General features: G+C 43.9%; 8 protein-coding genes and 1 long non-coding RNA gene across 19 annotated transcripts; 4 read left to right on the forward strand and 5 right to left on the reverse strand.

Moving 5' to 3' along the window:
- Positions 1 to 50,256: 50,256 nt before the first annotated feature.
- On the reverse strand, positions 50,257 to 66,082 carry LOC115168433 (uncharacterized). 2 transcript variants are annotated; one of them, XR_003870667.1, is made up of 3 exons: positions 66,000 to 66,082; positions 52,376 to 52,506; positions 50,257 to 50,460 (listed from the first exon to the last, which is right to left on the reverse strand). It is a non-coding gene; the product is annotated as an uncharacterized LOC115168433 (long non-coding RNA). The 2 variants fall into 2 exon arrangements; XR_003870666.1 differs by lacking the exon at positions 50,257 to 50,460 and having other exon boundaries at positions 52,102 to 52,506.
- On the forward strand, positions 56,822 to 59,744 carry LOC115168430 (pro-thyrotropin-releasing hormone-A). Its single transcript, XM_029723706.1, has 4 exons — positions 56,822 to 57,071; positions 57,316 to 57,527; positions 58,344 to 58,939; positions 59,284 to 59,744. Exons 2-3 carry the CDS (start codon positions 57,335 to 57,337, stop codon positions 58,925 to 58,927), a joined length of 777 nt encoding a protein of 258 aa, XP_029579566.1. The 5' UTR covers positions 56,822 to 57,071; positions 57,316 to 57,334; the 3' UTR covers positions 58,928 to 58,939; positions 59,284 to 59,744.
- On the forward strand, positions 63,065 to 65,905 carry si:dkey-93l1.9 (Ninjurin domain-containing protein). 2 transcript variants are annotated; one of them, XM_029723709.1, is made up of 3 exons: positions 63,065 to 63,517; positions 64,430 to 64,673; positions 64,931 to 65,905. In XM_029723709.1, the coding sequence occupies exons 1-3, from the start codon at positions 63,455 to 63,457 to the stop codon at positions 65,125 to 65,127; spliced, it is 504 nt and encodes a 167-aa protein (XP_029579569.1). In that variant the 5' UTR covers positions 63,065 to 63,454; the 3' UTR covers positions 65,128 to 65,905. The 2 variants fall into 2 exon arrangements, with proteins under 2 accessions (XP_029579569.1, XP_029579570.1); XM_029723710.1 differs by having other exon boundaries at positions 65,015 to 65,905.
- A 552-nt stretch (positions 66,083 to 66,634) lies between the features above and the next one.
- rbsn (rabenosyn, RAB effector) lies at positions 66,635 to 76,083 on the forward strand. 3 transcript variants are annotated; one of them, XM_029723703.1, is made up of 14 exons: positions 66,637 to 66,852; positions 67,264 to 67,380; positions 67,519 to 67,804; positions 67,930 to 68,064; positions 68,311 to 68,411; positions 68,541 to 68,586; positions 68,723 to 68,884; positions 69,037 to 69,290; positions 69,362 to 69,432; positions 69,544 to 69,630; positions 71,841 to 71,943; positions 72,131 to 72,235; positions 72,393 to 72,656; positions 72,800 to 76,083. In XM_029723703.1, exons 3-14 carry the CDS (start codon positions 67,642 to 67,644, stop codon positions 73,607 to 73,609), a joined length of 2,301 nt encoding a protein of 766 aa, XP_029579563.1. In that variant the 5' UTR covers positions 66,637 to 66,852; positions 67,264 to 67,380; positions 67,519 to 67,641; the 3' UTR covers positions 73,610 to 76,083. The 3 variants fall into 3 exon arrangements, with proteins under 3 accessions (XP_029579564.1, XP_029579563.1, XP_029579562.1); XM_029723704.1 differs by lacking the exon at positions 67,264 to 67,380 and having other exon boundaries at positions 66,635 to 66,852; positions 68,723 to 68,845; XM_029723702.1 differs by lacking the exon at positions 67,264 to 67,380.
- Positions 76,084 to 76,227: 144 nt separating this feature from the next.
- mrps25 (mitochondrial ribosomal protein S25) lies at positions 76,228 to 81,361 on the reverse strand. Of its 2 annotated transcripts, none has more exons than XM_029723708.1 (4): positions 81,122 to 81,341; positions 77,681 to 77,781; positions 77,226 to 77,313; positions 76,228 to 76,505 (listed from the first exon to the last, which is right to left on the reverse strand). In XM_029723708.1, exons 1-4 carry the CDS (start codon positions 81,253 to 81,255, stop codon positions 76,316 to 76,318), a joined length of 513 nt encoding a protein of 170 aa, XP_029579568.1. In that variant the 5' UTR covers positions 81,256 to 81,341; the 3' UTR covers positions 76,228 to 76,315. The 2 variants fall into 2 exon arrangements, with proteins under 2 accessions (XP_029579568.1, XP_029579567.1); XM_029723707.1 differs by lacking the exon at positions 77,681 to 77,781 and adding an exon at positions 77,521 to 77,627 and having other exon boundaries at positions 76,236 to 76,505; positions 81,122 to 81,361.
- Positions 81,362 to 83,353: 1,992 nt separating this feature from the next.
- Positions 83,354 to 100,883, reverse strand: nr2c2 (nuclear receptor subfamily 2, group C, member 2). 3 transcript variants are annotated; one of them, XM_029723712.1, is made up of 15 exons: positions 100,676 to 100,883; positions 99,120 to 99,214; positions 98,318 to 98,416; positions 97,871 to 98,071; positions 97,649 to 97,754; positions 97,388 to 97,567; positions 96,308 to 96,455; positions 93,663 to 93,753; positions 93,387 to 93,532; positions 93,109 to 93,286; positions 92,845 to 92,966; positions 92,481 to 92,620; positions 92,189 to 92,326; positions 86,264 to 86,369; positions 83,354 to 86,116 (listed from the first exon to the last, which is right to left on the reverse strand). In XM_029723712.1, the coding sequence occupies exons 2-15, from the start codon at positions 99,177 to 99,179 to the stop codon at positions 85,942 to 85,944; spliced, it is 1,890 nt and encodes a 629-aa protein (XP_029579572.1). In that variant the 5' UTR covers positions 99,180 to 99,214; positions 100,676 to 100,883; the 3' UTR covers positions 83,354 to 85,941. The 3 variants fall into 3 exon arrangements, with proteins under 3 accessions (XP_029579572.1, XP_029579574.1, XP_029579571.1); XM_029723714.1 differs by having other exon boundaries at positions 86,264 to 86,360; positions 99,120 to 99,294; XM_029723711.1 differs by having other exon boundaries at positions 99,120 to 99,294.
- Positions 100,884 to 104,777: 3,894 nt separating this feature from the next.
- Positions 104,778 to 111,450, forward strand: b3galt4 (UDP-Gal:betaGlcNAc beta 1,3-galactosyltransferase, polypeptide 4). 4 transcript variants are annotated; one of them, XR_003870668.1, is made up of 3 exons: positions 104,778 to 104,886; positions 105,688 to 107,174; positions 110,580 to 111,450. XR_003870668.1 is itself a non-coding variant. In XM_029723715.1 (2 exons), exon 2 carries the CDS (start codon positions 105,949 to 105,951, stop codon positions 107,065 to 107,067), a length of 1,119 nt encoding a protein of 372 aa, XP_029579575.1. In that variant the 5' UTR covers positions 104,778 to 104,886; positions 105,688 to 105,948; the 3' UTR covers positions 107,068 to 107,980. The 4 variants fall into 4 exon arrangements, 2 of the variants coding, with proteins under 2 accessions (XP_029579575.1, XP_029579576.1); XR_003870669.1 differs by having other exon boundaries at positions 104,780 to 104,886; positions 105,688 to 105,901; XM_029723715.1 differs by lacking the exon at positions 110,580 to 111,450 and having other exon boundaries at positions 105,688 to 107,980.
- Positions 111,451 to 112,457: 1,007 nt separating this feature from the next.
- On the reverse strand, positions 112,458 to 113,835 carry LOC115168899 (golgin subfamily A member 6-like protein 7). The gene is made up of 2 exons (XM_029724422.1): positions 113,812 to 113,835; positions 112,458 to 112,988 (listed from the first exon to the last, which is right to left on the reverse strand). Exons 1-2 carry the CDS (start codon positions 113,833 to 113,835, stop codon positions 112,458 to 112,460), a joined length of 555 nt encoding a protein of 184 aa, XP_029580282.1.
- Positions 113,836 to 113,924: 89 nt separating this feature from the next.
- wdr46 (WD repeat domain 46) lies at positions 113,925 to 121,090 on the reverse strand. The gene is made up of 14 exons (XM_029723717.1): positions 120,965 to 121,090; positions 120,282 to 120,431; positions 120,104 to 120,184; positions 119,849 to 119,961; positions 119,668 to 119,755; positions 118,584 to 118,645; positions 118,313 to 118,417; positions 118,055 to 118,205; positions 117,586 to 117,821; positions 117,218 to 117,371; positions 115,227 to 115,374; positions 114,904 to 115,094; positions 114,664 to 114,777; positions 113,925 to 114,530 (listed from the first exon to the last, which is right to left on the reverse strand). Exons 1-14 carry the CDS (start codon positions 121,064 to 121,066, stop codon positions 114,411 to 114,413), a joined length of 1,815 nt encoding a protein of 604 aa, XP_029579577.1. The 5' UTR covers positions 121,067 to 121,090; the 3' UTR covers positions 113,925 to 114,410.
- Positions 121,091 to 121,896: the final 806 nt, after the last annotated feature.

Below are 121,896 nucleotides of genomic sequence, written 5' to 3' on the forward strand. Positions count from 1 at the left end.
CTTTGTCACAACACAACTGATTGGCTCAAACGCATTAAGACGGAAAGAAATACCACAAATTAACTTTTAATAAGGCACACCTGCATGAAATGCATTCCAGGTGACTACATCATGAAGACTGATTGAGAGAATGCCAAGTGTGCAAAGCTGTCATCAAGGCAATAGGTGGCTACTCTGAAGAATCTCAAATAAATAAAAATATTGTGTCCAACCTTTTGACTGGTACTGTATACATTTTTTTATTGCATTTTTCTTATTTAATTATTCCATATATTTTACATGTGATAAGGTCACACAGAGGACCATAGATAATTACAGACACCTGTGATCATCTAAAATACCCAAAAGGGCCACTAGATGTCCTGTGATAGATTACAAAAAATCATTGAAAGATACCAAAATTCTGGTAGTTTACTGGTAAACTTCGAAAGTTTCCAGTAATATACCCCCCTTTGCAGCCCTAGCCACAAGACATTATGATTATTTTTAAAATAATTTCGCAAAATTCACTTCAGTAGCACATCAAAGGAGTCTGACAACAGAGGGAGCTCCCCCATCCTCCCACGCCCTGCCTTGGTGCTCTACTGGAAGTGACCAACATTAATGATTTTCTTTCTGGTTTCCCTCATGCGTGACCAGGGATGGAAGGCACTGTGCTCTCTGCTGCTTTGGTGTCCCTTGTTCCCTGTCAGATGTCCCTGTCACAGACAGGTCTGCTGCTAACAAGATGCCTTCTGCCTGGCCACAGAGTGATGAAGCTGAGAAGCTGACAAACTGACAGTCAGCATGACTCACCATCACCAACCAGGCACAGCACCGGAACCAACACACACTCCAAATACACACCCTAAATACACAATCTGAACACACACTCCGAATACAGAGCGTTTTACTGCAAGTGCATTCAAATGAGGAGGCTGAAAGGACCACAAGATATGAGTATCATAAATCAAATCTAGTAACAAACTGTGCTAAAATGAGAATAAGATGTACTGTAAACTAAAAAAAGTTAAGCTACAATCTGCATATAAGTGTGAGTGACCGACACATCAACATGTGACTGATATCCACAGTATCCTGGGCCTAATCTACTTGGATTCAATCTGCTCTCTCTCTCTACTGCTGTGAGGTGGTTAGTCTCTGCAGGGAGCTGGGTGCAGGAGACACTCCAGTCAGCCTTGATCAAACACAAACAGGCAGGTTTGTTCTCACTTCCCCTCACTCCCAAACAGCTTAGAGCTCTCTGAGAGACAAGGCCAGATGTGGCCAGCACCGATCTCTATCTGAGGGGGTCTGAAGTCATAGATTTTCCCCCAAAGTGTTGTTCCCCCTCAGATGTAACGCATGCACTTCTTATAAGATCTGTGGAGAGTGTTTTGGGTCCTGACCCTTCTTTGTGATGAAAGCTTGTCTGTAGTATTGATGATGCTGTAGCTACATATGTTCTGGACACAATGTATTACAGTGCTGGTAGTACTGGGTTTATATTCCAGAAAGTACTGGGTTTATGTGTGATTCAAAACTTGTAAAAGCTGCACATGATTTAAAAAAATCTTTAATCGAAGTTATGATATTTAGCATCGAAATCACAGTGCATCTTGGGTAACTTCCCAAGCAACTTTAATTATACGGGTGGTGAGAGAGAAAGAGGAAAAGTGAAAATGAGGAGAGTAGGGAGAAAATACAGTATGTTGGTATGAGAGTAGGGAGATAATATATTATGTTTTTATGAGAGTAGGGAGATAATACAATAAGGGCACAAGGCAGACACAGGAGGCAGATGGTAGAGCTCCGATATGTATTATAACAAAGGGAGTAGGCAAAGGCAGGTCGGGGACAGGCGAGAGTTCATAAATCAGGTTAGAGTCCAAACAGTACCAGACGGCCTACCAGGCAGTCTCAAGGTCAGGCCAGGCAGGGGTTGGAAGCCAGATCCGAGTCCAAAACAGTACAAATGGATAGTCAGGCTGGTAGTCAGAACAGGCAGAGTGGTCAGGCAGGCGGGTTCGGAGTCACAAGGGTCGAAACAAGGAGGTCTAGAAACAGAGGCTGGGAAAAATAGGAGCAAGGAAAATCGCAGGTTGACTTGGCAAACAAGACGAACTGGCACAGATAGACAGTTATCACAGGATAATAGGGATAATAAGCGACACCTGGATGGGGTGGAGACAACCACAAGGACAGATGAACCAGATCAGAGTGTGACAGTACCCCCCCCCCCCAGATGTGCCACCTGGCGTCCAAACTGGGCGCATACCTTGTTGACCGGGGTGTCGGCGGTGGAAGTCGGCGATGAGGGCTGGATCCAGGATGTCTCTAACGGGAACCCAGCACCTCTCCTCCAGGTCGTAACCCTTCCAGTCAACCAGGTACTGGAAACCCCTGCCCCATGATTGAACACTCTACCCAAAGGGGCAGTTCCAGTGTGGACAACCATACCCTCTGCCCAATGCGGTAACAGGGAGCTGGAGTCCAACGGCGGTCCCTTGTTGACGATACCTGGAGTTGGTCTTGAGAAGCTCTTCTACCCGAGCTCTTCTCCAGGTACGTCGACAGTGGCAGATGAACATCTGGGCTGAGGGTACGTTGACTTCTGGTTCTTGTTCTGGGAAGTGTGGAGGCTGGTACCCCATGAGGCACTCAAAAGGGGAGAGTCCCGTGGCTGAACAGGGAAGAGTGTTCCGGGCATACTCAACCCAGACCAGTTGTCGGCTCCAGGTAGTGGGGTTGGTTGAGACCAGGCATCTTAGGGTGGTCTCCAGGTCCTGGATAGCTCGCTCCGACTGGCCGTTAGATTGGGAATGGAATCCGGAGGATAGGCTGGCCGACGCCCCAATAATGGTGCAGAACGCCAATCCAGAACTGAGACGAGAACTGAGGACCCCGGTCGGAAACCATATCCACCGGGAGTCCATGGATCCGGACGACGTGCTGCACCATGAGCTGGGCCGTTTCCTTGGCAGAGGGAAGTTTGGAGAGAGGGATGAAATGAGCGGCCTTTGAGAACCATAGTGTTGCCATCAGACGGGGGAAGCCCAGTGACAAAGTCCAGAGAGATATGGGACCTTGGACGATGAGGGACCGGTAGTGGCTGAAGAAGGCCAGAAGGAGCTTGCCGTGGAGTCTTGTTCTGAGCACACACCGTGCACGCGGTGATGTCAGGAACCATTGTGGGCCACCAGAAACGTTGTCGGAGGAATGCTAAGGTACGGCGGGAACCTGGATGACAGGTCAGTCTGGAGGAATGAGCCCATTCCAGGACCCAGGACCGGACTGAGTTAAGGACAAACAGCCGGTTAGCCAGGCCCCCTTCAGGTCCAGGCTGGGAACATTGTGACTTGCGAACCAGGGTCTCAATCCCCCAACCCACTGAGGCTGCAAGGCATGAGGTAGGGAGAATGATTTCGGAGACCAAGAGTGTGGCAGATGAACTGCAGAGGTGGGACAGGGTGTCAGGCTTCACATTTTTGGACCCTGGGCAGGAGGAAATAGTGAAGTTAAATCTTGTAAACAAGAGAGCCCACCGGGCCTGCCTGGAGTTAAGGCACTTGGCTGTATGGAGATATTCCACATTTTTATGGTCGGTACAGACCAAGAATGGCTGTTCTGCTCCTTCCACTCTTTCAACGCCATACGGACCGCCAGGAGTTCTCGGTTGCTTATGTCGTAGTTCCTCTCCGCAGGATTGAGACGATGGGACAGGAAGGCACAGGGATGAAGCTTTTGGTCCTGGGCAGATCGCTGAGACAGGATGGCCCCCACTTCAACATCAGAAGCATCAACCTCTAACACAAATTGACGGGACGGGTCCAGATGGACGAGGATGGGTGCTGTGGTGAACCGATGCGTCAGGTCCACAAAGGCTCTGTCGACAGCTGGAGACCATGTGAACGGTACTTTGTGAGAGGTGAGTGCAGAGAGTGGGCCGCCAAGGTACTGTAGCCCCAAATAAAACAATGATAGAAATTAGCGAAACCCAGGAAACATTGTAACTGCACCCTGGACGTAGGTTGAGGCCAATCTACCACAGCTTTCACTTTTCCAGGATCCATTTGGATATTTCCCTCAGCGATGACATATCCCAGAAAGGAGATTGTCGAGCGGTGGAACTCACACTTCTCGGCTTTCACGAACAATTGGTTCTCCAGGAGGTGCTGAAGGATCTGTCTGACATGAAGAACATGTTCTTGGGCAGACTGGGAAAAAAACAGGATGTCGTCAAGGTAGACACACACAAAATGGTTTAGCATGTCCCAGAGCACACCGTTTACCAAACGGCATGACCTGGTACTCATAATGTCCGCTGGCTGTGTTGAATGCTGTCTTCCACTCATCTCCTTCGCGTATCCGAACCAGGTGGTAGGCATTCCGAAGGTCCAGCTTGGAAAGAATGGTGGCCCCCTGGAGAGGTTCAAAAGCCGAGCAGGCAAAGGGAGCAGGCAAAGGCAGGTCGGGGACAGGCGAGAGTTCATAAACCAGGTCTTGAGGTCAGACCAGGCAGGGGTCGGAAACCAGATCCGAGTCCAAAACAGTACAAGGGGATAGGCAGGCTTGTAGTCAGAACAGGCAGGCGGGTTCGGAGTCAGGACAGGCAAGGGTCGAAACAAGGAGAACTAGAAACAGAGACTGGGAAAAAATAGGAGCAAGGAAAAACACTGGTTGACTTGGCAAACAAGACGAACTGGCACAGAGAGACAGGAAACACAGGGATATATACAATCACAAGGACAGGTGAAACAGATCGGGGTGTGACAAATACAGTATGTTGATATAAGAGTAGGGAGATGATACAGTAATTTGGTATGAGAGTCGGGAGATAATACAGTATGTTGGTATGAGAGTAGGAAGATAATACAGTATGTCGGTATGAGAGTAGGGAGATAATACAGTATGTTGTTATGAGAGTAGGGAGATAATACAGTATGTTGTTATGAGAGTCGGGAGATAATGCAGTATGTTGGTATGAGAGTAGGTATGAGAGCTGAACATTTAAATAAGGAAGAAAAGGAAAATGTGAGACAAGGAGGAGATAATAGTGTGTGTGTGTTTGTGTGTGTGTGTGTGTATGTGTGTGTGAGAGAGAGAGCATGTGTGTGTTAATAGGGCTTGCAGAGGAACAGGCACACAGACCTCCCAGGCAGCAGCTAGATGTAATATAAATCCACAGAGCCTCCTTCTGTTGTAATCAGCAGTGTGATGGTGCGATCACACCTCCTCTCTAGACCTCCAAACAACTCCTCCTTTTCTCCTCACGTCTCTCCACTCCCTTGTTTCTCTCTCTCTCTCTCTCTCTATTCAATTCAAAGGGCTTTATTGGCATGGGAAACATATGAAAGTGCAATAGATAATATACAAAAATGAAATAAACAATCAGAAATAAACAGTAAACATTACACTCACAGAAGTTTAATATCATAATTCCAAATTAGAATACCCCCTGAGTCATTTCCCTGTTTCACACCTGGCAATTTACTGGATGGGACTTCCAGCTCTCTGTAACCTAGAGGGCAACCAGTGTGTCTGTGTCCTCTATACCATGTTTCTTGTAGGATGACAATATCTGTATTTCCAATTTCTTTGATTAAGTCTGTGTTCCTGTTCTTTAGGTCAAAGGCAGATGACCTCAGACCAGGATGAAACAGTCTCTCTCTCTCAATTCAATTCAATTTAAGGGCCATATTGGCATGGGAAACATTATGGTGGAAAAAATTACAAACCGTCTTGAAGGAGTTCCCACCTATGCTGAGCACTTGGTGGCTGCTTTTCCTTCACTCTGTGGTCCAACTCATCCTAAACAATCTCAGTTGGGTTGAGGTCGGGTGATTGTGGAGGCCAGCTCATGTGATGCAGCACTCCATTGGCTGTAAGCTTTCAACCAAACGTCCGGGTGTCTGTGCTTCAAAATGCTCAGTGGCTGCCCTGGCCTGCCATTCACCACAGTGTCTGTATGTGGCAACCATTCCAGTACCTGCAAACTGAGACAAGGATATCTTTTGGCGATATTGAAGTGTTTCACCAGTTGGAGTCACCGGGTCAGTGGCGAGACTGACACCGTTAGTTGCATTGTAAGGGGTTTCAGCCCCCCTCAAAGTGGAAAATGTATAATCGGAAGTAGAGTCCACTCTGAACGTTGATGCTTTGTTTCCTGAGACGGTTGCGGTGCTTGCGGAAGTGTCTGAAGGACAAGAGAAGCTAATCTTAGCTACAGTATTGCATGACTCCAAGGAGGAGGGAAGTTGCTCCCTCACAGAGACTGCTGGCACGAAATCATGAAAATAATAGTCTATCAGGTTTGCTGATTGTATGTGGCAAGATATCGTAATATCGGCTTGAGTCAGATTCTGCACCAAGAGGTATCGAAACGTCTTTCTCCCAAAGGGTTCTGTCGACAGATACTCCTTGTGGATGACTGTGTTGCAGCAAGCGTTAGGAGAAGAAAGTGTGGTCAGTGGAGACGGCACGGTTACTTGTGACCACAATTGGTTGTTTTTCCAGTCCATCAGTGGAACCAAACGATCCATCAAGTCTGCTCCGAGTAGAAGGTGTTCAGTGTCAAGACTGGTAACATACACAGGGTGAACAACCGATACGTTTTGTAAGTGTAGTTTCAGCATGAGTCGCATTGTGAGAGGCAAGGCAGTCTGAGTGAAACCTCAAAGTTTAGTGTCGCTTCGTTCCGTTTTTAACCAATGTTTAGCTGGGTTCACAGCCCTTTTGAGATCATTGAACAATGTTTGAGAGATGAGCGATATTGTTGAGCCCGAAACAATTAGTACATCACAGGTTAAGCAATCCTCTAGGACTGTTTCCAAGAAGCAACTTTCAGAGTTGCATTTCGAGGTCATGTTCCCCACAAAGTGGAGTGATTGTTCATGGTGTTCATGATTAAAGCCTATTTCTCACATTTTTGGCGCTTCTGTACTTCTCTTAGCAGAACTTCTAGAGAGCATTGGTCTACGATTTGATTGTCATTGAACCCTTTGTTACCCTTGTTACCCTTGTGTCCTGACCCTTTGTGTGGGTTGGGTGCAGGAACGAAGCGATCAGGTTGATTGTAGTGGAGTCGTTTCGCTGGTAACGTTCTTTATAGTTATTTTGACCGTGGTGGTTATTGGTATTGTGGTTTAGTGGTAGATACCGTTGTTGTGTGTCCTCTCTCACCGCTCCTATCCCTGATGATGCACCCGCTAACTGGATTGAGTGCTTCTGTTCAATATTGAAAACCAAGTTGTCAGGGCTCTTAGCGCGGCTCACTTTTGATGCCACAAAAGCTGTGCTCGCAAGCTCTCTTGAGTTCTGAGATTGGCAAACCAATGTGGGCTGTAGGGCCCAAGTAATTAATGAAGTTGGGATACATGTTTAACAGAAGTATTTGTTTGTATCACGCTTCAGGTAAGACCCAAATGCAGACTGTGTCGAAGTAACATCAGAGGGGCTAATCATTTTGGAGATGGGAAATGGGCCGATACACTGGGGGGAGAGTATGCGGGATTCCACCCGGATGGGCAGATCCCGGGTGGATAGCCATAACTTCTGCCCGAGACAATACCGGGGAGCCGGAGTCCGATGGCGATCCGCTTGTCATTGATTCCTGGAGGTTGTCTTGAGGAGAGCCGACCGGGCTCTCCTCAGGTACGATGATAGCTGCGGACAAACATCTGGGCAGAAGGTATGCTGACCTCTTCCTCCTGCTGGGGGAAGAGCGGGGGTTGATACCCCAGGGAACACTCAAATGGCGATAGGCCCGTGGCAGAGCAGGGAAGGGTGTTGCAGGCGTATTCCACCCACACAAACTGCTGGCTCCAGGTGGTGGGGTTGGCGGAGACCAGGCAATGCAGAGTAGTCTCGAGATCCTGGTTGGCTCACTACAACTGGCCATTGGACTGGGGGTGGAACCCAGAGGACAGGCTGGCCGACGACCCAATGAGGGTGCAGAATGCCTTCCAGAACCGGGATGAGAACTGAGGACCCCGGTCGGAGACCATGCCTACGGGCAGTCCATGGATCTGGAAGATGTGCTGCACCATGAGCTGGGCCGTCTCCTTGGCCAAGGGCATTTTGGGGAGAGGAATTAAGTGGGCGGCTTTGGAAAACCGGTTATCCACAGTCAGGATGGCAGTGTTGCCCTCAGACGGGGGGAGACCCGTGACGAAATCCAGGGATATGTGGGACCAGGGACAGTGAGGGACAGGCAGTGGTTGCAGAAGACCAGCCGGAGCTTGTCGAGGAGTCTTGTTCTGAGCACAGACCATGCAGGCGGAGACAAACACGGTGACATCTTGAAACATTGTAGGCCACCAAAAGTGTTGTCGCGCCAAGGCCAGGGTCCGACGGGAGCCCGGGTGGCAGACAAGCCTGGAGAAATGGGCCCACTCCAGGACCGCGGAGCAGACAGCGTCAGGCACAAACAGCTGAGTGCCATCACCAGGAACGAGGTGGGAAGGATGATCTCGGGCTCAGGGGTGGTAACTGTGGGCTATAGCGGTTAGACAGGGCATCCGGCTTGATGTTCTTGGACCCCGGCTGGTAACGGAGGGAAAAGTTGAACCGGGTAAACAGCAAGGTCCATCTCGAAGAAGGCACAAGGATGCAGCTTAAGGTCCAGGACAGAACTTTGGGACAGGACAGTCCCCACTCTGACATCCGAAACATCGGCCTCCACCGTGAACTGATGGATGAACCAAGATAGGAGCAGTGGTGAAGCGGTGTTTGAGGTCCCGGAACGCCCAGTCAGCGGCAGAGGTCCACGTGAACGGAACCTTAGTAGAGGTGAGTGCAGACAGGGGGGAAGCCAGGGTGCTGTAACCCCGGATAAAGCGGCGATAAATGTTGGCAAACCCCAGGAAATGTTGCAGCTGCACCCTGGACATAGGCTGAGGCCAATCCACCACTGCTCTCACCTTCCCAGGATCCATTTGGACACTCCCAGCAGAGAGGATTAACCCAGAAAGGGGATGGTGGAGCGATGGAACTTGCACTTCTCCGCCTTCACAAACAGCTGATTCTCCAGAAGGCGTTGAAGAACCATCCGGACGTGGAGCACGTGTTCTTGGGGGGAGCGGGAGAAGACGAAGATGTCATCAATGTAGACAAAGATGAACCGGTTCAACATGTCGCGGAGACCATCATTTACCAGAGCCTGGAACACAGCAGGGGTGTTGGAGAGAACAAAAGGCATGACCAGATACTCATAGTGGCCACTGGCCGCGTTGAAGGCGGTCTTCCACTGGTCCCACTCTTCTATCCGCACCAGGTGGTAGGCGTTCCATAGATCCAGCTTGGAAAACAGTGGCCCCCTGGAGCGGCTCGAAGGCCGAGGAAATTAGTGCTAGTGGGTAACGGTTATTAACAGTAATGTCATTGAGTCCCCGGTAGTCAATGTACGGGCACAGATCTTGTCTTTTTTCCACACGAAGAATCAAATCAAATCAAATGTATTTATATAGCCCTTCTTACATCAGCTGATATCTCAAAGTGCTGTACAGAAACCCAGCCTAAAACCCCAAACAGCAAGCAATGCAGGTGTAGAAGCACGGTGGCTAGGAAAAACTCCCTAGAAAGGCCAAAACCTAGGAAGAAACCTAGAGAGGAACCAGGCTATGAGGGGTGGCCAGTCCTCTTCTGGCTGTGCCGGGTGGAGATTATAACAGCACATGGCCTAGATGTTCAAATGTTCATAAATGACCAGCACGGTCAAATAATAATAATCATAGTAGTTGTCGAGGGTGCAACAAGTCAGTAACACAAGAGAAAGTGTCAGTTGGCTTTTTCATAGCCGATCTTTGAGAGTATCTCTACCGCTCCTGCTGTCTCTAGAGAGTTGAAAACAGCAGGTCTGGGACAGGTAGCACGTCCGGTGAATAGGTCAGGGTTCCAGCAGGTCTGGGACTGCAGGTCTGGGACAGGTAGCACGTCCGGTGAACAGGTCAGGGTTCCATAGCTGCAGGCAGAACAGTTGGAACTGGAGCAGCAGCACAGCCAGGTGAACTGGGGACAGCAAGGAGTCATCAAGCCAGGTAGTCCTGAGGCATGGTCCTAGGGCTCAGGTCCTCCGAGAGAGAGAAAGAAAGAAAGAGAAAGAGAGAATTAGAGAGAGCATATTTAAATTCACACAGGACACCGGAAAAGACAAGAGAAATACTCCAGATGTGACAGACTGACCCTAGCCCCCCGACACATAAACTACTGCAGCATAAATACTGGAGGCTGAGACAGGAGGGGTCAGGAGACACTGTGGCCCCATCCGATCAAACCCCCGGACAGGGCCAAACAGGTAGGATATAACCCCACCCACTTTGCCAAAGCACAGCCTCCACACCACTGGAGGGATATCTCCAACCACCAACATACCATCCCGGGACAAGGCCGAGTATAGCCCACAAAGATCTCCGCTACGGCACAGCCCAAGGGGGGGCGCCAACCCAGACAGGAAGACCACGTCAGTGACTCAACCCACTCAAGTGACGCACCCCTCCCAGGGACGGCATGGAAGAACACCAGTAAGCCAGTGACTCAGCCCCGTAATAGGGGTAGAGGCAGAGAATCCCAGTGGAAAGAGGGGAAACCGTCCAGGCAGAGACAGCAAGGGAAGTTCGTGGCTCCAGCCTTTCCGTTCACCTTCACACCCCTGGGCCAGACTACACTTAATCATAGGACCTACTGAAGAGATGTGTCTTCAGTAAAGACTAAAAGGTTGAGACTGAGTCTGCGTCTCTCACATGGGTAGGCAGACTATTCCATAAAAATTGAGCTCTATAGGAGAAAGCACTGCCTCCAGCTGTTTGCTTAGAAATTCTAGGAACAATTAGGAGGCCCGCGTCTTGTGACCGTAGCGTACGTGTAGGTATGTACGGCAGGACCAAATCGGAAAGATAGGTAGGAGCAAGCCTATGTAATGCTTTGTAGGTTAGCAGTAAAACCTTGAAATCAGCCCTTGCCTTAACAGGAAGCCAGTGTAGGGAGGCTAGCACGGGAGTAATATGATCAAATTTTTGGGTTCTAGTCAGGATTCTAGCAGCCGTATTTAGCACTAACTGAAGTTTATTTAGTGCTTTCTCCGGGTAGCCGGAAAGTAGAGCATTGCAGTAGTCCAACCTAGAAGTAACAAAGGCATGGATTAATTTTTCTGTGTAATTTTTGGACAGAAAGTTTCTGATTTTTGCAATGTTACATAGATGGAAAAAAGCTGTCCTTGAAACAGTCTTGATATGTTCTTCAAAAGAGAGATCAGGGTCCAGAGTAACGCCGAGGTCCTTCACAGTTTTATTTGAGACGACTGTACAACCATCCAGATTAATTGTCAGATTCAACAGAAGATTACATTTTTTTACATTTTTAGTCATTTAGCAGACGCTCTTATCCAGAGCGACTTACAGTAGTGAATGCATACATTTCATACTTATTTATTTTATTTTTTTTCTGTGCTGGCCCCCCGTGGGAAACGAACCCACAACCCTGGTGTTGTAAACACCATGCTCTACCAACTGAGCTACAGGGAAGATCTCTTTGTTTCTTGGGACCTAGAACAAGCATCTCTGTTTTGTCCGAGTTTAAGAGTAGAAAGTTTGCAGCCATCCACTTCCTTATGTCTGAGACACAGGCTTCTAGCGAGGGCAATTTTGGGGCTTCACCATGTTTCATTGAAATGTACAGCTGTGTGTCATCCGCATAGCAGTGAAATGTAACATTATGTTTTCGAATGACATCCCCAAGAGGTAAAATATATAGTGAAAACAACGAAGAAGAACCCTGCAACAGCGGGAGAGGAAGAGGGACGGATAAATCCTGCAGCTAAGAAGTCCCCCATGTAGGCCTCCATAGCCTTGGTCTCCAGTCCCGACAGAGAGTACAGACGTCCCCGGGGCAGTGTGGTGCTAGGGAGAAGGTCAATCCCGCAGTCATAGGGTCGGTGCGGAGGAAGCGAAATTGCCTGGGCCTTGCTTAACACCTCCCGGAGGTCCTGGTACTCCGCGGGGATGGTGGAGAGGTCCAGGGCACCTTCCAAGCCCCCAGGAAGACGCCCCGGGGCAGGTTGCGCTGACTTCAGACAATGGGCGTGGCAGAACGGACTCCAGCCCATGATGGCACCCGTAGACCAGTTGATGAGGAGATTGTGTCACTGGAGCCAGGAGAATCCCAAAACCCCGGGAATCTAAGGAGACTTGATGAGCAGAAGTTGAATAGTCTCGCTTTGATTTCCTGACACCCGTAGGTTGATGGGAGTGGTATTATGAGTGACCCGGCCTATAGCGCGCCCGTCCAGCACTCTAACATCCATGGGAATGGAGCGGGGCTGAGTGGGGATGTTCAGCTCGGAAGCCAGGGTAGCGTCCAAAAAGCTCTCATCGCCCCAGAGTCAATGAGGACCTGGAGAGACTTAGACTGGTTTCCCCACAGCAAAATGGCATGAAAAGGGATGCGAGCAAGGGAAGCAGAAAGGTTCTCCATATGGCCCACCAAAGTAATCGCTCCTACCGGTGAGCCTAGTCTTTTTAAAGGACAAGAGGACACAAAATGATCAAGAGTTCGGCAATACAGACAACTGTTCATGTTGATCCTGTATTGCCGTTCCGCTGGCGACAGCCCAGCTCTGCCTAGTTGCACAGGCTCGGGAAGCGCTGACTCGGCCGCCTTCTGTGACTCTCAGGGGAGGTCAGGAAGCCTCGGGTTCTCTCAGCAATGGGACCGTCGGGGACTTCCGGGATGATTCGGAAACAAGGTGGAATATCTGGATGTGCAAGCGAAATCGAATTTCTTCTCCCTCCGTCGTTCCCATAATCGCCCATCAATACAGATGGTCAACACGGTGAGGGAATCGCAATTTCTGTTGTTTTGGCATTGTGATCTAACATTCTCAGGCCTTTGGCATAGTTTGGGTTTACATCGCTGCTGAGGTCACTTGGGTGAGGGTTCACTTATTAGTGGGGGAATGGGGAGCACCCCCTCTGATTGCTCATTATTATTATTATTATTATTTAAAGTTTGGGTTTTAACTCGTTGGAAGCTTCAAAACAATTTTGGACTTCAATGAACTTGCAAAGGTAATTGATTTAGCAATGTTAATGATTAATCATACATGTATAGGCTATCTATACATGTAATTAACCTGAAAGTGTCGCTGTATCTAGGTTAAGGTGGAGAAGTTTAAAATGTCTCATTGGTTGGAACAAATTAATTTAGTCCTTAGCCGAATGATCAACCTGGTAAAAAGGTTTGTTTGGCAATTTAACTTCCTTGTTAAATCGAATGAGATAACGATATCCTATCAGTTGAGATTGGTTGAATATTATAAAGTGTAACCAGTTGTTACAGATGTGAGAAGACACTTTGCCCTCACATTGAATTTTTGGCGATTCTTCACCACAAGGGGTCATTGAAAAATCAAATCACACAGAATTCCAGCAAAGGCAGACCTTCCGTCGCCCAAAGCACGGGATCTCCACTGTAAACAAAGAAAATGTCTTCTCTGTTTGTCAGCTTAGCTTCTAATGCAAAGTTAGCCGTTCTTGTACAATAACGTTCACTTTAAGCACAAAATGGTTGTTGGCGATTCTTCACCACAAGAGGTCACTGACCCTGAAAACTGAAATCACACGGGATTCCAGCAAAGGCGGGACTTCCATCGCCCAAAGCGTAGAATTTCCGCTGTATGTCATTTTAGGCGAAAATTGTAAAAAAGGGGCCGATCCTGAAAGGTAATTGGGATATTTCTGTTTCTGTTATTTTTCTTTTAGAAATTTGCAAAAATGTGTAATTTTTTTTATTGCTTTGTCATTATGGGATATTGTGTATAAATTAATGAGGGGTACATTTTTTTAATCCACTTTGGAATAAGGCTGTAACGTAACAACATTTGGAAAAGTCAAGGGGTCTGAATACTTTCCGAATGCACTATATATACTGTATATATTTATCGACGTAGTTAAAGTTAGGTAGCACTAGTCGACTGTGCCAAAACTCTGTTATTTCTCATCCTATAGCTTGTTCTCCGTCTTCTTTTTAAATAGTGAGCCAACATGTTTTCAGCACTTTTATTTCCATGACTGGTTAAAACTTGTTTTCTCATGGCTCTCTCTTGTCCCATTGGAGCAGACATAAAGTGTGAAATATGTTTGGAACATTGAAACGCAATCAAATGTATAGTGTTGCTAAGTATAGTGTTGCAAAGTTATCAGAATCTTTGGTTATTAATTAACGGAACATCTGTGACAATCTATTGTAACTTTGTTAATTTATTTAAAAATATATATTCATATAAACTCAGCAAAAAAGAAACATCCCTTTTACCAGGACACTGACTTTCAAAGATAATTCGTAAAAATCTAAATCACTTCACAGATCTTCATTGTAAAGGGTTTAAACACTGTTTCCCATGCTTGTTCAATGAACCATAAACAATTAATCAACATGCACCTGTGGAACGGCCATTAAGACACTAACAGCTTACAGATGGTAGGCAATTAAGGTCATAGTTATGAAAACTTAGGACACTAAAGAGGCCTTTCTACTGGCTCTGAAAAACACCAAAAGTAAGATACACAGGATCCCTGCTCATCTGCGTGAACGTGCCTTAGGCATGCTACAATGAGGCATGAGGACTGCAGATGTGGCCAGGGCAATAAATTGCAATGTCCATACTGTGAGACGCCTAAGACAGCGCAACAGGGAGGAGACAGGACGGACAGATGATCGTTCTCACAGTGGCAGACCACATGTAGGCAATCTCAACACTGTGCGTTACAGGGAAGACATCCTCCTCCCTCATGTGGTACCCTTCCTGCAGGCTCATCCTGACATGACCCTCCAGAATGACAATGCCACCAGCCATACTGCTCGTTCTGTTTGTGATTTCCAAGACAGGAATGTCAGTGTTCTGCCATGGCCAGCGAAGAACCCGGATCTCAATCCCATTGAGCACGTTTGGGACCTGTTGGATCGGAGGGTGAGGGTGAGGGCCATTCCCCCCAGAAATGTCCGGGAACTTGCAGGTCCCTTGGTGGAAGAGTGGGGTAACATCTCACAGCAAGAACTGGCAAATCTGATGCTGTCCATGAGGAGGAGATGCACTGCAGTACTTAATGTGGCCACACCAGATACTGGCTGTTACTTTTTGATCCTCCCTTTATTCAGGGACACATTATTCCATTTCTGTTAGTCACATGTCTGTGGAACTTATTCAGTTTATGTCTCAGTTGCTGAATCTTGTTATGTTCATACAAATATTTTAAGTTTGCTGAAAATAAACGCAGTTCACAGTGAGAGGACGTTTCTTTTTTTGCTGAGTGTATATATACTATTTTTTTTATATCTCTGTCCGTATTGTCCATGAGTTTCTAGTAGATAGACCATACGGTTCAAAAGAAAATCAACAACGGCATTATTTTCAATCAACTTTGCAACTCCTCAAACTATTCACTTTTTTTACAACTGCCTACAGTTTGACAACAAAACACTGACCACAAATACATACTGACATAGTAATATAAATAGTGTGTAAAAAATATATATAAAGGATTTTTCATGCTGAAACCTTCATATTAAACACCAGTAGTATTCACTAAATTGATGGTTTACATTTAGGATAATGTTTTAAACCTTCATATTAAACACCAGTAGTATTCACTAAATTGATGGTTTACATTTAGGATAATGTTTTACAGCTTTGTCATTAAATGTTATATTTGAAAATCATCTTATTTAATTATTCCATATATTTTACATGTGATGAGGCCACAGAGGGCCAGAGATAGTTACAGATGCCTGTAGAAATCTGAAGTACCCAAAGGGACCACTAGATGTCTTGTGATAGATTCCTTGTAAAAATACCAGAATTCTGGTAGTTTACTGGTAAACTTCGAAAATTTCCAATAATATACCCTCCCTTTGCAACGCAAAAAATGGCAGTTTTGAATCGCAATACATATAGAATCGTGAAATACACTACAAAAGTATGTGGACACCCCTTCAAATTAGTGGATTCGGCAATTTCAGCCATGTTGGGGAAACACACTAAGAATAGGGTTGGTGTAACAGTATAGCTTCTGTCCCTCTCCTCGCCCCTACCTGGGCTCGAACCAGGGACCTTTTGCACACATCAACAACTGACTGACACCCACGAAGCATCGTTACCCATCGCTCCACAAAAGCCACGGCACTTGCAGAGCAAGGGAAACAACTACTTCAAGGTCTCAGAGCGAGTGACGTCACCGATTGAAATGCTATTAGCACACACCCCGCTAACTAGCTAGTCATTTCACACAAGTTACACTCACCCCCTTTTTTACATGTGTGTTTATTGAAATTACCAATGTATTGGCCAATTGACCCTGCCCACAACTACAGCAAATGCTAACAAACAACTTCAACTCAAAATATACACTATATATACAAAAGTATGTGGCACACATTCAAATTAGTGCATTTGGCTATTTCAGCCACACCCGTTGCTGAAAAGTGTATAAAATAGAGCACACAGCCATGCAATCTTCATAGACAAACATTGGCAATAGAATGACCTTACTGAAGAGCTCAGTGACTTTCAAGGTGGCATCGTTATAGGAGCCACCTTTCAAACAAGTCAGTTCGTCAAATTTCGGCCCTGCTAGAGCTGCCCCGGTCAACTGTAAGTGCTGTTATTGTGAAGTGGAAACATCTAGAAGCAACAATGGCTCAGCTGTGAAGTGGTAGGACACACAAGCTCACAGAACAGAACCACCGAGTGTTGAAACGCGTAGCTTTTAAAAATCGTCTGTCCTCGGTTGTAACACTCACTACCGAGTTCCAAACTGCCCCTGGAAGCGACGTCAGAGGGAGCTTAATGAAATGGGTTTCCATGGCCAAGCAGCCGTACACAAGCCCAAGATCACCATGCGCAATGCCAAGCGTAGGCAGGAGTGGTATAAAGCTCGCCGCCATTGGACTCGCTGCCATTGGAGCAGTGGAAATGGGTTCTCTGGAGTGAAGAATCACACTTCACCATCTAGCAGACAAATATGGGTTTGTGGATGCCAGGAGATCGCTACCTGCCTGAATGCATAGTGCCAACTGTAAAGTTTGGTGGAGGAGGAATAATGGTTTGGGGATTTTTTTATGGTTTGGGCTAGGTTCCTTCGTTCCAGTGAAGGGAAATCTTAATGCTACAGCATACAATGACATTCTAGATGATTATGTGCATCCAACTTTGTGGCAGAAGCGAGATCCATACAGAAATGGTTTGTCGTGATTGATGTGGAAGAACTTCACTGGCCTGCACAGAGCCTCGACCTCAACCCCATTGAAAAAAAATTGGGATGAATTGGAACACCAACTGTGAACCAGGCCTAATGGCCCAACATCAGTGCCCAACCTCAGTAACGCGTTTGTGGTTGAATGGAAGCAAGTTCCCACAGCAATTTTCCAACATCTAGTGGAAAGCCTTCCCAGAAGAGTGGCTGTTATAGCAACTAAGGCATGACCAACTCCATATTAATGCCCATGATTTTGGAATGAGATGTTCGTTGAGCAGGTGACCAAATACTTTTGGCCATGTAGTGTATATAGAATTGCAATACATATCGTATTTGCAGCTAAGTATTGTGATAACATTGTATTTTGAGGTCCCTGGCAATTCCCAGCGCTAGTAATAATGTGTACCCTCCCCATTCCTCTCTCTCCATCCTTCCATCCCTCTCTCCCTCTGTCTGTCTCTCAGTCCGTATCTGTTGACTGGTCTGTATTAGGGAGTAACTCATCTCTGAGCTGACATCAGTCTACTGGGCTCAGTTAAGGATCCAACCCATGAATAAATGAATAAAACAAATGATAATAAGATAGCTCATTTTATTTAGAGTGCTCACTGTGTGTGTTTGTGTGTCTGCCACCAGAACGTGCCATTCCAATTTTAGCACTTCTTGTGGAATCCCTAATTTAGTCCATCGACCACTGAATTTGCATAGTCTGCATTCATATTTCCTATACTAAATGATAATATTAAATGTGTTGGTTCGATAGCAGTTGAGTAGACACTATGCATAAACCTTCCTGTTTTTGGCAGTGCTTCTCCAATCAGTCAGGAGGACAGGAGTGTTGCAGATGAATAATTCTGTCTGCCTGTTTATTTAGATTTCACAGCGCTGGTGTCTCAGTGCACGGAGCCTCATATCAAGGTGGCTGTACTGGAACTTTTGCCCAGGGTTTCAATCTTAAATCAGGGCTGCGTATTCCTCTCCTCTACGCCCCTCTCCTTGTCATTATTTATGTAGTAAACTGCTAGTCTGTCAAGGTTTTAACATTTGGGTAGATTGTGCTCTCACTTTTACAATTCATATCATATTTCTTTTTACTACCCCAACACAGACACACTGGAGTTATGACCAGAGAACCTGCATACACACTCCTCTCCTTCTCTTTCTCTCCCCTTCTCTCGCTTTCCCTCTCTGCCTCTCCCTCTTGCTCTCTCTCTCTGTTTCTCTCAAGCAGTGATCATGCGACAAATCCTCCTCCACTTCGGTCACTTTGTAAATCTGTCTCTGTACATCTATCTCTCGATCCTCCCCCTAGATGTGGGAATGTGATTCAACAGATGTAAGTGTGATTGAAACAATCAATAGAGATTAGTGTGACACTCATATCAGCCGTGGTGCTATAGATCTGTACTTCATTAGTCTGGTAAAACACACACACTTAAAGTTCTGGCGCTCGGCGCTCCTGTCTCATGTCTTTAATTGTGCGAGTTATTAGGTGGCGCAGGTCCTCCCGTGCCGTCAGAGGGAAGGTCAGAGATGTCCTGTGTGTGCGTGCGTGCATGTTTGCAAGTCAGTGAGTGTATGTCCCTGCACAAGTCTGAGGTCTCTGGATTGATTAAGACAGAGCCAACGAGTTCAGCCATACCAATAAGCCCAGTGCTGCTCCGCACTCAATCAGAGGAGACATATAATAGACCAATCCTCAGAGGACAGATTACACAGCCGCTAGGCTGGCTCTCGCTCTAACGCCCGGGTGAGAGGGAACATACACACGGGCACAGTCATGCACACACACACACGCATGCACACACACTTAAAACTCCAGTCCCACACAGCTTCTTTACCAGAGATGATATGAGTCATGCAGTTAGTTATATGACCCATACATAAACACAATGGATTGTCTTAACACCTTATCACTTGAAGTGAGATCTCAAAGTACAGGGATTCTCTTTAGTACTAAACAGTTATAGCTACTCAAATGGTCATATATTTGCCGATTTTGATGTGATAACCTGAAGTATTGGGACCCTCAACACATTGTTTCATCAATGGAACATTCATGGGCTCAATGTTTATCTCATCTGTAACTCGTGTATGTACTGCTTGGATCTTGAACAAAGTGAATATGTTTTGAATGAATCTATCACCTGTCTAGTTTATGACTACCTTCTCCAGGTATCTTTAGTGCTATCAATCAACCACACTGATGGAACACCCTCAGTACAATCAACTCCCAGGTTGTCATAGTGATGCTCCTGATGCACCTGTTGCCATGGACCCCTGCCCCCGCCAGACCTGTGTGAGTAGGGGATTGTTTGTCGGGTGTCTGGTGTACAGTGTCAGGGATAGGTTAAGGGTCACTGTCACGGATTCCCCGGTACTGCTGCTGATTCCGTGCACCAGCTCCGGAGGTCTACGTCACCAGCTTCTAGGCGTCACTGAACTTTTTCATTACGCACACCTGGTTCCCATTCCTCCTGATTAGCAATTGTATACATGTACCCTCTGTTCACCATTGTTTTGTCGGTTATTGTTCCCATGTCCGTTGGTCTGTGAGTACCTGTGCTTTGTTGTTTCGGCTTTCGTGCTGCATGTATTGTGCACTTGTTAGTACGGGTCTCGTACCGTGTATTGTTGTCCATTTGTTATTACGGGTCTCACCCATGTAGTGCATTGCGGGTCTCGTCCTGTGTATTTATAAGAGGTTTTATCTCGCATTTTTGTTTGGCTTCGTCCCCGTGCCTTTTCATGGCATGTTGTATATTCTGGGTGGAGTATTAAACCACCCTATTACGAATTCCTGTGCCTGTCTCCAATCATTTATACAACGTGACAGTCACCCTGCAGCTGTTGTTGCTAATTGGTTGTGACGAGTACAGCTCTCTCATACTGTGTCAGAAGTGTTCAAATCATTCATGAATTTCTTAATATGCACTTTGGAAAATTATATTTTTGGCCACACTTGTCATTACTGTAAACATCCTCATGCATTTCCTTATTCCTCTTTCGTGGCTGGCTACATCCTTTTCCACAGTAGTGTAACAGTCAGTATGATTAGGATGGAGAGAATAGAATGTAGACATTAGTATATAGAGGGGGTGAGTTATTGCGGCGGCCATTAGGGTCTAACTGGAGGTGGGAGACTTTAACAGAACTCATTAATAAGTGGGAAAGTAGCTGAGACTCAAAGTGGCGTGTCCTATTAGTGGAACTTAAAGTGTAGGAGAATCAGAGTTTATCCAACGGGGGCTTTGGCCTGGCTAAGTGACTGTCAACCTGCCTGCCTGGGGAGACACTCAACGGAGAGAAAACCGCCTAGAAACAGGTATTATTCCTCCACACTGCTAATTTTCCCAGACTCATCCTGTTTGTATTAATCAGTTCCAACTAAAGTTGACTCGCTCTATCACACGGTGTACAGTGCCTTGCAAAAGTATTCATCCCCCTTAGCATTTATCCTATTTTGTTGCATTACAACCTGTAATTTAAATAGATTTTTATTTGGATTTCATGTAATGGACATACACAAAATAGTTCAAATTGGTGAAGTGAAATTAAAAAAATTACTTGTTTAAAAAAAAAAAAAAAAAAAAACATATGGAAAAGTAGTGCATGCATATGTATTCACCCCCTTTGCTATGAAGCCCTTAAATAAGATCTGGTGCAACCAATTACCTTCAGAAGTCACACAATTAGTTAAATAAAGTCCACCTGTGTGCAATCTAAGTGTCACATGATCTCAGTATATATACACCTGTTCTGAAAGGCCTCAGAGTCTGCAACACCACAAAGCAAGGGGCACCACCAAGCAAGCGGCACCATGAAGACCAAGGAGCTCTCCAAACAGGTCAGGGACAAAGTTGTGGAGAAGTACAGATCAGGGTTGGGTTATAAAAAAATATCTGAAACTTTGAACATCCCACGGAGCACCATTAAATCATTATTAAAAAATAGAAAGAATATGGCACCACAACAAACCTGCCAAGAGAGGGCCGCCCACCAAAACTCAGAGACCAGACAAGGAGGGCATTAATCAGAGAGGCAAGAAAGAGACCAAAGATAACCCTGAAGGAGCTGCAAAGCTCCACAGCGGAGATTGGAGTATCTGTCCATAGGACCACTTTAAGCAGTACACTCCACAGAGCTGGGCTTTACGGAAGAGTGGCCAGAAAAAAAGCCATTGCTTAAAGAAGAAACCAAGCAAACACGTTTGGTGTTCGCCAAAAGGCATGTGGGCTACTCCCCAAACATATGGAAGAAGGTACGCTGGTCAGATGAGTCTAAAATGTAGCTTTTTGGCCATCAAGGAAAATGCTATGTCTGGCGCAAACCAAACACCTCTCATCACCCGAGAACATCATCCCCACAGTGAAGCATGGCGGTGGCAGCATCATGCTGTGGGGATGTTTTTCCATCGGCAGGGACTGGGAAACTGGTCAGAATTGAAGGAATGATTGATGGAGTTAAATACAGGGAAATTCTTGAGGAAAACCTGTTTCAGTCTTCCAGAGATTTGAGACTGGGTCGGAGGTTCACCTTCCCGCAGGACAATAATCCTAAGCATACTGCTAAAGCAACACTTGAGTAGTTTAAGGGGAAACATTTAAATATCTTGGAATGGCCTAGTCAAAGCCCAGACCTCAATCCAATTGAGAATCTGTGGTATAACTTAAAGATTGCTGTACACCAGCGGAACCCATCCAACTTGAAGGAGCTGGAGCTGTTTTGCGTTGAAGAATGGGCAAATATCCCAGTGGCTAGATGTGCCAAGCTTATAGCGACATAACCCAAGAGACTTGCAGCTGTAATTGCTGCAAAAGGTGGCTCTACAAAGTATTGACTTTGGGGGGGGGGGGGGGGGGGGGGGGGGTGAATAGTTATGCATGCTCAAGTTTTCAGTTTTTTTGTCTTATTTCTTGTTTGTTTGACAATAAAAAATATTTTGCATTTTCAAAGTGGTAGGCATGTTGTGTAAATCAAATGATACCACCCCCCATAAAATATTTTTCATTCCAGGTTGTAAGGCAACAAACTAGGAAAAATGCCAAGGGGGTGAATACCTTTGCAAGCCACTGTATATATACAATTATGTGTTCTCTGAGCTGAGTCGTGGGGGTTTAGACAGACATAAGATGACACTGATCCAGCTGTTTTTTAACTTGTTGTAATTTAAAGGTATGAAAAAGGTATTACACTCTAAGAAAAAAAACAAAAATGGTTCATCATTATTTCTTTTTATTTCACCTTTATTTAACCAGGTAGGCCAGTTGAGTTCAAGTTCTTATTTACAACTGCGACCTGGCCAAGTTAAAGCAAAGCAGTGCGACAAAAACAACAACACAGAGTTACACATGGGGTAAACATCAGCTATCCCTGTGGAGAACCCTTTGAAGAACCCTTTTGGGTTCGAAGTAGAACCCTTTTGGTTCCAGGTAGAACCTTTTCGGAACCCTTTTCACAGAGGATTCTACATGGGATTCAAAAGGGTTCTTCAAAGGGTACTCCCACAGGGACAGCTGAAGAACCAATTTGGAACCTCTTTTTTTCTGAGAGTTTAGGCTGTCAGGGCCACTGTGAGTGGTGATGTTTGATGGCGTAGGTGTTGCGTGTTGTAGAAGGGCTCTGTTTTTAGGGCAATCTCTAAAGACACCCGATTTTTCCTTGAGCAGATGGTCGGGATGCCGGAACCTAGTTATAAATAATTTATACAATGCAAATTTACCACAAGAATCCCAAATTGGTATAGTATTTGACAAAAACAGTATCATTTCAAACCTTGATAATATTGGGATAAGATGACAATTTTTTTTAAATACAGCACAACACAAATATTCAAGAAAAACAATTACATTCCTCAATAAGAAGGTCCCCAATCAATATTTTTTATTTGCCCGAGGGGCACCAGAACATCCTATTGTAATGTATTTTGTAGTTGGTTCCAGCAATGAAGTGCTATAAAACTAAAAGCGGATTTACCTATTTTGGTGGAGATCTGAGGAACATCAAGAGTTAACCAACCTTGTGAACGAGTTTGGTATCTCATGTTTTTATATTTTACCAGCGAAGTGAGGTAAGTCGGAAGCTTGTGTAGTAGAGCATTGTAAACAAAAATGAAATAATGAAGTGATCTACAGGACTTTAATGAGGACCAGCCAACCTTTTCACACAGGATGCAGTGATGAGTATTACAACTATCACCTGTGATAAAGCGAAGGACGCTATGGTAGACGGCATCCAAAGGTTTAAGAGTAGTGGTTTCTGCAATCTGGTAAATGGTGTCACTATAGTCAAGAACAGGCAGAAAAGTTGACTGTACAATCTGCTTCCTGCTGTTTAGGGAGAGGCAAGATCTAGTTCTAAAAAAGAAGCCCATTATAAATGGTCCTGTGCGGCTCAGTTGGTAGAGCATGATGCTTGCATCGCCAGGAGTTTGGGTTTGATTCCTGGGGAAATCCATATGTAAAATGTATACATGCATGACTAAGTTTCTTTGGACAAATGCATCTGCTAAATGGCATATATTAAATCTTAGCTTTTTAACTACCTCATCCGTATGTTTTTTTAAACATTAAATCTTTGTCAATCCAAATGCAGAGATATTTATACGCAGGAACTTGATCGATAGGAGAACCATCCAATGAATAAATATGTTGTCCATCTGAATTTTTTTGGCGCAAATTACAGAACATACCTATATTTAGTCTTCACCGCATTAAGTACAAGTTTTAAAACAACCAAGGCTTTCTGTAAGGTAATAAGGTCAGATTGCAGCTCTAACATAGCCTGGCCAACAGTTGTGGCAATGGCATACATACAGTGCATTTGGAAAGTATTCAAACCCTTTGACTTTTACCACATTTCTTTCTGAAATATCACATTTACATAAGTATTCAGACTCTTTACTCAGTACTTTGTTGAAGCAACTTTGACAGTGATTACAGCCTCAAGTCTTCTTGGGTATGACACTACAAGCTTGGCACACCTGTATTTGAGGAGTTTACCCCATTCCACTCTGCAGATCATTTCAAGTTCTGTCAGGTTGGATGGAGAGCGTCGCTCCGCAGATATTTTCAGGTCTCTCCAGAGATGTTCGATTGGGTTCAAGTCTAGGCTCTGGCTGGGCCACTCAAGGACATTCAGAGACTTGTCCCGAAGCAACTCCTGTGTGCTTAGGGTCGTTGGAAGGTGAACCTTCGCCCCAGTCTGAGGTCCTGAGCACTCTGGAGCAGGTTTTCATCAAGAATCTCGCTGTACTTTTCTCCGTTCATCTTTCCCTCAATCCTGACTAGTCTTCCAGTCCCTGCCGCTGAAAAACATCCCCACAGGATGATGCTGCCACCACCCTGCTTCACCGTAGAGATGGTGCCAGGTTTCCTCCAGACATGATGCTTGGCATTCAGGCCAAAGAGTTCAATCTTGGTTTCATCAAACCAGAGAATCTATTTTCTCATAATCAGAGTCCTTTAAGTGTCTTTTGGCAAACTCCAACAGGGCTGTCATGTGCCTTTTACTGAGGAGTGGCTTCCGTCTGGCCACTCTACCATAAAGGCATGATTGGTGGAGTGCTGCAAAGATGGTTGTCCTTCTGGAAGGTTCTCCCATCTCCACAGAGGAACTCTGGAGCTCTGTCAGAGTGACCAACGGGTTCTTGGTCACCTCCCTGACCAAGGCCCTTCTCTCCTGATTGCTCAGTTTGGCCAGGCGGCCAGCCCTAGAAAGAGTCTTGGTGGTTCCAAACTTCTTCCATTTAAGACTGATGGAGGCCACTGTGTTCTTGGGGACATTCAATGCTGCAGACATTTTTAAGGACCCTTCCCCAGATCTGTGCATCGACGCAATCCTGTCTCAGAGCTCTACAGACAATTCCTTCGACCTCATGGCTTGTTTTTTGCTCTTACATGCGCTGTCAAATGTGGGACCTTATAGAGACAGGTGTGTGCCTTTTCAAATAATGTCCAATCAATTGCATTTACCACGGGTGGACTGTAGAAACATTTTAAGGATGATTAATGCTAACAGGATGCACCTGAGCTCAATTTCGAGTCTCATAGCAAAGGGTCTGAATACTTATATAAATATGGTATTTCTGTTTTTCATTTTTAATACATTTGCAAAAATATCTAAAAACCTGTTTTTGCTTTGTCCTCATTTGTCATTGTGTGTAGATTGATGAGAAAAATACATATTTTATCAATTTTAGAATAAGACTAACGTAACAAAATGTGGAAAAAGTCAAGTGCTCTGAATACTTTCTGAATGCACTGTAACAGAGTCATCTGCATGCAGATTAATCTTACAAGTTTTAACAGATAGACCAATATTATTTATATAAATAGTAAAGAGAAAAGGTCCCAATACTGACACTTGCGGTACACCTTTTGTAATATCTAGGAAACTAGACTTGACACAATCTGAAATCACGCATTGACCGATCATTCTCAAACCACTTGCAAGAAGCCTGATTCAGGCCTATTTCAATCAGCCTCTGAATGTGAATGTAATGGTCAACAGGTTCAAATGCCTTGGAAAGGTCTATAAATAAGGGAGCACAATGGTTTTTATGATCTAAGCAATTTAACACATAATCTAGATCAAGAATACCAGCCAAAACGGTGCTATGCCCACACTGGTGCACATTTAGAATAGAATGAGAAGTTTTAAAAGTTGTTATCTGGGTGTTGGCCAGGAGTCTAAAACTTTGGAAAAGCAAGATAACTTTGAAATTGGACTGTAGTTATTTAAGTCAGAAGGCGGAGGAGGAGATGCTTTCCAGATCTTAGGGATAACACCAGAAACAATTGTTAAGTCAAATTATAGGTTAATTACTCTGCAATAAGTGGGGCAGAGAGCTACAGTACGAAGGGATCAAGTATGAAGTACATTATAGATATAAAATGGTTGAAATGAAAATGAGTAGGGAAACTTGAACAGATTTTTTTATTTGTTACAATAACAGATTATTGGGCTAAAACAAGAAACCTTGTTCCAGTCACAAAACAAACCAAAAAACATGCAAAAATAGCTTTCCTTTTTTTTGCTACTGGCAGACCAGGCCGTGTATGAATTCATAGCTGAAAAACAGAAATAGAAAATAGACGAGGCAATTCAACTTATTAGTTAGTTAAATGTGGTAAATAAATCAATGATTAAATGATGAATACATCATGCAAAAATATATATTTTTTTACTTTATACCTTACTATAGATCATATCCACCAAACTTTAACGTCCACGCCTGGGTTTAATGAGTATACAATGTTGCAGATGGGACTGACACTACTAACTATTCTACCTGAAAGGCGCATTTTATACATCTTGGAGGAATGTATAATATTATACGTCTTACTCTGAGACCAGGGTGCTTGTTGTGTCTTAATGACAAATGTTAGGAGAACTAAAGTAGCAGGTAAGGAGAATTAGATTAAGGTTAGTAAAAAGGTAAGAGTTAGCTAAAATTCTACAGTTGTCTGCAACACGACTCGAACACGCAACCTTTGGACTGCTAGACAGTCTGTGTATATGGTCTCATCCTCCCTGACCAACCTCCCTACTTTTGATTTTGTCTTAAAACCTGTTGGTGCTAGGGGGCAATATTTTCACAGCCGGATGAAAAACGTACCCAATTTAAACAGGTTACTACTCTGGCCCAGAAAATAGAATATGCATATTATTAGTCGATTTGGATAGAAAACACTCTGCAATTTCTAAAACTGTTTGAATGGTGTCTGTGAGTATAACAGAACTCATATGGCAGGCAAAAATCTGAGAAAAATTGAATCAGGAAGTGGGAGAAATTAGAAATTTAGTTTTTCTTTTGAATCCCTTGAAAAACTACAGTGACATAGGATTTACGTTGCACCTCCTAACTCTTCCATTGGCTGTCAACAATCTTTAGGAACTGGTTTCATCCGTCACCTGTTACCGGGCAGAAAATTGTGGCTCAGTCAATCACTGGCCAGTCTGAGGACAGGTGTCTTATGACGCGCGTGCACGTGACTTCGTTGTTTTTTTATTTTTCTTCTGGGATGAATACCTATTGCCCGGTTGTAAAATTATCGCAATTTTACGTTAAAAATATACCCTAAAGGATTGATTGTAAACATCGTTTGACGTGTTTCTACAAACGGTAATGGAACTTTTGACCATTTCGTCTATGGATTTGCGTCCATGCCACATGGCATTGTAAAGTGTTCTGGATGGGTCAACAAAATGGACGTATTTGGACATAAATGATGGACTTTGCAGAACAAATGAACATTTATTGTGGAAGTGGGTGCCCTTCCGAGTGCATTCCGCCGAAGATCAGCAAAGGTAAGTAAATATTTCGAACATATTTTTAGAGATTTGTCGACGCCGTGGTTGTAGGCTAACTGTATAGCTTTGCATTGAAGGCTAAGTTCTGTACTCAGAATATTGAACAATGTGCTTTTTCCGTAAAGTTATTTTGAAATCTGACAAAGTGGTTGCATAAAGGGGTAGATTATCTCTAATTCTTTAAATAATTGTTATACATTTTGTCAACGTTTATGAGTTATTCTGTAAATGAATGTGCCTATTCACCGGACGTTATGGGGAGAAAACATTTTCTGAACGTCACGCGCCAATGTAAAAATTGGGTTTTTGGATATAAATATAAACTTCATCGAACAAAAAATGCATGTATTGTCTAACATGATGTCCTAGGAGTGTCATCTGATGAAGATTGTCAAAGGTTAGTGCTTAATTTTAGCTGTATATCTGGTTTTGTGATGGCTATCCGTGCTTGGAAAATTGCTTTTTTTTTGTTGCTAATGTGCTATCCTAAAATAATCTAATGTTTTGCTTTCACCGTAAAGCCTTTTTGAAATCGGACAATGTGATTGGATTAACGAGTAGAGTATCTTTAAAATGCCGTATAGTACTTTAATTTTAATTTGGAGATTCTTTTAAATTAAATTTCGCGCCGTGGTATCTCACTGGTTGTTGTCCAACCAATCCCTTTAGCGGGATTGTATCTCGAAGGGGTCCTCAAGTAACCAGACTACTATTCCATTTGTAACTTAAAGGGAAATGTAAAACTTTTTCAACTTCATATTCATCATTTCCAGCACCACCCCAACATCAGCATAATATTTGAAATTGTTGTTATATTAAGGTGAGGGTGATCAAAAACATGCCACTAATCTGAATGTGTTTCTTGCAGAATCGGCACAATAGCGGTTGCGGTAGTACAAATAAAGTGATGACCCTGGGTGATGGGTGTCTTAGCATTTCTCCCAATTGAGATATCCCTTATTGGGAGGTGGTTAAGGCGTGAGTCTTTGATGCGGACTGCTGGGATTCACAGCCGCTAGGAGAGTGGCACTTTTCCCACTTTCCCCCCTTGGGTTGAGCCGTGGCGGAGATCTTTGTGGGCTATACTCGGCCTTGTCTCAGGATGGTAAGTTGGTGGTTGAAGATATCTCTCTAGTGGTGTGGGGGCTGAGCTCTGGCAAAGTGGGTGGGGTTATATCCTTCCTGTTTGGCCCTGTCTGGGGGTATCGTCGGATGGGACCACAGTGTCTCCTGACCCCTCCTGTCTCAGCCTCCAGTATTTATGCTGCAGTAGTTTATGTGTCGGGGGCTAGGGTCAGTCTGTTATATCTGGAGTATTTCTCCTGTCTTATCCGGTGTCCTGTGTGAATTTAAGTATGCTCTCTCTAATTCTCTCTTTCTCTCTCTTGGAGGACCTGAGCCCTAGAACCATGCCTCAGGACTACCTGACATGATGACTCCTTGCTGTCCCCAGTCCACCTGGCCGTGCTGCTGCTCCAGTTTCAACTGTTCTGCCTGCGGCTATGGAACCCTGACCGGTTCACCGGACGTGCTACCTGTCCCAGACCTGCTGTTTTCAACTCTCTAGAGACAGCAGGAGCGGTAGAGATACTCTCAATGATCGGCTATGAAAAGCCAACTGACATTTACTCTTGAGGTGCTGACTTGTTACACCCTTGACAACTGTGAATATTATTATTTGACCATGCTGGTCATTTATGAACATTTGAACATCTTGGCCATGTGCTGTTATAATCTCCACCCGGCACAGCCAGAAGAGGACTGGCCACCCCTCATAGCCTGGTTCCTCTCTAGGTTTCTTCCTAGGTTTTAGCCTTTCTAGGGAGTTTTTCCTAGCCACCGTGCTTCTACACCTGCATTGCTTGCTGTTTGGGGTTTTAGGCTGGGTTTCTGTACAGCACTTTGAGATATCAGCTGATGTAAGAAGGGCTATATAAACTTGATTTGATAACAAAAAGTATGGCTATCAACCTTATAATACCTTTCCAACTCATTTTTACTTTAAATATATTCTGCCAATACATACATTTATATTTATTAATCGTGAACTAAAATAATCTAATCAATAGGTCTGTAAAGGACACCATATGGAGAGTAGTTCAAATAGGTTAGTCAATAAAATAGAAGGAAACAGGCCTAATGAGCAGCATTTCATGGCATAGAGGAAAACATGGTGGAAAATGGTAGAATGGGATGGTTCTTCACAACCATCACAGCAGTTTTATTTATTTTATTTCATTTAACCTTTATTTAACTAGGCAAGTCAGTTAAGAACAAATCCTTGTTTACAATGACGGCCTACCAAAACGCAAATGGCCTCCTGCGGGGACGGGGGCTATGATTAAAAATACAAATAAATAATATAAAAATATAGGACAAAACACAAATCAGGACGAGAGACAACACAACACTACTTAAAGAGAGACCTAAGACAACAACTTAGCATGGCAGCAACACATGACAACACAGCATGGTAGCAACACAACATGACAACAACATGGTAGCAACACAACATGGCAGCAGCACAACATGGTAGCAGCACAAAACAGGGTACAAACTTTATTGAGCACAGACAACAGCACAAAGGGCAAGAAGGTAGAGACAACAATACATCATGCAAAGCAGCCACAACTGTCAGTAAGTGTCCATGATTGAGTTTGAATGAAGAGATTGAGATAACTGTCCAGTTTGAGTGTTTGTTGCAGCTCGTTCCAGTCACAAGCTGCAGCAAACTGGAAAGACGAGCGACCCAGGGATGTGTGTGCTTTGGGGACCTTTAACAGAATGTGACTGGCAGAACGGATGTTGTATGTGGAGGATGATGGCTGCAGTAGATATCTCAGATGGGGGGAGTGTGCTAAGAGGGTTTAATAAATAAGCATCAACCATTGGGTCTTGCGGCAGGTATACAGAGATGACCAGTTTACAGAGGAGTATAGAGTGCAGTGATGTGTTCTATAAGGAGCATTGGTGGCAAATCTGATGGCCGAATGGCAAAGAACATCTCGTCGCTCGCGAGCACCCTTACCTGCCGATCTATAAATTACGTCTCCATAATCTAGCATGGTAGGATGGTCATCTGGATCAGGGTTAGTTTGGCAGCTGGGGTGAAAGAGGAGTGATTACGATAGAGGAAACCACGTCTAGATTTAACTTTAGCCTGCATTTTCGATATGTTCTGAGTGAAGGACAGTGTACCGCCTAGCTATACTCCCAAGTATGTGTATGAGGTGACTACCTCAAGCTCTAAACCCTCAGAGGTAGTAATCACACCTTTGGGGAGAGGGGCATTCTTCTTACCAAACCACATGACCTTTGTTTTGGAGGTGTTCAGAATAAGGTGAAGGGCAGAGAAAGCTTGTTGTAGAGCATTTAACACAAAATCCAGGGAGGGGCCAGCTGAGTATAAGACTGCATCATCTGCATATAAATGGATGAGAGAGCTTCCTACTGCCTGAGCTATGTTTTTGATGTAAATTGAAAAGAACATGGAGCCTAGGATCAAACCTTGGGGTACACCCTTGGTGACAGGCAGTGGCTGATACAGCAGATGTTCTGACTTTATACACTGCACTCTTTGAGAGAGGTAGTTAGCAAACCAGGCCAAAGACCCCTCAGAGACACCAATACTCCTTAGCAGGCCCACAAGAATGGAATGGTCTACCGTATCAAAAACTTTGGCCAAGTCAATAAAAATAGGACCTTTAAGGTTGCAGTGACACATCCATAACCTGAGCGGAAACCAGATTGCATACCAGAGAGAATACTATAGACATCAAGAACGCCAGTCAGTTGATTATTGACAAGTTTTTCCAACATTTTTGATAACAGGGCAAAATAGAAATAGGCCTATAACAGATCTCCCCCAATGGGAACCTCCCCAGAGAGGAGTTTAAGGAGCTCCTTTAGCAGCTCGGACTCAGGGAGGGGAAAAAGAGGGAGGAGCATCGGAGCTTGTCACATTAGAAAGGGTGGGAGATGAGGAAATGTTGGACGGGCAAGGAGGCATGGCTGAGTCAAATAGGAATCCTGACTTAATGAAGTGGTGATTAAAAAGCCATGTGCTTCTTGTCAGTAACAACCACATCATCAACTTTAAGGGACATGGGCACCTGTGAGGTGGAGGGTTTATTCTCCAGGTCTTTAACCGTTTTCCAGAACTTCTTGGGGTTAGACCCACAGAGAGAGAACTGCTCCTTAAAGTAACTAACTTTGGCCTCCGGATAGCCTGAGTGTTCTTATTTCTCATTTGCCTGAACGAGAGCCAGTCAGCCTGAGTATGCGTGGGCCGAGCCTTTCGCCAAATGCAATTCTTAAGGTGGAGTAACTCTGCAAGATCACAGTCGAACCAGAGGCTGAACCTGTTTTTAATTCTCATTTTCTTTATGGGGCCGTGTTATAAAAAATAAACTAAAAAAATATTTCACCTTTATTTAACCAGGTAGGCCAGTTGAGAACAAGTTCTCATTTACAACTGCGACCTGGCCAAGATAAAGCAAAGCAGTGCTACAAAAAAAAACAACACAGAGTTACACATGGGATAAACAAACGTACACTCTATAACACAATAGAAAAATCTGTATACAGTGTGTGCAAATGAAGTAAGGAGGTAAGGCAATAAATAGGCCAATAGTGGCAAAGTAATTACAATATCACTGAAAATATCAGAAAAGGTCCAAGCATCTTCAATAGAGGGGATCAAGCTGATTCTTTACCAATTTACAGAGGCCAGGTCATGAAGGAAGCCTTGCTCATTAAAAAATGTTAAGCAAGCGTTTATGACAAATCAGGACAGGTCATTTCACTGAGCAGCCATTACGAACACAGCCTGTAAAACAGTGATCACTAAGGTCATTATAGAAAACACCAGACTGATACCTATCAGAATTATTTGTGAGGATAACATCGAGGACAGTAGCCTTTTCTGGGTGTTTGGAGTCATACCTGGTGGGATTGGTAATAATCTGAGAAAGATTTAGGGAGTCCTGTTGCTTTAGGACTTGGTCAGGTGGTTTAAGCATGTCCCAGTTTAGGTCACCTAGCCCGACAAATTCAGACTTAGTGTAAGGGGCCAGGAGAGAGCTTAGGGCAGGTAGGGTACAGGCTGGTGCCGATGGAGGATGATAACACCCAGCAACAGACAACAAAGAGCTATTAGTTTAATGCTTAAAACCAACAAATCAAATCGTTTGGGTACAGACTTGGTGGAGACAACCGAGCACTGAAGGTGATCCTTGGTAAAGATTGCCACTCCCCCACCCATACAGACAGCGTGGTGAAGAAGGCGCCTCTTCAACCTCAGAAGGCTGAAGAAATTCGGCTTGTCACCAAAAGCACTCACAAACTTTTACAGATGCACAATCGAGAGCATCCTGTCGGGCTGTATCACCACCTGGTACGGCAATTGCTCCGCCCACAACCGTAAGGCTCTCCAGAGGGTAGTGAGGTCTGCACAACACATCACCGGGGGCAAACTACCTGCCCTCCAGGACACCTACACCACCCGATGTCACAGGAAGGCCAAAAAGATCATCAAGGACAACAATCACCTGAGCCACTGCCTGTTCACCCCGCTATCATCCAGAAGGCGAGGTCAGTACAGGTGCATCAAAGCTGGGATCGAGAGAATGAAAAACAGCTTCTATCTCAAGGCCATCAGACTGTTAAACAGCCATCACTAACATTGAGTGGCTGCTGCCAACATACTGACTCAAATCTCTAGCCACTTTAATAATAAAAAATTTGATGTAATAAATGTATCACTAGCCACTTTAAACAATGCCACTTTATATAATGTTTACATACCCTACATTACTCATCTCATATGTATATACTGTACTCTATACCATCTACTGCATCTTGCCTATGCCATTCGGCCATCACTCATCCATATATTTTTATGTACATATTCTTATTCATTCCTTTACACTTGTGTGTATAAGGTAGTTGTTGTGAAATTGTTAGATTACTTGTTAGATATTACTGCATGGTCAGAACTAGAAGCACAAGCATTTCACTACACTCGCATTAACATCTGCTAACCATGTGTATGTGACAAATAAAGTTAGATTTGATTTGTCTTGCCGAAAAAAAGTTATAACCAAAAAGGTTAACATCAGTATTCAAAACATTCTTTCTTAACCACGTCTCAGTAATGACCAACACATCTGGATTGGAGCTGTGAACCCACACTTTCAATTGATCCATTTTAGGTAATAAGCTTCTCGTGTTAACATGCAGAAAGCCCAGGCTTTTACGAGATCAGAAATCAGTGAAACAGATATCAGAGCACAAGTCAGAATTGGGGCTAGCAACAGTAGATTGGCCAGGGTGTACATGCACATTTCCAGATATCATCAACAGTAATACAATCAAGGCACGGCAGAGGACAGGGAGAGCTCTGCATTGTTGATTTATGACATTTGAATGTGCATTAGATGGCAACAAGATCATATTATACAGCAATTTCATCAGGTAACATGAATACAAAGCCGGTGAGAGGTGGTTAGAATAGGATGGGAGGCCAAAAGTCTGTTTAACCAATAGAGAGTCAGAATCCCGAGTGTGGGAACAAACAGAACAAACAGTCTGTCCTACGGTTGGGTAAAAAAGAAAGTAAAGAACCCTTACTGATATGCAATTAACCATTTAGTGAAAATTGTTAAACATTATAACCCTCATCTCTGACAAAGAACCCCTTAAAGACTGTAGGGTGTCATTTACTCTACGGTATATTGTTAATCCCAGGCTGTTCTGGGAGTTGATAGGGCCGGGAGGATACGGGTATCCTGATACTCGTTAGTATCGTGGCAAGGAAACAAAGCACATTTAAATCTTTAGTAATGTTGGAAACAAACATCATTATGTTGTCATCCAGAGTCACATTCATTTATTTTCCAAGCTATAGCACACAATATTTTCAAATCAAATTCATTGGTCACATACACATATTTAGCAGATGTTATTGCAGGTGAAGTGAAATGCTTGTGTTCCTAGCTCCAACAGTGCAGTAGTATCTAACAATTGATTCAGCAGGTTTTTAAAGGACCAAAGAGTTTGGTCTCCTTTGTGTTTTCATTTTCGCCTTAGGAAAAAATATTGCGATACTGGTATTGTCACAGGGTGTAATTTGTTCTATTGTGTATTGTTTATCCCAGGCTGATAGGTAGTAATAAGCAGTTCAGTCTGTCTGTGTGTGTTTGTGATCAGATTACAAGGGACAGAAAGACAGACATACAGGGATCCTGTGGAGGAGGCCTCTGCCACAGCATAGTTATGAACCCTCTGGAGTGACTCACTGTGAATCTTGATTTGGAGATAACCAAATGGGGATGGGTGTCTGGCTTACCTCCCACCATCTACCTCATGCTCCCTGTCACTTGGTTCCCCTGTCTCCTCTCTCTTTCCCCCCTCTCTCTCTTCTCTTGTTCTCCGTCTGTCTCTTCTCTCTTTATCATCCTGATTACTGTCTCTCAATTCCTCTCTTTCTCTCTCTCATTAGTCTAAATTAATTTTCTTCCCTGACACTTTGTCTTCCTTTTATCTTTTCCCTGAATCGTTCTCAATATGATAGAATTTACAATTTAAGTCTGTGAAAAATGCACATACGTCTTTTTCTCCTCACTCAAGTATATTTCAATATATCTCTGTATTGACACAGTCTGATCTGTAGTTGAGTCATTCAATACCGACACAACAGCAATGCAACATCCTTTAGCCACAACACAAAGTTGAATATATTGGTTTGATGCCATATGGGTGAGCAGGTGCTCTCACAAGCCAATCTCATTATTTAAATTAGGATCAATACCATCAGGATGTGGTAACAGTCCAAAAAAGCACATGTATGCACTCACGACGGTAAGTCGCTCTGGATAAGAGCTCTGCTAAATTACTAAAATGTCAATGTAAAAATGTCACTGTCACTAGCCATTGCTAACAAATACAATATTTTCTGTGACTCAGGATGTCATACGCACACTAATTAAAGGCAAATAGCAATAATGGCAATCGAATAGGCTATCTATCTTTGTGCAGGGGATTGAGTGAATCTACCTCTCTCCACTAAATGAGAAACAGCTATATGACCCTACCTTTTAATTGTAAAAAGAAGGCTCTTCCTTTCAGCCAATCAGTGGGTTTTTGATGGACTCTGGCTCCGCCCACTCTAACTCAGAGTGTTTTTAGTCATAGACAGAAGAAGAGAAGTTTGGCTGGCGACCATTTCTCTTTTCAGTATTTAGTTTAGAAGTGTTATGCGTGCATCTGCAATGTTGGGGCTTTATATTGTTAGGGACAGTTTATGATGATTACTGCATGCTACTGAAACCTGGTTAGTGTTGGTTATCTTGTTACATATGTAACTTGTTTTTTCTCTCCTCAGTTGGTAGCATTGTTTACCTAATGCATATGGTCTAAGTACAGAATTGCCAGTTAATGTGACTATTGCATGGTTAATTTATTATTATTATGAGTATGATGTGCATGTTACTATTATGTAAAGAAAGTGTGTTATGTTTCAAGTAACTTAGTAGAAGATTCTAGAAGGCATGGTGCGCGCTCGCATGCGCACTTGATTTATGGCCTATTAGATAAGATCTTTAGCTGGCTGGAGATAGGTCATTAATCGTGACTGGCAGCAGTAATTAGCCTCTCACTCTCAGCCAAGATATTGACATCTTATCTGTTGTTTTGTGAATGTGTCTGCAATGGTATTCTTTCTAGGCTATGTAGCCTTCAGTTCCAATTGTATAGCTGCATTATTGCTGTTAATATGAACATATATTCTCCTTTCCTTCTATAACCACAAGATCTCTTCTGATGGGGCTGTAGTGGAGCAGGTCAAGAGCTTCAAGTTCTTCAGTGTCCACATCACACCGTCTTGAAGAGGGCACAACAATGCCTCTTCTCTCTCAGGAGGCTGAAAAGATTCGACATGGGCCCTCAGATCCTCAAAGTTCTACAGCTGCACCATTGAGAGCATCTTGACTAGCTGCATTACTGTTTGGTATGGCAACTGCTTGGCATCCGACCGCAAGGCACTACAGTGGGTAGTGTGTATGGTCCAGTACATCACTGGGGCCCGAGCTCCCTGCCATTTAGGACCTCTATACCAGGGGGTGTCAGAGGAAGGCCCTAAAAATTGTCAAGACTCCAGCCACCCAAGTCAAAGACTGTTCTCTCTGCTACTGCATGGCAAGCGATACCGATGCACCAAGTCTGGAAGCAACAGGACCCTGAACATCTTCTACCCCTAAGCCATAAGAATGCTAAATAGCTAACTAATAGCTACCCGGACTATCTGCATTGACCCATTTTGCACTAACTCTTGTCTCGTCACATACGCTGCTGTTACTGTTTATTATCTATCCTGCCTAGTCACTTTATCCCTACCTATATGTACATATCTATCTCAAATACCCCATACCCCTGCCCATTGACTCGGTACTGGTACCCTGTGTATATACCCAAGTTATTGTTGCTCATTGTGTATGTATTCCTCGTGTTATTATTTTTCTCTCTTCATTGTTGGGAAGGGCCCGTAAGTAAGCATTTCACTGTTAGTCTATATCTGTTTACGAAGCATGTGACAAATAACATTTTATTTTTGATGTGTGTGTGTGCAACTGTGTGGTGGTGACTAAGAGAATAAAACTCTACCATGGTCCTTCGAGACAGATTCTTACCTGGCTTCAGTGAAAATGTTCCAGTACCCAGAAGAAGAGCCGTTTCCGTGCCCCAGGATGCAGACGCGTTTTCCTGCCTTCCAAGGCCATATAGGGCTGCTGTCGCCACGCATACAAAACTGCCACTTCCCAAAAGATGAGCTGTCAGTCCACACACAGCTCTCTCATCCTACTGTCAACCATCCCTGACCTAGGTCTCCTCAGTAGTCAGGGAGTGACCACACCCTCTCCAGTTGGGAGCTGCAGGGGGACTACAAGGAGCTGCTCTATGAACAGGAATAGCTCAGGAGGGATGTACTCTGGGTCCTCCCTAACTGAGTCACTGCCACAGGAGCACAGTTACCGCCACTACTCTCTTAACCGTCACCGCTCTAGGCCCCCCTAGCTAGAGCCATCGTAGTGGGAGCGCCACTGCAGTCGATACTGCCCTAGTCGGCCTGGCTAGTCCCCTAAGAGACACTACTTCAGGCTTCCCCGTCCAGAGTATTCACTACCTCTACGGGACCATTGGTACTTCCACTACATCCAGAGGTGGCCCAACTATTCACCAGATCGTTGTCGCTCCAAGCTACCCTGACTGTCGCATCTACCAGAGCGTCAGGAACGCCATCTCCCCTGAAGTGGTCCAGCCACTCTCCCGACCGATCTCCCTCTAGACCCCCCCGGCTTGAGCCACCAGTGCGTTGGGTCCACTTCTGTTGTCCAGAGGGGCCTAACTACCCATCAGATCAAGCTATAGTTAAGGAGACTTCCACTCCAGTTCTGGAGACATAGCCAGCCGCTGCCATTGGTCCTGTACTGGCTGCCGTTGCGGAGTCGTCCTCTTCTTCCAGTGGGGACCCCATGCTGGTTGAGTTCCCTTCCCTCCCAGTAGGGTCCGAGTTCCCTTCCTTACCGGTAGGGTCTGAGTTCCCTTCCTTACCGGTAGGGTCTGAGTTCCCTTCCTTACCGGTAGGGTCTGAGTTCCCTTCCTTACCGGTAGGGTCTGAGTTCCCTTCCTTACCGGTAGGGTCTGAGTTCCCGTCCTGACCGGTAGGGTCTGAGTTCCCGTCCTTACCGGTAGGGTCTGAGTTCCCGTCCTGACCGGTAGGGTCTGAGTTCCCGTCCTTACCGGTAGGGTCTGAGTTCCCGTCCTGACCGGTAGGGTCTGAGTTCCCTTCCTTACCGGTAGGGTCTGAGTTCCCTTCCTTACCGGTAGGGTCTGAGTTCCCTTCCTTACCGGTAGGGTCTGAGTTCCCTTCCTTACCGGTAGGGTCTGAGTTCCCTTCCTTACCGGTAGGGTCTGAGTTCCCTTCCTTACCGGTAGGGTCTGAGTTCCCTTCCTTACCGGTAGGGTCTGAGTTCCCGTCCTGACCGGTAGGGTCTGAGTTCCCGTCCTTACCGGTAGGGTCTGAGTTCCCGTCCTGACCGGTAGGGTCTGAGTTCCCGTCCTGACCGGTAGGGTCTGAGTTCCCGTCCTTACCGGTAGGGTCTGAGTTCCCGTCCTGACCGGTAGGGTCTGAGTTCCCTTTCTTACCGGTAGGGTCTGAGTTCCCGTCCTGACCGGTAGGGTCTGAGTTCCCGTCCTGACCAGTAAGGTCTGAGTTCCCTTCCTTACCGGTAGGGTCTGAGTTCCCGTCCTTACCGGTAGGGTCTGAGTTCCCGTCCTTACCGGTAGGGTCTGAGTTCCCGTCCTGACCGGTAGGGTCTGAGTTCCCGTCCTGACCGGTAGGGTCTGAGTTCCCGTCCTGACCGGTAGGGTCTGAGTTCCCGTCCTGACCGGTAGGGTCTGAGTTCCCTTCCTGACCGGTAGGGTCTGAGTTCCCGTCCTGACCGGTAGGGTCTGAGTTCCCTTCCTTACCGGTAGGGTCTGAGTTCCCGTCCTGACCGGTAGGGTCAGAGTTTCAGTTTCCTGCCTACCTTGCAGGTGTAAAGTGTCCAGGCTTTGAGTGTCTTGCCCCTCAAGTATGTACAGTGTATCCTGCCCCAGCGGTAGGTCTAAAGTGTCCTGCTTTCCTGGTAAGTCCAGTCTTCCTGGTAAGTTGTCCACCCCCCGCCCTGTGGGATCTCCGTTTCTGCCCAGTAGGATCTCCGTTTCCGCCCGGTAGGATCTCCATTTCCGGGCCGTTGCCCGGCCGTAGTTGCAGGTTCACACTGTTCTGACTTAGATTTCCAAACTCCTGCCATAGTGCTAGGCCCCCAATGCTCTACTGTTATAGGTCCACAGTTCCCTGTACTAGTGACCCCTAATATGGCTGCTTTGCCAGGCCCTAGGTATCCTACCAGCTAGGACCCATGCTTGCTTTGCCGTCAAGTCTGCAGTCTCCTGCCCTGCACAGATCGCAGCCCCCTGTCTTAGCTGGTAGGCAGTAGCCTAGCCCGCCAGGTTTAGGGCCCCCTGCCCTACTAGGCCCAGAGTTTGCTGCACTAGGCACGCTGTCTTCAGACATAGTCAGCCTGCAGCCCACCAGGTTTTCAGCCTCCTGCCCTGTTAGCCCACAAGTTACCTATGCTAGTTTCTCAGTCCTCGGCCCTCTTCTGCCCTCAGTTCCTAGTACAAAGTCATCATTCTCCAGCCGTGCTAGGTCTGCTGTCTCCAGCACTAGTCTGCCCTCAATACCAAGCCCAGGTGGGTCATCAGGCTCATGCCCAGCTAGGCTCAGAGTTACCAGTTCATCTAGTAGGCCCACTCTCCTAGCTATTAGTCAGTTTCCCTGTCAGGTCCAGAGTCAGTTTCCCTGTCAGGTCCAGAGTTAGTTTCCCTCTCAGGTTCAGAGTCGCTTTCCCTGTTAGGCCCAAAGTTATCAGCACTAGGCTCCCAGACTAGTTCTAGTTTCGCTGTCTCCAGCCCTAGTCGGCCCACAGTCCACCGCTCCACCAGGCTTCAGATTCTCTGCCCCACTAGGGCCGCAGCCTCTGCCTTCTGTTGGTCTGCAGCCCCCGGCCTCAGTCTGCAAGCAGTCATCTCCCTTAGTGTTATACACCAAACCTCCTGCCTTTCTAGGCCCTGGGTCTCCCGTCCCACTAGGCTCTGAGTTATCTGCCCCTCTGATTGTGCTGTCTCTGCCCATAACAAGTTCGCAGCCCCCAGACTCAGCCAGTGCCCAGCCGCCTGACCTAGCGCTAAGCTATAAGTTCCCTGCTCAGCTACGTTTACAGCCTCCCACCATATCTGGCTTGCAGTCCTCAGTCTTAGTAGTAGGTTCCAAGACCCTGCCCTGTCAGGCCCTGTGTTTCCTTTTTCATTTGGACTCTGGCTCCGCCCACTCTAACTCTTTATTCTTCCACAGAAGAAGACGCAAGTTTGGCTGGCGAACAAGTTTTTTTCCTGTGTTTATTTTAGAAGTGTTGTTTGTGCATCCACAATGTAAGTTGGGGTTTATAATGTTGGCGATTGTTTATAATGATTATTGCATGCTATTGAAACCTGGCTAATGTTGGTTATCATGTTACATCTGTAAATGATTTATTGTCTCGTCAGCTGGTAGCATTGTTTACCTACTTTCTAATTGTAATCTGTTAGTTACTAGTTACCTATCCAAAATTGTAATCAGTAACATAACTTTTGGATTACCCAAAATCAGTGACGTAATCTTAAGAGGCATTAGAAGAAGACACAAATGTATGTTACCAATTGAACAACATCTATTGCAGGATAAATCAATGTTAAAGTTTACATAGCTGGCCATATATGGATGTTACATTTTATTTTATGGGTTGGTTATGAAGGCTTCTTCTAACCCATCACTTTCTACTACATATAATAATACGATTAAATGATATCTTTACATTAATAACTCCAGTCATCAGAACTCCAGTCATTCCAATAAATGTTATACCCCTTGATCTTCAAAAATAGAACTTGGAAATATGGAAGTATAGATTAGCCAAATTGTTTTACCTGAGCATGACCCCAAAACTAAGGACTTATTGGCCAGCCCTACTGTGTTGTTTATGACTGTGTTGTCATGGAGGACTGATTGGGCTCATTGATTCGAGTTGAAAAAAACATGCTGCGCTCATGGAATGGCATGCTTTGAGAACTACCGAAAAGTGCTATTTACATGTGAAAAATGAATGCAAGATGTTGCATTTGCTATAGGCCTGATGTTTACCTTTTTTGTTGGTGACACTTTGATATCTTGATAATATGCAGCTTTTTAAAGGGCAAATGCACAGGTGAAACAATAACGAAAGGGTCGCCCCGCCTCTGTTTTGGTAAAAAGCTGAGGGATGGCCTGGAGAAACATAACCACTCTCAGATTAATAGCTATGGATGCAAGGACTGACCATCCATAATATACAAAGTATTGTTTAAACCATATGAGGCTATACAGTATTTGTTTACATTTACAATGTTTACAAACATTGGAGTAAAACAAGCTTATATTTTGGGTTCTCATGGAGTGTGACAGTTGATCTAAGTTATATTCTTCAAGAGTCAATGGATATATACAGTTGAAGTCGGAAATTTACTGTGAGGAAAAGTGCAAATTAATCCCAGAACAAAAGCAAAGGACCTTGTGAAGATGCTGGAGGAAACAGGCACAAAAGTATCTATATCCACAGTAAAACGAGTCCTATATCGACATAACCTGAAAGGCTGCTCTGCAAGGAAGAAGCCGCCGCTCCAAAACCGCCATAAAAAAGACAGACTACAGTTTGCAACTTCACATGGGGACAAAGATCATACTTTTTAGAGAAATGTCCTCTGGTCTGATGAAACAAAAATAGAACTGTTTGGCCATAATGACCATCATTATGTTTGGTGAAAAAAGGGGGACGCTTGCAAGCCGAAGAACACCATCCCAACCGCGAACCACAGGCGTGTCAGCATCATGTGTTGGTGCTTTGCTGCAGGGGGGACTGGTGCACGTCACAAAATAGATGGCATCACGAGGGAGGAAAATTATGTGGATATATTGAAGCAACATCTCAAGACATCAGTCAGGGAGTTAAAGATTTGTTGCAAATGGGTCTTCCAAATGGACAATGACCCCAAGCATACTTCCAAAGTTGTGGCAAAATGGCTTAAGGACAACAAAGTCAAGGTATTGGAGTGGCCATCACAAAGCCCTAACCTCAATCCTATTGAAAATGTGTGGGCAGAACTGAAAAAGCGTGTGCGAGCAAGGAGGCCTATACAAACCTGACTCAGTTACACCAGCTCTGTCAGGAGGAATGGGCCAAAATTCACCCAACTTATTGTGGGAAGCTTGTGGAAGGCTACACAAAACATTTGACCCAAGTTAAACAATTTAAAGGCAATGCTTCCAAATACCAATTGAGTGTATGTAAACTTCTGACCAACTGGGAATGTGATGAAAGAAATAAAAGCTGAAATAAATCATTCTCTCTACTATTATTCTGACATTTGACATTCTTAAAATAAAGTGGTGATCCTAACTGACCTAAGACAGGGAATTTGTACTAGGATTAAATGTCAGGAATTGTGAAAAACTGAGTTTAAATGTATTTGGCTGAGGTGTATGTAAACTTCTGACTTCAACTGTATATATATATATATATATATAAGTCCAAAAATGGATGAAGCAACTACAGATTGCCCCTTTAAGTCTATCAAAAGTGTGCAAGTTTGAGCATGTGTCCATTAGGCCTATGGATGTTTTTTTATTAGCATGAATTAGATTGAGCAATAAAAACCCCACTTTTATTCCATAGGCTTGGATCTGCACTATGCAGCTGTTGCAAGAGCGCATTTTTTCACTGGCTGTCCACTGGTTTCAAAAACAATGATTCATAGCCAGCTTAAACTTCTTGAATTCAACCATTATTGGGTTCAAATACACATTTAGATTTGTGAACAGCCATCCACAACAACCACAATCCATAAGGCGCAAATAGCTAAATGAGAGTGCAACAGTGTGATTCACATCAATGCGCTATGTAGATATCAATAATACGTGATATCCGTATCACCGTAGACTACACCACTGCTGTCATCCTTACCTCAAAGCGTTTTTTCAAGTTGGATAATCTTTGGATGCCAACAGCAGCATTGGAAGACATAGCTTGGACTGTAGCCTACAAAAGCCTATTCCTGCTCTTTTCCCGTGATCCATCAAACACATTAGGTGTGTCATCATAGTGGTCTCTGATTTGTGGTCAGACTCGCTCAGGTGGAACAAACTTAAATTCAAGCCTTTTTTCAATACTGATTTGAATGTCCATTCGTAAACATCCTTTATGAATTTAAAAGTAATCCTCGAAGTAATCATCCAGTGTTTCAAAAGTATCTGTAATCTAATTACAATATTTTTGCTGGTAACGGATTAGTTACCGTTTTTTGTAATCCCTTACGGATTACATATAATCTATTACTCCCCTACCCTGCTAATGCATGTTGTCTAAGTACAGAATTGAAAGGTAATGTGGCTATTGTATGGTTGTATTTATTATTATGAGTATGAGGTGCATGTTACTATTACGTGAAGAAAGTGTGTTATGTTTCATCTAAATTAGAAGAAGATTCTAGATGGCCTGGTGCGCTCTCGCATGCGCACTTGATTCGTGGCCTATTAGATAAGATCTCTAGCTGGCTGGAGAGAGGTCATAAATCGTGACTGGCAGCAGTAATTAGCCTCTCTCTCCACCAAGATGTTGACATCTTATTTGTAATTGTGTGAATATATGTCTGCAATGATATGCTATCTAGGCTATGTAGTCTACAGTTCCAATTGTATAGCTGCATTATTGCTGTTAATACATACGTATATTTTCCTTTCCTTATAGAACCACATGATCACTTCTTATGTAAGTGTGTGTATGCAACTGTGTGGTCGTGACTAAGAGAATAAAACTCTGGACACATCTGCCTTGTAATTGCCGGACAGCCTAAGCGAGTCAGAGCCTTAACAATCAGCATTAAAGAGATGAATGAATTAAAGTTCACGAGTCAAGCATGGCGCAAAGCGCACAACAAAGCAGAATATTTTCTCTATTGCTGCATGTGGGCACAATATATATCCTGGGAGAAACGGTAGAAGGAAGAGGAGTAAGAGGATGATATTTCCATGCTGTGGTAAATGGCCTGAGGGCATGGTATCTCCAGTATCTCGTTCCTCCCCAGTGAACTCTCTCAGCCACTGGGGTGTGACAACGTAAAGAGCCAGAGGCTGAGGGAGAGTATCTCAGTCAGTGGGAACCCCTCCGGATCCAACCAAGGAGGAGATGGATGTGTCTCAGCCTCCGGGCAGAACCCCTTTCTCTCCTTGCATTCACACATGCACACGTACACACACATGCACAGACACACACAGACACACACAAACTCTCTTTGTAAGCAGATGTGTAATGAATCCCTCAGCGCTAGTCTCTCATGTCACTTATTTACAATGAGGCATGAAAAACTGACCTTTGAAATAATTGGTGAGATATTCAGAGGATTATAATCACCTGGATGCAGTGAGATAAAGGTGAACTCCTGGTAAAAACGCCCTTAGGTGCAAATAAAAAATAAAATCCATACGTCCACAGACACAAGAAGAATCGATGTCAATAGGTGCCAGACATTACTGTAGTATTCACTGTAGTGTTTTTACAGACATTACTTTAGTATACTAAGCAGTAACTGTAGTGTTTTTGTGGACATGACAGTAGTATTCTATAGTATTCACTGTAGTGTTTTTGCAGACATGACAGTAGTATACTATAGTACTCACTGTAGTGTTTTTGCAGACATGACAGTAGTATACTATAGTATTCACTGTAGTGTTTTTGCGGACATGACAGTAGTATACTATAGTACTCACTGTAGTGTTTTTGCAGACATGACAGTAGTATACTATAGTATTCACTGTAGTGTTTTTGCGGACATGACTATACTATTTAAGAAAACAAACAATAACCAAACAATTATGTATGTTCGTTGCTGTTATTGCCCATAATTATTTGCACCTTTTGTGTCTCCTTTTAGATAAACCATACTCCATACAAAACCATCCAAGTCTCAGTTCAAGACAAGAGTCTCATGTCAACAACTGTCAATCATTCCGTGCCATGTATCATCTCATTACCTGAATCTATAAAGACTCTTAAACGGAACTGCATCTCTGCCTCTGCCTGCACTTTAACTGGAGTCCCACAGTAGATGGGCATCACCATAACCCTCACCTAAAACTCAGTCAGTTACAATCTCGTAATTGAAGAATAATGTGTGACAGATTAGGAACCAAAGTTTTGGTTAGTGTTTCCCTGGGCACCTTTATTAGGGGAGGACATGCAGGAAATGTTTAAAAGCATCCCTTGGTCATGTTCAGGTGTCACGGTCGTCGTATATACTGGGCCAAGGCGCAGCGGGTTTAGTGCTCATTTTATCTTTTATTTAGAACACTTAATTAACAAAACAAGAAACCATACGAACGAACAGTATTGCATGCTAACACAGCAGTGCAACAACAACTTCCCACACGGGACAGGTGAAAACAGGGCTACCTAAGTATGACTCTCAATCAGCAAAAACGATGTACAGCTGTTCCTGATTGAGAGCCATACCAGGCCAACACAAAGAAATACACAACATAGATAGAGCATAGAAATACACAACATAGAATATAACCAAAACCCCGGAATACTCTAAACAAACACCCCTCTACATAAACACATATATCAACAAACCCCGAACCACATAAAACAAACACCCCCCAGCCACATCCTGACTAAACTACAATAACAAATAACCCTTTTACTGGTCAGGACGTGACATCAGGTGAGAGCTTTGTACCCGGAAGGTCCTTTGTGTGTGTGTGTGTGTGTGTGTGTGTGTGTGTGTGTAAGTGTGTGCGGTATTGTTGCGATTGGTTTATTTCTGAGCAATCCTTTTGTGACCATGCTGTCTTGAGGAAATGTTTGGTGTGTGGTCGATTGTCCTGAATGGTATGTGTCGAGTTTGACCATCAGTGAGTTTACTTGTGTGACAATATTCAAGATGTTCAATATGTAAAGCCACTGCAATAATATCCTTTTGTTTTCAGTTGGTTTGTTTGGAGAGGATTTGCTGGTTTGAGGTCCAGGCAGTTTATTGGCAGCGCCCTCCAATAAATAAGGTGATGTCTTTAAGTAAAATATCTGTTGTTTATGTAAATGCAGTGGTTAACTGTTTTTCTACCATCAGAAGTACTGAATTGATTTTCACAGTTTTTGGTCACCTTGTGATCTTGGTGAGCTGAATCTCGGTGAAAGCACTGTTGTATTTCAGATAGCTATCTAGTGGAAGTTCTAAGAATACTTTTTGGCTTACACTTGTTAATGTATGTTATTTATCTGTCTCAAACAAGCAAACCTGATCCTCTAAGCTTTAATAAACTTTGCTTGTTCTTTATCTGCCTCTGTACTGTTTCCCTTTAATGGGCCTAGAACCTGTGTCTAACGTTTAGATGTTACAATTGTAATAAACATTTATTTTTGCTAAGGTGTCTGGTCTGTTGCATTTCTCAAAGCTGTTTAGCCACCTCAACACGTGGCCTGTCACGAACCTGTGTCGAACCTGTGTCTTATGTTCTGGTTGAGGTGTTCCCCTCATTAAACAAGAACTGCCGTAGTTTGGTAGTTGTGCTATTTTAGCTAACCCTTATCGGCAGGTGTTACTACAATGTCATGTCCACAAAAACACTGCAGTAAATAATGCAGTATACTACAGTCGTCTGCAAAAGCACTACAGTAAATGCTATAGTATACTACAGTCATGTCCGCAAAAACACTACAGTGAGTACTACGGTAAAGTCTGCAATAAGACTACAGTGAATAATATAGTATATAAATATAGTAATACTACAGTATTTAGACCAGGGTTCCCCAACTGGCAGCCCGCGGGTGATTTATTTTGCCCACCCGTAAAAAACACCACAAAGAAAATTTGGGAAATATGTTTCAATGTATTCCCACGTGTAAAATAGTGATTTATGGTCAAATACAAACGTAAGAAAGGTTTGAAATTATTGTTTTTAGTCAAATGTTATATCTGTTTGGGCTTCTTGCTGTCAATTTACAGTCTACAAATGATTTGTTATGTTCCGGCCCCCTGACCATCCATTCAAGAAAAAGAATCTGCCCACGGCTGAATCTACTTGATGATCCCTCATTTAGACCATAGTATACTATAGTATTTTTTTTATATGGGTTAGCTGTAAATGTGTAAAAAAAAAAAAGGACCACAACTAGGACCACAACGGAAATAATGTTATTCTCATCAAATTTCTAAATGCATTGTATGTACATTTGTGGTTGTATTATGTTTTAAAATTGTCAAATCAAATCAATCAATCAAGAGATACTACAGTGTGGACAATAGTATTCTACAGTAAACTACACAATTATATAGTAAGCACTACATGATCGAGGGGGATCCTTAGACTAAATCCCTGGCATGACTTCCCCATGGAGAGCACATAAAAATCTAAACAGCATCGACGCAGCTAGCAGTCCAATCGATCAAAAGATTCTAAAGTAAGCACTACGTGATCACAGAATACTACAGTGTGTAGTATAGTATTCTACAGTATACTACAACATTCTAAAGTAAGCACTACATGGAGGGCCGAGTGTCTGCGGGTTTTCGCTCCTCCCTTAAGGTCACTAATTAGTAAAGAACTCCCCTCACCTGGTTGTCTAGGTCTTAATTGAAAGGAAAAACCCAAAACCCACAGACACTAGGGCCCCATGGAATGAGTTTGACACCCCTGCACTACACAACCGAGGAATACTACAGTGTGTAGTACAGTATTCTATAGTATACTACATCATTCTAAAGTAAGCACTACACGATCAAGGGATACTACAATGTGGAGTATAGCATTCTACAGTATACTACATAATTCTATAGTAAGTACTATAGTATTCTATAGTAAACTGTAGTATTTTTTTTATGTGGGAGACCTCTTTGTTTGAGAACAAGGAAGGTAATCTCCTTGACAACTGACAGGTCAAAGGGTCACAGGGTCATGGCTATAACTGATGCCATGGCTTTGCGTGTACCCGTGTGTTGCTGCAAGACAAGCTTTTATTCCTAGAATCCCAGCACTCAGAAAAACACTGTTACCGAGTGCCTACCTACAGTACAGTATTAGACATTCCACATGACTCTGTCTGATCTCAGTACAAAACCCCCAAAACGTTATAATTTCTTCTCCAAGCAAGTTAAGCAGCCACACTAAATTCCCCAAAATGGAATATCTGAATCTTCCATCTGTATTTGACTCAGGCGTTGAGAAGGAAAGATCAGCTCAATCTTCCTCTATTACACGTGGTGTCAGACAGTACCTGACTGTGACAGAGGGAGGGAAGGAAAGAGAGAAAGATGAAAGAGATGATGAGTGCGCTGTAGCATGTGGTAGCGGAGTGCCAATCACGTTCTCCGTCTCGAGGAACACACAGCCGCCTCTCAGGTTATTGAGGGATAATGGAATTCTCAGAGACACGCCGCACAGCTTAAGACAGAGATTCAATCTGAAGAGAAATAATGCAAAATTTGTTTTGTTTCTCTATGTCTGTGTGTTGGGATTCCAGTGCACCCTTGGGTGTGGTGAAAGATGGAGAATTTCTTTGTATATTTGGATCCCCATTAGCTTTAGCAGAAGAAGCAGCTATTCTTCCTGGGGTCCACAAAAACACAAAACATGACAAGTGACGAAACACTGATACACTGACAGACAAGGACAGTCACACAAATAAAAAAATACAACAATATACAAACAATACAACAACAACAAAAAATGTGTGTGTTTGTGTGTGTGTGTGTGTGTACCTTCACAGTCCCTGCTGTTCCATGACATGTGGTTTAATCCGTTTTTTAAAGGTAATTTAGCTTTTTGCTTGAGTAATTGGTGATGAAAGGTAGTTCCATGCGATCATGGCTCTGTGAATTTGTTTTGGACTTGAGGACTGTGAAGAGACCCCAGGTGGCATGCCTTGTGGGGTATGTGTGGGTGTCTGAGCTGTATGTTATTTTATTGTGTAGACAATCTGAAATTTTCATCACAGTAATATTTCTCATAGAAACTAGGAGAAACAGTTACTCTCTCGTCAACCCTCAACCAGGAAAGACTGGCATGCATGTTGTTGATGTTAGTTCTGTATGTGCAGTTAAGGGCAAGGATGCTGCTCTGTTTTGAGCCAGCTGCAGCTTTGCCAGGTCTATCTTTGCTGTACTTGAACATATTACTGGACAGTAATCAAGATGGGACAAGACCAGAGACTGAACAACTAGTACAGTTGATTTTTGTGTAAAAACAGAACATGTTTTTATAACAGACATACCTTTCCCCATCTTCACAACAACTTTGTCAATATGACTTGACCATGATAATTTACCATCCAATGTTATACCTAGGAGCTTCCTCAACTTGCTGAGGTTTAGGTCTTAGAGAATGTTTTGAACCAAATACAATGCTTTTAGTTTTAGATGTATTTAAGACCAGTTTATTATTAATCACCCATTCTGACACTGACTGCAACTCCTTATTTAGAATTTCAGTGAGCTCTCTGGCTTTGGGTGCTGACATGTAGAGTGGGGATTAACCGCATACATAGTCAGTCTAGCTTTGTAAAAATAGAGAAGAGTAACGGCCCAAGGCAACACCGTACTGTATCTGATGTTAGAGAAGCTTCCACTGAAGAATACTATTTGGGTTCTATAGGATAAATAACTCTCCAGCCGTAAAATGGCAGGTGATGTAAAGCCATAGCAAGTGAGTTTCTTCAATAACAATTTATGATCAATAACATCAAAGGCTGCACTAAAATCTAACAATACAGCTCCAACTATCATTTTATTATCCTTTTATTTTAACCAATCATATGTCATCTGAGTCATTGCAGTACAGTGAGTGTTCTTCTTTATATGTGTCCTGAAAGTCAGTAGTTAACTTGTTCTCTGAAAAATAGCATTTGGTCAAACACAATTCTCTCCATCAGTTTACTAAAAGAGATTCATTCTACTGGAGGAGAGAGATAAACAGCGAAAGAAATCAGAGTAGTGACTTTGGCCTCCCAGCAACAACCTGGCGAAGAGCCTGACACGTGGGCACAAGTCCCAATGGTCTAAAGTAGCACCTAAATATAGGGCTACAATTTATTTTTTAAGATCTCAGGATAAAACATGTTTGTGAAATGAAACACCTCGATCCAGTGAGGAAGTTTAGGGGCACAGCCTAAGCAAACCCCGCTGATTCTCTCACATTTCTCCCATGTTTTCTGTCTCAGAGCCCATACTTTGTGATGCACGCCTGTCCTCTCGCCCCCTGCAGGAGAGAGACACACCAGTTACTGCCTTTGACAGACAAGCCCAGCCCTATGAGGTCATCTCAGAGATCCACCATCTTAGAGCTTCTCTACATGATGAGGGTGAGCCATCTAGTGTAAGAAGGTCATGTATACTGAACAAAAATATAAACGCAACATGTAACAATTTCAAACATTTTCCTGAATTACAGATCATATAAGGAAATCAGTCAATTGAAATAAATTCATTTGGCCCTAATCTATGGATTTCACATGACTGGGCAGGGGTGCAGCCATGGGTGGGCCTGGGAGGGCATAGGCCCACCCACTGGGGAGCCAGGCCCAGCCAATCAGAATGGGCTTTACCCTACAGAAGGGCTTTATTAGAGACAAAAATACTCAGTTTCATCAGCTGTCCGGGTGGCTGGTCTCAGAAGAAGCAGGATGTGAAGGTCCTGGGCTGGCGTGGTCTAAGGTTGTGAGGCCCGTTGGACGTTCTGTCAAATTCTCTAAAACGATGTTGGAGGTGGCTTATGATAAAGAAAGGAACATTAAATTATCTGGTAACACCTCTGGTGGACATTCCTGCAGTCAGCATGCCAATTGCACACTCTCTCAAAACATGGGACATCTGTGGCATTGTGTTGTGTGACAAAACTGCACATTTTAGAGTGGTCTTTTATTGTCCCCCAGCACAAGGTACACCTGAGTAATGATCATGCTGTTTAATCAGCTTCTTGATATGCCACACCTGTCAGGTGGATGGATTATCTTGGCAGGAGAAAGGAGAAATGCTCACTAACAGAGATGTAAACAAATTTGTACACAAAATTTGAGAGAAATAATATGTTTGTATGGGATCTTTTATTTCAGCTCATGAAACACTTTACATGTTGCATTTATATTTTTGTTCAGTATATATTTTGGTACATGTAACACTTCTTGGAGTGAGGTAGAACTGGTCTCTCATGTGCGTCCAGCCCCCATGGTATTAGACAGGCGTGAGCTGCCTGCAGCTGATGGATGGATCTGTGGGCCGCATTGACTAGTGAGAGGGAGTCAGTGAGGCTGAAGATGTGCTCACTGTAACTCACTTAGGCTTCATCAGGCACTACATACACCTGAGAGAGTTATACTTTAATACCCTACCCTCCAATTAGGGTTCCAAGGGTACTACCTGGAACCAAATAGGGTTCTCCTATTGGGACAGCTGAAGAACCCTTGGAACCCTTTTTTCTGTTGAACCCCACCGAAATATAAAATACAAAACCTGTAATTAAAACACAACATTTAACCGCTTGTCAGGGATAGAATAAGGTCTTTCTCACAACCTTTGGCTTTAACAGTAAATGGCCATTACCCTCTATTAGCCCATCAATCCATAGTTAGTATGCAGTTAGTGTGTTGGGTTTGACTCAGAGCCGGAAGAGCAACAGAGAACAACCAGCCTTCCAGACCCCCTCTGACCTCAGTGTCCAGATATTGCCTCATCACCAGTCCCCCACCCAGCAACCTCCATGACCAGGGCCTGTACCCATCACTCACATCCAGCCACAGTGAACCCTGTCAGGGCAGTGTCAATGCCAGGTTAGAGGTGGATGTCACATTGTCACTCCATCCACACGCCAGCTCTTCTGTTTATTTGTTTATTTTACTTTTTCTTGATCTGAATCTGTCTGTTTCCATCCTATCTGTCTCTCAGCAGCTAGTAGCCACCACACAGAGAGCCTTCTGTCCCTGGCAGCTGTCTGGTCAGTATTTCTTACCTCTGACTGCTTCAGTTAGGCTTCTGTGTTATTTTCCCTCTCGCTCTCTCTTTCTCTCTTGTTCTCACACTCTCCCTCTTAGTTGGATTCCACCTCTGCTTCACTGTTCTCTCACTTACACCCACATATTAGGCTTCGGGAACACATGCCGCCTCTCTTTCTGACTCACCTATCTTTTGATGTGTGTTTCCCTTGCTCTGTTGGGTTCACTTTTGCAAAACTTCTCCTTCTCGTCCTGAGTGTTGAGAGAACATTCCAAACAGCCACTGGTGTCATTCTGTTTCTCCATGGGAGAAAACTCTGAAAAACAAACCCAAACTCTAGCCATTACTGAAGCTGTGAGCAGTCAGGGGCTGTATGACTCAGCTTCAAGAGTTAATTAAGTAAAATAATTTCCCTCGATTGTGTCCCACTTCCTACTTTATCACGCGAACGCTTATCAGATCTGCAAGTGGAAACCAAAACTTTATAAACTTCCGCACGACTGAAAACAATTCATAACAAGGACAGTGGAAAGTAAATAGTGGCTGTTGAGGAAGACAAGCATCATTGCAGAGTGTATATTTAAGATGTCCTCTTCGCCAGCATATACTGTAGACCTGCTCTCTAATTGTTATGATTCCCCACTCTTAATAACCCTCCTCCAACCTCCTTTGTATTTGGTCTTATTGACGAGAGGTGAAGGAAGGAAGCGCTTGCCTTAATTATAGTCTAGTGCCTATAAGCATCGCACAAGGGAACTCCATTAGGGACAGAGCGCCTCCAGAACAGTGTCATGAAAAAAACGACTGCCAAAAAGCATGGCTGTTCAAAATGTGAACTACCCACAACTTTAACACCCAGCAAGTGCACGTAACATGAGGGAACAGCAGACTAGACCTACAGTAACATGAGGGAACAGCAGACTAGACCTACAGTAACATGAGGGAACAGCAGACTAGACCTACAGTAACATGAGGGAACAGCAGACTAGACCTCCAGTAACATGAGGGAACAGCAGACTAGACCTACAGTAACATGAGGGAACAGCAGACTAGACCTACAGTAACATGAGGGAACAGCAGACTAGACCTACAGTAACATGAGGGAACAGCAGACTAGACCTACAGTAACATGAGGGAACAGCAGACTAGACCTACAGTAACATGAGGGAACAGCAGACTAGACCTACAGTAACATGAGGGAACAGCAGACTAGACCTCCAGTAACATGAGGGAACAGCAGACTAGACCTACAGTAACATGAGGGAACAGCAGACTAGACCTACAGTAACATGAGGGAACAGCAGACTAGACCTACAGTAACATGAGGGAACAGCAGACTAGACCTACAGTAACATGAGGGAACAGCAGACTAGACCTACAGTAACATGAGGGAACAGCAGACTAGACCTACAGTAACATGAGGGAACAGCAGACTAGACCTCCAGTAACATGAGGGAACAGCAGACTAGACCTACAGTAACATGAGGGAACAGCAGACTAGACCTACAGTAACATGAGGGAACAGCAGACTAGACCTACAGTAACATGAGGGAACAGCAGACTAGACCTACAGTAACATGAGGGAACAGCAGACTAGACCTACAGTAACATGAGGGAACAGCAGACTAGACCTACAGTAACATGAGGGAACAGCAGACTAGACCTACAGTAACATGAGGGAACAGCAGACTAGACCTACAGTAACATGAGGGAACAGCAGACTAGACCTACAGTAACATGAGGGAACAGCAGACTAGACCTACAGTAACATGAGGGAACAGCAGACTAGACCTACAGTAACATGAGGGGAACATGTGTCACCTATCAGTGAGTCCTTTTTTTCAATGCACACATTTAAATATCTGAATCATAGAGTTGTTAGATATAAAGAGTGCTATAACTACATTTTAGTCATTTAGCAGACGACTTACATTAGGGCTGTCACACCCTGATCTGGTTCATCTGTCCTTGTGATTGTCTCCACCCCCTCCAGGTGTCGCTTATTATCCCCGGTGTATATATCCCAGTGTTTCCTGTCTCTCTGTGCCAGCATTTTTCCTTGCTCCGATTTTTTCCTAGTCTCTTTTGGTTCTAGTCATCCTGGTTTCGACCCTTGCCTGTCCAGATACCGAACCCACCTGCCTGACCACTCTGCCTGTTCTGTCTTCAAGCCTGCCTATCCCCTTGTACTGTTGGGACTCGGATTTGGTTACTGAACCCCTGCCTGGCCTGACCTCGAGACTGCCCTTCGTCTGGTACTGTTTTGGACTCTGACCCAGTTTATGACTCTCACTTGTCCCCGACCTACCTCTTGCCTACCCCTTGGATTAATACATTTCGGGGCTCAACCATCTGCTTCCTGTGTCTACATTTGGGTCTCGCCTTGTGTCCTTATAAGTGCATTCATCATAAGATAGCTAGGTGAGACAACATATCACAATCGTAACAACAAAGTAGTTATCAGCAAAGTATAGGGAAAGACAAGTGCAAATTCTTATCCTACTCCACAGGTGGGTCAGATGCGACAGACTTCTAGATTCTAAAGCTATCCTATTAGAACACATCCACTCCATGTACAGTATTTTACTCATTAGAAGCTCTCCCTCATCTGCTTTTACATAGGCTTCAAATGAGCACAGAATTAATCAAATCACAACTCCACTTTCACCGTCTTACAGGGTTAGTGAGCACTGGTCTTCCGTAGGCTAGAAAAACCAACAAACACATGGTTTCTCATCTGCTGTGCTGGGTGCATAATTAATTGGTCCCCGTGCAGCATGTAGACCTATGTCTTTACACACTGTGACTACAGTGTGAGGCGCGGAGACGACTGCAGAAGAGGAGGCCTCACAGGTTAGACATGCTCTGCTGTTAATTGTGCTTCTGTCGCTAGCCGTGTCCCTCACAGAAGAGTCCTTTAGCAAGTAATCACCCCCAGTCTGGACACCCGCTTTAAATGTCTGTTCTCTGAATCAAGTGGGGGGTGGAGAGACCCCGGTCCAGGCCCTGAGTGATGTTTCACAGAAGGACCTAACTTCAGTTCTGCAGAATGTCCCTGTGGTTTAACTAGATAAGCTACAGTATATATCCTACGTAAGGTGTGGAGGTTTGGCTAGAAATCAGTAAGATCTTGTTCTATGAATTAAAGGTGCTTGTATTTCCGCTAGGCTTAGGCAGTACGTATTGACAGGGGTCGCGTTTTATATTGAAAGTCAGTGTTTTCTGCTTCAATAGGTGATCAGGGACATGCAACTATAGTTTTCCTTCACAGAAAATACATCAGTGCAACATTCGGCAGAAAATAGCTTCATTTTCATCAGAATACACTAATCAAGTACATGAGCTTACAATGAAACATCTTCGCCCCAGTCTGAGATCCTGAGAGGTCTGGAGCAGGTTGTTATCAAGGATCTCTCTATACGTTGCTCCGTTCATCTTTCCCTCGATTCTGACTAGTCTCCCTGCCGCTGAAAAACATCCCCATATCATGATGATGCCACCACCATGCTTCACCGTAGGGATGGTGCCAGGTTTCCTCCAGACATGATGCTTGTTATTCAGGCAAAATAGATCAATCTTCGTTTCATCGGACCAGAGAATCTTATTTCTCATGGTCTGAGTCCTTTAGGTGCCTTTTGGCAAACTCCAAGTGGCCTGTCATATGCCTTTTACTGAGGAGTGGCTTCTGTCTGGCCACTCTACCATAAAGGCCTGATTGGTGGAGTGCTGCAGAGAAGGTTGTCCTTTCTGGGGGTTTTTGCAAACATTTCTAAAAACCTGTTTTCGCTTTGTCATTATGGGGTATTGTGTGTAGATTGATGATAAAAATAATACGTAATCAATTTTAGAATAAGTCTGTAACATATCAAACTGTGGAAAAAGTCAAGGAGTATGAATACTTTCTGAAGGCACTCTATGGGTATCTGAGCTGTGTGTTAGCTGTTTGAACAGATAGTGCATAATGTTCTCAGTCCAACGGCTTCGCAAATTAGGATAATATTGTTTGCGCTCCTCAAAGATTCCATCAGGTGCGGGCGGGACCACGAGTGCATTAATAAATGTGCGCTTGAGGGACGTGGTGAGCTCACAAGGCGCATGAGAGGCACCACGTCTCGCACCTGTGACCGCGAGGGGCTGATCTAGAGCCTTCTGGCCATCTATTCTTAATGTGGTTTTCTTCTTATTGACTCACAGCACAGGAGCATAGCTATATTACCATAGAGTTAAATTCGATGAGAATTTAGGAAAATAATGACAACGCCATTTCTAACATGACGCACCAATGAATGTCTATAATTGGAAATAAAATACAGATATAGGGGCTGTAGCTAGTAGGTTTATGAATGAATCCAAGCATTTTCATCATTGACATTTAGTGTGGGCCTAATCTTAACAAACCACTAGTAAGGAAAGCCACACTAGCAAAATAAGTTAATTAATTTTAATCGGTGTTCTGCCAAATTATCACACTCACATATGATAAGAAGATTTATGAATGAATCCTCTCTCGCAGTTATCATCATCAAGTGCCAATTTCACTCCCTCAGATTAGGCTGGTCGGCCCAGCTGGCGCCCAAGAGAATAACCGGACATCGTCCTCTAGAGGTTCTAACTGACTTTAATCCAATTGCGCACGAATTTGTGACATCATTTGAATCCTATGAAAGGAATCCTATGGAATTACTACAACGTGGTTGGCGTGACGATGGTAACCACTGACTATAAATGGCTGGACTTGTTGTATCTGCACATACCTCTAAACTTGGCCTCAACCGGTCTCCAAGCGCTGCAAGAGGCAAAGAACAACCTTTCTAGTTGGTTTGCTGCAATTTAGGTTATTGAAGGTGCTGTGAGTGACACTAGCCAGAAAACAAATCTAAGGTAAGTTTGGATCACTTCAATTCGTATTTTTGTACATGGACGTGCTCCCAAAAATGATTTGCAAATATCTATTCCAAAAATGAATTTCCAGTTTTACGCACCAATATTGAAACGTATTATGTGCGTAAAACAGATAGAAAACTCTAAATTCGTTATGCAACGCCAAGTCAATGAATTATTATGCAACCTGCATGCTTTTAAAGTAGTATATCTCCACTAATAATGATATATTATCTTGTTTTAGAACGACTAGCCAAGTTACCATGAAGTCCGCCTGCCTGATCATTCTGGCATCTCTAGTGGTCTGCAACCTGACATTGGCTCGAGGACAGGGCATCCCCGCCGATGAGGAGACGGGGGACCGGCAGACTATAGACGATATCATCCTACAGAGAGCCGAGAGCCTCCTGCTCCGCTCCATTCTCAAAAATATAGAGAATGAGGATGGCGCGAACGGTGCTTAAGTTGCTTTTTGATCTATTTGATGTTTTTGGCAAAGTGGCCGCGTTTGACAAGAGAGCTGTGGTGTTTTACAATGAATTACAAAGCAAAGAAATGAACACAAATGAAGATGTTTTATTGCCACATACACCAAATGGTGCAGTGAAATGTGCTGTTTTACAGGGTCGGTCATAGTAGTATGGAGCAAATTAGGGTTAAGTGCCTTGCCCATGGGCACATCGACAGAATTAACGACCTTTTGGTTGATTAGCCCAACGACGCTCTAACCGCTTGGCTACCTGCCACCCACTGAACACACACATTCAAGTCATGCCTTTTTATGCCTGTTTATAGTAACTTGCAGGAAGACAAATCATTCGATTATCTGTCTTTGTGAAACTATACAAACTAAATTATTTCGATTTGATGGTATTTATACAGAAATAACCCACCATTTCCAATATGTTTTATCCGTGTTTTGTGCAAGATTAACGTGAATAAATTAATAGATTATCTTATTTGTTCGGATGAAAATCAATTTGGAGGGCAATCTGCAAAGCGCGCGTAAAACGCATCCAATATTTTCCCGCAGTTTATCCTGGCACCAAAGCACACAGTTTAATGGTGGAAGAATGAAAACAGAAAACATACACACAGAAAAAAAGTTTTACATAGAAAAAATATATTTTAGATAATCTAACTTTCACAAGTAAATGCCATTAACACGTTGTGTGTTCAATTGGAAATGCATGTACGCATGTCATAACAAGTGGTGGTAGATTGATATTTTCCGCTGTCCCTAAACTAATAATGTATTAATTATTTTTACAGAGGGATTGACCTCTCAGCCAGAGTGGCTGGTGAAGCGGCAGCATCCCGGTAAGAGGTACCAGGAGGAGCTGGAAAAAAGGCAACACCCTGGAAAGCGAGAGGAGGACGAGGACGAAGACTATGGTGAGGTTCAGAAAAGACAGCACCCGGGAAAACGCGAAGACGAATTTGACTCTTTTGTGGAGCTGCAGAGAAGACAGCATCCAGGCAAGCGTTTAATGCTGGAGCAGATTACAGAGAACCCCGCATTTCTAAGTGAACTCTCCAAACGTCAGCACCCGGGCAAGCGCTACATGATGTACTACAGCAAGCGCCAGCATCCCGGCAGGCGAGAGGTGGACGAAGAGTCAGACGCAGGGGACCTCAATGAGTTGGAGAAGCGCCAACACCCCGGCAAACGCTACTTGGATAACACGAGCCCGGATTTGGGCGCCAACAGTCCCTGTGACGTGCTGGACCCTGGCTGCAGTAAGGCCAACCTGTTGCTCCAGCTATTAGACAACGTGAACAAGAGTCGCGTGGAGAAGAGACAGCACCCAGGCAAAAGGTCCGCACCTGTCGAGGATTTGACGGAACAGGAGTAACAAGCGGGGCTGGTGGGTGCTGTGTGAGAATTACTGTGATGTAAAGAATAAAATGTGTAAATTGATATAATTAATGATTTATTATGAATATAGTACGGACCCCTCTATCACGGGTAGACTACTGTGTCTCTGGAAAGCTGCTTTTATGATGAATATCCAGAAAACACGCTCAGAAAGCATCTAGATCGAAAAGTTTAAATTAGATATCATTTTTTTGCGGAAGCTTGTTGGAAATTACGCACGCTGATTGTCAACATTATTAACGCTCATATGGATTTTAAGTTAATGAGTAGCTGTGTTGGTTGCTGGCCATATCTTCTTGTAATGAGATGCTGAAACATATATTCTTTTTCCAGATGAAGCCCATGTGGGGAAGAAATAAAGACTGAAGCGACGGGATTAGCTATTGGCTCTGCAGTCTGTCTGTCTGTCTGCCTGTCTGTCTGTCTGTATCCAACTGAGGACACAGGCTCGGAATCTGCTCTCTTCTGTCTGACCTTGAATTGAATAGGCTAAGTGTAATTTTCAGAGTTATATAAAACACATGTGTTATATACGACATATTGACCTGTAGTTTGTTTTATGATTTAGGCCTAATGCGTTCGATGTAAAATATAAGTGGATATACACTTGCAAAATGGATATACACTTGCAAAAACCTGCAAAATAATTTAGTGGGTCTCTACTTTTCTACTTGAATATTCTTGCATGGTATAACAACTGATTAATTGTTGTGCATTTTCTGTTACTTTTGCCTTAAAGCCTATTATGACTCTACAACTCTATAAATTAAAACGCATTGGTACAGATGACTGAGGTTTGGTCTCCTACAGTATGTTTTTCGTTTGACATTCAGAGAAAGCCTCTATCCTTAGCCTATCAATGTACATGCGAAACCCCGAGGGTTTTCAGGTGCAGTGAGCTAGCCTTCCTGCAAAAATATGGAGACCAATGTGGTCGAACTAACAAAGCAATTATAGCGCAATCGTTCTGCGCACGTATTAATGAAAGTAAATTGATAGCAGACCGTCTGCTTGTCAGTTACGCTCGCCTCTCATTTAATTGGCCTCATTCCAACAATACCTTACCAACACTTTTACCCGAGTCTGTCTAAGGCACTCCATCTCAGTGCAAGAGGCGTCACTGCAGACCCTGGTTCGATTCCAGGCTGTATCACAACCGGCCGTGATTGGGAAACTCAAAATATACACACACTATGTATACAAAAGTATGTGGCACGCCTTCAAATTAGTGGATTTGGCTATTTCAGCTACACCCGTTGCTGACAGGCGTATAAAATCGAACACACAGCCATGCAATCTCCAGAGACAAACATTGGCAATAGAATGACCTTACTGAAGAGCTCAGTGACTTTCAAGGTGGCACCATCATAGGAAGACACCTTTCACACAAGTCAGTTCTTAAAATGTCTGCCCTGCTAGAGCTGCCCCGGTCAACTGTAACTAATGTTATTGTGAAGTGAAAATATCAGGATTGCAGAGTGCTGAAACACGTAGTGTGTAAAATTCACCTGTCCTTGTTGTAACACTCACTACCGAGTTCCAAACTGCCTCTGGAAGGAACATCAGAGGAAGCTTCATGAAATGGCTGAGTAGCCCACACAAGCCTACGATCACCATGCACAATGTCAAGTGTCGGCTGGAGTGGTGTAAAGCTTGCCACCATTGGACTCTGACGCAGTGGTAACGCATTTTCTGGAATGATGAATCACACTTCACCATCTGACAGTCTGACAGAAGAATCTGGGTTTGGCGGATGCCAGGAGAACGCTCCTGCCCAAATGCATAGTGCCAACTGTAATGTTTGGTGGAGGAGGAATTATGGTCTGGGGCTGTTTCTCATGGTTCGGGCCCCTTAGCTCCAGTGAAGATAAATCTTAACGCTACAGCATATAATAACATTCTAGATGATTCTTTGCTTCCAACTTTGTGGCAACAGTTTGGGGAAAGCCATTTCCTGTTTCAGCATGACAATTTCCCCGTGCACAAAGAATTGGAACGCCGACTGCGAGCCAGGCCTAATCGCCCAACATCAGAGCCCGACCTAATTAATGCTCTTGGGGCTGAATGGAAGTCCCCACAGCAATGTTCCAACATCTAGTGGAAAGCCTTCCCAGAAGAGTGGAGGCTGTTATGGCAACAAAGGGGAGACCAACTACATATTAATGCCCATGATTTTGGAATGAGATGTTCGACGAGCAGATGTCCACATTACTTTGGTCATGTAGTGTACAACTCATCACGACCCACACATAGTTCCTACATTTCAGTCAGATTGCCCCAGAGCTTGTTGCTATATCAAGTCACTGACTTTGAAGAGTCAGGCTGTTGAGCAACAGATGCCATCTGTTAACTGACAGAAATAGGCCTGAATGAGAGCATTATAGACCCAAAGACTATGCATCCCAGATGAGTCTAATTTGCACCAAATATCAGAGGATGGGGTCTAATTTAGTCAAAGAGAATTCAGCAAGCAACAAGCTTTATTAAAGACACAAAGAGAGAGAGATGGAGAGGGGGGGTGAGAGACTGAGGGGTAGAGAGGGAGAGAGGGAGAAGGAGAGAGGCAGAGAGTGAGAGAAAGAGAGAGAGAGAGAGAGAGAGAGAGTGGGAGAGAGGGAGAGAAAGAGGGTTAGAGAGAGAGAGAGAGAGAGAGAGAGAGAAAGAGGGATAGAGAGAGAGAGAGAGAGAGAGGGAGAGAGAGAGGGAGGGATTGAGAGGGAGAGAGGGAGAGATTGAGAGAGAGAGAGAGAGAGAGAGAGGGAGAGAAAGAGGGATAGAGATAGAGAGAGAGAAAGAGGGATAGAGAGAGAGAGAGAGAGAGAGAGGCAGAGAGCGAGAGGGAGATAGTACATTTTTTATTGTTTATTTTACTTTTGTTTATTTTCTATTTCACTTGCTTTGGCAATGTAAACATATGTTTCCCATGCCAATAAAGCCCTTGAATTGAATTGAGAGAGAAAGAGAGGGAGAGAGAAAGAGGGAGAGAGAGGTTTATAAAGTGGGAAAGAGAGAATAACTGTGAAAGTAACCTAGGTTGTTGGTGTCTGGGCAGTAAGAGGAAGTGAAAGGAGTTGCTTCTTTCCTATACACTGAACACTTTATGTGTCACTGTTTCCCTCCTTCTTATCCTCTATACTCCCTGAAATGCCTTGAAGACAAGTTCTTGTTGCGTGGGAGAGAGATGGGGTTTGCTTACAAAGACATTTCCAGGGCAATAATATCTTTCATGATGGACCTGCCACTTGTTAGTTGTTTTTAAAACCCTCTCTTTTAACAGTGTACCTAAATAATGAGTCATGTTCTCTCTCCCTCTCTCTCCCACTCTCTCTGTCTCTCTCCTTCTCCCTCTCTCCCTCTCCCCCCTCTCTCCCCTCTCTGCCCCTCTGTCTTCCACTCCCTCTCTCTCTCTTTGTGTCTTTAATAAAGCTTGTTGCTTGCTGAATTCTCTTTGACTAAATTCGACTCTATCCTCTATTTGGTGCACACACATCAATCTCAACCCGTCCATGAGCTAACACGTTTTTTCTCATGTTGTTACTCTAAAAGCACTCCAACTAGCTGAATCAGACAGCCGATCCCCATAAAGCAACAGTGATGACGCATAATACACAACTGCTCCAACAGATGTGCCCATTGCCAATCACATTTATCACAGACATGGCTGAAGTAACACATAAAAAAGTACTTAAGTACTTCATTACTAACTCTCCTCTCCACCTCACTACTGTAGTGATAGGAGTGAATGCCAACAGAGCAGCCGTGGCCAACTCTCATCACCACTCATCATGTCTGTCTCACTGGATACCTGGAAGTGTGTGTGTGTGTGTGTGTGTGTGTGTGTGTGTGTGTGTGTGTGTGTGTGTGTGTGTGTGTGTGTGTGTGTGTGTGTGTGTGTGTGTGTGTGTGTGTGCGTGCGTGCGTGCTTGTCAAACGTGATCAACATTTTGTTTTGATATCCTACTTTTGTTTGTCTAACGCCACACTAAACGCTTGAAGGTAATGTTGTTTAATGATAACTAAAATCACATCTTGTTCATTCCTGTTTGTCATCCATCTAAAGGACAGAACGTATTGAGACAATGAAACCAGAAGAGCAAGTATTATGTTCGTCATTGAGGGAAAACCCCTCCCACTCCAGAGCTGTGTGTGTGTGTGTGTGTGTGTGTACAGTATGTGTGTTTGTATGTGTTTAAGAAAGAGAAAGACCGAAAGAGAGAGAGAAAGAGAGAGAAAGAGAGAGCGATTGAGTGTACTGGGTTTGTATGATTAGGCAGTGGGAGGGGTAGTTTTGAATAGGCAAAGCTCACACCCCTGGGAAATACAAAATTCTCAGCTTGGCTGCGTGAAGCCGGTGACAAGAAAGGCTACGGCAAACTGCAGATGACAGCTGATCTTTAGTCTACTTGCGAGATGCACGGTAGCCTACCATGTGTAACTTATGTAACTATTCTAAACTAGTTTTCCTGTGTCAGTTATATCGGTAACCGCAGTTGTCTCGGCCAGCATGGACAGTGAAGCACGGGCGAACGGGGAGGACATCACTCTCAACAAACTAGACGACATAGAAGTAAGTTACACATTCTAACCTCAAACCTCAGGTTACTGTGGCGGGGTCCTATCGTGTTTTTAACTGTGTCATAAGCAACTAAATAGGATGTTGTACATTGTGACTGAACATTCGGATTTGGGCTACAAGGAGAAAAGTTGACCCACTGGGGAAGAAATGGTAGTCCCGGATTTATATTCACTATGTTACGTCTACCCCCGAGTCCAGGTTGTGTTTCCACATCATTTCAATCAATGTGATGACGTTGAATCAACGTGGAAAACTGATTTGATTTGATAAAAAATCATCAACGTAAGAGTATTTAGTCTCTTTTTCACCTTTAACCTTTAACCTAAATCCAATGACATGGTGAATGTGTTGTTGTTGATTTTATGTTGAATTCACATTAGTAGACAACAAAAGGTAAATCAAAATTAGATGTTGAACTGACGTCTGTGCCCAGTGGGGACTGTATAACTCCTACTGGTATGGAAACTTCACAATGTATTCCCCCAAGTCATTGATAAAATAACAGACCTACAATCCAATATAATTTACTGCTCGTAGTCTATTAGCTTCATTAAAGAGCATTCATAGCCTCTAGTGGAGACATGAAGCGTTCAAACCTTTTGACTACAGAAATCATTTCACTGTCTGGCTCCTCGCCATATTTCTCGCCTCCATGAAGAGCTGACTATGCCCTTTGTGTTTCGGAGTGTTGCACCCACTTGTGACATCTCGTATTTACCTTTATCCGTACTTGACAATTCCCAACCCCACTTCCGTGAGACGATGTGGACACCCGTGTGTGATGTAGTTATAGAACACACCCTTCTGCCGTAGAGGAAAGGCAGTGCCTGTAGTTAATCCACTGCATTAGTGTGTGTGAGCATGTGTGACCCATAGCCTGATGGTCTACCCTCTAACCCACAGGCGAACCTCGACCGTCTTGACCCCTCTGGAAAGGTGTACCGGAGGATTAACATGAATCACTATGCCACTAAGAAGAGTGCAGCTCAGAGTATGCTTGATGTGGCTCTAATCATGGCTAACTCATCCCAGCTGAAGACTGTTCTATACATGGGGTCACAGTACAGATTCTACAAACCTCTCATAGTACTGCTGTCCATGTCTATTACGCTACAGGTTGTCGTAGGACTACTGCTGGTCTTTATAGGTTAGTAATACACTCTGTCTGTCACTCATTCAGACATACTAACACATAAACATGCGCACACACACACACACACACACACACACACACACACACATACACACACACACACACACACACACACACACACACACACACACACACACACACACACACACACACACACACACACACACACACACACACACACACACTATATGGCTATCTGTAAACAGGAAGGTAAACATGTTGAATAACCCTCATACTCTCTCTCTCTCTAGTGAAGCATGATCTGAATGATGTGAGGAAACACTCAAAGCTGAACATGATGAACAACACAGCAACAGTATTTGTTTTCTTCACAGTCGTCATCAACATCTTCATCACTGCGCTAGGCTTTGAGGGTGCTGTGATAGGACTTCCAGAACACCAATCCTTCCTTCTGACCACTGAACAGAACCAGACCGGAGGCCTCTAGACCACAACCTCAGATCATCCTCAGACAACTGGCAGGTTGTAGAGCACAAGCTTAGCACAACCTGGCCTCAATTTAACCGGAGGCTTGCACAACCTGAACACAACATCAGCAGAAACCCGGAACCTAACCCCAACCTACAGTACTGTCAGTTCTCTCTACAGTGACAGGGCAGTACATGTGCAAAAGGTGTGCACCCTCAAAAAGTTCTACAGCTGCACCATCGAGAGCATCCTGACCGGTTGCAACCCCGCCTGGTATGGCAACTGCTCAGCATCCGACCGTAAGGTGCTACAGAGGGTAGTGCGTACGGCCCAGTACATCACTAGGGCCAAGCTTCCTGCCATCCAGGACCTATATACTATGCGGTGTCAGAGGAAGGCCCAAAAAATTCTCAAAGACTCCAGTCACCCAATTCATACTGTTTTCTCTGCTACCACACGGCAAGTGGTACCGGGGCGCCAAGTCTAAGTCTAAAAGGCTCCTAAATAGCTGAACAATCAATTCCCCCCCCCCCTCTACTCGCTGTTTATTAACTATGCATAGTCACTTTACCCCTACCTACATGTACAAATTACCTTGACTAATCTGAACCCCCGCACATTGACTCGGTACCGGTACGCCCTGTATATAGCCTCGTTATTGTTATTTTATTGTGTTACATTTGAGTTTTTGTATCCTGTAAATAGGCCTTTATAAATGTGTTGTTGTTGTTCAGTTGTTTGGGACTCAACAGAACACAACTGCTGAATCCAAATAAACAACTCTTTGTGAATAAACAGCAGGAATTTCTGGACTGATTACACTACTCTCCCTTGGTCAGAGCCGGAGTGAAAATGAAAAGGCAGTGTGTGTACCATGTTACGAACACTCACCAGTTCTTTGTCTGTGCGGCATTGAAGAAGTCCTGGTCTGAGATGGGGACTGACAGGTAGGACTGCAGCAGGTTGAGCCTGAGACCTGTGGGCGGCTCGTTGGTCATCTTCCCCCCATTCTGCAGGAAGGCCATTGGTAACTGACACAGGGAAGCGGGTTACAAATGCACGGTAATGCATGGTGCCTACTCTACACTGGTTCACCAGGCTGGACACAGTTTAGGCCTACTGCACCATGCCTTGTGCGAGAGGTAGCTGCTGAGCGACAGTCTGAAGTATGGGTGGCAGGTCTCTAGGCTGAAGACCTCACAGATCTTCTCCAGGCTGGACATTCTCACTTCTCTCTCTTCCCTCCTCTCTTCCAGTCCACCATGAATATCTATCCTCACCACTCAGTGTTTGTGTGTGTGTGTGTCCATTAACATGTGCTTCCTCTGATAAATGTCTCTCTTCCTATTGTAAGACAGGACAATCAGAAGTGAAATCCGGGATCCTTGGGACCTCCATACCCTAAACACTAACCCCTACCTAAACCATTTTAACTGTAAACTTCGATGGGTTAGGGATGTCCCGATGTTCCCGGATAGCACGGTCGCAGACCTAGGGTCAGGATGCCTTTGGCTTCAACGTGCTTTTTGTCCATTCTCACCTCCCGTCTCGGCTGTATGCTAATCACATGACTAGACCATTGACGGTACCACATTAAGTGTGTGACGAGACCGTCTTATTGTAGCTCGGTGGACTAGACTGCTAACTTTTCACCCGCGGAGAGAGCGTTGCAGCTGGAGATTAGCAACGAGCTGTCAAATATTCATACATAAACTACACCGTTAGCAGACTTACATTGCGATCTGTAAGTAAATAAATCTGTTTTGGATTGTTTGTGTCATTGGAAACGGTGTGCGCTTGATACTGGCGAAACGTCAGAACCAGAACTATAGCTATCTCGTTAGCCTTTTGCTAACTTAGTCAGCTAGCTAGTTTTTTCCCCCATGGTTGCTTTATGTGTGTGAATTGTTCAGTAGCCAGCCAGCTGGCTGGTTATATATCTGTCTGTCTGGACTGGCTAGTTCTACTCAAATGATTTCCCTCCCTACTGACAATGTAAACACAACCTACTGCTCTCGTTGTTAGCTAGCTAACTGTATTATTTCTAACACGGTATACATTTAGCCATGCATAGGATTTACGTGAGTAGTAAGCGTTCAATGATCAAAGACCGGTATGTCCATGTCACCTGACTAGTCTTGCTGGATGATTTTAGGGTTGTCATTCAGTAAACCATGACTTCCATAAACAACGGTCTGGACTTCTTACCTAGGGTGTAATCATTAGTCCAAACAGTGCAACTAAAACGAGAGTTAATACTGGACAAATTCAGGTAGGTCCCTCCCCATTTCGTTCCATTTGCTTCCGTTTAAGAAATGTTTTACAACAGAATCGGCGTAATATTCCCCAGTATGTTATTGTCAGAACCCTTGACCCCTCTACTGCTTCAAGCTGTCCGTTTGTGCCTCAGGCTTTCTCCTGGTGTAAAACGCAGATGTGGGGTGGGCGTCACACCCAGTTGGGCGTGGCATGAGACAGGGTCACACCGTGGGTGTCACTGCTACCACCCTGCACCCACCCCACCCCCATCAACATGGCCTCCAGCTACCTGCCCCCCTTCGAGGGCACAGGGGAGGTGAAGGAGGGCTTCCTGTGCCCGCTTTGCCTGAAGGACCTGCAGTCATTCTACCAGCTGCAGGAGCATTATGAGGAGGAACACTCTGGGGATGACAGACATGTCAGGGGACAGCTCAAGAGTGAGTCTGTTAATGCTTGTCTTTCCATTTAGGTCAGCTAATAATGACCCAAGAGTGAGTCTCATAGCCGGGTAGCCTTGCCCACTTCCTTGAAGTAATCACTACTGTCATCCTGTTGGCTGCAGGTCTAGTCCAGAAGGCTAAGAAAGCCAAAGACAAGCTGCTGAAGAGGGATGGAGAGGACAAGCCAGAGACGGACAGCTATGAGTCCTTCTACTACGGTGGAGTGGACCCCTACATGTGGGAGCCTCAGGAGCTGGGTGAGACTGGGAGCAGTATGCAGAGGGGAAACTGGGAGAAGAGCAAAGTGGTGGGGTGGTGTGGTAAAGGGCTTTGCATCTGCTGCTCAAACATTCCACAGTTAACAAGAGATTTATTGGTCTGGTCATTGCATGCTACTGCATCATCTCACCTGAATTGTAACTAAGAGTGTTGCATTGTTATGGTCTCTAGTTTTAGAGACTGCTTCCATCCAGTCTGATGGTGTCCCCTCTTCTCCTCCGTAGGAGCCACCAGAAGTCATCTGGACTTCTTCAAGAAGCACAGAGCTGCCAGGATCGACCACTATGTCATCGAGGTCAACAAGCTAATTATCAGGCTGGAGAAAGTGAGCACACAAATAATCACAAGTCGTTTCCCCCTTTGGTTTGTCGATGTGGGTTTGACACATACAGTAGCAGTTACACACCCTTACTGTCAGGACATGACTCACCATGTATCCTGTCTTGTGTTTCAGCTGACCTCATTTGACAGGATGAACATAGATGCAGGCAAGATTAGAGGTGAGTTGAGAGGGGGCCATATTGCAGTATATTTTGTTTTTCATTATCACATTATACAGGACCCACATTTGTTCTTATTGAGTATAGCTCCTCCATGTGTGAATTTGAACGGCTGAAAATCCGCTCCTCTCTCCAGCGATTGAGAAGTCTGTTGTGTCGTGGGTGAGCGACTCTGATGTCCCGTTCTGTCCCGACTGCGGGAACAAGTTCAACCTCCGGAACAGACGACACCACTGCCGTCTCTGTGGCTCCATCATGTGTAAGAAGTGCATGGAGTTTGTGCCCCTGCCTTTGGCTTGTGAGTACACTGTATATACACACACACACACACTTACACCCATATTTAACCAGAAAATCAACAGTGACATCAGTGTTTCTCAGAATTAGTTAGTTAATTAGTTAGTTAATGTTCTTGCTTAGTGACTCACCAACCAGTTCTCTTCTCTCCAGACAAGCTGACCCTGAGTGTTCCAGGCAGCCCGGGCCAGTCTCAGTCCCCTCCAACAGGGGGCGGTGGGGGCTGCGTCAGCGGGATGGGCTCCAGGAGAGGCAGCATCAGCAGCCTGAGCAGTGTCACCTCCATGCTGGAAGAGAAGGACGACGAGAGGATCCGTTGCTGCTGCCACTGCATGGACACCTTGATGAGGAGACAGCAGAAACTGGAGGAGAAGGACCACGTGCCTGACATCGTCAAGCTCTATGAGGTAACACACTGTTGTTCACTGTGTAGTGAGCTTGCTGTCATTCACCATTCATCCTCCTGTCTACCTTTCAGAGGCTGAGGCAGTGCATGGACAAGGTGGATGAGAGAGCTCCAGAGTACATCAGAATGGCTGAGTCTCTTAAGTAAGACGTAGTCTGTCTGAAATGACACCTTGTTCCCTATATAGTGTAATACATCTCTGGTAAAATGTAGGTGGCTGTGGTTCTGTTTGGTCAAACTTTAACTTCTCACAGTGCTGGAGAGACCACCTATAACCTGGACACGGCTGGTGGACTGAGAATGGAAGTCCAGAAATACTACGAACTCATCGATGCACTGAGGTACATACTATATGCAGAATGTGTTACGTGTATGTAGGGTTGGCGATATTTGAGGGACACCTCTTTTACGATATGCTACTCTAAATATCGCGATATCCTACACTACCGTTCAAAAGTTTGGGGTCACTTAGACATTTCCTTGTTTTTGAAAGATAAGCAATTTTTTTTGTCCATTAAAATAACATCAAATTGATCAGAAATACAGTGTAGACATTGTTAATGTTGTAAATGACTATTGTAGCTGGAAATGGCTGATTTTAATGGAATATCTACATAGGCGTACAGAGGCCCATTATCAGCAACCATCACTCCTGTGTTCCAATGGCAGCTAATTGAAGTTTATCAAGGCTAACTGATCATTAGAAAACCCTTTTGTAAAATATGTTAGCACAGCTGAAAACTGTTGTTCTGATTTAAAGAAGCAATAAAACTGGCCTTTAGACTAGTTGAGTATCTGGAGCATCTGCATTTGTGGATTCAATTACAGGCTCAAAATGGCCAGAAACAAAGACCTTTCTTCTGAAACTGATCAGTCTATTCTTGTTCTGAGAAACGAAGGCTATTCCATGTGAGAAATTGCCAAGAAACTGAACATCTCGTTTAACACGCTGTACTACTCGCTTCACAGAACACTGCAAACTGGCTCTAACCAGAATAGAAAGAGTGGGAGGCCCTATTATAGTCACATTAAATAATCTTAATATGGGGAAAATACAAGGCTTAGTTCATTAATTTATACTTCATTTTCAACATATTGATACAGCCTAACTGATAACAGTTTTGACTTGTAAAGTTCAAATTGTAAAGTTCAAATCACAACATCTAGTGTCTGTGCTCTTGTAGAATACTGTTTGAGGGTTGGAGATGATGTAGTTAATTATTCCTTGCCCACGAACATTCAACCACCCATCAGAGATGATTGCAATACAGTCTGCTTTCTCTATGATTTGCTTGATCTTCACTTGAACTCAGCATCCAGCAAATGAGTAGATAAGGCATGTCTGGTTGGAGGGGTGTATGCTGGGCAAAGAACATTCAGAAATCTCTTCCAATACACATTGCCTATGAGCATCAGAGGTGAACCAGTTGCATACACAGCTCGAGCAAGACGTTCATCAGCATTTCTCTGACTACGTTCCTCTATTGAGTCAAAAAAACTTCTGATTCCAGGAAGACCATGAGCTGTTGCTATCGATAAGGTGTCTGATTCATCATTTTCACCTCGAATAGAAGTAGAGGGACTTTTGTCAGAGGTTGCTGCTTGTGAGCGCTGAGGGAAGTTTATGCACTTGGCCAGATGATTCTGCATGTTTGTTGCATTCTTCACATATGATTTGGCACAGTATTTACAAATGTACACTTTTCCTTCTACATTAGCTGCAGTGAAATGTCTCCACACGTCAGATAGTGCCCGTGGTATTTTCCTGTAAAGATTAGAAAAAAAGGAGTAAATAAAACCAAATACAATTCCATGTACAGATAAATAGATAAGCAGTTAGATTAAACAACTCCTTTGTAAGATAAGAGAAATGTTTTAAAATGAAACATGTATGGAAACAGGTGAATAAACACTCCTTAGTTAGCAGCCTCAAGCAAGCTAAAACTCACATGGTAGCAAAAACTAACTAGCATAAATTGTTAACAAGTTAGAAATGATTTAAACACACTTTACTGTAGGCTACTATTTACTAGTTAACAAAAAATAATATATGTCATATAAAATATATTCACTCCTGCCAGTATTGTAATCAAAACTTACCAGAAAGCATGTAGTCCTTGACTCAGACCGTATAGTAGTGTGGGCCCAATAGCATCTCATTAGTGTGCAAGATCTTGAGAATCAGTTGTACATGTGATGGAAGAATGCACTGTGCAGGTAGAGGGTTGCAATTCCATTGAATTGGGGATAGTTTAACCACAGTATGCCACAAGACCTAGAAGTGCCTTATGTGTATCCCACAAAAAAGGTTCACTGTTATAAGCAAACTTTTTTGGAAGAATTTAAGCAAAATTCCCAAAGTTTCAGCAATGGGTGTGGCTAAAATAGCTGAATCCACTAATTTGAAGGGGTGTCCACCTACTTTTGTGTATGTGTGTGTGTGTATATATATATATATATATATATTAGTATTTTGGCCCAACTGTAGTTTGAATAAAAGTGTCTGCTAAATAACCATATTCTTGTAACATTCTCTATGTATTTCTGTCAGTAAGAGGATCTTAACACTGGGAATGAAGGAGGAGCCACAGCCCCATCCAAAGAATCTCCAGCTGCAGAGGATGGTCAGATACACAGCCACACTGTTTGTCCAGGTGAGACAGAGGGTACACTACTGTACATAAAGAGCAACTATGGATAAGCTGAAAGGTGTGGTGAAGAGTGAATGATTAGTCACTTTCCCCAGAATAATAGCTCATTACACAACACATTCAAACACCTCCCTCTCTTTCTCAACCCTTTTCTCTCCATCTCTCTCCCTATCCTTCCCCCCTCCTGCAGGAGAAGTTGCTGGGTCTGATGTCTCTGCCCACTAAGGACAAGTATGAGGAGCTGAAGATGAAGCAGAAGCAGGAGCAGGAGAAGAGGCTCGCCCAGGAAAGACTGGTGAGGCTGCTTGTTGTTTAAACTAAAGACCCAAAAATGATACTCCAAAAAGGGTCTGATGTCTGATACCAGGGAAGCTAAAAGCAAATGCTTTTATAAGTAGTGTATTATATAGGAAGGTACGCTTTTAGAGACAGCTTTACTATCTTCCTGCCAGGCTGCCCAGAAGAGAAGGCAGGACTCTGAGAAGAACCGCCCGGCCTCTAGCACCAACGGGGAGCCTCCCCAGGCCCCCAGAGTCCCCCGCATGACCAAAGCTGGAGGCTGGCTGCCCTCCTCAGACACCCTCCACACCCACGGGGAGCTGGAGGACCCCATGCTGCAGCAGATAGAGAATATCCGGTCGTTCCTGCGGCAGGCCAAGGCCGCCCAGAGGCATGACGAGGTGGCCATGCTGGAGGAGAACCTCAGGCAGCTGCAGGTGGGGAAACCTACATAATGTTACAAAATGTAGCTGCTATATGTACTGCGATTACAATGCAATGGACCGCAACAGGGTTCTGGTCAGAAATAGTGCACTGTGTAGGGACTAGGGTGTGATTTGTTGAACTGTGTGTTCTCTAGTATGAGTACGACCAGCAGCAGACCCACCTGGCCATCACTCTGTCCCAGAGACTGGCCCTGGAGGAGAGCCTACAACAGGAGGAGCTGCAGCGCCTGGAGGACAGGGAGAGGGGGAAGATGAAGCACAGGGCTCAGAGCCAAGCCCCAGGATCCACCCAGGCCACATACACCTGGCAGGGCTCACTGAACCTAACTGATACAGGGATCCTCCATAGGGAGGGGGAGGAGGAGGAAGAGTTGACCCCAAAAGCAGAGAGGAGCCCCCCGTCCATGAGGGCCTTCCCTGCCCTGACGGACCAGGATGAGGAGTCGCCCCCGCGGCTGGGGGGAGATGTAGAGGGACAGAACAGCGCCTCCCTCAACCCGTTTGAGGAGGAAGACTCCACCCCTGTGGAGGAGGATCCGTCCAACCCGTTCTCCGAGGAGATCCAGAAGGAGCACAAGGAGGTAGCTAACGGGAAGAAGGAGTACAACCCGTTTGAGGAGGGCGGGGTGCAAGGGCAGGCTGAGGGCGCCACAGGCAACCCTTTCGAAGAGGAGGAGGAGAACGATGAAGGTAACCCTTTTAAAGAGGCTTCTGGGAGTACCCCGCCGGGAGCCTCGACCAATCCCTTTGAAGAGGAGGGTGAGGCGGCGATGCCGGACGTTGACCTGATCGAGGAGGAGTTGCTGCTTCAGCAGATCGATAACATTCGGGCTTACATCTTCGATGCCAAGCTCAACGGGAGGCTGGATGAGGTGGAGCTGCTGTCAGAGAACCTGAGAGAGCTGCAGCGCACCCTGCAGGAACAGAAGAGTAAGACACACTGACAGAGACACCACCTCCTCCGTCTCTACTTTTCCCATCCTCCATGCCATCAACTGATACTTACAACAGGGCTGCCCACCCAGGGCTAGAAGCTAATCCTGAGACTCTACAGTAGTTCCCTTTTAAAGCTGGGATCTGCAAAAGGTGAAACCGCGCCACTGGTCGCCCCAGGTGCATTTGTTATTTTTTTTGTTTTGTTTTTCAAACGGAGGAGATGAGCATCCAGCATCATGATAAAAACAGTTTGTAGTACATACTCTGCTGTTATATCCAGAGGAGGCTGGTGGGGGAAGCTATAGGAGGACAGGCTTATTGTAATGGCCGGAATGGAATGATTGGAACGGAGTCAAACGTGGTTTCCATATGTTCTGTGTGTTTGATAACATACCATTTATTCCATTCCAGCAATTACAATGAGCCCATCCTTCTATAGCTCCTCCCACCAGCCTCCACTGATTCTCATGTGCAATGATGTCCAATGAAAAAAAGTGTTTGTTTGAAGTAACGTCTTTGTTGTAATATCGCAAACAGACGTGGCAGTTTCACCGCTAAGGATTCCAGCTTTAAATGGCCAATGATCTCATTGATTCTGGGTTGGTTAAGGTCAGTGTTAGGTGGGTTAAAACATTTGTGAAGGAACCACGCCCCATTCCCCCTTTAGACCCAGGGCCGCATCTCAATAGTCTATACTTCCTCTCCTTGTCCCTTTCCTTCATCTGTATTGATGTGAGTGAACTGCACAGGTGACAGCACCTAGCATTATTTATTTGCCGATCCTTATCATCCTACCATGTAAGTGCAGGGTCAAGGAGAGGAGACAAGGAGAGAAAGCAAAACTAGTCTATTGAGACCCTGCTCAGGGTTATGCAGTCTAGCACTAAAAGGAGATGCATTTACATTCATTTCTTCACTCTTGTACATACTAATAACACTCACACTCTATGAAGGCCTCATTTAGGAGCCCTGTTCTTTTTGTAATTCTATCTGTATGGTAAGAAGAAGCACAAGGGCAGATTAAGTCATCAATTCCAGACAGTTGTGCATAGTCAGCCACAGGAGGGAGGATCCAAGGGGTCATATTTGGGTAACAGAGGCCTGACATCTGTAGTCCTGCTATTCAATATCGATACCTTATGTAGAACCAGGGTTGCCTTGAAGGTCGCAAAGTTTTTGGAAATGTTATGGTCTTCTTGAACGAAAAAGTTCACTCTGAACAGTTTCGAATGACAGCTGTCGTCGGCACCTGAATACTAAGCATGACTAACTTGTTACTGCTACATTTTGTCTGTCAGATCTTCACATGTATGTTTGAGTTTGTATGGGACCCATTGCCGTTAAGACATATTTTCTCTTGTCATCCCTGGGGGTCCAGTGACCGCTAGAAACAAAACATTAAGCCATGGTGAGCGATACCAACAAAAAATGTTTTTTTAAATCCTGCTTTGCTTTCAGGGACTCCTTCTGTTAGCTGGTTATGTCTATTGAATGACTAAGTTGAAGCGCAGGATAGATTCATTTGTTTTCAGTGAGTGTGCATGATATCATCGAGACACTTCTGCAGTGGTCCAAAGTAGGCTAGTCTTTCAATTATGATTTTGTCCTAGTCTCTCTCCCTGCGTTGTTTTCTCCTCCCAACAGTGGAGACACTAGTTCTAACCCTGTGTTTTCCCTTTTAGTGCACCAATGATGGCAGGGTCAGAATCTGTCCTGCTCTGAACTTACTTTTTTACCCTGCAAACATCGTTTACTTTCTCATATGCCAACTTAACTTCAGTGTGTATTTATTATGCAACCAAGTCTCTCTTAACAGCACTTACCACATAACACCGTTGTTGCAATGGAGATGTTTAGGTCCGAGGCACAGAATAATAGGTTAATTTACCCAGAATTCTCCATCTGTAATAGCATCAGCCTTCTACTCTGTATTCATAAGGTCTTGGCAAAACTTCAGATGTAAGATTTAATATTTGTTTCCCTCTGTGGATTCTGATTTCTCATAGGTAATGAAAAAACACTAAACCGATTCAACGCTACCTAGTATTATCACATACTGTGGACAAACTGTTGAAATACTTTGATGTTGTATCCAAGTACTAATTTCCTTGCCTTAAAGTATACACCAGTACTTGATATTAAGTTGAACTAAAGCAGTATTGTTCGCTGTAGTCTCATGTACTCAACTGTGTTGTAGCTAAACAGAACCTTTTGAAACATTAATAATTTGTGGCAAATGTTAACGAACTGTTGCGCTTTTTCATAATGTTGCCTGTTTACCTTTAGTTGTCACTGGCTCTGTTTACACAGGCAGCTCAATTCAGATTCCCCCCCACTAATTGGTCTTTTTGACTAATCAGATCTGATTGACAAAAGACCAATTATTGAAACAAATTTCAGAATTGGGCTGCCTGTATAAACACAGCTATTGAGGCTCGATCACTCAACACTAATTAAAGACATGACCTATGAACAATTGGAAGGGTGGCATTTTCATTCATCGACATTACAGGATGTGAGTGTGTGTTGAAAATATTATGCATCAACTCAACACACACACTTGAACTAGAATTTGCTTCAGATTAATTAAATCAGTCTCAATTATCCGTATTTACAACCAATGACATAAAATCGAAATATTTCCTTTAATGTACAAAAACAAATCTACAGTGTTTCCAGTGAAACATTTGATATAGTAGTATTGCTGTCCAGTCTCAGTCCTGTGCGGCTGCCATCTGTGCACGGTATTTCCCAGTCATCTCCTTGGGCAGCGGTGTGGTGCCCGGGCAGGGAACCTGGCCCTCCACCTCACAGATACACTCCTTCAGACAGTACTTCTTGGGCCCAAAGTTGGCTGGGTTAGCAGCCTCCATCCTGGCTAAAGCCTCAGCCTGCAGGACCTCACTGTAAGGAGAGAGAATAGAGGGGAAGACAAATTGACCAGTAATATTGTATTATACACTTAGACAAGAGTAATGCCTAACCTTAAAGGGCTAGTGCAGTCAAATGTGAGTTTCCTGTGTTGTGTATATTTCCACACTGAGGTTGAAATAATTCTGTGAAAACGATAATGCCCTTTTAGTGTAAGAGTTGTTTGACAAGACTGCCTGAAATTTCAAACCTCTCTAAGGTACTTTAATTGTTACCCAGCAATGATTTGATAACGAGATAAAAATGTCTGCATTGGACCTTTAAACATTCCTCTTGACATTAGGCTACTGTCAGTGGCTTATTCACTGGCATCTTGCCTGAGGACCAGTCTGTTTATGCTTTAGCTTAGCCAAATCATTTGTGGTTGTCATGCCAAACAGACTGCTGCAACCCAGGGAGGCCTGCACATCTACACTTCTGGGATGTATTCATTAGTCAGATTCTGTTACAAAACGTTTTGCATATGAAAACGAGTTTCTATTGGACAAATGCAGGTAGGTCCCACCCCTTTTTGTTCTGTTCGCTTCCGTTTGATTCCTAGAGTAAACCGTTTCTGTTGCAAAATGTTTTGTGACAGACCAAACGTTTTGCATTGGAATTCGACTAATGAATACATCCCTGTTATAGAACCAAATCAAGCAGTGGGCTGTGATGAGAATGGGTATCGGAGGTTATGGTACTATCAGTACTTACTCGGTCTTGCCAAGAATAGTCTTGACATGTTGGGTGATTTGTTTATGGTCCTTCCCCTCCACATCCACCAACACCTGCTCTCCATCATCTATATGGAAGAGATATACACAGAGGTCCTATTAATGTACAAATTATATTCTAATTTTAAGGATATACCATGTCAGACTTAAACAAAACATAGGCCTAATAGACTTGATAAAATCAGACTTTATGCAGTAATGACAGATGCACACATGTAAAATAGAGGCATAGTTAAAGTTTCTATCAATCATAGTAAGTACAGAATTGGACCCACCTAGGTAGAACTTTAGAAATGGCGATGGTGTCATGTTCTTAAACATCATAATTTGAACCCAAGGATTTTTGTACTGAATTTGTGGGACATTGAAGAACACAAATTTTCTGCAGAAAAAGAGAAAAGATGCATGATGGCCAACCAGGCAGTACCAACTCACTCATAGATCCTGACCGCTGGGTTATAGCTCTGATCCAGGGTGTCTTGCTAATGCTCAACAACTCGTTGTCACATGATGGACAGTTTGTGCTTTCAGGACAACTGGGAATTCGAAAAGAAACGAGGTCAAGTCGTTGACAGCAGTGATCTTCAGGTCGGAATATGGAGTGAGATACCTGCCAAAATGTTCAACGTACGCATCACTAGGATCGTAAGAAAATCCATACGTAAATTGTTAGGATCATAAGAAAAGCCATGCAGAAAATCTGTGAACATGCCATGTTACGATTACGGCCTAACATTTTAGGCTTGAACAAATCTTGTGCAGCAATTCTGACGTACAATAATAACTTAAGGTTTTGTCAGTTTCATGTCACCAACAAACAAAAAAAACATACACCAAATGGCCTGTGAGGAGTGCTACGCGAACAAGCACAACACAGTATGCGTTAACCAGTAGAATATACCAGGAATAATGAATCATAGCCGGTAGAATATACCAGGAATAATGAATCATAACCAGTAGAATATACCAGGAATAATGAATCATAACCGGTAGAATATACCAGGAATAATGAATCATAGCCGGTAGAATATACCAGGAATAATGAATCATAACCAGTAGAATATACCAGGAATAATGAATCATAACCGGTAGAATATACCAGGAATAATGAATCATAGCCGGTAGAATATACCAGGAATAATGAATCATAACCAGTAGAATATACCAGGAATAATGAATCATAACCAGTAGAATATACCAGGAATAATGAATCATAACCGGTAGAATATACCAGGAATAATGAATCATAGCCGGTAGAATATACCAGGAATAATGAATCATAACCAGTAGAATATACCAGGAATAATGAATCATAACCGGTAGAATATACCAGGAATAATGAATCATAACCGGTAGAATATACCAGGAATAATGAAACAGAATAATAATAGCTGTTTCGTGAATCTATCAATTATGTATGACCACTGGACTGAAAATATATTTTTTGTAGAATATTTTTATTTAAATCACTCAAAATCTTGCCAAAGCATATTCTGTAGGAGGGGTTAATATGAATTTAAAACAATTTGACATGATTTATATGAATCAGGTCATGAACATATGGACTTTGAAATGAACAAGGGAGAGGTTAAACGTAGGCAAAGTCTGCCATTAGCTTATTCCCACACTTTACAATAACTCTGTTGCGGTGGTCTTAGGTAGTCTCTGTATAGGCTATTCCCTCCATCCTGACACTGCTGCCCAGTTGAAGCGCTTGTGATCTCCATGTGCCTTCAGAAAAGCACCCCTCACCCTCAGAAAATGTCCTTCTGGAGGCCTATTAGCCAAATAAAGTGTAGAGCATGCATGACGCGTGCAACTCATCATTCCGACATTTAATTCATCCTTCATTCAGTTCAGTCAGCATGTCATCCATTCAGTCATTTGTGAATTGCGATAGGAACTAAATCAAAGAGAATAGAACAGTTTTATCCATTTGTTTATTGAAATCCATGTGAGTATTCAACATTAGCTAAATTCTCAAGTTCTTTAGCCTACCACTTTAATAATTCAATGTTTAATTTAGGCCTATTCTCCTCCCCCCCCCCAAAAAAAATTGTCCTTCAACTTGTAGGCATTGCAATTTAGGCTATCATTTTGGGTACTGGTGCCTTGCAGAATAATTGTAGAACTCTATTTGTGTTTTATAACTTTTTATTATAAGGCTCCACTTAAGAAGAGACCCTAGCTCACAGGCCTCTAAATATAGCCTCTAAATAAATGTTAAACAAAATAATAGCCCTAACTATTATGTAGCTGTGACTAGTAGCCCTAACTATTATGTAGCTGTGTCTAGTAGCCCTAACTATTATGTAGCTGTGACTAGTAGCCCTAACTATTATGTAGCGGTGACTAGTAGCCCTAACTATTATGTAGCTGTGACTAGTTGCCCTAACTATTATGTAGCTGTGACTAGTAGCTAGGGTTGCAGAATTACAGGAACCTTCAATAAATGACCTGGGTTTTCCAGAAATCCTGGTTGGAGGTTTCCCTGGTTGGAGGGATTCTGACTCTCTATTGGTTAAACAGGCTTTTGGCCTCCCATCCTATTCTAACCACCTCTCACCGGCTTTGTATTCATTTTACCTGATGAAATTGCTGTATAATATGATATTGTTGCCATCTGATGCACATTCAGATGTCATAAATCAGCACTGCAGAGCTCTCCCTGTACTATGCCGTGCCTTGATTGTATTACTGTTGAAAGATATTCAAAGACTCAATCACAGACACTCTTACTGACAGTTGTGGCTGCTTTTTGTGATGTATTGTCTCTACCTTCTTGCCCTTTGTGCTGTTGTCTGTGCCCAAAATGTTTGTACCATTTTTTGAGCTGCTACCATGTTGTTGTCATGTGTTCCTGCCTTGCTATGTTGTTGTCTTAGGTCTCTCTTTATGTAGTGTTGTCTCTCCTGTCGTGATGTGTGTTTTGTCCTATATTTATAGGTTATTTATGTTTTATTTGTTTAATGCCAGCCCCCTGTCTCTGCAGGTATTTTGCCTTTTGGTAGGCCGCCATTGTAAATAAGAATTTGTTCTTAACTGACTTGCCTAGTTAAATAAAATGTAAATAAATTCCCAGAATCAAGCGGGAATAAGCAGTAAATCCAGTAGCATCCAACCAGGTTTTCTGGAAAAACAGGGAATTTATTGAAAGTTCCTGGAATTTTGCCACCCTACTAGTAGCCCTAATAATTATGTCACTGTGACTAGTAAGAAAGAGAGCAACATCCATGCCAATGTTTACACCCTCAGCCCAGCGTCAAGCCAGCTTCAACTTGTGTAAAAACTTGAGACTCCTAAACTCCAATAGAGCTACGGTATGAATTACTGTCCCCTACAGTGAAGGGAGAGAGAAACATAAAGAGAGAGGGAGACTATTTAACTTCAGTAACTTTAAAAAGTTTATTCTACGGTTTGAATCACCATCCCCTCACTTCTCTATACAAATATTGAGACTGATAATACAGGGACTAGCATGAGTATCTTGGGAGAGGAGAGCTTTGAATTTTAGATTATCATCTAATAGTCGTAAAACAGAATTTTACGTTTACGTTTCACGCTTTTTTTTAACGATACCTAAATTCAACCTTTTGGCAACTATCTCGATCCATATCAGAAAGTCGGAATTCTAGAAAGATGCCCGAGTTTCCGACTTAGAATTCAGAGTCGGATGACCGTTTTAAACGATACTCCCAGTCTGAGCTCCCAGTTGTCTTGAACGCACTGTTAACTCGGCAACTACTGCTTCAATTTATATTGCATATCTGTACAATTCTAACAATGAAACATAAATATCATTTTGAAATATCATTGCTCTCTGCATTGAAAGACTTATCCAACAGCTAGGTTAACTAGCTAGTCTAACAAACTGACCTTGCTCCGTCGCTGAGCTGTCCATGTGTGTTGTAATTTACTGTCAAAATCTTTACTCTGTTTTTCAATACAACTTCACCTTTCTGGAGATACTCCAGAGTTCGTCTAATGGGGAATCTTCCTTTCATAGGCATTTTTAGTCTTTATTTCCACGTTATAATTTGGAATTGGAAAGGACACACAGCGCTCCAGTTAGGCGCTCTTTGATGACGTAAACTATATGCGTAAAGTTTAAGGCCCTTTACTAGTTACCACAGCCAGAAAGTCATAAACCCTGCCTATTTCTAAACTTTGATTTTAAACCTAACCTTAACCACGCTGCTAACCCTGACCTTAAATTAAGACCAAAAACTAACGTTTGTTTTCATGATTGTTTTGTGACAAAGCCAATTCGACTTTGTGACTGTGATAACTAGTGGAAACCAAAGATTAGTCTTCTTCTTCAGTGGTGTTTAACGGCAGTTGGCAGCCAATGTTTAGGGTGCATTACCGCCACCAACTGTACGGGGGTTAAAAGGGAAACTCAATATGGTGATCTATACCCAATCCCTCATTTTATCAATCTTCCATAGCTCCCTCCTCAGGCTCTGGGGCCTGAGAGGGTATCACTGCTTGTGACAGCGCATCATCTAACTCCTACCCTGAAAAATATTTTACTCCCAGGATCTGCTCTGCCGTATCCACAATAATGTCCATCTTCCTAGACTTTCCCTCCACTTTAGCCGTACCCTTGATCACCATTGCCAAAAATAATCAACAAAGTCCACCTTCTTTACACTTAACATCGCTGGATCCTGCTGGTGGGAAGACAACTATGCAGCATACATTGAAGGCCTATTCAACACCATGGAGTTCATATGAGTACCTTTCGTTCCCTCCACCTTTTGACAGCCTCTGCATGTGGAATGCTCTGGACGGCCCTGAAATTCTCTTTCACGCTCATCAGGCACTCCAAAGATGTAGCTACATGCTTTCCACCACAGTTGCAACACTTCACAGCTTCTTTTCCACAACTTCCACATCTTGGATTCTTCTGCCTGCAGACACTCTACATGTCCAACCAATTTCGTGATATCCAATTGGTAGTTACAGTCTTGTCCCATCGCTGCGAACTCGGGAGAGGTCGAAGGTCGAGAGCCAGGCATTCTCCGAAACACGACCCTGCACTGCTCGCTTAACCCGGAAGCCAGCCGCACCAATGTGTCGGAGGAAACACTGTACAACTGGCGACCGAAGTCAGCGGGCATGCCCCCGGTCCACCACAAGGAGTCGCTAGAGCTCGATGGGACAAGGACATCCCGGCCGGCCAAACCCTCCCCTAACCCGGACGACGCTGGGCCAATTGCGCGGCACCTTGTGGGTCTCCCGGTCGCGGCCAGCTGCGACACAGTCGCAGCGGTCACGGCCAGAATCGAACCCGGGTCTGTAGTGACACCTCTTGCACTGCGATGCTGTGCCTTAGACCGCTGCGCCACTTGGGAGGCCCATGTTCAACCATTCTACACCGTTTACACTGCAACGGCCTGGAAATAAAAACTCTTACAGGAATGTACACATACCCCAGCTCAGGTCGGGAGGGACTCCACATTGCCATTGACCCAACGATTCATCCTCCGTGCATCAACCACAACAGGAATACTCTTTAGCTCCTCGATACACTTCCTCTGAGATTCCAGCAAATACCACCTTGAAAAGTACTTTTCCTTTAGCTCAAAGCATTACACAGCATGGTAATCAATTCACCTGATAAGCAACACACACTTCCAGCAGAAACACAAAAAATCAAGACCAGCCCACTCCTCGTGACCCTCACCAAACTCCACTTTACCCATACCTCTCTCCACTAACAGAGTTGACAATTCGGGTCCAATTCTCCCAGAAACCAGACTCCCACCAGATATGAGGTATTATCAACACAAAGTGTCTTCTTTCCCATCCCAACTTTGCTTCTTTTCCCATTCTTTTGGACAGAGGTCCATTCTTCCTTCCACCGCCATCCGATCCATGTTCCACATCCGCCGCCGCCATCCTTCCTTCATCCGAGTCTGTGCTCTTATCTTCTTCTGATGTGCTATCAGTTTCAACCAGAATGTCTGCCTTCTTCCTCTCAACCACTCTCATCGTCCTCAACCCTGGAAAGATATATCCAATAGGATCCTCTCCTGCTGCGATGGCATCCGTGTTCCGGAGTAGTGTCAAAAAATTCATAATAAAAAGCACATACCTTTTAAATATATGAAGATATGTTTATTACACTGATAATTGCTGTTCCAGTGGCCTGAGAGGGAATGCTGTGATACAGGAATCAAATTGTTGTCTTCACTGTCAAGTTAAGAGGTAGAATATATGTCTGCCTACAATAACCTTCAGAAAACATCAAGTTACTAGGCTCATTGGTTAGTGTGTGAAAGGTGAAGTTCCTCAGGCCAAGAAATATGTTTCTTTTTTTCTCCAAATACAATATCACATTCGACAGGAAAAGACACTTTTTATATGTACTGTATTTAAAAAGCTACAGACTTGAAACAAAGGCTTTTACAAACCAAAAACACTGTCCATATCCCTCCTGGTCATATGTAAACAATAGAAAACAGTTTTTGGTGCATTTAGTAGTTAATGCACTGAAATTGCTCAGGCTGATAACATTTGTAAGCCACAACATTAAAACTCCACATTTTTCGTACAGCATTTACTAAAATGCATAAGCAATTGCATGCACAGCAATGCACTATACAAAAACAATAACAATGCTCATTTTCTTCAGGGCAAATACTGGCAAGTTGCAATATTATAAAACTCTGATTAAAAAAAGGACATGCACTCATTTGAATGATAATACATGTAGTACAGAGCTCAGTTCACAGAATAGTCAAAATAACAGTCTTTGCAGGTTTTAAAACCAGCTATTACAACAGTACACCTATAATTTTAGAGTACATACCTACTTATGACTTCTTTACATGTTATAAGTTAGTGCTACTGGTTTTGTTGCTGTTGGACAATGTACACATATTTTCATGTGGTACTAGAGGTGTGGTACTTTAAGTACACTTAACATGGAACAAATACATTTGTTCACAACAAACCACATTTTTACATTTTGGAAACTATTATATCACAGAACAATATACTGTGCAAGAATACAAAAGGAAAATACCTGCTTGATGTTCATTCAATAGTGAAACTATAGATAAATCATGCTAACATTAAAGGGAAAACACATTTTGTCTTGAGAACTCAAAATATATATTTTTCCTATGGTGTGAATACCTGCATATGAATAAAACAGTCACTGTAAAGTAAGTCTGGAAGTGGACTGAGATCACTACAGTATGCAGAGTGTGTTACTGCACTCAGTGCACTGTATAATACCAGCTGGATGGAAATAAATAAACAGAAAAGAGAAATACTGGACACAGAACAGGACATCATGTCACACAAGGCTTGATTGTCATGACAGCAAAATAAAATGGTGGCCATAAAGTTGCCCCTAACCACTGATGTTAGACTTTATTTTACCTCTCTAACAGTAAAGGTTAGAACTACCAGGATAATCTGATCTTATATCTATGGGTAAGGGCAACTTTAACCTGGAGCCAGGGTCATGTGGTGATTGAACAAACAAAATCTTCAAATACATTATCTAAATGGTTCAAGTTAAACCATATAATGAATGTGCATTTGCTTTAGGCAGACATAGTAACAAGACTGTTATTAAACTCCCTCTCTGTAGGATTGATGACCCTCCCCAGCAACAGGCTGTCATCATATGGACTGGTTTAGGGAAAGTTCCATAACAATTGCAGTGAAATGAACCCCCCAAAAAATTAAATGTAACCATTCTAACCGTTCTCCTGTTCGGTTTGAAACAAATAATAGATTTGATGCTCTATCTGAAGTGGAGAGTACATGTAATATTATCCTGAATGGAGTGGCTCAGTACACAAATGGCTTGTCCATCGTCATATACTCTGTAGATTAAGGATCCAGGTTAGCTGCTATTAAACTGTGAACTAAGTCATATTCCTGATTTAGAGGAATTGGTCGTCTTTTCAACCAAAACGTTTCAGGGACAGACAGAGCTTGAGGCATGGACCAGCATCATAACATAGGCTATTCATACATTTAAATGTTTCTTTTTTACATTGTAACACCTGGTGAAAAGTTCAAAGTACAAAAACACAACAAACCTTTACACCAATTCATGTCTCAGTTTACTCATGTAACGACATTCAGGCAAGCGTCGCTCATTCTTAGTCTATGTCGGCTAAGTGTTAAATACAGGTTATCGAGATTAGAGGCAGAAGCAAGCGATAACTCAATCGATATACTTTTTGTTGAGCATGAATGTACAGTAAGGCCTGCATAAGATAAAACGATATTAAAAGGCTTGAGCGAAAAGGTCAACTTTAGAGTACATTGAAGCCATTTTGCTGAAGCAGTAGAGGTGACAGTGACGTGTTAGCCACAGTACCGCTCCCTCTCTAGGGGGTTAAGTGCTCTGAACTACGGAATCTCGACAAGAGACTCACAGTCCCATCATGCATCGCTTTCAGAGAACCATCAAACCCTCATCCAGGGGTCCCCATGGTTACGACCCATAATCACAAACGATGAGGAGCGGACTTTCTGGGAACAACACGGCCCGAAAGGGATTTCTCCATGACTTTGCATCTTGCGAAGGGTATTTTAATTACATCAAATGTTTGCAGGACAAAAGATGGGGGTTTCAGAATTAGGGTGTTTTTTGGGGGGCACGTGGTACAAGTCTAGAGATGGGCTGGAGAGGTTTGGGGGTGGATAGGGGTGGTGGCGGGGGGTCACGCTGTGGGACCGGTGATCTGGGTGTTGTAGTCGGCAGTCTCCATCTTGAGGATGTAAGGGATAATGCTGTCAATGGGCACGTTGCCGATCAGGCCGGTGAAGAATAGCTCCTCTGTGATGCTGGAGCTCATCAGACGCAGCGCAGGGAGTCGCATCAGGATACGCGTCAACCTGGGACAAGCAATCAGAGAGAGAGAGACAAGTTAATACATGTGATTTATGGATTCAATCAGAAAAAGACAGATTTACATATGAATTTATGGGACCTGTGGGGAGGGTTTAAGGATATATCAAGATCCTGATTTGCATACAGCATACCTGTATGTGTCATCTGGATAAGTCTTCTGCACATAGTCCTGCAGTTCCATCTGGGCTTTCTCCTGGAACTTCACTATCTGGCTGCAACTGTTCAGGCCTGGATGGTCTGATTAGTGAGACACACAATAGCTGTTTCCTAACAATACACTACGAGGTAAATATGGAAACGTTATCATGATATGCTTATCTACTCTTCTAGTTGATATACTGTACATATACACTGCTCAAAAAAATAAAGGGAACACTTAAACAACACAATGTAACTCCAAGTCAATCACACTTCTGTGAAATCAAACTGTCCACTTAGGAAGTAACACTGATTGACAATAAATTTCACATGCTGTTGTGCAAATGGAATAGACAACAGGTGGAAATTATAGGCAATTAGCAAGACACCCCCAATAAAGGAGTGGTTCTGCAGGTGGTGACCACAGACCACTTCTCAGTTCCTATGCTCCTGGCTGATGTATTTAATACGATTATTTCTTTCATTCAGATCTAGGATGTGTTGTTTAAGTGTTCCCTTTATTTTTTGGAGCAGTGTATTAAAAAAGGCACCAAATTGGTGGAACGACCCACAGGTGTATATATATATATATATATATATATATATATATATATATATATATATATATATATATGTAGGTATATATACACTGCTCAAAAAAATAAAGGGAACACTAAAATAACACTTCCTAGATCTGAATGAATGAAATAATCTTATTAAATACTTTTTTCTTTACATAGTTGAATGTGCTGACAACAAAATCACACAAAAATAATCAATGGAAATCCAATTTATCAACCCATGGAGGTCTGGATTTGGAGTCACACTCAAAATTAAAGTGGAAAACCACACTACAGGCTGATCCAACTTTGATGTAATGTCCTTAAACAAGTCCAAATGAGGCTCAGTAGTGTGTGTGGCCTCCACGTGCCTGTATGACCTCCCTACAACGCCTGGACATGCTCCTGATGAGGTGGCGGATGGTCTCCTGAGGGATCTCCTCCCAGACCTGGACTAAAGCATCCGCCAACTCCTGGACAGTCTGTGGTGCAACGTGGCGTTGGTGGATGGAGCGAGACATGATGTCCCAGATGTGCTCAATTGGATTCAGGTCTGGCGAACGGGCGGGCCAGTCCATAGCATCAATGCCTTCCTCTTGCAGGAACTGCTGACACACTCCAGCCACATGAGGTCTAGCATTGTCTTGCATTAGGAGGAACCCAGGGCCAACCGCACCAGCATATGGTCTCACAAGGGGTCTGAGGATCTCATCTCGGTACCTAATGGCAGTCAGGCTACCTCTGGCGAGCACATGGAGGGCTGTGCGGCCCCCCAAAGAAATGCCACCCTACACCATGACTGACCCACCGCCAAACCGGTCATGCTGGAGGATGTTGCAGGCAGCAGAACGTTCTCCACGGCGTCTCCAGACTCTGTCACGTCTGTCACGTGCTCAGTGTGAACCTGCTTTCATCTGTGAAGAGCACAGGGCGCCAGTGGCGAATTTGCCAATCTTGGTGTTCTCTGGCAAATGCCAAACGTCCTGCACGGTGTTGGGCTGTAAGCACAACCCCCACCTGTGGACGTCGGGCCCTCATACCACCCTCATGGAGTCTGTTTCTGACCGTTTGAGCAGACACATGCACATTTGTGGCCTGCTGGAGGTCATTTTGCAGGGCTCTGGCAGTGCTCCTCCTGCTCCTCCTTGCACAAAGGCGGAGGTAGCGGTCCTGCTGCTGGGTTGTTGCCCTCCTACGGCCTCCTCCACGTCTCCTGATGTACTGGCCTGTCTCCTGGTAGTGCCTCCAAGCTCTGGACACTACGCTGACAGACACAGCAAACCTTCTTGCAACAGCTCGCATTGATGTGCCATCCTGGATGAGCTGCACTACCTGAGCCACTTGTGTGGGTTGTAGACTCCGTCTCATGCTACCACTAGAGTGAAAGCACCGCCAGCATTCAAAAGTGACCAAAACATCAGCCAGGAGCATAGGAACTGAGAAGTGGTCTGTGGTCTCCACCTGCAGAACCACTCCTTTATTGGGGTTGTCTTGCTTATTGCCTATAATTTCCACCTGTTGTCTATTCCATTTGCACAACAGCATGTGAAATGTATTGTCAATCAGTGTTGCTTCCTAAGTGGACAGTTTGATTTCACAGAAGTGTGATTGACTTGGAGTTACATTGTGTTGTTTAAGTGTTCCCTTTATTTTTTTGAGCAGTATATTTTGTATATATTTCACCTTTATTTAACCAGGTAGGCCAGTTGAGAACAAGTTCTAACTTACGACTGTGACATGGCCAAGATAAAGCAAAGCAGTGCGACAAACAACACAGAGTTACACATGGAATAAACAAATGTACAGTCAATAACACAATAGAAAAAATCTACAGTGTGTGCAAATGAGGTAAGATTAGGGAGGTAAGGCAATAAATAGGCCATAGTGGCGAAGTAATTACAATTTAGCAATTAAACACTGGAGTGAGAGCTGTGCAGAAGATGAATGTGCAAGTAGAGATACTGGGGTGCAAAGGAGCAAAAAAAACAAAAACAATATGAGGATGAGGTAGTTGGATGGGCTATTTACAGATGGGCTATGTACAGGTGTAATGATCTGTGAGCTGCTCTGACAGCTGATGCTTAAAGTTAGTGAGGGAGATATGGGTCTCCAGCTTCAGTGATTTTTGCAATTCGTTCCAGTCATTGGCAGCCGAGAACTGGAAGGAAAGGGGGCCAAAGGAGGAATTGGCTTTGGGGGTGACCAGTGAAATATACCTGCTGGAGCGCGTGCTATGGGAGGGTGCTGCTATGGTGACCAGTGAGCTGAGATAAGGCAGGGCTTTACCTAGCAGAGACTTGTAGATGACCTGGAGCCAGTGGGTTTGGCGATGAATATGAAGCGAGGGCCAGCCAACGAGAGCATACAGGTCGCAGTGGTGGGTAGTATATGGGTCTTTGGTGACAAAACAGATGGCACTGTGATAGACTGCATCCAATTTGCTGAGTAGAGTGTTGGAGGCAATTTTGTAAATGACATCGCCAAAGTCAAGGATCGGTAGGATTGTCAGTTTTACGAGGGTATGTTTGGCAGCATGTGTCAAGAAGGCTTTGTTGCAAAATAGGAAGCCGATTCTAGATTCAATTTTGAATTGGAGATGCTTAATGTGAGTCTGGAAGGAGAGTTTACAGTCTAACCAGAAACCTAGGTATTTGTAATTGTCCACATATTCTAAGTCAGAACCGTCCAGAGTAGTGATGCTGGACGGGCGAGCAGGTGCGGGCAGCAATCGGTTGAATAGCATGCATTTAGTTTTACTTGCATTTAAGAGCAGTTGGTGGCCACGGAAGGAGAGCTGTATGGCATTGAAGCTCGTCTGGAGGTTTTTTAACACAGTTTCCAAAGAAGGGCTAGAAGTATACAGAATGGTTTCGTCTGTGTAGAGGTGGATCAGAGAATCACCAGCAGCAAGAGCAACATTGATGTATACAGAGAAAAAGAGTTGGCCCGAGAATTGAAACCCTGTGGCACCCCCATAGAGACTGCCAGAGATCCGGACAACAGGCCCTCAGATTTGACACACTGAACTATGTCTGAGAAGTAGTTGGTGAACCAGGCAAGGCAGTTATTTGAGAAACCAAGGCTGTTGAGTCTGCCGATAAGAATGTGGTGATTGACTGAGTCGAAAGCCTTGGCCAGGTCGATGAATACGGCTGCACAGTATTGTCTTTTATCGATGGCGGTTATGATATCGTTTAGGACCTTGAGCGTGGCTGAGGTGCAACCATGACCAGCTCGGAAACCAGATTGCATAGCGGAGAAGGTACAGTGGGATTCGAAATGGTCGGTGATCTGTTTGTTAACTTGGCTTTCGAAGACCTTAGAAAGGCAGGGTCGGATAGATATAGGTCTGTAACAGTTTGGGTCTAGAGTGTCTCCCCCTTTGAAGAGGGGGATGACCCTGGCAGCTTTCCAATCTTTGGGGATCTCAGACGATACGAAAGAGAGGTTGAACAGGCTAGTAATAGGGGTTGCAACAATTGCGGCAGATCATTTTAGAGAGGGTCCAAATTGTCTAGCCCAGCTGATTTGTAGGGGTCCAGATTTTGCAGCTCTTTCAGAACATCAGCTATCTGGATTTGGGTGAAGGAGAAATGGGAGAGGTTTGGGCAAGTTGCTGTGGGGGGGCGGGGGGGTACAGGGCTGTTGACCGGGGTAGGGGTAGCCAGGTGGAAAGCATGGCCAGTCGTAGAAAAATGCTTATTGAAATTCTCAATTATTGTGGATTTATTGGTGGTGACAGTGTTTCCTAGCCTCAATGCAGTGGGCAGCTGGGAGAAGGTGCTCTTATTCTCCATGGATTTAACAGTGTCCCAGAACTTTTTGGAGTTTGTGCTACAGGATGCAAATTTCTACTTGAAAAAGCTAGCCTTTGCTTTCCTAACTGCCTGTGTATATTGGTTCCTAACTTCCCTGAAAAGTTGCATATAGCGGGAGATATTCGATGCTAATGCAGTATGCCACGGGATGTTTTTGTGCTGGTTAAGGGCAGTCAGGTCTGGAGTGAACCAAGGACTATATCTGTTCCTGGTTCAATTTTTTTTGAATGGGGCATGCTTATTTAAGATGGTGAGGAAAGCACTTTTAAAGAATAACCAGGCATCCTCTACTGATGGAATGAGGTCAATATCCTTCCAGGATACCCGGGCCAGGTCGATTAGAAAGGCCTGCTCGCTGAAGTGTTTTAGGGAGCGTTTGACAGTGATGAGGGGTGGTCGTTTGACCGCAGACCCATTACGGACGGAGACACTGAGGCAGTGATCGCTGAGATCCTGGTTGAAGACAGCAGAGGTGTATTTAGAGGGCAGGTTGGTCAAGATGATATCATTGAGGTGGCCGTGTTTACGGATTTGGGGTTGTACCTGGTAGGTTCATTGATATTTTGTGTGAGATTGAGTAGTGTAACTTGGTGAAAAGAAAATGTTTTATTTCAACACATTTTTATATTCTGTCATAAAGAACACATGTTCAATGTAATTAAAAAACAAGTTTTCCCATCTCAAGAGGTTAAAAATAAAAATAAATACTATAGTAAGTGCCAAATCCCCTTGTGACAGGGGAATGGAAGCTTGTTGTGTGCAACATATAGGGGTAATTGAATGCAAGCTTAACCCGCTCGACCTGCTCAGTTTTCCACCACAAAACACCAGAAAACGGCCAAAAAGAGAGGAACCCGAGCACCTCCTTTTACACTATGATTTGACTGTTTCTTTTGAAAAAAATGTTTTTTTAAAGGAATAGTTTCACCGTATTAAAATGAGATTTCAGTTCAAGTAACAGGGTTGACTTTAAAATGAGGTACAAGGGGGTTTTTTTACCTTAAAAATGAATCAATAAATCACATGAAATAAATAATAATCTTCAGAAATGACTTTGTCAGAGTATCAAAATAACTAGGGCTTTACAGTGATGGTGAAAACTGAGAAATGTCAGGGTTAAGTGATTTAAAATCTTCCTAGAAGTCACTGAGGATGCAAAGAGGGACATATCAAAATGCTGGCACTTTAGAAATTCTTCATATATTCATATATGATTTATTTTCCATGTGGTGTATATTAAAAACGGGCACTTCATTTAATTGAACAGGCTTTTAAACTTGTATTTCTGTGCACAATTTCTACTTAAAAAATCAAAGTGACGCAAAAGGCACTCATTTCGTGGAATGACCCATGTACTGTATATGTCAAATATAATGTATCTGAGTAAATTGACTCTTATCTGATAAGTCTGATGTTTCTCATAACTAGGGAATTTATATTGTCTCGATCATGTGACCTGACCAGGAGAAACTTGGGTCCCTAGTCATTGCCTGTGATTTATTTCTAACATAATGTATGATGTTAATTGAACCATGCTCACCAGGGCTGAAGAGCACTATGGCCTTCAGGTAAGCATACTCATAGCTGTCTGTCTCCATCTTAGCCATGCTGTTACAGAACTCCTGCAGCTTCCAGATGTGTTCCATCACCAGCTTCACTCTCTCCGCAGACACCTTATCTACAGGGGAACAGCAGACAACACCTTACAACAGAAATAATTAGAAATGAACTTGTTTTCTGGGGACTGTGTGTCTGATTGTATCAGGGTGTGCGTTTTGTGAATTTAGTGCGTTCACTGTTTTGTATGGAGATCTGGAGGTTTGATGGTGTACCGTCCTGGATGCTGTTCTGGAGGTGGTTGATGATGGCTTCCAGGATGGTGGAGAGACTCATGATCTGAGCACACTGAGCCAGCCCCAGAGTGAATAGCTCATTCCAACAGGCACGTACCAGGCTGGTGTTACTCTCCTGACTGACACACACACACACACACACACACACACACACACACACACACACACACACACACACACACACACACACACACACACACACACACACACACACACACACACACACACACACACACAGGACTGAATCATGATTGGTTGAGATGATGCACACAAACACACGACAGTTCAAGTCACACACATAAATACCAAAAGCGTAATAACACTTTGATATGAGTGTTCTTACCCAAGAGCGGAGAATGCAGGGATGGAGCTTGCCCAGTGCATGGAGAGGAAGAGGAGGCGGGACGCTGACTCACAGATGTAGTGCACATTCAGATAATCTGGCATGGGGCTGGGCATGGTCAGCTACAGGAGGTACAGAGAGGGACCGAGATAGATAGAGATGTCAGATTATTGAAAACTCAAAGGTTACGTGCATACAAAAATAAATGGTTGAACACCAGCAAAATGTGAAAACATTTAAAAGTTTAAAGTTTAGATCCACCACCTTAAAGCTGACGTGTGTGTCTGTGAGCAGTGGGCCCTCCACCTCAATGAGGGGGGTCACCTGGTCCCGGCTGATCACTTGGATGGTGGCCCCGCCCACACACTCCCCACCCTCCGCCAGGTTCTGCCCCACCCCCAACTCAGATGGGTTCAGGGCTTTGGCCAGGGTATCGAAGGCACTGAAGACACATACACAATACAGGAGCAATTACACACACACACACACACACACACACACACACACACACACACACACACACACACACACTGCATGCGTACCGTGTTATCTCGCTGGCAGACTGCTCCTCCTGCTGGTCGTCTGAGGTATCACTGTTGTTCAGGGACTCACTGAGGGAGTCGGTCAGGTTGGCCAGAGATGTCACCACACTGGCCAGGGTCCCCAAGTCCCCCTGCCCCGACTCAGACTGTCGAGGGGGGTACATCCAGTGAGCCAGTGAGGAGAACAACACACTTTGATTCCAATGACCGGTCCCATTCACAGCATGTTAGGACACGGATTACACTGAGAATGTTGAGGAATAACAGAGTTTGTACCTTGGTGTCTGTGGCCAGCAGTAGAGTCCCGTCAGCCTGGATCAGAGGCTGCTGGATGTTCACCAGCATCCCTGGGTCTAGCAGACTGGATCTGGACACAACACCAGTCAGACACCAAACTCTAATCCACAGGACCAATCAGAGCTCCTAGGGGCCGGGGTCTTTAACGCAGGCAAACTTAAATCCATTTTACCTCATTTCTACCAGCATGTCACATGTGCAACCAGAGAAAAAACAACTCTAGACCACCTTTACTCACCCTCGCCCTCCATTTGGCAAATCTGACCATAATTTTATGGTCTTGATTCCTGCTTACAAGCAAAAACTAAAGACGGAAGTACCAGTGACTCACTCAATACGAAGTGGTCAGATGACGTGGATGCTACCCTATAGGACTGTTTTGCTAGCACAGACTGGAACATTTTCCAGGATTCAATAGCATTGAGGAGTATACCACCTCAGTCACCGGCTTCATCAATAAGTGCATTGACGACATTGTCCCCACAGTTACCGTACGTACATTTCCCAACCAGAAGCCATGGATTACAGGCAACATCCACAACGAGCTAAAGGCTAGAGCTACCGTTTTCAAGGAGCGGGACACTTATCCGGACGCTTATTAGAAATCCAGCTATGCCTTTAGACGAACCATCAAACAGGCAAAGCGTCAACACAGGACTAAGATTGAATCATATTACACCGGCTGACGCTTGTCGGATGTGGCAGGGCTTGAAAAATATTACGGACTACAAAGGGAAGCCCAGCCGTGAGCTGATCAGTGACGCGAGCCTACCAGACGAGCTAAATGCCTTTTATGCTCGCTTCGAGCAAAGCAACACTGAAGCATGCATGAGAGCACTAGCTGTTCCTGACGACTGTGTAATCAAGCTTTCTGTAACCGATGTGAGCAAGACCTTTAAACAGGTCAACATTCACAAAGCTGCGGGGCCAGACGGATTACCAGTACGTGTGCTCAGAGCATGCGCGGACCAACTGGCAACTGTTTTCACTGACATTTTCAACCTCTCCTTGACTGAGTCTGTAAAACCTACATGTTTCAAACAGACAACTATAGTCCCTGTGCCCAAGAAAGTGAAGGTAACCTGCCTAAATGATTACCACCCCGTAACACTCACCTCGGTATGTGATGTGAGCCATGACCAAAGGCTGGTCATGGCTCACAGCCACACCACCATGCCGGAAACCCTAGACCCACTCCAAATCGCATACCGCCCAAACAGATGATGCAATCTCAATCGCACTCCACACTGCCCTTTCCCAGCTGGACAAAAGGAACACCTATGTGAGAATGCTGTTCAATGACTACAGCTCAGCATTCAACACCATAGCGCCCACAAAGCTCAACACTAAGCTAAGGATCCTGGGACTAAACACCTCCCTCTGCAAATGGATCCTGGACTTCCTGACGGGCCGCCCCCAGGTGGTAAGGGTAGGTAACAACACATCTGCCACACCGATCCTCAACACTGGGGCCCCTTAGGGGTGTGTGCTTAGTCCCCTCCTGTACTCCCTGTTCATCCACGACTGCATCCACGACTGCATCCACGACTCCAACACCATCATTACATTTGTTGACGACACAACAGTGGTAGGCCTGATCACCGACAACGATGAGACAGCCTATAGAGAGGAGATCAGAGACCTGGCAGTGTGGTGCCAGGACAACAACCTCTCCCTCAATATGAGCAAGACAAATGAGCTGATCGTGGACAATAGGAAAAAGAGGGCTGAATAGGCCCCCATTAACATTGTCGGGGCTGAAGTGGAGTGGGTCAAGAGTTAATGTCCTTGGTGTCCACATCACCAACAAACTATCATGGTCCAAACACACCAAGACAGTTGTGAAGAGGGCACGACAACACCTTTTCCCCCTCAGGAGACTGAAAAGATTTGGCATGTGTCCCCAGATCCTCAAAAAGTTATGCAGCTGCACCATCAACAGCATCCTGACCGGTTGCATCACCGCCTGGTATGACAACTGCTCGGCATCTGACCGTAAGGCGCTACAGAGGGTAGTGCGTACAGCCCAGTACATCACTGGGGCCAAGCTTCCTGACATCCAGGATATATATACTAGGCGGTGTCAGAGGAAGGCCCAAAAAATTGGCAAAGACTCCAGTCCCCCAAGTCATAGACTGTTCTCTCTGCTACCGCACGGCAAGTGGTACTGGAGCGCCAATTCTAGGACCAAAGGCTCCTTAATAGCGTCTACCCCCAAGCCATAAGACTGCTGAAAAATTCATCAAATGGCCACCCAGACTATTTACATTGACCCCCCACCCCTTTGTTTTTACACTGCTGCTACTTGCTGTTAATTATCTATGCATAGTCACTTTACAAATGACCTCGACTAACCTGTACCCCCGCACATTGACTCGGTACCGGTACCCCCTGTATATAGCCTCGTTATTGTTAGGTCATTTTCTTGTGTTCATTTTTTACTTTAGTTTATTTAGTAAATATTTTCTTAACTCTATTTCTTGAACTGCATTGTTGGTTAAGGGCTTGTAAGTAAGCATTTCACGGTAAGGTCTACACTTGTTGTATTTGGCACATGTGACAAATAACATTTTATTTGATTTGATCCCAAAGTACCAATCAAAGTCGTAATCTCAGTCTCTGACCTGGAGCCATCACTGTCGGTGATGAAGGTTGGCGTGGCGATGAGTGGGCTCATCAGGTTCTTCCTAATGTAGATCTTCTCTGTAGACGCAGCACAGTTAACAGGCCTCTCTCTGGGCAGGTCAATGGGCTTCCTTTCACTCTGCACGGCTGAGGACACACAGGACAGAAACACCATCAACAACACTAAAACCCTACAGCAGGGGTCGGCAACAGGCAGGTTGATTTTTTTCTGGACCCCAAAAGTTATTAGCAAAAAAATAAAAAATGAAATTCAGCTAACATTTACTGTAACTTAGGAAATCTGTTCCCAACCAAGTATTCCCGCAAATATAAAAGAGACATATCCCACTGGGCATTCTATTCCACGTTGGTTCATGAAATGACGTGGAAACAACATTGATTCAACCAGTGTGTGCCCAGTGGGATGTGACAACGTCTCAATGTAATCAAGTATTGAAATTATTGTTATTTTCAAATATAATCTCTTTTTGGGCTTAGTTCTGGTCAATTTGCAGTCGCATTGAGCGATTAGTGCTTTTTGAAGTCGGTTCAGTTTTGATTCATTTTTGATACATTTTTTTAACATTAAATGCACTATTGTTGAATGCTGTAACAACACTGAATAAAACTATGAATAAAAGTCCATGATGGTAGTGACTGTCCATTACTGCTTATCACTGTTATTAACCATCATTTACATTACTTCAATTTAATAAAATGTTTATTTTATTTGATGACTTTACTATTTAATTCCAAGTCATAATCTCATATCTATAGAGCTGCTGCCTATACTGTCTGACAAAATCCCTATTTTGTAATTCTTCAAAGTCAATAAGGCATACTTTTATGACTGCTGAATACCAACTATCAATCACTTTAGATCATTTATTTTCAGACTCGCGAATCAACTGCTTTCTATCCCTTTCTCTCTTCTCTCAGTATCTATCTGTGTCTGCGCCGCTCAGACTGGACAAGTTTAAGTGGGAGCGCAATGGATTGGGATGTTAGACAGAGTTTCTGACGTTGGGATGGGAAGAAAATTCTACCCATCTTCATGTGCATGCTTTGGTGTGACTCACACTCCATCTTCATGCCCATGTCCAGACATTTCCTCAGCCGGCAGAATTGACAGCGGTTACGGTGGTGCTTGTTGACAACACAGTCCTGGTTACTCCGGCAACTGTAAGTCAGGTTCTTTCTCACACTCCTCTTGAAGAAGCCTTTACAGCCTTCACAGCTGACAGCCCCATAGTGACGCCCTGAACACAGAACAGAGAGGAGGGGTTAGTGGTATGAATGGGCCAATGGCCTGTGAGTGTGTGTGCGGTGTGCACGCGTACCTGAAGCCTTGTCTCCACACACCACGCAATACTCTATAGGTTGAGGCCGGCCCACATCCCCTGCCTTCCCCAATAATTGCTCCACCGACGCTGCATCTGTCACAATCTAGAACACCAGGAGGAGTAGAAGTCGCTGAGGGGGTCACTGAGGGGGTCAAAGGTAACACAGTGTGTCATCTAATGCTGTGGTTTAGATTTGTGGTGTTATGGCTACTTCATTACCTGTATTCTGCCAGGTACCAGGCTGTCTGCGGTTGTGAAAATGATCTGCTTGGTGCCCTGGTTTTCTGGAGGGGTCAGGATGACTTTGCCCGTTCCTGAGCCATCAGCCGCCGCCAGGATAAACTGCTGCTTGGGCCCGCTGAAGGGATCCATGGTCGTGACTATCTGGATCTTCTGACCCGTCTGCTGGTCCGTTACAATCTGAGAGGGAGGGAGGGGGTCATAATCCCACATCCATCCATCCAAACAACTACTATCCCTTTAATTGAAGCACTTACAATTATTTAAGCTGTATCCAAATAGTTTTTAAAACAATATTTTGTTTTAGTGGGATTTGTCTGAATCTGTGTATATTATAAATTGTCACTAGGGTGCAATGTGTGTAGGCTATCAATAGGTGGCAGTGACTTCAAGCAGTAGCATGTCAATAATGTAGGGTTTTGTTACCTGAATGTGCTGCTGTGTGGCTGAGGGCTCAGTGGAGATGATCTGGAAGCGTTGTGGAGAGCCACTCATCACTGACAAGTCAGCGGGAGAGGTCTGCACCTGAAACACACAATACAAACACATTAACAGTCAAATCCTAAGAATTATGTGCAACAAAGCACACACACACACCCACACACAAAATAAATGTGGGAGCAGCAGGGAAGCCAGCAGCAGCTAGTCAGAGGGAGGGGCTTGACTGTGCCCTCAGAGTGACCCCTCTCTTCTGAAGGTTAAGAGTGGCCTCTGTCTCCACGGCAACCAAGGAGTCAGAAGCGACCTGCCGGGCCACACAGAGCAGCAACGTCAAAGATGGTGGATGAACTAAGATAGTTCACTCAGGCCGTTTACTATTGAAAATGGTCAGTTCAGTTCTACTTAACTGGGTGTCTCCCATAGACACCAATTCAATAGCAGCTGGGTCTGTTCTACTTAGTTCATTGATTTTCATTGAACCAGACAAAAACAGGGGTGTCTGGAAGTGTATCGCCTTTGTCTCGCAAAGTAAATAATCTTTGAACAGGAAGCGTGGGATGGGTTAGGGTCAGGGTGCCCTTTCACATACACAGTACAGACACAGAAAACCAGCATGCAAACACAATTTACCTCCTCATAGCACACAAACACATCCTCTCCCATAATAACAAAATAACCACACACACACACAGACAACCAACATGCAAGCACAATTTACCTTACAGTACACAAACACATCCTCTCCCATAATAACACAACCACACACACACACAGACACGTCACTCACCTCTGTCACCTTCTCAGACGCCACTATCTGCTGAGAAAGCACCTCCACATTGGTCATCATGGTGATGTAAGGTCATTAGAGGGGCCTGTCTGGAGCTAGGCCAAAGACATCTGTCAACTGCAGTGTGCAACCTCTCTTATATCAGCAGGCAGGGTTACGTTCAATAAGAACAAACCTTAGCAAGTGTTTTCAAACAGAAAACAAACGTGAGCATTGTCATTAACCAAGTTCGGGTAATACCTAATTTGCTTCGTACATTATATTTGGATCGTAACATGAGTGTGCGTCTACAGCCACAAAATATAGCAACTTTAAGATAAGTGCTTTTATCATAGAATTCTCCCCTTGACTTCATGCAATTCAGCACCAAGGCCAGCTCCCTCATTCTCCTTTTTCGACTTTGATTTCATGGTGTGGATTGGAGGCCCCTTGCTGCTCAGTGTCCCAATGATATGCCAGGCGAGGGTTATGCCCTGCCAGAGCTACCGTTGGGATCATCTTGCCTATTTCCCAGGTATTCTATTTTCATTGTTCCATTTTCTCGTAAAGATATGTGATAGTCTCTTCGCATGCAATGCCATCTCGTCAGAGATGCACAATCATGACCGATTTGTCCTCTGAAGGAGAATGTAATGTCTGTCTGAGGACAATTCATCCCGGGGAGGGCATCTTATTCAGTGATTTGATTAAGGAGTGGAGGGCATAAGGCTGTAAGTGTACAAAATTACACATCACACTTTCCAGTTCTGGATTTTACCAATCATATTGTGTGTGTTTGGGAGAGTGTCTCTCTCTCTCTCATTAAAGGAAGAAAAGGCTATGATTTGAACCGCGGTGAGGACTGACATTTGCTAAAGGATGGAGGAAGGCCATGGGTTCGTTCGCTCACTAGACAAACGACAAGTCTATCAAAAACGAGTTTCTTCCGACATTCAAAACGAACAAAATGGAGACCCTGGCAATTCGCCAACAATACGGCAGGCAGCCATTCATTAAATGTAAAAATATATATGTTTATATCGATGAGATAACCGTTATTTAACATATTATTGCAATGATAAAACCCTGACATAAAAAAAACGTAGCGCCTGCATATGATTACGCAATCAAAACAAAATTCCTTGTCCCCGAGATGGCAAAGGTAAAAGGGTCGGGTTCATCTGCGCGGTAGTACTAGCCGGCTAGCTAGCTAACATTCTAGCTACTAGGCTGCACTGACAGCTACAGCTCATCTTTTGTCCTCGGCGTTAGAGCTTTATTTTGGCACGTTTATATCTCCGTTGATATCAAAAGTTTAACACGGGGGACATGGTTTTCAAAGGCGTTGTCACTGAATGGATATTTTAATTGCCTGACGTAATAAGTTAAACGTTGAAATAAGATGAGAGATGACAGCACTGCCCACGATTGACAACCATCCAGACCCAAGCCCACCACCGGCTAGAGCTCTCCCTCGAACGGCACAGCATCAAGCTACAACAAAATATCCCGTTTTTTTTGTCTCGACTATGCCTTCACTAGCATTAAACCGCTTAAATATTTTGGGTGAGACTTACCACCGGATGAAAGATTGCAGATTTAGGTCTGGGTCTTCTATTTAAAAAAAATATTTGTTTTTGTTTTTCTTCTGTAAAAGGTCATAGTTCGTGACCCCATTCTGCCAGCATGCTTGGAGTTTTTTCTTCTTCCTCCTCGCGCGTTCTGCGCTTTTCTCCCTCCTAGCGCGCGGCGCGAGCCAGACAGACTGACGTCAGCCTGTCTGCCTTCTTCGAAGGGGAGCTGATTGGTAGATTTTGTTGTCAATATTATAGGCCTAATCCTTGCGTACATTCTTTATAATATAATATTCCTTAGAATAAGGAGAGAGGTGAGTATGATGTGTAAATCTGACCATTTATTAAATCTGACTGTAATAAGCCTAATAATTCAACCTGGGGGAATTCGGATAGAATGGGACATCATGTAAAATACATTTGCAAGTAGCCAGCCCGCATATCAAGAACATTCTCATTAATGGTAACAGAAACGTTTTACTTGCTATGACTGTGAAATGTAATTGTTTATCTACCTTAGTTGAACGCACTGACTGTAAGTCACTCTGGATACGAGTGTGTATTAAATTACCAAAATGTAAATGTATGTGAAAATGAAAATGTCTAGGGGTCATGTCTAACATAATTCTCCTAACCTGCTACATGATTATCCTAACCTGCTGTATAGTTCTCCTAACCTGCTACATTAATTATCCTAACCTGCTGTATAGTTCTCCTAAACCTGCTATGAAAAGTCAAATTTGACTAAAGCTGTATCCCTTCTAGACAAAACCTTATTTCTGGTTTCACATAAATACTGCCCATCTCTGAATCCTGAGGCTTTTATTTATTGGTCTGACAAGAGGAAATCTAAACTATTGTTTACATTTTGTAATTCAGTCTTTTTTTATTCTGCTTTACCAACCATAGCTAGCTAAAGTAGGACAGCATGGAGTCGCTAACTGGGACAGTCTTAAAGGCTTCTCCAATGGAGGAAAGAGATCCAGTTTAGCCCAACATGATACATTTCTGAAATCCTCAGATGTTTCCCAATCACACAAAATGGAATATAATTGTCATTGGGGTACAATTAGGACTATAATAATGGGGTCCCAGTTTATCTAACCTGCTGTCCCAGGCTACCAAATGCGAAGTGAAAATATGGTTTTGACTCAGTGTAAACAAATGGGTGGGTCATGCCTCCTGTGAATATGATATCACATTTTTTTGGTGTGTGTGTGGGTGATTAGGAAACATCTTGAGGATTTCAGAAATGTATCATGTGTTGGGCTAATATGTTGGATAGATGTCGAAAAAGGTTACAGAAGCTGTAAATACTAAAAGTGTCCAACTTATTCCAAATTCACCCTATATGGTTCTTGCTATAAGCCCTAGTTCATGTGTGGTGCATATATATATTTAAACTGGCTTTACATTGCTTTTCCAGGCTTCAGTGGTTATTGTTGTTGAAATAAAAATTTGTTTCCGAAGAATTTGACAGAACATCATTCATGGCACTTTATTTTTCTTGTGTTTTCTGAATATGTATTCTCAAAAACAGGTTGGTGGTTGTGGCGGGAGAATCAGAATTAGCTCGGTAACATAGATAATTAAGATGTCTTATCTGCTTAAAATGCTTATTTGATTAAAACTGTTGAACTCTTGTTATTAGATTATATCCCTTTGGACTCTGGTGTTGGCAGTTGCACTTCCTTCCTCATATGGGCCTCAGTCACCTGGGGCCCAGAGAAGGGAGAAGTCAGGCTTGCCTATCACATGTCCCTGTTGCTATGCAGAATATCAGAAAGAGAAGAGAACAATAGAGAACATTGTCTTCATATGTGGATATGTATCTTTATCTATTACAAACCATGTGAAGGGATGGTGTGATTAATGGGTAACCAATTACTTGTCTCCACAAGGATGTGTAGGGTAGTGTCTGGAACCATTGTTTTATATTTTAGTCATTTAGCAGACACTGTTATCCAGAGCGACTTACAGTAGTGAATGCATACATTTCATACATTTTTTCTTTGTACTGGCTCCCCATGGGAATCAAACCCACAACCCTGGCATTGCACACACCATGCTGGCGTTGCAAACACCATGCGCTACCAACTGAGCCACAGGGACGTCATCTCTGATGTACGCCATCTCTGATGTACGTCATCTCTGATGTACGTCGTCATCTCTGATGTACGTCGTCATCTTACATTTACATTTACATTTTAGTCATTTAGCAGACGCTCTTATCCAGAGCGACTTACAGTAGTGAATGCATACATCTCTGATGTACGTCGTCATCTCTGATGTACGTCGTCATCTCTGATGTACGTCATCTCTGATGTACGTCATCTCTGATGTACGTCATCTCTGATGTACGTCATCTCTGATGTACGTCATCTCTGATGTTGCACCTATCCTGGGATAGTGACTCAATTTGTAAGTCGCTCTGGATAAGAGTGTCTGCTAAATGACTTAAATGTAAATGTAAATGACTTAGGCTCACTCCCCTCAGTGAGCTCATCTAGGCGTGTGGTCAAGGACATGGGTTTTACTTGAGTTAGGGGTATCTGGAGTTGACAATTAATGTATGCCATAGAATGGTGTTTCTGTAATATGAAGTACCAGGGATGAAATCGGAGCCTTGTTTTAGGTGCCAAACTCTGTACAATAAGAACAGTCTTCATAGCAAATGCTATCTGGCTGGGTGATACTCCTTTCTCACCTTGTGACCCATTCCACACATATGTTGTTTGTCATGAAGACAGGGGGTGTATCTTTGCTATAAAATATATTTGTATCCTGTGTGTCAGGGCTCTCAACAAATCATTGGAGGGTGTTTCGTCGACCAGCCAACGCTATTGCAGAGCTCTCACTAATAAAGATTCAGTTTAAGTATAACTCTGACTTGTGTCATAAGTTTGTCTCTCCTCATTTGATAATACAGAAATTGACCACCACATGGTCTCTCTGCCCACACATGCCTGTTATTCTACTGTTACACTGTGTGGACTGTGTAATCTGACTGTAATTTAAGGAGTTTTATTTACCTACTATAATCTAAAAGCACATGCTAGGTAAAGGCAATATGGTGGGTGGCTAGTGGGTAGGAGGGTTGGGCCAGTAACCAAAATGTGGCTGGATCAAATCCCCGAGCTGACAAGGTAAAAATCTGCCATTCTGCCCCAAAGCAAGGCAGTTAACCCACTGTTCCCCAGGCACCAATGACGTGGATGCTGATTAAGGTAGCCCCTCGCATCTCTCTGATTGAGGGTTTGTGTTAAATGTGGAAGACACATTTCAGTTGAATGCATTCAGTTGTACAACTGACTAGGCATCCCCCTTTCCCCATATTGTACACATAAACATTTTGAACTGGTAAGAGGTAGATAGACACTAAGTTTATTAGGCCAGTTTATTAGGTACAGTTTGGAGCCTCCTTTGCCACCAGAACAGCCTGAATTATTTTGGGCATGAAAAGGTTACTCAATTGCAGACCACCTCTTCTTGTAAAAGCTTATGTCACATACACAGCTTTAGCACTGATTAGTACTAGTAGGGCACAGCTGTTTCACATAATCAAGTAATTATCAAGCTTTGATAATTTGAATCAGTTTTGTAGTGTTAGGGCAAAAACCAAAACGTGCACCCCTCGTTGTCCCTAAGGACTAAGTTTGGGAAACGCTTTAGTAGGGCTAATAAAGAAATATTGGCCACATTATGATCAAACATAAGTCTTAAGTAATATGTTGAGATTCTGATGGTCATCAAAAAGCAATAATTATAGGCATACAAGTAGTGTAGCATAACCCTTACTGTGTGATAATGCTCAGAAGGGTCAAAGATACTTGACAAAATAGGCTACATTTACAAACATGTCCACAAGATGTCATGCAACTTTCAAGAACAGAAGAATTGTCAAATGAAATAATATATTCTAAATCTATCTTCTTCTAATATATTCTCAACTAAGCCTATAGCCTACGAATAGTCCTACATTAAAAAGAGAAACGCACGACCACAAGCAGTCTATGTAGAATACGTATATTTGCATGAATTGACCTTATCAGTCTGTCTTCAACATCAAGTGCATGGTACAGCCTGCATCCGGATGTGACGAGATTGTTACTGCATTATGCTCAGTGGGGAATATTTGAAGCCACACAATATTGCGGAGGATAACGGAACCATGGACAGGATGTGTTGACATAGTCGTCTTCATTGGATTCAAGGTTTGATGTTATTGCGTTTTTATTTTATAGAGTGGGCACCATTTATAATAATAATAATAATACTAATGCAATAATACATATATTCAAAGTCCCAAATTCGCTGGAGCCTACAGTTGGTAACTACAGAACGATGATAAGCAATAGGCATCCGATATGTATCCATTTCTTTGTAGCCTAATATAAGATCAGGATTGGGGTGTCTTCAATCATAGTAACTTCATATTTACATTTTAAAACAAATAAATGTAGTATATTTCAATGTTGCGTGCGTAACGCTCTTGTTGCCAAAACGCTCATGACAACTGTAGGCTAGTATCCAGTAGCCTATCAGTACCAAATCATGGCATACTGTTAAACTGCATTTTTATACGTAGGGGATGTTCTGTAGTGTAAGTCTTATTGTTTTCCCTGTAAGTGGTTGGGTGGAGTTTTTAAGATTAGGTTAATCATTAACAGACTGCACGATGTCTCAGTTGGTGGTGGATGTGTAGTTGGATGTGTAGCCTATTCGTGTAGTTTATGGGTTAGTGTGACGTTTATGATCAGGATATTTATATAGCAGGAATCAACTGCTGCACATCTTATATTTTTTAAAGGATCGGTCTAAGCGACAAAGGATATCGCTCATTCAGAAGCTTTGCCAGGGCCCTCCTTTAGGAAATACTTTCTCTCTTGTTTTCATTTGCGCTGAGAATAACGACAACGCTTTGACGCACAGTGTTGTGGGATATGAAGCCATTGACAGCTCCAGGCAATATGTGTGTGTGTTAACCCGATTCTATTTGCCTCTATAACGCGCAGCTTCCCTGTCCTGCTCTGGATACAGTGATGCAGGACCTGCAGAGTGACAGCATCCCAGAAACACCCACCAACAATCTGGAGAGTCATCTGCAACCAACCAACTGAGGGTTGAGAAAGACATACAAGAGACAGCGAGGAAGTAAAACGAGGAAAGATAAGAATTCTGAGTTATAGAGCTGGAGTGAAAGAAGACAGGAGGATAAAGAGAGAAGGGGTGAGTTGTGGAGCTGCCTGAGTGCTGCAGTGTGGAGGTTGGAGGTCATGGTGGGACGGGGCCTGTGGGTGTGTAAGCCCCGCTTTGGTAAGCGGGGGCGGTTCGGGGTGGTGCCTGCTCTCTGTGTGCTGATAGTCAGTGCTGCTCTGCTAGCTCTGCTCTTCGTGGACTCCATTGAGTCATGGGCCACCTCCATGAACATGAACACAATGGTAGAGGCGCAGGGGGGGATCATACCCCCACAAAGTGTCCCCCCAACCAGACCCGAGGAGTACCTCCTTATGCCCAGCCCTCTCGTCTGCCAGCGTGCCAAACCCTACCTCATCGCCATGGTGACCTCCGCCCCAGCCAATCAGATGGCCCGCCAGGCCATCCGGGACACGTGGGGTGGGGAGGTGGAGGTCAGGGGTCATAGGGTCATGACTTTGTTCATGGTCGGGGTGGCCTCTGACCCCGGGCTAGCCAAGCTGCTGATAGAGGAGGCCCGGGAACGAGGGGACCTGATCCAAGGGCGCTTCTGGGACTCCTACTCTAACCTGACCCTGAAGACCCTCTCCATGCTGAACTGGGCCCGACGCTTCTGCCCCCAGGCCCACTTCCTGGCCAAGGTGGACGATGATGTCCTGTTCAACCCCGGGGCCCTGCTGCGCTACCTGAACAGGAGTACCGTGACCAACACCTACGAGCATGGGGACCTGTACCTTGGCCGGGTCCACCTTCATGTGGCTCCAGACCGAGACCCAGACAGTAAGCACTACCTCCCTAGAGGGGCGTACCCTGCATCTGTCTTCCCTGACTACTGCAGTGGCACTGCCTACATCCTCTCTCGCTCCGCCCTGCTCAAGATCTCCTTGACGGCCGCTGCCTCACCTCTGCCCACCCCTCTGCCCCCCGAGGACGTGTTTGTGGGTCTGTGTGCCCGTGCGGCTGGAGTGCTGCCCTCCCACTGCCCGCTGTTCTCTGGTGGGCCCGCAGTGCCCTACGGGCGCTGCTGCTACCAGGCCATGGTGTCCATCCACCACATCTCCCCCAGAGAGATGCTCCGGTTTTGGGCTGATATCCACTCCCCTCCCCCCTGCTCCTGGCTGGGCCTGCGTGCCTCCCTGGGGGTCTGTAAAGTCCGGGCCATGCTGGGGACCTTTCTGGGGGTGGATCAGGGGCTGTGAGTGGGGTGTTGCCCTCGTGGATAGGAAACGATTGTGTTTTGGGGGCTGTGCCTCTGCCAGGATTTCAATACTGTGAATAGCACAAGCGCTCTATTTCATTGGGAATGGTAAGGAATCACTGTGCCCTATGAAAATGTGCTTTTATTTTTTATAGCTTTTTAGGAATATTTGAATGTATTTTATGTTATGTTATAATGCTGGCATTTGTCAAAGCTGAAGGAATATGAATCAGTAGTTGAAGGGAATTAGTGTGAAGATATATTTAAGACTGTTAGAACACACACAGACACATACCAGTGTTTCCCAACTCCAGTCCTCCAGTATCTCCAACAATACACATTTTAGTTGTAGCCCTGGGCAAGCACACCTGATTTAACTTGTCAACTAATCATCAAGCCCTCATTGAGTTGAATCAGGGAGTTTGTCCAGGGCTACAACAAAAAGGTGTGCTGTTGGGGGTCCTGGAGGACTGGAGTTGGGAAACACTGCTGTAGATATGTAAATATTACTGACCAGGAAACACATAACCTACAGGATATTTGCCATTAATGTAAGAATTTAGAGTAATGTTATTAATGCATAATGAAATGTTCTACTAATTAAAATCTAATTTTATTTTTCACATCCGCTTAATACAACCGGTATAGACCTTACAGTAAAATGCTTACTTACAAGCCCTTAACCAACAATGCAGTTTTAAGAGAAATACGTGTTAAGTAAAAAATAGATAAGTAAGAAATAAAAGTAACAATTAAAGAGCAGCAGTAAATAACAATACCGAGGCTATATACAGGGGGTACCAATGGTTAGTTGAGAAGTTTAGAAGCTGTTGAGAAACCTTTTGGACCTAGACTTGGCGCTCCGGTACCGCTTGCCGTGCGGTAGCAGAGAGAACAGTCTATCACTAGGGTGGCTGGAGTCTATACCACTGCCTGGTATAGAGGTCCTGGATGTCAGGAAGCTTGGTCCCAGTGATGTACTGGGCCGTGCGCACTACCCTCTGTAGTGCCTTGCGGTTGGAGGTGAAGCAGTTGTCATACCAGGCAGGGATGTAATCAGTCAGGATGCTCTCAATGGTGCAGCTGTGTAACTTTTTGAGGATCTGAGGACCCATGCCAAATCTTTTCAGTCTCCTGAGGGGGAATACGTTTTGTCATGCCCTCTTCACGACTGTCTTGGTGTGCTTTGACCATGATAGTTTGTTGGTGATGTGGACACCAAGGAACTTGAAGCTCTCAACCTGCTCCACTACAGCCCCGTCGATGAGAATGGGGGCATGCTTGGTGGTCCTTTTCCTGTAGTCCATAATCATCTCGTTTGACTTGATCACGTTGAGGGAGAGGTTGTTGTGTTGGCCAGGTCGGTAATAAGTATGTACATGTAGGTAGAGTTAAAGTGACTATGCTGGGTGACTATGCCAGGTCTCTGACCTCCTCCCTGTAGGCTGACTCATCATTGTCAGTGATCAGGCCTACCACTGTTGTGTCATCAGCAAACTTAATGATGGTGTTGGAGTTATGCATGGCCATGCAGTCATGAGTGAACAGGGAGTACAGGAGGGGACTGGCCCCCATGTTGACTATCAGCGTGGCGGATGTGTTGTTACCTACTGTATTTGCGCCCCTACTGGATGGAAATTACAAGTGTAATGGCTGTGCTTAATGCAATGGCACTTATAAATGTAGATCCTTCAAACACCCACAAACAGGGAAACAGATCCCAATCAAAGGTGTTATTACGTGCTCCACTAAGGCAGTTATTTATCTTATAACTTGTCCTTATGGAAAAAATGATGTGGGTAAAACAAAGCGTGAATTAAAAGTACGTATCTCAGAGCATCGTAGCACCATTAGGTGCAAAAACTTGACTTACCCAGTTGCGGCCCACTTTTTGGAAGCAAACCACTCGATTTCGTCTCTACGTTATATTGGCATCGAACATGTCACCCTCCCTAGGAGAGAGGATGACCTTGATAATTTATTGTTAAAACGAGAGGCTGCCTGAATCTTTAACTTAAAGACCCTTGCTCCCTTCGGTCTCAACATAGACTTTGATCTTAAGCCATTCTTGTGATTATTGTGACTTTGCCATTGTAATTGTAAGCTCGTGTAGTCTAAAATGAATCTATGATCGTATGCTATCCATTTGTTTTTTTGTATGGTGTTCTTTGTATGCCATTTTTATATTTGAGAATTAACCAATGATATTAGGCCAAACTTGGCCATGATTACAGACACCTGTGTGTCTTTTGACACTATATAAACGAGTCATCTCGCAGTGTTTGTGATCATACCCTGATGAAGACAGCTTGGCTGTTGAAACGTTGGATATAACATTTTTGCATCTGAGATCCTAGAGTGTGCGGCTCTCCCTTATTTTCAAGTTACCTACTCTTACCACCTGGGGGCGGCCCATCAGGAAGTCCAGGATCCAGTTGCAGAGGGAGGTGTTTAGTCCCAGGATCCTTAGCTTAGTGATGAGCTTTGAGGGCACTATGGTGTTGAACGCTGAGCTGTAGTCATGCATAGCATTCTCACATATGTGTTCCATCTGTCCAGGTGGGAAAGGGCAGTGTGGAGTGCAATAGAGATTGCATCATCTGTGGATCTGTTGGGGCGGTATGCAAATTGGAGTGGGTCTAGGGTTTCTGGGATAACGGTGTTGATGTAGGCCATGACCAGCCTTTCAAAGTACTTTATGGCTACAGACATGAGTGCTACAAGTCGGTAGTCATTTAGGCAGGTTACCTTAGTGTTCTTGGGCACAGGCACTATGGTGGTCTGCTTGAGACATGTTGGTAGTACAGACTCGGTCAGGGAGAGGTTGAAAATGTCAGTGAAGACACTTGACAGTTGGTCAGCGCATGCTCAGAGTACACGTCCTGGTAATCTGTCCAGGCCTGCGGCCTTGTGAATGTTGACCACTTTAAAGGTCTTGTTCACATCAACTACGGAGAGCGTGATCACACAGTCGTCTGGAACACCAGTGTTGCTTGCCTCGAAACGAGCGTAGAAGTGATTTAGCTCATCTGGTAGGCTCGTGTCACTGGGCAGTTTGCGGCTGTGCTTCCCTTTGTAGTCTGTAATAGTTTGCAAGCCCTGCCACAAGACAAGCATAAGGTAATCAGCTTACTGTAAGACTGAAACAACCTGCAAAGGGACTTAGTATATAGTCTCTTCTGTATAGCTACTATGTAAGATTACTTACTGCCTAAGTAGACTCAAGCTGCTTTCACCTCAGTTATGAAAAATTAGCACTAAAGATGCATGAAGTTGCCAAAATGCAACTAACTCTTGCTTCCACTTTAATAATATGGTAAAAATGTAAATGATAGTTTATCTCTTCCCCCACCCACTCCAGATCACTCCAGTAGTACCAAACATTTTCTCTATTATGTATTCAGCTGAAATGTCAATCAAAACAAGTGGTTTTCTTTCATTGTTTCCTCTCATCGACTCCTGTCCTTCATCTGAACTGAATTCTGAATAGATGATTTGCTTTCATCTGTGCAGTTCTATAGATAAACTTGAAGGAACAAAGGAAGAAACAGAGGCAAAGGGAGCACCTCAGTACACAGTCAGCCCGTCTTCCCTGGTGGTTCAACTGCTATGGTCAGTCAGCAGTACTCAAGACATGAAGAAGACCAGATGAGATGGACTGCCATAGGCGAACACATACACACACAAACACACAGATGCAGTATTTATAACCCCGCTCCAATAACTTAATGTAACTGTCATGTTTAGCGAGTAGAGTGTGAATAAAAGACATGCATTGGTTTTTCAGGGCTGGGAGGGTAATGATTTGTCTAACCCAGAGAGGGATTCAGTCCACTGCTGCAGAGGGCTCTTCTGTAGTCAAGAGGGTTGCGTTTACACAGGCAGCCTAATTCTGATATTTTCCCCACTAATTGGTCTTTTGACCAAATGTATATCTTTTTACGTCAGATCTTTCTCAGAGTTGATCTGATTAGTCAAAAAAACAATTAGTGAGAGAAAGAAATCTGAATTGGGCTGCCTGTGTAAATGCAGCTGAGGAGATCCATTACAAATTAAAATGCAGTTTACAACATTATTTATGAGTGTATGTTGTAGACATATGGACATCTCTTGGATTTTTGGGGGGGGGATGTATTATTGGGGAGTGTTTCCAATAACCTTTTCAATACTAACGTGGTGAGAAGTGAACTGAAACATTGTAATTCGCATCGTTTGAACAAAGACAGATCCGGGTAGCCATGTATGTTCTTCCTCCTCCCTCACCTAGAATGAATATTGAGTACTGTATTCTGTGAAGATGTATTAGTATGAAGGATGTGTGAATGTACTCAGAAAATGTGTGTGTGCAAGAATGGATTGATCACTAATAAAGCCCTCAATCATACCCTTTCTCAGACTGAATATCTTTGGAACTGCAATAACAGTCACTCTCACCTATTAAACGACTTACTCTCTATTTCTCTTTCCCATTTACTCACTCAACTCTCTCTCTCACACACTCACACCCTCTCACAATCTTTAACAGTTGACTTTGCCCCCTCTGATTTTCTGTCCAACTATGAAACCTTTATATCAGGATAAGATAAGGATAGGACAATTACAGCTGGGTGTGAGTAGAGGCTTGTGGGTAGATGCATATAGGTGATGACAAGAGGAATGCAAACAGTGAGCCGGAAAGATAATTAAGCAAAACAAAGTCCGTCCTCAGGTATAACCTTCCCTCGTGGTTGCCTAGCAACCATGGGACAGGTATCTTATTCTACCCGTTATATGCTTAACCAGTTCTAGTAATATTCTCTGTCATTTGTGACAACAAACACTTGATTATAAGTGGTCAGCTGGAAAGCAGGCTTGATGCAAGACCTGCATGCAATTAATCAACCAATGTCAATGAGCATTGATAAAAACATTACTGAGTGAGGTAAACCACACTTGTTACCGGTCTGCTGAGAAATGTTAACAAAAACCCAAAGAGACGCAAACATTTCATGCTTAATTCTGTTGCAATTGTATTATTCAGAGGTGGTGTTACCCTCACATAGGGAGGAGTAGGAAGCCAGTAAAGGTGTTGTGGTTGTCTTGAATATCAGTGAGCCCCTGGCCTTCAGCGAGATGCAGGTAGACCACATCCCCCTTCTCCAGCTCCAAAGCATCTAGTCACAAAGTCATTACTCCCATTGTGGTTGATCCATTCCAAATCATTGACTGGACATTCTTATATAACCTCACACCCATTACAGCAGAAGCATGCTGATCGCAGGCAGTGAATCTGAAGTAAGACTCCTTTCACTAGTGATGATACCTGCAGTAGGGTTGTAGGCTGTGCCTATGTTGGCGAAGACTCTGCTGCAGACCAGTGATGTCTCAATGTTGAAGGGGCTAGCAATGCTGTCACCGAAGCCAGCAGAGAATGCCACTTGTGATCTGTCTGTGTTCTCTCTTCAGCTCTTCCACCTGGCTCTCACTGGCTGTCACTCTGGCCTCCACGGTGGTCTTTTCTTTCTTCAGCTCTTCCACCTGGCTCTCACTGGCTGTCACTCTGGTCTTTTCTTTCTTCAGCTCTTCCACCTGGCTCTCACTGGCTGTCACTCTGGCCTCCACGGTGGTCTTTTCTTTCTTCAGCTCTTCCACCTGGCTCTCACTGGCTGTCACTCTGGTCTTTTCTTTCTTCAGCTCTTCCACCTGGCTCTCACTGGCTGTCACTCTGGCCTCCACGGTGGTCTTTTCTTTCTTCAGCTCTTCCACCTGGCTCTCACTGGCTGTCACTCTGGTCTTTTCTTTCTTCAGCTCTTCCACCTGGCTCTCACTGGCTGTCACTCTGGCCTCCACAGTGGTCTTTTCTTTCTTCAGCTCTTCCACCTGGCTCTCACTGGCTGTCACTCTGGCCTCCACGGTGGTCTTTTCTTTCTTCAGCTCTTCCACCTGGCTCTCACTGGTTGTTACTCTGGCCTCATTTCTTCAGCTCCTCTACATCATTCTCACTGTCACCCAGTCCAAGGCTGCATTCTCTCTAGTTCCACCACCTTGTTCTTGTGGCACTGCAGTATGGTCTTAGCTGCACTCAGCTCCACCACCTGGCTTTCACTTGCATTCAGTCAGGCCTCTATGGCTGACAGGTGTGCTGCTTGGGCTGCATTGTTTCTCTTCAGCTCCTCCACTGTCCCAGAGTCTGACCTCCTTGTTCCTCAGCTCCACTCTCTGTTCCGCCACTGTGATTCCCTGGTTGTCCACCAAGTCTCTCAGCTCGTTCCAGATTCAGTCAACTTGGATTGTTGTTGTAGTAGTTTCATTCTTACCCTGAGGCTGTGCTCCAGACAGACAGAATAGCAACACCAGCACAACTACAGCACCCACCATTCTGAGACGATGCCTCTTCCCAAATGATGTACTCGACAGGGCTCAGTCCCCCTCTTTATACACACGTTTTAGTAAACCCGCATGAGAAAGTTGCCGTGGAAAGTAAAAAATAAAGTAATAAAATCTATCAAGGAGTAATAAGAATGTTCATAGAACATTTTATCCCAATGTTCTCAGACTGTGGACAAATCTAAATATCAATAAGTATGCATTTGTTTAGTGGTTAAAAAAAAAAACATTGGTAAACTGTGCTAGTATGCCGCATTGATATGACATGCTGGTAGTAGTCTTAGTCGTAGTAGTGTTTGTGTAGATAAAACTGATGGTTGGTTTTTGCTTTCCAGCTGACCGAAAGAGAGCAACGGGGATAGACAACATTTCATCCTACTTTTGACTTCCACGTCTCTAGCATTACATGAAAGTTAATTGAAACATGATATGGGTAGAATGTGGAATCTTTTGCCACTGATGGAAAAGGACTGGTCAACACACCACACATACTTGTTTTGTGAACAAATGTTTTTTATTTCACAAATGCCATGTTCTTTTTTTAATATATAAACCATTTGTCAAGTAACAGTATTAAACTGCTGAAAACACCCATCATAATTGTCACAATAGAGAAGGCGATAATACTTAATGATAGCCTTTCCAACTGACATAAAAACACTGACAGCATTTCACTGCACCCACATTAACATCTGCTAAATATGTGTATGTGACCAATACAATTAGATTTTGATATGAAATGCACTGACAGTTTATAAATGTCACACAGAATGAGCTCAGGGCACCGATTATGATGCAGTTCCAAGTCATCTCATACAGTTTGGTATGCATGTTCTGTGTGTCTCTGCAGTGGCTGTTGGAGCCTGCTGTCTGGGCTTCGGAGGAACATGTCCCATACTCAGAATGTGCCCTTTATCTGAAAGGTCAACGCTCATTCCCACAGAGGCGTCTACACACACACACACTGGTCCCTCTGTCTTACTTCCTGAATCTGTCCAGAGCAGACTTCTGACCAGCTGCTGCCGCCTCTTTCTTCTCTTTCTCCTTCCTCTCTTTATCCATCTTCATCCTGTCTTCCACTGTTTGCCTGATCACATCCTGAGTGGAGGAAAGCCACCAAGAGCGGGTAGGAAACAGAAAGACCAAGGGAGATGCACATAATTAGTAAAATATCAAAAGATGAAATATTGAAGACATAATTGCATGGTGTCTTTGTAGTAATAGAACTTACCCTCTGGTCCTCATGTGCCACTTGCTTCTTGCGCTTTTCCACTTTTCCACTTGAACTCCGACCTTTGGTCTTTAACCTTGGTGTAAACTTCTCCTTGGCCAGCGGGTCAAAGCCCTGAAATCAAACCCCACACACAACATCAATGCATGATTTATGAAAAAGTTCAGATTTGTCACCATCTTAATTCTCAATATGCAATATCCCTTTGATAAACTGCTTCCATCCCTTGGTAGTACTGACCAGTACTTGGACCCTGTCCTCATGTCTCTGTTCCCAGGTGGAGTGGTCCACCTGGCTGAGCTGGCTAGGGTCCAGGCCAATCAGTTCTGGCTGGATCTTCTCTAGTAGGGCTTTGACCTCCCACTCCTGCCTCTGCTTGGCACTGCGGTACGGGTTGGCATCCAGACCGTCAAAGTTGGGCTCGCCAGCACCTAATGGTGGAGAGAGAGCATGGAGTTAGAGACTGTTCACCAGGGTTGGGGTCAATCAGAATTTAGATCAATTGGACACGCCACACAGGAAGGAGAATATGGATTGAATTTGAATCGGAATTTCATTCTGACCTGGTACGACCATGCTAGTGAAGCCCTCTCCATGGCCCACCCCTAGGACGTCCTCAAAGGGGCAGAAGTGCACACCCCACACTGAGCCCTTTGCCCTGTGGGCCATGTAGGGCTTGGTCACTGGGGTGCCCCACACATCTCTGTACACCTACACACAGACAACGTGACCACAGAGATATCAACATGAGCACAGAGGTTCCAACAGAGAAACAATCAGACACAGACATTAAAGGAAAGGTTCACCCATTTTGAATGTTATATTATTTTTGTGCATCTCTGAGGGATGTTCTATCGATTCTCTGGGTCATTTCACGTTTTCATGTGTATCTGAGTGATTGGCGTTCAAGCCGGTATGACGTAGCACCGTGATAAAGTCGCTCTCACTACACTGGAAGTTAATAGGAATACGATTTTTAGATCACAAAAACATTTCATACATGTCAGATTTAAACACTGGTCGCTGTCATAATGCGGGAGGTTGTCTTCGCTTGAATGTGGCATTGATCATATTTTTGCGATATTCCTACATCGAGAAATGTTTTATTTAATGGAGGGTCTAGCACATTTTTTCCTATTTGTCTGCCTCTAGTCCAGTGCGCATTGCATGGTGCCGTTGCCAGAGATATTCTAGAAATGAGATAGGAATCCAATGAAGAAGGAACGTATAACGCCGCACCCAGCATACTGTCGACCAATCGCATTCATGTTGTTGTCACGCAGTTGCTAAGCTAATCGTCACGCAATCCCTTCTCAAAGTCAGTGTATATGTCGAGTAACGTCCCTATTTTCCTCAAGTATGTGATGTCACGATTCCAAAGCTATACGATACTACAGATAGCAAGTTCATTATCTCAATTCTCAGAAAAGATTTGTAATGTTGTACTTAGTGTTGACAAAAATCGTGCTAATGTTGTTTTTTGTGTGCTAGTGCCCAATAGACTCCCATTCACTCCTTGATAACTAGCTACGTTACATGCTGATATTGTCTTTGGTATTATTGTGTGTAGCAACGTTTTCTAGCTAGCTAGCTAGGCAGTGTTGTAGAAAAGGACATAATTAGTCATGCTATCCCGTGTTTTACTGCTTAGTCTCGTTATCTGCTAGTGTTTTTTCTAACCTAATACAAACGTGTCTGTGTGACTGGGCGTATAGCTACGATCCCGTGGGTTTACTATCTGCAGGAAGTCAGCTGTGTGGAACCTTGCAGGAAGGAGCACATTATAGTGTGAACTGTGACAAATGCAGTTATAAGGTTGAGCCCTTGCACTATCTGTACAGACAAACCAATCGCCTTTTACACAATGTTCCACCCGTTTCCACAATCTGCTAAACTGCCACGTAGACAAAAGAGGTTGTACTTTTCAATAAAAGTAGAGACCCGATTATGTTTGTTAAGCTTTCAACTCTTTACCATTCTTGGTGATAAAAGTTTTGCAGTCTCTCTTCCTATAGAATTTCTCAAGACAGCATCCCAGAAATAGAGCATTGCATTGTGGATTTTGTAGTCGACTTGAGCTGCAGATTTCCACAATGATGTTCCATGTTGTTAACAACCTTATTATAACACCAAAATGAAACATTTGTTCACAAAAAATATTCTCCTCACATAGTGTTATTTAACACTGTAAATTAAAGGAATGAGGGGTTTTGGGTAGATTTTTTTTTTCCTTTAACGAATACTCATTGAAAAAAAAGTGGGTCAGGAAAAGTACAGAGAGTTTGGACAGCGTTAGAGCTGGGCACAATGTTGCTGCCTCAGATCAATCCATTCTCTCCCTCTTAATGAGTATTTGGGTTCCGGTTCCAGTTCTGTCAATTCCATTAGTATGCTTGGTTCTAGATTCAGTGGACAATATAGGTCAATATAGTTCTGAGGCATTACCATGGCTTGCTAGAATGGAACTATGGAATAGCAGTGTCAAGAAGACCACAGGAAAATACAAAAGGCATGGGACAAAAACCTAGGCAAAATTATATGCAGCATGTATGACCTGGACTATGTCTCCTGTGGCGGCAGACAGCAGGCCCCTCTGACTCAGAGACAGGCAGGAAGCTCCCGCAGGCAGGAAGTAGGACTGCAGGGGCCGGTAGGATCTGATGTCATACACCTTCAGCTTCTTGTCCATGCCAGAGGTCACCATGTACCTGCACAGACAGAAGTGTTACAGGACAGCCCCCTGCTGGACATTTTAGGGAAGTACACAAGGAAAAGACCAATCACAAAACACTGACCCAAATGTGGATATCATATTGAATACAACAGCTACACTGCACAACATAACCACCTTTTCAATGGCTGAGAGACCAAAACCACTCATAACAAAACCAGGACTATATCATGTCTTTGACTGGGACTCACGTGCCAGTCTTGTCGACGGCGACAGAGCGCACACCTCCCTGGTGGCAGAGCATTTTGACAAGTGGCTCTCTCTGGTTTGGCGTCCAGAGGGTGACAGTGCCGTTGGAGTGGCCCAGGTGGATGATGGCGTTGTGAGGGTTATGGGCCATCACATCCAGCCGGCCAGCCTTGGTACAGATGGCCACCACCTCCTTACCAACTGACACGTCCAGGTACTGCAGGAAGCCTGTTGCACTCTGGAGGAGGTAGCAAGACAGGGGGGTAGGGAGAGACAGGATGAGTTCACGGGTGAGACTACACTCACCTGTTGTGTTGAGTAACCTGAGACAAGTAACCTGAGACCTGAAGACTTGTGTAACCCCCAGAGCTTGCCTACATCTTGATTCACATATCACTCATTACACAATTGATTCCCCTGACACATCTGACACTAACACACATATTACAACGTTAGTACAAGTTTACACACTGCTGTAGCCAGCAGGAAGTGGTAGGGGAGAAACTGCATGCGGAGAACATCGTTGAACTTGCGGATGCAGTGGAGCTCGATGCCCTTGTTGTCATAGATATAGAGCCACTTCTTCTGAGCCACTGCAAACAAGGCCTCACTGTGGAGCCACCTAGTGGATGCACAGAAAAATACAGATTAGGATGAGTCAATGGGAGGAGGAAATTATGCCTAAAACTGAATGTAAATGAGTGTGTGAATGTAAGTGTGTGTACTCACTTTACGTCGTTGACTGTCTCCATCACGTTCATCTCACACATCAACTGTTTGGACTGCCAGTCCAGGCAGGTCACATGACCTCTCCTGCCACCAAGCAGCAGGTGTCTGGAATAGAGAGAACACACACATACAAAACATCAGACTTCCCAGGACTAAAACAACTAATCACAATTAATTTACCCAGCAAATCCAGCTCTAACAATAAAAGCACAAACAGAATATCTGGCGTGCTTGCACAGAAAACACTCAACAAACAGAACATGAAACTGACCGCCCAGTCTTGCTGTAATCCAGTCGGTAAGGCCCAAACTGAGACAGGGTCAGGCTAAAGTACTGTGGAGGGAGAGAGAGTGACAGTTAGAAAACAATAATAATACTACTTGATTTATTGGTCCATTTGCATGGATATTCTTTATTTTTTGCACAGTACCCTACCTGACTGACTGACTGACACACACACACACACACACACACACACACACAGGGAGCAGCACAGGGGCTGTGGCAGAGCAGCACCTCTGGAGCACTTAGGGGTAAAGTGCCTTGCTCAATGGTGGTAGTATACAGGGATATTGAAGCTGGTAACCCTCCGGCTGACGGATCCTTCCCTACAGATTCCATCCCAGGAAGCTTGGGGGTTCAAACCGGCAACCCTTGTTACTTGCCTGGCTCTCTAAACTCAATGCTACCACCACCCCCAGACAGATCCATCGTTATAAAAAAAAGACAGAACTCAGATCATTTCTGCCTGTGGGCAATTGAAATGACACAAACACATTTTCATCCACAGTTATATATATATAAAAAAAAATCACAACAGCTGTGATGTAAACAGCACGTGTCGGTACAATTTTATAAATGTAGAAAGATCTTTTGTTTGTTTGACGTGGTGGGATCTTTTTGCGACTGTAAAATGTATTATGTGAGAAATGGTGGTGAAAACTGCTTTATGTGCAAATATGAATATAATAACCATTATATCGAAGGAAACTTGGAGTCACATGATAATATGTGATCCTCCCACTATGACTCTGGAAACCATGCAGTTTATTAGGCTACAGATAAATAAGTTATAGGGTGGTGAAAGTGCTTGGTGATTTGCTATTTAATGCACGTTTTTGTGACAAAACTATTAGTAGAGTTGAAAAAGCGATGGAAATACATTGAAATGTAGACTTTTATTCGGTACATGAAAACGTAAGCGAAAAAGTAACACTACATCATCACGCACTGATTTTTATCTGCAACAAGACCGTTTAGTGGAAACACAGCACTGGTGTGAAAATAGGCATATTTGCATGAAAATCTGTCACCAATTGGATAGAAACCTAGCTATTGCCCTTTCAGTGTCTCACCTTTGCCCCGGCAGTAATATCCACAGCATCAGCGATGTCATCCTGTGAGATGGTGCATGTGTCCTCATATTCGTCTCCCTCCAGGAACCTAAGACCAGAGAAAAACAGAAAGTTGCAGAGACGATAGCGGGATAGCCATTTTGGTCTACTAAACTTGGCCCTACAAATGTATTGACATTACCCAGCATCCTCTGGGAGCATAAGGTCATATCGTGCATTCTGCTTCTGGGCCAGGTCTGAGGCTGCCTCTGATCGAATGACCACATCTCTGAGCTTGTACTGTGGCCGAGGGGGCTGGGGAGAGAGGGATGGGGAAAAACCTTACAACTTACTAAAGTTACAGTACATGTACAAAACAATGGTATATTTTCAAAATTAGTAATTGACCTTATTCTGGCAGAATGTCTTGGTGAATGTGTATTCAAACATGCCTTACCAGTTCTCCCTTCTCTCCCCTCTTGAACTTTTTCAACTTCTCTTCAGGGACAGGCGCTGAGCCTGGGAATGGATCTGATTTCTGTGGGATTTAATTAAACATTCATGAAAAATGCATTCTTAAAGGATAGGGTGAAACATTGAGAATCTTCAGTGCTACAGATTGACTGGCCACTTACCCCTGATATGACCTTTCCTCTTGCTCCTCCTCGCTTTCCTCCTCCCTTTCTCCTCTTCTTATTTTTTTGCGGAGTCTTTTCGTTGTTATCCCCTTCTTTCTGTTTCTTTCCATCATTCTTCCCGTCTTCCTCCCAGTATCTCGTTGGAGGCTGATTGCAGAACAAACATATCAATCATCAAGTCAAATAACAACACATTAATTGGAGCAGGCTGGATTTTTTGCATGCTGTCCATTATACATATTAAGAAAAAGGTTAACATGTTACAGATAATTAACTTTTTCAGATGCCTTTTCACCAGTTTCAGTGGTAGCTAGACAGACAGTATCGGCATCGACGCTTACGTTACTAACGTTAGCCCTCAAGAAGACAGAGTAACTAGCTAAAAGTAAAGGGATTTCAGTAGTATTCTCTCTATCCCAAACAAATGAAAACGTACAAACAAAATGACTAGCAAGCAACACGTTTTGAGAAACTGCTGCATTCACTAAATCGTTCGCAGTGTAATGTTACTGAAAGCGTTCAGAAAATTGGATAGGGGATCAGGGCTACAATCAGTGTGTAGCCTTTAATCAGCGTTGCGGGATCCAAAAAGTCGGACCGAGAGTAGAATATTGCTACATTAGTTGATCAGGTTTAAGTAATCTATTTGTAAACGTGTTATGGTAAATGTAGAACTTTACCTTTCTCTTTTTCCCCACGTGTGGTTTTTTCAACATTTTCTCGCTGGACGCCGCCATCTCTGTTGTGTACTTTTTAACTTCCGGTAAGCACTGGTACGTCATACGAATCGGCTGGCTTCTTCTTCGATGAGTTTTAAGTGCGGTTGGCATCCAATATGTTGCATTACCGACACCTATTAGACTGGAGTACAACTCCCTTATACTTTGCTTGAAAAAATAATAATAAACAAATACCCTACCATCTAACACTACACTCAACCAAAAATGACATTGAAAAAATATTTAAATTAAATACCACCCTACATATCAGGGGCTCCCGAGTGGTGCAGCGGTCTAAGGCACTGCATCTGCGTCACTACAGACCGCGTTTCAATTTCAGGCTGTATCACAACAAGCCATGATTTGGAGTCTCATAGGGTGGCGCACAATTGGTCCAGCATCGCCCGGGTTAAGGTTTGGCTGGGTAGGCCGTCATTGAATATAAGAATTTGTTCTTAACTGACTTGCGTAGTTAAATAAAAGGTCAAATAAAAAAAACTCCACTATTTAAATATATTTAGTCCTACCTCATGCCAACAACCTGAAAGGATGGGACATCACCACTTAACACACCCTATAACTCTTCTGATGTCAAGTCTCTCACACCCAAATACCTCTCTGCAGCTGCCACCACAACCTCAATTTTCTGCGACTTACGTTCCATCCCTGCAGTACAGTTGATAACCATTGCTATAAATGCAAAAAATCCAATCTTACTGAAACATATATCACTAGTTGGCCTATCCCTCTGTACTGGTACAGATCTACTACCCACACCACTCCTCTCTGGATCCCTCCCCCTTGACCCATCTTCCTCTACTTTCTTCACTGCCTCAGCATATGACAACTTCTGCACTACTCTAACCCTGGAAACCTCAACCTGCACGGGACAT

This window comes from Salmo trutta, chromosome 30, assembly GCF_901001165.1.
Source record: "Salmo trutta chromosome 30, fSalTru1.1, whole genome shotgun sequence".
NCBI classification, from domain to species: domain Eukaryota; kingdom Metazoa; phylum Chordata; class Actinopteri; order Salmoniformes; family Salmonidae; genus Salmo; species Salmo trutta.

Bases quoted from the DNA above. Each gene is read 5' to 3' on its own strand.
- LOC115168430 (XM_029723706.1), top strand. From the start codon at position 57,335: ATGAAGTCCGCCTGCCTGATCATTCTGGCATCTCTAGTGGTCTGCAAC. The intron at 57,528-58,343 runs GTGCTTAAGTTG...TTATTTTTACAG, and splicing joins GAATGAGGATGGCGCGAACG to AGGGATTGACCTCTCAGCCA.
- si:dkey-93l1.9 (XM_029723709.1), top strand. From the start codon at position 63,455: ATGGACAGTGAAGCACGGGCGAACGGGGAGGACATCACTCTCAACAAA. The intron at 63,518-64,429 runs GTAAGTTACACA...TCTAACCCACAG, and splicing joins ACAAACTAGACGACATAGAA to GCGAACCTCGACCGTCTTGA. The intron at 64,674-64,930 runs GTTAGTAATACA...CTCTCTCTCTAG, and splicing joins ACTACTGCTGGTCTTTATAG to TGAAGCATGATCTGAATGAT.
- rbsn (XM_029723703.1), top strand. From the start codon at position 67,642: ATGGCCTCCAGCTACCTGCCCCCCTTCGAGGGCACAGGGGAGGTGAAG. The intron at 68,412-68,540 runs GTGAGCACACAA...CTTGTGTTTCAG, and splicing joins TAATTATCAGGCTGGAGAAA to CTGACCTCATTTGACAGGAT. The intron at 69,433-69,543 runs GTAAGACGTAGT...AACTTCTCACAG, and splicing joins AGAATGGCTGAGTCTCTTAA to TGCTGGAGAGACCACCTATA.
- mrps25 (XM_029723707.1), bottom strand. From the start codon at position 81,255: ATGCCTATGAAAGGAAGATTCCCCATTAGACGAACTCTGGAGTATCTC. The intron at 77,628-81,121 runs GTCAGTTTGTTA...CTTTTTCTGCAG, and splicing joins CAGCTCAGCGACGGAGCAAG to AAAATTTGTGTTCTTCAATG. The intron at 76,506-77,225 runs GTAAGTACTGAT...CTCTCCTTACAG, and splicing joins ACTATTCTTGGCAAGACCGA to TGAGGTCCTGCAGGCTGAGG.
- nr2c2 (XM_029723712.1), bottom strand. From the start codon at position 99,179: ATGATGACCAATGTGGAGGTGCTTTCTCAGCAGATAGTGGCGTCTGAG. The intron at 97,568-97,648 runs GTACGCGTGCAC...TTCTGTGTTCAG, and splicing joins GTGTGGAGACAAGGCTTCAG to GGCGTCACTATGGGGCTGTC. The intron at 93,287-93,386 runs GTACGCATGCAG...ATGTGTCTTCAG, and splicing joins TCTGCCAGCGAGATAACACG to TGCCTTCGATACCCTGGCCA.
- b3galt4 (XM_029723715.1), top strand. From the start codon at position 105,949: ATGGTGGGACGGGGCCTGTGGGTGTGTAAGCCCCGCTTTGGTAAGCGG.
- LOC115168899 (XM_029724422.1), bottom strand. From the start codon at position 113,835: ATGCTAGAGACGTGGAAGTCAAAA. The intron at 112,989-113,811 runs GTAGGATGAAAT...AGTGAGAGCCAG, and splicing joins TAGAGACGTGGAAGTCAAAA to GTGGAAGAGCTGAAGAAAGA.
- wdr46 (XM_029723717.1), bottom strand. From the start codon at position 121,066: ATGACGTACCAGTGCTTACCGGAAGTTAAAAAGTACACAACAGAGATG. The intron at 115,095-115,226 runs GTCAGAATGAAA...CTCCACCATTAG, and splicing joins CACTAGCATGGTCGTACCAG to GTGCTGGCGAGCCCAACTTT. The intron at 114,778-114,903 runs GTCAGTACTACC...GTTTGATTTCAG, and splicing joins AGGACAGGGTCCAAGTACTG to GGCTTTGACCCGCTGGCCAA.